Source organism: Pecten maximus, chromosome 10 (assembly GCF_902652985.1).
Source record: "Pecten maximus chromosome 10, xPecMax1.1, whole genome shotgun sequence".
Classification (NCBI taxonomy): domain Eukaryota; kingdom Metazoa; phylum Mollusca; class Bivalvia; order Pectinida; family Pectinidae; genus Pecten; species Pecten maximus.
Genome location: NC_047024.1, coordinates 9,036,871 through 9,174,490, shown reverse-complemented (window position 1 = coordinate 9,174,490; position 137,620 = coordinate 9,036,871). Strand labels below are relative to the sequence as shown.

General features: G+C 36.0%; 6 protein-coding genes across 12 annotated transcripts; 3 read left to right on the top strand and 3 right to left on the bottom strand.

Annotated features, from left to right (window-relative positions):
* Positions 1 to 3,409: 3,409 nt before the first annotated feature.
* Positions 3,410 to 6,824, bottom strand: LOC117335976. Its single transcript, XM_033896273.1, has 3 exons — positions 6,468 to 6,824; positions 6,176 to 6,244; positions 3,410 to 5,799 (listed from the first exon to the last, which is right to left on the bottom strand). The coding sequence occupies exon 3, from the start codon at positions 4,787 to 4,789 to the stop codon at positions 3,410 to 3,412; it is 1,380 nt and encodes a 459-aa protein (XP_033752164.1). The 5' UTR covers positions 4,790 to 5,799; positions 6,176 to 6,244; positions 6,468 to 6,824.
* A 10,821-nt stretch (positions 6,825 to 17,645) lies between these two features.
* LOC117335390 (1,5-anhydro-D-fructose reductase-like) lies at positions 17,646 to 42,262 on the top strand. Of its 7 annotated transcripts, none has more exons than XR_004534396.1 (12): positions 17,646 to 18,004; positions 21,987 to 22,151; positions 22,627 to 22,743; positions 23,234 to 23,311; positions 29,022 to 29,138; positions 31,973 to 32,079; positions 32,855 to 32,866; positions 34,900 to 34,975; positions 36,618 to 36,701; positions 37,151 to 37,233; positions 38,197 to 39,311; positions 39,700 to 42,262. XR_004534396.1 is itself a non-coding variant. In XM_033895349.1 (11 exons), exons 1-11 carry the CDS (start codon positions 17,924 to 17,926, stop codon positions 38,237 to 38,239), a joined length of 963 nt encoding a protein of 320 aa, XP_033751240.1. In that variant the 5' UTR covers positions 17,646 to 17,923; the 3' UTR covers positions 38,240 to 42,262. The 7 variants fall into 7 exon arrangements, 2 of the variants coding, with proteins under 2 accessions (XP_033751240.1, XP_033751241.1); XR_004534395.1 differs by having other exon boundaries at positions 38,197 to 39,341; XR_004534394.1 differs by having other exon boundaries at positions 38,197 to 39,462; positions 39,523 to 42,262.
* Positions 42,263 to 50,309: 8,047 nt separating this feature from the next.
* LOC117335389 (atrial natriuretic peptide receptor 1-like) lies at positions 50,310 to 85,843 on the bottom strand. Its single transcript, XM_033895348.1, has 25 exons — positions 85,349 to 85,843; positions 70,959 to 71,068; positions 70,436 to 70,570; positions 69,640 to 69,846; positions 69,152 to 69,258; positions 68,892 to 68,999; positions 68,589 to 68,699; positions 67,629 to 67,761; positions 67,140 to 67,276; positions 66,315 to 66,432; positions 65,826 to 65,907; positions 60,783 to 60,879; positions 60,261 to 60,435; positions 60,019 to 60,095; positions 59,602 to 59,706; positions 59,220 to 59,291; positions 58,886 to 59,054; positions 58,137 to 58,283; positions 57,351 to 57,534; positions 56,169 to 56,309; positions 55,133 to 55,256; positions 53,796 to 53,864; positions 53,305 to 53,467; positions 52,531 to 52,641; positions 50,310 to 52,252 (listed from the first exon to the last, which is right to left on the bottom strand). The coding sequence occupies exons 1-25, from the start codon at positions 85,567 to 85,569 to the stop codon at positions 51,477 to 51,479; spliced, it is 3,879 nt and encodes a 1,292-aa protein (XP_033751239.1). The 5' UTR covers positions 85,570 to 85,843; the 3' UTR covers positions 50,310 to 51,476.
* A 6,417-nt stretch (positions 85,844 to 92,260) lies between these two features.
* Positions 92,261 to 94,022, top strand: LOC117335388 (complement C1q-like protein 2). Its single transcript, XM_033895347.1, has 2 exons — positions 92,261 to 93,324; positions 93,600 to 94,022. Exons 1-2 carry the CDS (start codon positions 93,087 to 93,089, stop codon positions 94,016 to 94,018), a joined length of 657 nt encoding a protein of 218 aa, XP_033751238.1. The 5' UTR covers positions 92,261 to 93,086; the 3' UTR covers positions 94,019 to 94,022.
* Positions 94,023 to 113,554: 19,532 nt separating this feature from the next.
* Positions 113,555 to 129,539, bottom strand: LOC117335808 (probable prolyl 4-hydroxylase 3). Its single transcript, XM_033896006.1, has 8 exons — positions 129,428 to 129,539; positions 128,997 to 129,102; positions 124,876 to 125,035; positions 121,309 to 121,382; positions 120,390 to 120,530; positions 120,111 to 120,225; positions 115,543 to 115,615; positions 113,555 to 115,344 (listed from the first exon to the last, which is right to left on the bottom strand). Exons 1-8 carry the CDS (start codon positions 129,456 to 129,458, stop codon positions 115,103 to 115,105), a joined length of 942 nt encoding a protein of 313 aa, XP_033751897.1. The 5' UTR covers positions 129,459 to 129,539; the 3' UTR covers positions 113,555 to 115,102.
* A 259-nt stretch (positions 129,540 to 129,798) lies between these two features.
* On the top strand, positions 129,799 to 136,088 carry LOC117336812 (microtubule-associated proteins 1A/1B light chain 3A-like). Its single transcript, XM_033897465.1, has 4 exons — positions 129,799 to 129,924; positions 131,654 to 131,709; positions 132,598 to 132,704; positions 133,281 to 136,088. Exons 1-4 carry the CDS (start codon positions 129,885 to 129,887, stop codon positions 133,450 to 133,452), a joined length of 375 nt encoding a protein of 124 aa, XP_033753356.1. The 5' UTR covers positions 129,799 to 129,884; the 3' UTR covers positions 133,453 to 136,088.
* The last annotated feature ends 1,532 nt before the right edge of the window (positions 136,089 to 137,620 follow it).

The window sequence follows — 137,620 nt, the reverse complement described above, 5'->3', positions numbered from 1 at the left end:
TAGACTGAAGTGGGCTCAGCTCTCCCCGAGTTCTTGGTTAGTCCAAAAGCAAGGTCTACTGGCAAAAGTGGTTCACGTCCAAACATCAGGAAATATGGGGAGAATCCTGTGCTCTCCTGCCTGGTGCAGTTATATGCATGGACTAGTGTTGGAACATGGGATTTCCAGTCTTGTTTGTATGGAGTCTCCAGTGTCCGTAACATTCCGAGGAGGGTTCGATTGAATCTCTCACAGATTCCATTTCCCATCGGGTGGTATGGGGTTGTTCTTGATTTGCTCATTCCTGTCAACTGACATAGCTCCTTGATCAACTTTCCTTCGAAGTTGGGACCCTGGTCGCTGTGGATGCGTTGTGGCAGACCATAATGTACTACGAAATGTCTGAAGAATGCCTCAGCAGTTGTTTTGGCAGTTGAGTTTCGTGTGGGGACGGCTACCGCATATCTAGTGAAATGATCCACTATTACAAGGATGTTCTGGTATCCTCCTTTTGACATCTCTAATGAGAGGAAGTCCATAGTCACAAGCTCCAATGGCTGGGAGGTGGTGATGTTGGTCAGTGGTGCTTTGTCTGTAGTGGTCCTCTTATGACGACATCGATCGCATGTGCGAATCCATGTTTCTGCATCCTTCACCATCCCTGGCCAAAAGAACCTATTTCTCAGAAGAGAAATAGTACGTTCTCTCCCTTGATGTCCCATATCATTATGTAGATACCGTAGCGCTGTGTTGGTATGGATCTGTGGTAATACTAGTTGTTCTACAGTCTCATTTTCTTGTTGGACATGACGATACAGTAAGCCGTCCTGCAGCCTCAATTTGTCAAAACTATCCAGGAACTTTTGGTGAGTCCTCAAGTTTTCTAATGGGAGTTCCTGCTTCCTTGGTTTCCTGGCTCCTCGGACTCTGGGTATCCACCAGCCTATAATAGGGTCTCTAACCTGGTCCTTGCGTAAGCTCCTTATAGGGAAAACTGCCCCATCCTCATCTTCTTCGATGACATTCCCATCTATTGTCAAACACTCAGCATATGGTAGTGTTACTGCATTACAGCAGACTGCCTGGACAGACTCCATTTCAATGGTTTTACTCTCTTCCTCCGTGGTAGTAAGCCCAGGCAACCTGGACATCCCATCCGCATCTGCGTTGCTGGAGCCAGGTCTATATGTGATGGAGAAGTCATAGGATGCTAGGGCTGCGATCCACCTCTGGGATGTAGCATCCAACTTGGCTGAAGTGAGTACGTACGTAAGTGGGTTGTTATCAGTCAGGACAGAGAACTTGGCCCCCACTAAGTAGTCATGGAACTTCTCACATACTGCCCATTTAAGGGCCAGGAACTCTTGTTTGTGGGCAGGATATCGTTTCTCAGTCTTGCTGAGTGCTCTACTAGCATAGGCAATGACTCGTTTCTGGTTATCCTGTTCCTGGTAAAGGACTGCTCCTAGACCTAAAATACAGGCATCGGTGTGTAGGATAAATGGCTTGTTAAAGTCTGGATATCCAAGGATAGGTGGGCACTGTAGTTGTTCCTTCAGGTTGTGGAATGCATCTTCCTGAGCAGCCTCCCATATCCATTTGGGCTTATCCTTCCTATAAGACTTCTCCTTCGCTTTCCTTGGTGTGGGTATAAGGTCTGTCAGAGGTCTCGCTATTTTGGCAAAGTCCTTAACGAAACGTCTGTAGTAGCCAACAAATCCTAGGAATTGTCTAACTTGTTCCGGTGATGTTGGGGTTGGCCACGACTTCACCTTTTCCAGTTTCTCAGGATCAGGTTCTACACCACTCTCTGACACTATGTGTCCCACAAACTTCACCTTCTTCATAAATAAGGAGCATTTGTCTGGTGATAGCTTCAAGCCCTCTTCCTGAAACCGCTGAAATATAGCGTCAAGCCTGGCCATGTGCTCGTCATATGTCTGAGCAAAGATGATAACATCGTCCATGTACACAAAACATATCTTTAAGTTCATGTCCCATAAGATGTGTTCCATCAGACGTTGGTACGTTGCAGGAGAATTAGCGAGTCCAAAGGGCATCCTAACATACTCGTAAAAACCCAGGGGTCCTACGGTAAATGCTGTCCTCTCCTTATGGTCCCCTTCTAACTCTACCTGGTGGTACCCAACCTTCATGTCCACTGTGCTAAAGAATTTGTTACCTCCCAAAGCCTCCAGTATTTCCTCAATTCTCGGGAGGGCATGGGCATCCTTGATCGTCCTTTGGTTCAGCTGTCTGTAATCCACACACATTCGTAGCTTACCATTCTTTTTCCTACATAAGACCACGTTGGAGGCCCATGGTGAATGGGAGCGCTGGATCACTCCACTAGCCAGAAGTTGCTGCAGGTGGTCCCTTACCTCTTCGAACATGGCAGGTGGAATCCGGCGGTGTCTCTGCTTGAATGGTGTGGTGTCTGTGAGGTCGATTCGGTGTCTGACAGCACTAGAGAGTCCTAGGTTTACATCTGATACAGAAAATACATTCTGGTATTTCTTCAGCATCTCCTTAACATCCTTCACCTGAGTCTGTGTGAGGTCCTCTGTGCAAATGTTGACCTGGTCCAGGATATCCATCGAGGTATCTTCTCCCTGTGGTATATCTGCACTGCCCTCCACGGAAACGGGTTGGAGTTCGCAAAGTATAGCCCTAGGTGATATCGTTACTGTCCTGGTAGTTACATTTGAGATCCGAACATCTATTGGTCTCCGGTCTTTCGGTCCATAAGCTACTAGCGTAGGAGCAATATCAAGGTCATCTGGTATTGCCGACTTCTGGGTGGGGTGGACCATGGCACAAACCTGCTGGTACCCGAGGCACTTGTCAAGGTATCCTCTCACTGTGATATCAGAGTTGGGTGAGATGGTGACTCTGTTTGTACCTGCCAACTTGACAACTGCCAATCGATGCTGATTGCGCTCCAGCTCCTTGTCTCTCAGGTGCATACATCGAAAGGCAAGATAGTAGGGCATGGTGAGACTAGAGTCCTGTAGAAATCTTGATCCGTGTATGTCTTTCGTCTTACTCATCAATATGTTGAGGATGTTCGTTCCTATCAGCACGGGGACGAAACCGTTATAATTGCTGTCTGGGACCACGAGCATGATACATCCTTCCAATATCTGGTCACCGTTGATTCCTATTAATTTCAGATCGACTTCTATAATGCCATCATAAGGTAACTGCTGCCCATCTGCACACTCAATGTTGAGGACTGTCGTCAGTGGCTGAATTTCAATGTCGCTGAGATAGGACTGGTAAAATCTCCTACTAATAGTGGAGACTGTTGAGCCTGTATCTAAAAGAGCTCTAGTTTCATGTCCTCCTACCTCAATGCTTACCTCGTTCGCCGTTCCTATCAGTTCAACATCTGGTGTTGGCTTCCTGGGGCTTGCTGGGTCCCTGCCTATCAACTGCCCCCCGATGTAGGCATGTTGGAGTTTAACGGCTGCTTGGAATGGTCCAGCCTAACCTTGCATCCGATCCTTAGGTGCCCTGGTTGGTTACATCGCCAGCATACAGGTTCATCTGTTGGGTTGTCCCTTCTCCTGTTCTCCTGTGTATTCGGAATCTGTGCAGATTTCCTATCACTGTGGTGCTTAGGGTTGCCATACTGACCTTGCCCTCTAGGAGGTATAGGTCTCCCAGGATTATCCCGCAGCTTCTCAACTTCCCCTGCAAGCTGGTGAATCATTCCCTTCAGCTCATCAAATTGGGACTTCTGATCCACAGCTGCTTTTGCTGGTGTAGCCTTAGTTCCCTCTTCTCGTCTCTTATCTTTATCTTTCTCCACGCGACGAACCGCCACCCTTAGTTGGTCGAAGTCCTTAATTGTCTCGTAGAGGTATCCTGTCGTATCCTTAAGGTGTCCTACCAGGCCACTCCAAAACATTTCCCGCAGCATGCCATTCTGTTCTTCAACAGGAAAGGGGTGCTTCTGGCAGGCTTTGGAAAGTAGATCCTCAAGGCGGCATCCCCAAGTGGTGACATCTTCATCCTTTCCTTGCCTTGCACTGTAAAAAGTGGCAAGCACCGACTCTGGTTTGTCGACTGTTCCATAGATGCTTTCCATCTTCAGTAACAGCTCACTCACCGGAGTTCCTGGTCTAAGCCTCATTGCTATCCTACTGGCTTCTCCTCGCAATGATCTCCTGATGGCAGCTGCTATCTGATCCTTTGTGAAGTCTTCCTTCTGGAGAGACTCTACCTCATATCTCCAAAGATCATACGTGACGTCACCCTTGCCATCTCCTGAAAAGACTGGAAGTCGTGGGGGTTGTGCCACCAGGATTCGAGGTTGTATGGGTGGTGGTTTGAGAGCCTCAGCCCTTTCTGAATCCTCCTGCTTCGGGGTAAGATTACCAGCTGGGGAAGTCATATAGCTACGAAGCCATGATACAGTTCCATGCACAGTGGAGGCTTCCGGCTTCACCTTCAACTGTTTAAAGGCTGCGATAATGTTCATTACTTCTTGAGTGCTCAATTCACTTACTTCCTCTGACTGGCTGGACATGTCGGTAGCCTGCTCCTCCTCCTCAGGAATGGTGTCTAACTTACTATCCAATACCTCTATCTCGTTTGTAGACATGTTAGGAGTGTAAGAGTGTAAGTATAACTGATATATGATACCCCCTGAAAATGAATAACAATGGCTATTGTATAGATATGTAACTAATTCACCAGTACCTGTAACACAACTAGAATATGAGGTGAGACTCCTGCAATCAAAATGGTTACAAGTGACATATACATGTAATAACAGCGATGAAACAATGATTAACATGTGCATGTGTGGTGATTGGATGGGAAGACATGTACATGCATCACAAATACTAGCATCCCTACACGCAAAACCTCGCACCACCCATGAACCACCATCAACTGATAGAGACCTGTATCCACTACCCTACTATGGCGACTATCAAATACCATGAGGAGATAGCGATGAAATAGAGTATAGAATGAATTGGGTTAGAACATACTCCTGTATCATAAATACAAATCTATATGGAATACACATGTATTGGTACCATCTCTCTGATAAACAAGACAAACAAACTTATGAGTGATATGATTAAACAAAATAGTACCTGATAAGTAATCAAAAGGCCATACAATGTCCTTACTTGAATACAACCATACTATGGAAAGTTATAGATACCAAAAAGTTCTTGAATTGAGCTCACTTCACAGTTGATGCCAGATCCCAGGAACAAAATCTCATCACTGCTTTAAAAGTCTCACCATCACTTCATGGCTTGATGTCTTCATGTACACACATGTATGATAATCCAGGGAAAAGTCTCCATGTATACAAACAAATGTATAATAATTCTAGAAAGAGTCGTGATGACGTGTACACACATGTATACTAGTCCAAGGGAAAGTCTTGATGACGTATACACACGTGTGTGCTAATCCAAGGGGAAGTCTTGATGACGTGTACACACATGTATACTAATCCACATATGTATACTAATCCAAGGGAAAGTCTTGACATGTACACACACATATATACTAATCCACACATGTATACTAATCCAAGGGAAAGTCCCAATGTATACGTGTCCACTTATGTGTCTGTATACCTCTCTGCTACATATGGTGATCACACATGAACAGCCTCCTTCAGTTTCAGTGTCCAGTCCTGAAATCCTGGGTCCCTACGTGGGCGCCAATGTAACTGGGGTGGGTTAGGTCCCAGGTGGATGAGAAAATAGGACAACTCCAAAAGGTTGTTCTCATTATTTATTCAATCCATTTCGGTTCAGTATCCGAATTCCAGATTCAATTCAAGTTCTGTAATAAATACAAATAAAACACAATTAGATCTCACAAATGCAAAACACTTGCATTCATAAATACATCCATGCATTCATACATGTATACATGCATACATGTATACCCACACACACACATACACACATACATACATACATACATACATATCCTAGGCCTTATTCATTTAACTAACTTCTAACAATGTATGAAATGCTAGATCAATTAACTACACAATATATGAATGCATCACATCCACAGTATAAGGGGAGATAATCTACCCCTTATCTACATTTAACCTTATATTAATAAATATAATACAGAATTATATTTCCAAGTTACAAATACTTATTTTACACGAAACTACATCATTCATGTACTCATAATAAACATGTACCTGCTATGGGCTGAACTTTCTCTGGCAATCTAATCTTCTGATTAGATCTAAACAAGTTGACCCAGGGTCCTATACACAAATAAAATATACTAATTAGCAAAGTTGCAATAATTAAGGTATCTCCACATAAAATACAATATTGACATTATGTCTTTACAATAATACATTGTATACACTTGATATACACTTGATAGATTATTATGGATCAAACCAACATCAAAAATAGACAATTTCATACTATTTAGAAGAGTATGTGAAATACATGTTAGTAAAGAATAGAAAGAAAACTTACAGGAGTAGATCACTGAATTTATCTTCCAAAACCACGTCGGAAATCTATCGCCATAACTTTTGAAATGCCGGACGGATGTACAGGTAGAACCGGTACCTTCTTCTTGAACTTCCAGCAGAAAAACTGCCAGATTCAACACAAAGACTTAGACACAAACAATAAAAGTGGAGGGAAAATATAAACCAATAAAAACATATGTACTATCTTATCATAACCAATAAAACCCATGTTGACAATCATGTGACCAACATAATGGTTTGACCCAAAAGCCTTATTACTTACACCTGTATATACCTATACAGGTAACAACCTGTATCTACCTATACAGGTAACATACACTCTTCCATACTCACGCACACACACATTCCTAGTCACTACAGGTAAACACACACACAAAGACATGCATGGACATACCTGGACAACACACTGCATAGTGATTAGATGAATGTGAGGTGCTGGTGCATTGATGATGATGCTACTTAATAAATGACTAATTACTAGATTAGATACAATATAACTATATAAATCACCCTGCCACATTGTATCTAAGTTGACGTTATGTATAAGTACTGTTATAATGTTGAGACATTGTGTCTAAGTTGACGTTATGTATAAGTACTGTTATAATGTTGAGACATTGTAACTTAGTTGACGTTATGTATAAGTACTGTAATATTGTTGAGACATTGTAACTTAGTTGACGTTACGTTATATTTCTAAAGTTTATGTTTGTCTCAATAACGGTGCCAATATCATTAAAGTATGGTTCTTGTATGCCATGCATTTGTATCTTGTACCTAACAACTGAGTTAGAATCCAATATCTAGGGCACAGGTACTCTCCAATTATCAAATTGCACTTTTGCCAGTGAAATATAGAAATTTATCAAACAAATAAAACTGATATTTTCACTGCAGCGTTGAGTGTTGGAGTAACGTCACAAAGAGATGACGTCCTGTATTATGTTACTGATTATGACTCGTATGACTGAATATTTCGATATTTTTCACGAGTGCGAAATATCGATATTCTGTCATACTCATGAAATGTATGTTATATTAAACGGGAAACCATTCAATATGCAATAAAAACCCTTACTAAAAGTACTAGGATTTTTTATACAAATAACATCGGTGTTCTGAAATACAGAACAATATTTGTTTTCAATTTGTATGTACATTAGACTCATGCCACTTGACTGATGAAGCAGTTTCATGATAATAGTGCATTCTGTAACATCCTTAACTTTTGAAATGATAACGTTACCCTGGTTAAAACTAGCCGCAACATACCGCTCAGCGAGAGAGAGTATCTCTTAAGATCGTGCGGTTGAGCGTAAGACGAGCAATCAAGAGGTCAGGGTTCGATCCTTAGCGGAAGCAGTGATTTGAATTTAATTAATCATGTTTTGAAGTATAATTTCGTGTAAATTTGTGACGCGTGTATTTTAATAATTGGTTGCCAAGTACAAGATAAGACTGGTGTGTAAAACGCTATAGCTGTAACATTTGTCATAAAAATACTAAATCGATATATTTTCTTTATATCATGTTCTTTCATTTTTATTTATCTTTATATTATATGATAACCATGTATTAACAGATAGATTTACAGATCGGATGATAATATAATATCATAACACTAGGCTGTGTTGTTAGTTAATCAGCGACATCGATCCAAATCGAGATGCTGTAATGCTTCCGGTGCGAGAATCCATATTTTCTTAGACTCTCTCTGGATGATTATTTCATTTTCAAACGGTATATTAGTATGGATGTGTTCTAACTTATGCCGATATATAAAATCTAGATCATGACAGTGGGTAGTGTTTTCAAACAGGTAATGGAATACGTTTCGTTGAATACCAGATTGTCATACTCTTACTACCATACACGGGAACAGCCTTCTAATCCCCACGGTCCGTGTATGTAGATTACATCATATGATATGCAAAAAGTAAATGTTGATATATAGTATTCTACCATGTTTGCTATGCAACGCCAGTTTTGATTGGTTTAAAACTATGTAATAATACACGGCTCGTGTCAATAATACACGTGAGTCACGGCTGTTACATAAGGGTGTGTGTCTAGCAAGTCGTTGATACAGGTATATCTGTAACTGGTCGTTTGTACAGGTATGCCTGTAACTGGTCGTTTGCACAGGTATATCTGTAACTGGTCGCTTGTACAGGTAGGGTCTGTAACTAGTCGTTGGTACAGGTACATGTATGTCTGTAACTGTTCGTTGGTACTGGTATATATGTAACTGGTCGTTTGTACAGGTATATCTGTAACTGGTCGTTTGTACAGGTACATTGTATGTCTGTAACTGGTCGTTTGTACAGGTATATCTGTAACTGGTCGTTTGTACAGGTAGGGTCTGTAACTAGTCGTTGGTACAGGTATTTCTGTAACTGGGCGTTGGTACATGTATGTCTGTAACTGGTCGTTGGTACAGGTATGTCTGTAACTGGTCGTTTGTACAGGTATATCTGTAACTGGTCGTTTGTACAGGTATATCTGTAACTGGTCGTTTGTACTGGTAAGGTCTGTAACTAGTCGTTGGTACAGATATTTCTGTAACTGGTCGTTTGTACAGGTATGTCTGTAACTAGTCGTTGGCACAGGTATATCTGTAACTGGTCGTTTGTACAGGTATGTCTGTAACTGGTCGTTTGTACAGGTATGTCTGTAACTGGTAGTTGGTACAGGTATATCTGTAACTGGTCGTTTGTACAGGTGTATCTGCAACTGTTGGTAGAGGTATGTATGTAACTGTTGGTACCGGTATATCTGTAACTGGTCGTTGGTACAGGTATATCTGTAACGGGTCGTTTGTACAGGTGTATCTGCAACTGTTGGTAGAGGTATGTATGTAACTGTTGGTACAGGTATACATGTAACTGTTGGTACAGGTATATCTGTAACTGTTCATTGGTACAGGTCGTTTGTACAGATATCTCTGTAACTGGTCGTTTGTACAGGTATGTCTGTAACTGGTCGTTTGTACAGGTATGTCTGTAACTGTTGGTACAGGTATGTCTGTAACTAGTCGTTTGTTCAGGTATGTCTGTAACTGGTCGTTTGTACAGGTATGTCTGTAACTGGTCTTTGTACAGGTATGTATGTAACTGGTCGTTTGTACAGGTATGTCTAACTGGTCGTTGGTAAAGGTATGTCTGTAACTGGTCTTTTGTACAGGTATGTCTGTAACTGGTCGTTGGTACAGGTATGTCTGTAACTGGTCGTTTGTACAGGTATGTCTGTAACTGGTCGTTGGTACAGGTATGTCTGTAACTGGTCGTTTGTACAGGTATGTCTGTAACTGGTCGTTTGTACAGGTATGTCTGTAACTGGTCGTTGGTACAGGTATGTCTGTAACTGGTCGTTTGTACAGGTATGTCTGTAACTGGTCGTTTGTACAGGTATGTCTGTAACTGGTCGTTTGTACAGGTATGTCTGTAACTGGTCGTTGGTACAGGTATGTCTGTAAATGGTTGTTTGTACAGGTATGTCTAACTGGCCGTTGGTACAGGTATGTCTGTAACTGGCCGTTGGTACAGGTATGTCTGTAACTGGTCGTTGGTACAAGTATGTCTGTAACTGGTCGTTGGTACAGGTATGTCTGTAACTGGTCGTTTGTACAGGTATGTCTGTAACTGGTCGTTTGTACAGGTATGTATGTAACTGGTCGTTGGTACAGGTATGTCTGTAACTGGTCGTTTGTACAGGTATGTATGTAACTGGTCGTTTGTACAGGTATGTCTGTAACTGGTCGTTGGTACAGGTATGTCTGTAACTGGTCGTTTGTACAGGTATGTCTGTAACTGGTCGTTGGTACAGGTATGTCTGTAACTGGTCGTTTGTACAGGTATGTCTGGAACTGGTCGTTGGTACAGGTATGTCTGTAACTGGTCGTTGGTACAGGTATATCTGTAACTGGTCGTTTGCATAGGTATGTCTGCGAGTATTTGTTAGTAGGCCTGTTGATTTGTTATTTCTAACTTGGTTATCATGTTGAGAGGTTGCCTCACTTGATTTGATCTAGATACACTCGGCCACTTGGTATTACTTGACCTAGATACTCGGTTAGAGACGAAGATGTAAAGGAGTCGTTTAATATTCCGAAAAAAACTTAGGTCCTTACTTTCTGCACTTGTTTGAAGTGTCAAGTTCTGTGTTCATATGTATTTTCTTTCTCGAGTTAAACTCCGTTATATATATATCCACACATATGATGAGTGTACGTTCATGCATAAAAAAATCGGCAAGCTGACAATGTGTTTTAATTAACTAGATGTACCTTTTACCTTACATTTTAATTCAATGTCCATCAACGGCATAACATAGAGGCTTGGGTGAGAAGGTTCACAGTTACAGGTAAAATTGTTTTAATGCCAAATTAATTTATGTTGCTAAAATCGCAGGTGAAGTGCCAATTCTAAATACGAACGTTTAATGATTCTTATCTTATATGTTAATTATCTGAATAAAAATAACAATGATGTTGGTGGTTGTCTAGTTTGTATCAATATGGTAAGTACATATATTGTATCCCTTCATTCGAAGACGGAACATAATAATGCAGTTAAATATCTGCATTAAGAGTATCTTATCAGTAACTATCAAATATATTGACCAATCAGAATGCTACTTTCATCGCATTGAAATTCGATATTTTTCTCCGATACAAAAGGGGAAAAATAAAAATAAAAATGTAGCATCTGGTATTTTTTCTGCATTGTTGCTGTATACCTCGTGTGTATTTTTTAATCAAATACACTTTTGAAAAGTTTGGTTAGCAAATCTTCTCAGTTAACAACAGAAAACGCTGAGATTGCGTCGAGTAAGCCGCTCTATAAAATAGTATTGTCTTGATGTCAAATACGTTTTTATTTTCACTGAAAAAACATCGATAGTCTGCACTCGTAGTTTATACATGATCTATTCAACAATGACAATGACAATATTTTATTCTCATAAACATATAAAGGAACAAAACCATCCCATGTGTAGCTACAAACTTGTGAAAGGTTTATACTAGCGATGTTTTAAAGTAAAATGCATATTAACAAAACGTAATCAAGCAATCCCCGGGTCATAAAATGGAAAATGCACGGCGCATTTATCAAAACGTCACAAAAGTGAAGTCTACGTACTTGATGCTAAAAAACGAAATAATTGAGTGGTTTGTTATGGTTGGCCAGTTAGAGCCACCTCATAATCTCGCGACCTCGCAATCTCGACCTAAAGTCGAGGTCGCGAAATCGCGAGATCTCTAGGCGAGGTCGCGAGGTTCCTCGCCTCGCGATCTAGCGACCTCACAATCTTGACCTAAAGTCGAGGTCGCGAGTGACAATGGTGACTTTTCTATCGAAATACAGATAGAAAGTCAATAGTAAGGATTTTGCCAACCTGGCTCTTAAATCATCATTCTAACACATACTTATTAAGCAATACGGTTTTAATATTTGATGCAACTGACTTTATCGAACTTTTGAATTCAAGGGGAAAACAGCTGTCAAATACTCAGACCGGTTATGGCTTATATAACTTTCACCTAATTGTTATAATTCCCCTAACATCTCTCTATTTAAGGACATATCTTTCTCTGTAATACAAAGTACTGAAGGGATTTAAAAGCTATATTAATACAAGGCTAAGGGTATAATAACTACTTGTATGGTATGATACTAATATGAATTTGTGTGTGACGGTTAAGTATTCTAGATAAATCTATTCATATTGTTCGCACAATATACATGCATTTCATGAAAATTATTTAATCAATTTTTCATTAGATGTTGTGTTGTATACATGTATAATTATTGCAACTTCAGAATGCTGTTTCTTGAATAATGGTTTTAGAAGCAACATTTTGATTAAGATAGTGTAGAGTACCATTGATATTATTAGATTCATTTACAAAAGGTAAAATATCTTTGATATAAAGGTCCATTCCTTTATTCCATCTACAGCATTCCGATTTTTCAACTTCGGAATTGTTTAAGGACCTTGAATATCCTAGACATTTTACCTTATGCATTAACGCTTATTTCAGTACGCAAGTGCAAAAAGACATGTCTCCTTACACGAGGTCGTGAGGTGAGGCGCGAGGCGAGGTCGTGAGGTGAGGCGCGAGGCGAGGTCGCGAGATGGCAAGGCGAGGGACCTCGCGACATCGCCTGGCAACCTCGCCTCGCCGCGTGATCTCGTGACCTCGAATTTAGGTCGAGATTGCGAGGTCGCGAGATTTTGGTTTGGTTTGGAACAGCTAAGGTCATTTAAGGACGGCGTGCAACATGCATGCGTGCAGTGAGTGCGTATGTGTGTTCTGGGAGGCTGCAGTATGTCCGTGTTAAGTCTCCTTGTGATAGGCCGATTTGTAGTGCTACCTCACTGAAGCATACTGCCGAAGACACCCAGCAGCACACCCCACCCAGTCACATTATACTGACAAGGAGCCAACCAGTCGTCCCACTCCTAATATGCTGAGCGCTAAGCAGCAGCAGCAACTGCCATTTTTAAAGACTCTGGTATGTCTCGGCCAGGGGACAGAAAACCCAAAGCCTTCCTCACAGGGGCGAACGCTCAACTAAAGGCCAAAAGTGAGGCAGTGTCAAGGGAGACATTAGGAAGAAAAAAAGTTGTTCATAAAGAAGAGAAAAGATAAGATCCCAAATTTAGTCGCCTCTTACGATCATGCAACGGGGGCGCGATTACGAGGTGGCCCTAATTATAACTGGCCAGCATAGTTTGTATAATAATTATAGCCGTGGGCCACCATAGCTTGTAGCCTACAAGTATCGTGTCCTCTCTTAAAACCTGACCTTCCACTTGGTGCAGTAGTCAATAGTTGAAAAGAGATACCATCAAAAACACGTATTAATACCGCATGCGTCTGCATCTGGCAATGACAATTGTTTATTCTCGTAAGCAGTGTAGAGAATATATGAACATTAACAAATGGATAACAATAATGTATGGTAAAACAGGATGGAATTCAATATTGTGAATTAATTATCTCATAATATGATGATATTATATATCAATGATAAATTTAGCCAATGAAATAAGTTCATTTTGTGTTACGTAATTGAATAATGTATGAATCTAAATGTCTTTGATGTATCATAATAATATCTAGACATAAATGTCCGTCTGCTATTGAGTACAAGTTGTTGGTCAGAGTTAAATAAACAATAAAAATGTTAGTAATTACAGGGACGTACATATGTCCCGGGTATTCACACAATTAGCCCCTTACACCTACTATATCAATAGTTGTAGTAAAGGCTTTACTATCTTATAAATAGTAACCACATGCAGACGCCTGTCTTAATGTCAATTATTGATGTTAGAGCAGAAATGTAAATGCTACAATTGAACAGACAATACACATAATATGGAAACGATTTGTTTAAAACAGACTTAAATCGAAGTAAATTATGCCTGTTAACTGTTCATGGTACATACAGTATACTATATACCAGGCAGTAGCTGGTACGTATATATTTACATAATAATGTACTCAATAAACCGTGTGTATAAAAAACACCCGTAAATGTAACTAAAGAAATCTTAATGAATGGACACTTTGATAAAATACATCAGGCACAAATTAAGTTAAAAAATACAGCACCGCTTTAAGTGACCGATCACTCTCCAATATATATATATATGTTCGTGAATTATTATGTGCTATATATGTATGTTTTGTATCCAAGTGTACAAATAAGCTTTAAGGCCCTCGGAATAAATCTGAATCGAGTTGAATTGACAACTATGCTTAGAATATGAATCATAGCCCAACTCATACAAGTGAATTTGGTCAAAGTTTCCAGTAGAAATTTATTACGTGTATAATCTTTGCTCAAATTCCGCCATATTGCAGTGTCTCCTGTTGGTTACAGTTAATTGCACACACATCAATCGTCTGTTTTGGAAGCAGGTGTGTCTTTTTCCACACATATGTGTTCTCCGCATATCGAACCTCTCCATAGGCCTTGGTCAGTCATACACGCGATGTCCCGACAGCCGGGTACACACAAACAGCAGGGGAAAACAAGTCCTAGTCCACACCACAGACAATACAGACCCATCATACGAGCAAGTCCTTTATCCCAGGGGTAGTACCAACGCGGGTCCGCTCCGTTGTCACAGCAATGGGGCAAGCAGCAGAATGATTGCGCGTGAATGTCACTGTCCACATAGGAAACATTATCGCCTTCCGCTGGGAGGGGCTGCTGAGTCGTCACTCTCGAGCTGTCGTCCATGTGGCCGACTCACGTGTATATTTTATGTATATCTGATCACGCGTATTCACTTCCTGTCAATACTTTTGTACAAACTATAGTATTGCTGATTAAGTCATTCCATATGCACTTAACAAGTCCTTATTACTACCTCATCGCAGATTCACTCGGATTTCACTACACCGGTTATTTGTTGTGATCACGTGATCCACCCAGGTAACACTAAAAGGTAACACGAATGTATATAGGACGGGTGGCAGAAGAAGGAATCCGAAAGTGTTTCTGTAGTGTTTGTCTATACAATTTAAAAGCACATTGACATACATGTATATACTCCACAGAATCTATAATTTACTTGTGCATACTGACATTATATAACGTTTTATTACAGAATGGGTCCATATATATATATAGTTGGTACTACGGATATGTAGATAACTTTTTCGTCCGCTGAAAGTCTGTAATTAATATTGGACATATAGTCCGGCAATATAAGAAGATAATAAATCAACTATTTACGGACATTGCTTATCATCGTTGTTCTGTGAGTCAATCTTCGTAACCGGATACACTGCATATACTACTTGTATAATCTAAATTTAATTATTCCATGACGTACCTTTAACACAAATAAACATAATTATACATAGGCTATTTTGTTTAATTAATATACATGTAGTTTATATATATATATATATGTCTTTATTTTACATTAGGCAATATTGCCTTTGAGCAGATACAAAACAATTACAATCTATGGTGGAAATTTGATGTACAATTGAGTAGTAATACTTTAATAAGTACAATAAGGAACAGTAATAATTTAGTTAGCATATGCATATAACAATCCAACAAAACCAATTTAGTAAGCGAAGGGTACTCGAACATTGCAAAAAGAATCAGTTAAATAATTTGTCATTTCTTATTTTATTAGCTTTGTAAATATATATAGCCAAATTTTGAACAATGTTTGTGTCCTCTGACGACATGAGATCAATAAACTTAAATACATTTGGTCTAACATAGTATTTCCTTTTCAAGAACTTTGATCTTATCTCTGTGTATAATGGACATTCCAAAACAAAGTGATATTCATTTTCAATTATAGTAGTACACACACTACAATATCGATTTACTGCAGGAATTGGGTTTGGACGATTCCACCTTCCCGCTTCTATGTTTAATGTATGTGATGATACACGGAACTTTGTGAAAGATTTATGAAATTTCTTAATATTCACAATATCTAAATATTTCTTTTAACCGAATTCATTTGAAAAAAAAAATAACATCTAGCTCTTGGTGAATTAACAAGAGCCGTGTGCCAATCTTGTATGAATATGTCCCGAACTCTTGTTTGGAATAAATTCAAAAAAAAACATTGACATCTGCAACTCCCTGTTCCAGCCAGACATGACCAAAGCCACGAGTACACAACAACACTTTAACTAGTTTTGCCCAATTTGTGGTTCTAGAATATTCAGCTTGAGAATATAATTCACTATATATCTCCTTTACCAGTACATTTTGATTGTGAACCATTTTTAACCAATTTTTAATAATTTTATTATATCTACTAAACTTAAGGGGCAAACAACCAAGTTCCCCATAAGGAAATTATTTTGAGTAGAAGATTTAACTCCTAATATATGCATACAAAATTTCAAATGAAGTCTTTCAATAGCATTTGCCGGATGAAAGCCCCAAACCTCACAACCATAATTCAAAACAGGACCAACTTATTTAATAAATAAATCATACACATGTTTTGGTGATAAATTAACAAACTTTTGTAGATACTTTTCAAGCTGGAACATAGATTTTGAACCTTGACCTGATAAAGTTAACTGTGCTTCAGAAAACTTTTTAACTATCTGCAACACCTTCTCTCCCAGATAAAATCTTAAATCTACTGGGGCCCTTCCACCTTTTCTAAATACCATAATTCTAGATTTCTCCACATTAATTTTCAATTTCCATCGGTTGCAGTAATCTTCTAATATGTTCAAACCATTTTGCAAACTATATCACCGGCAAACAAAAGTATAAATGATTTAAAAAAAACCCACTGTAACTCCCTCGTAACCCTTCAAAATAAGTTTTTGCTCAAGATCATTCACGTACATAGCAAATAAAAAAATCCCCGTCACACACTGGAATTCTTCAGAAACTTCGTTTCCTATTTTTACTCTAGCTTTAACAGATTTATACATTGATTTTACAATATCCAACATCTTGCCTCTGATTCCTAGCTTGATTAGTTTCAACCACAAATTATCTCTTACTATGTTTTACAGGAATATAAATAGCCGTTTTCATCATGAAAATTATCAATACTGACATAGATATACACTAACACAATGATATTATTGTAACTGTTTCATAAAAATTTTTTTTTTTAGATTTATAAACTCTCTGAATTATATAGTTTCTGATTATATACCAATTATAAACTAGGTCATTTAATCTAATTTAAATACCTTTATAATAAAATGTTTTTTTTTATACCCCATCAAAATATTATTGGAGGGATCAGAGACCTATATAGTATATAGGTCTCTGGAGGGATTCATCATTGATTTCAAATCGTTTGGTTATTTCTCAAATCTTACTCGGCACAAGTGTTCTGAAGCAGAGACGTGAATTATATATACACTTGTATATATATATAATTAGTGTACATATGGCGAGCTTTTTTAATATTTAAATACATAATATAGCTTAAGGTAAAATGAATATATAGCAAATGCCATGCTCGTGGTTTTCCAATAAACTGCAATTTTGTGTTTAGTAGATTTTGATAGCACAATATTTCCCGCGAAACCGAATTACATTCGATATTCTCGGGCACTGAGATTGTACAGAGCTATCGACCAGAGGGCATCCAAATAAACTTTGTATAAGGTCTTAGGTCACGGGGTCAAGGAGAAACGAAATACAAGTTCGCATCTACTCGACAACCGGGTTATCCTCAATCTATTAATTAGCTAAATGCGATAAACGCATTGATTTGTGCTTTCGTCAGTACACGGAACAAGTGCATGTAACCCGTATGACATATGTAACACAACAAAAAGAAACGTCACCGCATGTTTAACTGATATACAAGCAGAAGTCGGTCACCGAACCCACATCGTGGTACAGCTGGCCTAGGCCGAAAACGATCATCCATCAACTAAAACAGTCCTATTTTGATGTCATGGCAGAGAAGTTTTGTATCAAGTTGCAAAGTGGGAATGTGATGCCAGTGATTGGTTTAGGAACATATGCGCCAAAACAGGTAAACTCAACCCTAGGATAACGGTATAATGACATATATAACCGTATCACGTTAGATAACTGTCATGAACACAAGTCGTGATCATTTGCTGATGAACCATAGGAGAAGTAAAATGAGTAAATTCATCAATGATTTACTGTTTCTGTAGTTGTAATATTATAGCATGATGCACACACAACTAGATTCTGCAGATCGGCTTATGTTAATGCATCGTGGGGCGGCCACGGTCACTGTGGCAGTATTGTTTTGGACAGTTCGTTTACAGCTGACACTTACTGTACGTCATGTATATATGACCCTATACATGCGGTGTCTTACACTTGACTTTACAATATGTACACATTTATGTAAATTTATTTTTGATAACTTTCACAAACAAATTACTGTTTTAACAGTTTAGAATAGAATATATATATTGACACTCTTCACTTTCCATGGAGTTCCCAACCTATTCCAATTCATATGGAGCTCAAACTAGCAGAACATGAAGATGTTAATAAGATAATAATGCTTTTCTCAACAAAAACAATTAAAAAAAACACCCTTGTTAATTGATAAAGACACATATATTTACTGCTAAAATGTGTATCTTTGTAGTATATACATGCATCCTGTGGGTTGTATAGCCAACTGTCAGACTGAATATATAATATAGAAGTGATCATATTCCAATTACTGAATTAGTAAATTCAATCGTATTACTGTAATCAAAATTCATTTGCTGGCTATATAAAACTGTATAAACTAGCACTGATGGTGGTCATGCCATACTAGACTAGTTATATGTGAAAATCAAACAAATATTTTGTGGTGTGACTATATATGACCCTATAGCCTCACATACCATTAGAGGCAGTGTTTTAAATATGCCCTTGTATGACAGAATTAGTTGGGGCATAATGTTTTATCTTGATTTTGTTATACCGTCCATCTGTCTGTCCATCCTGTACGTGCCACATGTCTGTCCATCCTGTACGTGCCACAAGTTGAAGTTTTTAGCAAGTGTTTTAGGTCATTTGTGGGGGACAAAATATATAGGGGAATGGCATTCACCTTGCACCAGAATATTTCTGGTCTATAGCCACATGACATATAACGTGCACATGCTAGTAAACAATTTATGGTGAGAAGGTGGTTCCTGGGTAAGGGGGTAATAATTATCCTTACTGACCTCGCTGGCTGGGCTAAAAGGGTGCCAAATATTTTAAAATCTTTAAGAAACTTATTCTCAAGGTCTAGATATAGTGTATAGATCGCCATGCAGAGGCCTGACATTAAGTACGAGCAGGTACCTAGAACAGAGTGTTCACGTTTTTTTAGCCCACCATCATCAGATGGTGGGCTATTCAAATCGCCCTGCGTCCGTGGTCCGTCGTCCGTCCGTCCGTCCCTCCGTCCGTCCGTCCGTCCGTAAACAATTCTTGTTATCGCTAATCCTCAGAAAGTACTAAAGGGATCTTTCTCAAATTTCATATGTAGGTTCCCCTTGGTGCCTAGTTATGCATATTCCATTTTGGGACCGATCGGAAAACAACATGGCCGACAGGCAGCCATCTTGGATTTTGACCATTGAAGTTTGTTATCGCTATTTCTGAGAAAGTACTGAAGGGATCTTTCTCAAATTTCATATGTAGGTTCCCCTTGGTGCGTAGTTATGCATATTGCATTTTGGGACCGATCGGAAGACAACATGGCCGACAGGCAGCCATCTTGGATTTTGACCATTGAAGTTTGTTATCGCTATTTCTGAGAAAGTACCAAAGGGATCTTTCTCAAATTCCATATGTAGGTTCCCCTTGGTGCCTAGTTATGCATATTGCATTTTGGGCCCGATTGAAAAACAACATGGCCGACAGGCAGCCATCTTGGATTTTGACCATTGAAGTTTGTTAGCGCTATTTCTGAGAAAGTACTGAAGGGATCTTTCTCAAATTTCATATGTAGGTTCCCCTTGGTGCGTAGTTATGCATATTGCATTTTGGGATTGATCGGAAAACAACATGGCCGACAGGCAGCCATCTTGGATTTTGACCATTGAAGTTTGTTATCGCTATTTCTGAGAAAGTACTGAAGGGATCTTTCTCAAATTTCATATGTAGGTTCCTCTTGGTGCCTTGTTATGCATATAGCATTTTGGGACCGATCGGAAAACAAGATGGCCGTCAGGCAGCCATCTTGGATTTTGACAATTGAAGTTTGTTATCGCTATTTCTGAGAAAGTACTGAAGGGATCGTTCTCAAATTTCATAAGTATGTTCCCCTTGGTGCCTAGTAATGCATATAGCATTTTGGGACTGATCGGAAAACAACATGGCCGACAGGCAGCCATCTTGGATTTTGACCATTGAAGTTTGTTATCGCTATTTCTGAGAAAGTACTGAAGGGATCTTTCTCCAATTTCATATGTAGGTTCCCCTTGGTGCTTAGTTATGCATGTTGCATTTTGAGACCAATCAGAAAACAACATGGCCGACAGGCAGCCATCTTGGATATTCACAATTGAAGTTTGTTATCGATAATTCTCAGAAAGCACTGAAGGGATCTTCCTGAAATTTCATATGTAGGTTCCCCTTTGTGCCTAGTTATGCATGTTGTATTTTGAGATTAATCAGGAAACAACATGGCCGACAGGCAGCCATCTTGGATTTCGAAAATTGAAACTGGTTATTGCTATTTCTAAGAAACTAATGAAGGGATCTTCCTGAAATTTCATATGTAGGTTCCCCCAGGTGCCTAGTTATGCATATTGTATTTTGAGACCAATCGGAAAACAACATGGCCGATAGCCAGCCATCTTGGATTTTGACAATTGAAGTTTGTTATCGCTATTTCTCAGAAAGTACTGAAGGAATCTTTCTCAAATTCCATATATAGGTTCCCCTTGGTGCCTTAATCTTAAATTTTATATATAGGTTTCCCTTGTTTGAAAAGTACTAGAGGTTTCTTCTGAATTTACACAGATTAGTAAGACTTAGAAGAAGAGAAAAGTAGAGAAAAGATCAATCTGACATGGAACCTATGAAGAACATTCAATGGTGGGCGCCAAGATCCCTCTGGGATCTCTTGTTTTTTAAATAATCGACCACCATCTATTTTCAAGGTCACAGGGATACTACAATGTATATGTATATGATGAAAAACCTTTGTGAATCGTCTTCTCAAGTTTCATAAGTCAATTAAGGCTCGGGGTGCTGATATCCAGCATATCTCAGATGGAATATTGATATGAATTTTCCTCCTATAAATGACTTATTGACCTATTTTCAAATCACAAAGTCCAAGAATGGTATAAAATGAAGAATCGTCTTAAGTTTCATAATAAAAATTAAAAAAATGGAGAATACTGATTTTTTTGACAGCAGCTGGTTCTTTCGATGGTACTGCTACATTTTTCTCATATATCAGTAAATGACCTTTGACATATTTCGAAGGTCACATTGGTGAAAATTTATTAATATGTTTAAAAATTATTGTTTCTCTTCAGTATATTTTTAGCCTGCCATTTGATGGTGGTGGGTTATTCAAGTAGCCCAACGTCTATGGTCCATTGTACACAAACATCGTCAGTCTCTGTCCATTGTCAGTCCATTGTTTACCCATTGTCTGGCCGGCATGCTCATCTGTAAACAATCCTTGTGATCACATTTTTGTAGTACAGGAAGGATATTGCTCAGGCTTCACATGTTAGCTCCCTTTGGTCCCCACGTAGTTATGTTGTGCCCATTAAGTTTTGAGTCTGATCAAGGAAAATTAAAGACAGGTGCCCATCTTGGATTTTGACAATTGAAATTTGTTATTAGCACATTTTAGAAAGTTCTTTTAGATCTTTCTTAATCCTTATCAAATGATTAAAAGAAGACAGAAGAAAAAAATTGAGAAAAGATCTGTCTTTCTTAGGACTGATAGAGATCATTCAATGGTTGGTGCGAAGATCACTCTAAGATCTCTTGTTGATGAAACAGTTCTTATGTTTGATGTTTAGGGAGAAGATGAGGTGATTTCTGCTGTTAAAGTTGGTGTTCGTGCTGGGTACCGCCACCTAGACTGTGCTGCCATCTACAGAAACGAGCGTGCAGTGGGTCATGCCATCAAGGAGCTGATCATTGAGGACACAATCAAGAGAGAAGATTTGTTTGTCACCAGCAAGGTTAATTTTCTAAATGATGTAAACATTAAAGTTGAATAACAGTGCCAACCATGTACAAGCTCCTGGTGTTTGATCAATGTTATATATATCATAAAAGTCTTAAAGATCATTGTTCAGCTCTCTTACCGTGGTACTAGATTACACATATGCACAAATGTATTCTGTCTGGTGTCATAGCAATTTAATGAAAAATAAGCACAAAATTATGTATTTGAAAAAATATTATCATTCATTATGCCCCGCCATAAAATGGAGGGCATATAGTGTTACCAATGTCCGTTGCATTCTGTCCTATCCTGTCCCGTCCCGTTCCGTCCCAATGCAAAATAACTAGCTACTTTTAGGAACTGCTGATGCGATCCTCACCCAACTGTGTTTCGGGGTGTCATTTTTTTTTAGTAGCAGCAAGGGCATTTATGTCTTACAGACATTTTTTGGTTTTTGTTCAGCTTCGATTAATTGTTTCCTTTAATAGCTTTGGAATACGTGCCACCGCCCTGACCTTGTGCGTTCAAGCTTGAAGAAGAGTTTATACGACCTCGGTCTCACCTATTTAGACCTTTACCTTATTCATTGGCCGATGGGCTTACAGGTATTGTTTTACAATGTTTTGTAATTCATTAGATATCTCATTCAACATGGTAATAGGACTTAACATTTAATTTAACAAGGAAAGTCATTTGATCGTCTTTGTTTTTGTCATTGTAATCAGTCCGTTAAATGATGTTATGAAACATATTCTTCTGGTTGGTGGTACCATATAGGATTATAGAAATCATATTGTGTATAATGATAGGCAGAGTAATATACAAATTACATTGTGTATAATGATAGGCAGAGTAATATACAAATTACATTGTGTATAATGAAAGGCAGAGTAATATATACAAATTATATTGTGTATAATGAAAGGCAGAGTATTATACAAATCATATTGTGTATAATGAAAGGCAGAAAAAATGTTGCAAGATTGATTGCAGAAAGATCTGTTGCAAGTTCTAATGAAAGTATGTACTGATTATTAACATATAAAGCAGGAAAAACAAACATTGCCTGAAATCATGCTTGTATGTTGGTTATAGGAAGGTGGTGAATTTTTGCCGAAAGATGAAGATGGTACAGTGCTGTTCTCGGATGTTGATTTCGTGGAGACATGGAAGGTAATACTCACTCCTATACCGTTATCGCTCCTTTCTAATTTATATATCACTGACAAATATTGATATATGTCTCTCTGACAAAAACTCTTATTTTTTGCGAGTACTAAAAAATAAACTTACATAGTTATAAAGCTATATATACATTTTGTATATGGGTACCTAAATGTTAACTTTGTATTGAGTCTTACTTTTCTTTTGTTTGAAAACATTTAAACCACAGATTTTCAATTAATACTGTTTATAAACCCAAAAAATTCAAATTAGCATGAAAAACTTTTAGGAAAACTCACGAGACATGAACAAATTCATGGCCCTGTATGAATGTCCTATATACATGTACCTATACTGATATGGCCCTGTACGAATGTCCAATATACATGTACCTACTGATATGGCCCTGTACGAATGTCCGATATACATGTACCTATACTGATATGGCCCTGTACGAATGTCCAATATACATGTACCTACTGATATGGCCCTGTACGAATGTCCGATATACATGTACCTATACTGATATGGCCCTGTACGAATGTCCGATATACATGTACCTACTGATATGGCCCTGTACGAATGTCCGATATACATGTACCTACTGATATGGCCCTGTACGAATGTCCAATATACATGTACCTATACTGATATGGCCCTGTACGAATGTCCGATATACATGTACCTATACTGATATGGCCCTGTACGAATGTCCGATATACATGTACCTACTGATATGGCCCTGTACGAATGTCCAATATACATGTACCTATACTGATATGGCCCTGTACGAATGTCCGATATACATGTACCTATACTGATATGGCCCTGTACGAATGTCCAATATACATGTACCTACTGATATGGCCCTGTACGAATGTCCGATATACATGTAACTATACTGATATGGCCCTGTACGAATGTCCAATATACATGTACCTACTGATATGGCCCTGTACGAATGTCCAATATACATGTACCTACTGATATGGCCCTGTACGAATGTCCAATATACATGTACCTACTGATATGGCCCTGTACGAATGTCCAATATACATGTACCTATACTGATATGGCCCTGTACGAATGTCCAATATACATGTACCTACTGATATGGCCCTGTACGAATGTCCAATATACATGTACCTACTGATATGGCCTTGTACGAATGTCCGATATACATGTACCTATACTGATATGGCCCTGTACGAATGTCCAATATACATGTACCTACTGATATGGCCCTGTACGAATGTCCGATATACATGTACCTACTGATATGGCCCTGTACGAATGTCCAATATACATGTACCTATACTGATATGGCCCTGTACGAATGTCCGATATACATGTACCTATACTGATATGGCCCTGTACGAATGTCCGATATACATGTACCTACTGATATGGCCCTGTACGAATGTCCAATATACATGTACCTACTGATATGGCCCTGTACGAATGTCCGATATACATGTACCTACTGATATGGCCCTGTACGAATGTCCAATATACATGTACCTATACTGATATGGCCCTGTACGAATGTCCAATATACATGTACCTATACTGATATGGCCCTGTACGAATGTCCAATATACATGTACCTATACTGATATGGCCCTGTACGAATGTCCAATATACATGTACCTACTGATATGGCCTTGTACGAATGTCCGATATACATGTACCTATACTGATATGGCCCTGTACGAATGTCCAATATACATGTACCTACTGATATGGCCTTGTACGAATGTCCAATATACATGTACCTATACTGATATGGCCCTGTACGAATGTCCAATATACATGTACCTACTGATATGGCCCTGTACGAATGTCCAATATACATGTACCTACTGATATGGCCCTGTACGAATGTCCGATATACATGTACCTACTGATATGGCCCTGTACGAATGTCCGATATACATGTACTTATACTGATATGGCCCTGTACGAATGTCCAATATACATGTACCTACTGATATGGCCCTGTACGAATGTCCGATATACATGTACCTACTGATATGGCCCTGTACGAATGTCCGATATACATGTACCTACTGATATGGCCTTGTACGAATGTCCAATATACATGTACCTACTGATATGGCCTTGTACGAATGTCCGATATACATGTACAGTGGAACCTCTATAAACCGAACATGCATGGGACATGACTATTTGTTCGGTTTATAGAGGGTTAGGTTTGGAGAAGTTGATTGAAAAATGACCGGTCAAATTCGGATATAATTGGTTGGACGATGTTTTATTAGAATGCACCCGATTACAAAACGGCACGTTCATACTTAGACAATTTGGATTGTCTGAATAATATGCATATTATGAAAGTTAATCAATGTTTATATTGCAGAATATATAAGAAAGGCAAATGACTATAACAATAGTTTTAAACAGTATTTTCACATGTACAACTACACTTTATGATCGGCCTACATTTTGTTACACCCGGTGAAGCTTCGTCATGTGGATGGGGCCAATAGTCCGATACGGAATATTTTACACATCAAATAATATTAAAGGGTGTGAAGATGTTTTGTTTCAATATCAATTACAATTGATCAGATGATACTGGTCGTATTTCCGACATCGCTGTTGTCTAAAAAAACATCACGGCTTCTTTACGAAAACAACCCCTTTTGGGCCTCATTTAAATTAAATGCGAAACTCAGGCTTCTAGCTCTACTTGCATTGAGAAGATAAACGAACCGACGCGCTTCAATGATGTGTGGCATTGTTTCATAATTGTCGTGTTGATTATACACTAGGCCTTCCGTCATAATGCCCCCTTGGGATATATATTGGATACCTGTACAAATCACCTACGTAGGTCCCGAGACAATAAGGCTTCACACAATACCCGTCACAGTTGTTGTTTCACAGTTGACTGGCCTGACCTCGTGTCATAATCGCTCAGGTAAGGCCGGTTTTCATAAGTAATTTTTGGTATATTTTAACAGGAACCGGACACAAAATCAGTCCGGTGTTCGGAATTCAGAGGGATCGGTATTTGGAAGTTTTTTAATACTATAATAAAGAAGGACCAATTCCGTACAATGACAATTCGTTCGGTATTCAGAGGTGTTCGGTTTTTAGAAGGTTCGGTTTTCGGAAGTTGCACTGTACCTATACTGATATGGCCCTGTACGAATGTCCGATATACATGTACCTACTGATATGGCCCTGTACGAATGTCCGATAAACATGTACCTATACTGATATGGCCCTGTACGAATGTCCGATATACATGTACCTATACTGATATGGCCCTGTACGAATGTCCGATATACATGTACCTATACTGATATGGCCCTGTACGAATGTCCGATATACATGTACCTACTGATATGGCCCTGTACGAATGTCCAATATACATGTACCTACTGATATGGCCCTGTACGAATGTCCGATATACATGTACCTACTGATATGGCCCTGTACGAATGTCCGATATACATGTACCTATACTGATATGGCCCTGTACGAATGTCCAATATACATGTACCTACTGATATGGCCCTGTACGAATGTCCGATATACATGTACCTATACTGATATGGCCCTGTACGAATGTCCAATATACATGTACCTACTGATATGGCCCTGTACGAATGTCCGATATACATGTACCTACTGATATGGCCCTGTACGAATGTCCAATATACATGTACCTATACTGATATGGCCCTGTACGAATGTCCGATATACATGTACCTATACTGATATGGCCCTGTACGAATGTCCGATATACATGTACCTATACTGATATGGCCCTGTACGAATGTCCAATATACATGTACCTATACTGATATGGCCCTGTACGAATGTCCAATATACATGTACCTACTGATATGGCCCTGTACGAATGTCCAATATACATGTACCTACTGATATGGCCCTGTACGAATGTCCAATATACATGTACCTACTGATATGGCCCTGTACGAATGTCCAATATACATGTACCTATACTGATATGGCCCTGTACGAATGTCCAATATACATGTACCTATACTGATATGGCCCTGTACGAATGTCCAATATACATGTACCTATACTGATATGGCCCTGTACGAATGTCCAATATACATGTACCTACTGATATGGCCCTGTACGAATGTCCGATATACATGTACCTACTGATATGGCCCTGTACGAATGTCCAATATACATGTACCTATACTGATATGGCCCTGTACGAATGTCCAATATACATGTACCTACTGATATGGCCCTGTACGAATGTCCAATATACATGTACCTACTGATATGGCCCTGTACGAATGTCTGATATACATGTACCTATACTGATATGGCCCTGTACGAATGTCCAATATACATGTACCTACTGATATGGCCCTGTACGAATGTCCAATATACATGTACCTATACTGATATGGCCCTGTACGAATGTCCGATATACATGTACCTACTGATATGGCCCTGTACGAATGTCCGATATACATGTACCTATACTGATATGGCCCTGTACGAATGTCCAATATACATGTACCTACTGATATGGCCCTGTACGAATGTCCAATATACATGTACCTACTGATATGGCCTTGTACGAATGTCCGATATACATGTACCTATACTGATATGGCCCTGTACGAATGTCCAATATACATGTACCTACTGATATGGCCCTGTACGAATGTCCAATATACATGTACCTATACTGATATGGCCCTGTACGAATGTCCAATATACATGTACCTATACTGATATGGCCCTGTACGAATGTCCGATATACATGTACCTATACTGATATGGCCCTGTACGAATGTCCAATATACATGTACCTACTGATATGGCCCTGTACGAATGTCCGATATACATGTACCTATACTGATATGGCCCTGTACGAATGTCCAATATACATGTACCTACTGATATGGCCCTGTACGAATGTCCGATATACATGTACCTACTGATATGGCCCTGTACGAATGTCCGATATACATGTACCTATACTGATATGGCCCTGTACGAATGTCCAATATACATGTACCTATACTGATATGGCCCTGTACGAATGTCCGATATACATGTACCTACTGATATGGCCCTGTACGAATGTCTGATATACATGTACCTACTGATATGGCCCTGTACGAATGTCCGATATACATGTACCTACTGATATGGCCCTGTACGAATGTCCAATATACATGTACCTATACTGATATGCATGGTACCACTATTCTATTCAGCTAGATAATTTGATTTCGTTATTATTACAGTATGTTGAAGTGAAATATCATCTGATATATGTTGAGATGATTCAGCAGTATTAACCCTTTCCCATCACCTGGTCCAATTTAACTTTTACCAAGGGTCTCCTAGCTAATCTTAATTTTTGGTTCATATTTTGCTCTAATAGTGTTGATTTTAAGAGAGAACTGCGGTTACATTTCAGTTTTTGAGAAATATCCTTCCAAGACAGAACTGCGGTTACATTTCAGTTTTTTTCTAAAAAAAAAAAAATAGTGATAACAATTCTTCAACCTATTTCAAGATGTCTGCCTGTCGGCCATTTTGATTTCCTAGCAAGACTAAAAATTGAATGGGATGGGAGTAGGGACAAAAGGGAACCTACCCTACAAGTTTTGGAAGTATCCTTTGAGTTAGAAAAAATGCTTTTAGTTAAATGTCAACATTCTCTGTTGTTTTGATTGATTGACAGGCCCTGGAAGATTGTGTGGATGAGGGTCTTGTCAGAGACATTGGTTTATCAAACTTCAACAGTCAACAGATATCACAGATACTAGACATCGCTCGTATACGACCCAGTAATAATCAGGTATGTTATATATACAGTATAAGACTCAGTAATAATCAGGTATGTTATATACAGTAGATATATACGACCCAGTAATAATCAGGTATGTTATATATACAGTATAAGACTCAGTGATGATCAGGTATGTTATATACAGTATATATATACGACCCAGTAATAATCAGGTATGTTATATATACAGTATAAGACTCAGTAATAATCAGGTATGTTATATATACAGTATGCCCTCTTTATACCCCATGAAACACAGGTATTACATATAGAGGGTTGGTAGGGTTATCAGTAACACAGATATTACATATAAAGGGTTGGTAGGGTTATCAGAAACACAGGTATTACATATAAAGTGTTGGTAGGGTTATCAGAAACACAGGTATTACATAAAGAGGGTTGGTAGGGTTATCAGTAACACAGGTATTACATAAAGAGGGTTGGTAGGGTTATCAGAAACACAGGTATTACATATAAAACGTTGGTAGGGTTATCAGAAACACAGGTATTACATATAAAACGTTTGTAGGGTTATCAGAAACACAGGTATTACATATAAAACGTTGGTAGGGTTATCAGAAACACAGGTATTACATATAAAACGTTGGTAGGGTTATTAGAAACACAGGTATTATATATAAAGGGTTGGTAGGGTTATCAGAAACACAGGTATTACATATAAAACGTTGGTAGGGTTATCAGAAACACTGGTATTAAATATAAAGGGTTGGTAGGTTATCAGAGACACAGGTATTACATAGGTTGGTAGGGTTATCAGAAACACAGGTATTACATACAGAGGGTTGGTAGGGTTATCAGAAACACATGTATTACATATAAAACGTTGGTAGGGTTATCAGAAACACTGGTATTAAATATAAAGGGTTGGTAGCGTTATCAGAGACACAGGTATTACATAGGTTGGTAGGGTTATCAGAAACACAGGTATTACATATAGAGGGTTGGTAGGGTTATCAGAAACACAGGTAATACATATAAAGGGTTGGTAGGGTTATCAGAAACACATGTATTACATATAAAACGTTGGTAGGGTTATCAGAAACACAGGTATTACATATAGAGGGTTGGTAGGGTTATCAGAAACACATGTATTACATATAAAACGTTGGTAGGGTTATCAGAAACACAGGATTTACATATAAATTAAGGGTTGGTAGGGTTATCAGAAACACAGGTATTACATATAGAGGGTTGGTAGGGTTATCAGAAACACATGTATTACATATAGAGGGTTGGTAGGGTTATCAGAAACACATGTATTACATATAGAGGGTTGGTAGGGTTATCAGAAACACAGGTATTACATATAGAGGGTTGGTAGGGTTATCAGAAACACAGGTATTAAATATGGGATCAGTAGTGTCACAGAAACACAGGTATTTCGTTGACCTTATATGAAGGAAAGAACAAATATTAGACAGCTAGCACATTGTTAAAAATAATATAATGAAACATCATAGGTAAAATTGAGTTAATGATTTTGTTATAGAATGATAGAATGTAAAGCTAGGGAGAGGGCTGAGAGGGCTTACGGTGTGAGCTTTAGCCTGTTGAGTCCCTATTAAAGCAGGGAGAGGGCTGAGAGGGCTTACGGTCTGAGCTTTAGCCTGTTGAGTCCCTATTAAAGTAGGGAGAGGGCTGAGAGGGCTTACGGTCTGAGCTTTAGCCTGTTGAGTCCCTATTAAAGCAGGGAGAGGGCTGAGAGGGCTTACGGTCTGAGCTTTAGCCTGTTGAGTCCCTATTAAAGTAGGGAGAGGGCTGAGAGGGCTTACGGTCTGAGCTTTAGCCTGTTGAGTCCCTATTAAAATAGGGAGAGGGCTGAGAGGGCTTACGGTGTGAGCTTTAGCCTGTTGAGTCCCTATTAAAGTAGGGAGAGGGCTGAGAGGGCTTACGGTCTGAGCTTTAGCCTGTTGAGTCCCTATTAAAGTAGGGAGAGGGCTGAGAGGGCTTACGGTCTGAGCTTTAGCCTGTTGAGTCCCTATTTAAGTAGGGAGAGGGCTGAGAGGGCTTACGGTCTGAGCTTTAGCCTGTTGAGTCCCTATTAAAGTAGGGAGAGGGCTGAGAGGGCTTACGGTCTGAGCTTTAGCCTGTTGAGTCCCTATTAAAGTAGGGAGAGGGCTGAGGGGGCTTACGGTCTGAGCTTTAGCCTGTTGAGTCCCTATTAAAGTAGGGAGAGGGCTTACGGTCTGAGCTTTAGCCTGTTGAGTCCCTATTAAAGTAGGGAGAGGGCTGAGGGGGCTTATGGTCTGAGCTTTAGCCTGTTGAGTCCCTATTAAAGTAGGGAGAGGGCTGAGAGGGCTTACGGTCTGAGCTTTAGCCTGTTGAGTCCCTATTAAAGTAGGGAGAGGGCTGAGAAGGCTTACAGTCTGAGCTTTAGCCTGTTGAGTCCCTATTAAAGTAGGGAGAGGGCTGAGGGGGCATTTGGTATATAAACTTTCGTCTGATGACTCCCTAGTTAGGGAAAGGGCTGATGGTATGAGCTGTAGACTGTTGACTCCTTCATAAGATTTAGACTGTCGACTCCTTAATTTGATAGGGAAAGGGCTTAAGCCTTATGGTATGTCCTTGATCATGTTGACTCCCTAGCAAGTAAGAGCTTACAGTATGAGTTTTAGCCTGTTGACTCCTTAATTAGGGCAAGAGCTTAAGGTATGAGCATTCGCCTGTTGACTCCCTATGATTACGGAGAAGTCTTATAGAATATGCTTTAGCCTGTTGCTTAATATATGTATACCCATTGTTTATTCAGTAATTTGAATGTTTTGGTGAAATGAAGTTTTACCGTAAATATAATCCTATTTCAATATTTATCTCATTTTCAGATTGAAATCCATCTTCACTTAGCAAATTCCAAACTCATCCAATTCTGTCAGGAGAATAGCATTTCTGTAACTGCTTACTCACCGCTTGGAAGTCCAGGCAACAAAGCGTAAATATCTAAAATATATAATTATTACCATAAACATGGCTTAATTGCATGGTCCATGTAATAATTAATTCATGGACATATATAATGTAACACCACGGGTTATATGCAAAGCAACTTAGCAAGTGATGTGTATTAGGGTTTAGATTATATTTTGTGTATAGAGGATATTGAATGGATTCCCCATTGATGATTGAATGTATCATATATTTCATAAGTAAGACAAAATATTAATATTCACAATTGAAAAATATTGGTATACTATTGTCATACAAGTGAAATATTTGTTATGTTTAATGGGAAACCATTTAGTCTCCTCTACAATTTCATTTTAAAAGACAAAAAAGAGAACTAAATCTTTATGTTGAAAAAGCTTTTGAATCTATAGTAGCCTAATCTTTGATGTCATATCTTTATGACGTTATATATACTTAGAAACAAGATGATGTCATATCTTTATGACGTTATATATACTTGGAAAAAAGACAGTGCTATTTTGAATGTGCTGCTCAAGGTCAGTGTTTTCTGCTCCTAAGTTTTTCTTGAATAACTGGTCAAATGAATATGCATTTTTAATAACAGCAAAATAACTTCTTATTCTACCTTAATTTGTTTCATTTAGACTTGAACCAAAAAATCATTAGGTTTCATTGCACTAAATACATAAAGTGCTGTTCTGATTGGCTAAAGAAATTTCATCGCATGATATAAACAGATTTCCTTTGATCTCTGAATTTTACATGTGTGTTTATCTTGATATTTGAGTTAACTGTTTCAGTGCTTACCAGAGGTACGTACGGTGTATACACCCAGGCACTTTGACAATCAGCTATTTTCCCACTTGCCTATTGGTACAGTCACAGACTTAGCCATCTAAGTCTGTGCTACAGTGTAGATCCACTGTATCCTCATGCCCAAACACCCTATATTATACTCAGATTCTCACAGTAGTGCTAGATTTTCCATTCCCTGTATACAAGTCCTTTCATTAAAATTGATAGATTGATATCCGATAAAAGAGTTTGTAATTATGTAATGATCGAAAGTCTTAACGATGATTATAAACCAAGGTCAAGTTTAGGTCATTGTGTGGTATAAGGTAATAAGGGTAGATTACAAGGTGAGACAGTGTATGGTGTTAGGTAATTAGGGTAGATTACAAGGTGAGACAGTGTGTGGTGTTAGGTAATTAGGGTAGATTACAAGGTGAGACAGTGTGTGGTGTTAGGTAATTAGGGTAGATTACAAGGTAAGACAGTGTGTGGTATCAGGTAATTAGGGTAGATTACAAGGTAAGACAGTGTGTGGTATCAGGTAATTAGGGTAGATTACAAGGTGAGACAGTGTATGGTGTTAGGTAATTAGGGTAGATTACAAGGTGAGACAGTGTGTGGTGTTAGGTAATTAGGGTAGATTACAAGGTAAGACAGTGTGTGGTGTTAGGTAATTAGGGTAGATTACAAGGTACATTTATGTAAGACAGTGTGTGGTATTAGGTAATTAGGGTAGATTACAAGGTAAGACAGTGTGTGGTGTTAGGTAATTAGGGTAGATTACAAGGTAAGACAGTGTGTGGTATTAGGTAATTAGGGTAGATGACAAGGTAAGACATTGTGTGGTGTTAGGTAATTAGGGTAGATGACAAGGTGAGACAGTGTGTGGGATCGGGTAATTAGGGTAGATTACAAGGTGAGACAGTGTGTGGTGTTAGGTTTGGGTAATTACAGGTACTTAATGCCTCGTTTGTCAATGCACACTGTAAATTATTATTACGATTACATATTATATATACTGTCTATTGACAAAATCAAAGAGGATAAGGATGTCATTATGTCCATGCTTTTTAATCTCTCTTTTTACAATAATTGTGCTTTAAATGGAAAAAAATATGATATACATGTTAGTAAACCTGGTATATGATGGCATGCATACACTTGAAGTCCCTTGAAGTATACAGTATGTCCCTTTGTTTGAAACATACATTTTTCTCAGGTTAATATACCTAGTCAACATAAATATGAACCTTTCATTGAATTCTGTAATGCTTTTTGTCATGCATTGTTATGCTTTGTCTTCATCCTAAATTAAATGTTACAATCACTAGCTCACCTTCATAAAGTTGTCCACCTGGCATCAGCTTGATACTGGGCAGAGTAGAATACTTGTATGAAGGGGTACCAAACACACTACCTGGATCTCTTCAAGGTCAAAGGTTTAAATGTTAAAAACTTAAATTGCTTCTTGATAACCAAAATGCAAGAAACTTTTGATAGTTAAAACCAGTGCAGTATGTAGCTTACTTGTATAAATTAGGGCTACCAAGTTAATTTTAAATGAAGGACCTTGACTTATCGGTACTTTCCAGGTCGAAGGGGTTAAATGTGGTTATAATTCTTGAAATTTCTATTTCTATAGCCACATGGGAAAATGAGAAAATCAATAGATATTAGAATTTTTATTGAAAATTTTAATTGAAATGAAATGGTACAGATAGCTCACCTGGTCCGATATGAAAAAATGACCTTGACCCATATTCAAGGTCACAGGGGTCAAATTCCTCAAAACATTTGAACAACTTCACATTCACAAAGGCTCCCAGAATCATCATATTTAATTAAAAGGTTCCTTGGTTCAGGCCTGACAAAGTTTTGCAAAAAGAAAAAAACAAAAAGAAAGAAAGAAAGAAATAAGGATTTGTACAGATATATACAAGTGTGGGCCAATAGAGACATAGAAATACAGATTGGTACAGACAGATACATTTACATGTAAAACGTACAGAATTCCTTGAAAGGTACATATACTATTGTTTTTTTTTTCAAGTGTTCCCTTCAGCCAATCTTTGCAAGAAGCAGTGGTACTAGACATAGCACAGAAGAAAGGCAAAACACCGGCACAGGTACTTTACCTCAGTATCATGTTAGACATGAAAACTAATTAAATACATGACTGTAATGTATAATTAATTCAGACATATAAACAAGTGTCTTTATTGAGTAATTATATACGTATATAATTGTCTGTGAAATTTTTCTGATCAAGAAAAAAATAATTTTATGATATTCCTTGTACAATATGGATGTACATGTGTATGAAAGCAAAAATCTGTGAGAGTGACCTCCCCTGATATGAGAATCTAACTTCATAGTTGCCACAGTTTATTGGTCTGATTCTCTTTAGATTCATCAATATACATGTACCTTTTAATACATTTTTGACAGTTTTGATCGCTCAAACATAATTTTATCAGCTCACCTGGTCTGAAGGACCAAGGTGAGCTTATGCCATACCGTGGCGTCCGTCCGTCCGTCTATCGTCCGTCTGTCGCCCGTCCGTCCGTCAACAATTGACTTATTTCACTTCTTCTTCATAACTGCTGATCAGAATTTGGACAAATTTGGTCAGAAGCATCCCTATGGGTAGGGGACTCAAAATTGTACAAATGATGGGGCTGACCCCGTGGGGGCCTCTGGGGTGGGGCCAAAAGGGGTCAATTTGGCTAAATTGATTTAAACAACTTATTCTCTGAAACTTTGCAATGGTTTGACTGGTAGCATCCTATTGGGGTAGGGATTCAAAATTGCATAAAGGAAGTAGCTGACCCCCCAAGGGGGCAGAGGTCAGGGTCAAAAGGGGTCAATTGGTCTAAACAAGTTCTTCTCTGAAACTAAGCAATGGATATCACTCACATTTGTGTGGTAGCATCCCTATGAGGTCGCGCCAAAAGTCAATATCATTTCATGGATTAATGCACTTTTTGGAATTTTCAGTATTAAAATAAAACCAATGTACATGTACCCATATAAAATGCTTATGATATATATTGACATAGCAATACCAGCGACAAATATACTTAAGCATCATTCTTGTTTCATATCTCATGAAACCAGGTGAGCGATACAGGCCCTCTGGGCCTCTTGTTTTAAGGAAAATGTGGCATAAAATGTTGATGAGGATGGCATTTGATGGTCATCTTTTTAAGAGAATAATATTGAATTTAGAAAATGAACAGATATCTAGAAATTTGCTAAACCGATCATGTAAGATACCCAAATATTTGTCTGGACATTTAGTTTCTCAAAATCATCAATAATTTGCTGTAGATGCTAACAGTTTCTTCTGTAGAGTGAATTTGTGGTAAGGTGTACATAGCAGGGAATGATAAGTCACACAAATTATCAAACCCAAAAAATAATTAATTAAATATAATAATTATAAGCTGTTATGCTCACAAGTGTTGATAGCATACAATATATATAGGAGCATTTGCTTGAGTGGATTTGACTTTAAGTACATATGAACACTTACTTTGTTCTGACCTTGAAATGCTATTTAGGTGACCCTTAAACGATCTAATTAATTCTTAAAAAGTGTGATTCCTCACTGCTACTAGCTGAATTAACATTCCCTCTAGCTGAATTAACATTCCCTCTAGCTGAAGGAACATTCCCTCTGGCTGAAGGAACATTCCCTCTAGCTGAAGCTAATGATGTGGCTTTGTTACCTTATATAATCTCATTATTTACAATATTATATTTCAGGTCATTCTTCGTTTCCTACTTCAGAAAAATGTATGTGTTATCCCTAAAAGTGTAACACCTGCACGAGTCATTGAGAATTTTCAGGTAAGATAAAAATAATGATAATTCCTTACATCTCATTTAGCATCCTTTATACTATTATGATATAAATTCTAACTACAATAGTACATCACAAACTGTTTGTGTCATGTCCGGTTCAGGAAGAATTATTAGATACAGATTGAGGTAGAATTGCTCGAGATTCCGACCAAAATGAAAAAGAAGGAAAGAAATATTAAATGCTCTTTATTATTGTGATAATTGCATTTGAATAAAAATAAAACATGGATTATATATTTTATCTTATTTGCAGTTTTAAGCTCTTGGGCAAATTAATGTGACAAATAAGTTGAGCAATCAATTCAAAATTCTGTTCGTTCCAAGATCGTATACAAGCAATTTGAATACTCTTGGTAGATATAGGTTTTAAGCAGCAAATCAATATTTTTTAAAGAAGGTAATTAATTAATCAGAATTATGACTTTGTTTTACAGATATTCGACTTTGAATTAGATTCAGATGAAGTGAAGCAGCTAGAAAATCTTAATAAGAATCATCGATTAAATTTAGAGACTCAGTAAGTATAGAATGAATTACCTATATGATACTATATATAACACTTAAGTTAAGCTAAAGTTAAGCTAGAAACCTTATCAAGTCTAGAGAAAGTGAACATACTTGTAAGAGAAAAATGAAATCACACCTGGTATCTCCATTTTGTTTTCATAATCTTTTCATTCTGACTTATGTTGACAACTTTAGTCTTTAGGTCATCTGACTCAAAGGATCACGGTGACCTATTGTCATCTTACTTCGTTAGTTGTTGTGCGCCATCCCCAAACTTTTCACATTTCAAACTTCTTCTCATGTTACTCCAGTGGAATTCAGCTCAAACTTTAAGAAATGAGATGGTCCTGACCAAGTGTTGTTATTTTTCAATCGGTCCAGAATACAAGGTGGTCGCCATGGCATCTCATCTTAGAAAACACATTTCAATCTTTTTAGACAATTTCACTGGTGCCGTTGCACTGGAAATGGGATGGGAATGTTAAGGAAGGGTACCCAAGAAAGTGATGTTATTTTTTGATCTCATAAAAACTTTGACATGGGAGCCATGGTGGCCATTTTGTAACATGATTGTGCAATGATGATTTTCATGAACAACACCTATTTCAAACTTCTTCTCAAGTTTCACCAGTGACATTCAGCTCTGGCTTACCTTAACTGATCCTGAAATAGTTTTGACAAAGTGCTATTATATTTTTGGGTTGGTTCGAAATCCAAGATGGCCACTATATATATTGTATGGCAGCCATGGCCTGCAGTACTACTCTACTCACTACTGAGTATGTATACTACTCTACTCACTACTGAGTATGTATACTACTCTACTCACTACTGAGTATGTATACTACTACAGTACAATTACAGACTTTTAGATTCAGATGACCGTTAAGGCCCATGGGCCTCTTGTTCTTTTATTTAATTTGTAAATCGAATATAACATGAAATAGAATACATTTTCTTTGTTTTTTTTCAGTTCCATGAAACACAAGTATTATCCTTTCAATATTGAGTATTAATGAAAGAGAAGAATGGACATTTTCGAATCAAATTCAGCTGAATACCAAATACAACGATCCCCTTACGGTTTACCTAAGAGCTGTCTGAGGATAATCCATACATTGCCATAGGTTTACATGTGCCAGCAGACTATTGAATGTGACTCAATATATATTGTTCTGTGGGTAATGCTGAACAGTTTCCTGAGGTGACAAATAATGAGATATATTGCTCTATGTGCTGGCTAGCTGTCTAAGGGAACATTTTGCTGGATCTGTTTGCATGATTGCTCCATCTGTGTGCTAGTGAGCGGTCCGAGGGAACTCAATATACTGCCCGATCTGTTTGCCAGTAACCTGTCTGACGGAACTCAACACCACCCGTATATTTCTGGATCTGTTTGCATGTGAGCTGTCCAAGAAAACTCAATATATTGCTGAGTATATACTGCTCTGTGTGGCAGTAAACTTGATTCATTTATGTATATTGAACTGTATGCTTGGCAACTGTTTAAAGAGACTTTAAGAAGAACGAGTTCAAAACTGTGAGCTGAATTAAGTTGTTGTGTTGTTTGATGTGCAGACATACAATCATGTTTATTGGTGCTAAAACAATATACAAAAGATATAGACATGTATATTCATTTATATTTTAGTTTAAAATGAGTCTGCATTACACAAATTTCCTTGAATTTGAAACATTTGTGTACCTTTGAGGATGTGAATTCTGTGGTAAGACTAAAAAATGTAATAAATAGTAAGACAACAAAAATCCAGTATAAAAAATCAGTAGTATTTAATTGATAATCATAGTCTGTGACATAAGCATTGTTTACATGTGTTCTACAATAAGCCTATTCTGTTTCTGATGATAAGTCTTAAGTCAGAATTAAGTTCCAACTGTATGGTGACAGGTTCTGTATACCTGGTCAGTATGGTGACATATAACTGTATACCTTGACGGTATGGTGACAGGTTCTGTATACCTGATCAGTATGGTGACAGTACTTTATACCTTGTCAGTATGGTGACAGTACTGTATACATGGTCGGTATGGTGACAGGTACTGTATACCTGGTCAGTATGGTGACAGGTTCTATATACCTGGTCAGTATGGTGACAGGTACTGTATACCTTTTTGGTATGGTGACAGGTACTGTATACCTTGTCGGTATGGTGATAGGTACTGTATACCTGGTCAGTATGGTGACATATAACTGTATACCTGGTCAGTATGGTGACAGGTACTGTATAACTTGTCAGTATGGTGACAGGTACTGTATACCTGATCAGTATGGTAACAGGTTCTGTATACCTGATCAGTATGGTGACAGTACTTTATACCTTGTCAGTATGGTGACAGTACTGTATACATGGTCGGTATGGTGACATAACTGTATACCTGGTCAGTATGGTGACAGGTTCTATATACCTGGTCAGTATGGTTACAGGTACTGTATACCTTTTTGGTATGGTGACAGGTACTGTATACCTTTTTGGTATGGTGACAGGTACTGTATACCTTTTTGGTATGGTGGCAGGTACTGTATACCTTGTCGGTATGGTGACAGGTACTGTATACCTGGTCAGTATGGTGACATATAACTGTATACCTAGTCAGTATGGTGACAGGTACTGCATACCTTGTCAGTATGGTGACAGGTACTGTATACCTGATCAGTATGGTGACATAACTGTATACCTGGTCAGTATGGTGACAGGTACTGCATACCTTGTCAGTATGGTGACAGGTACTGTATACCTGATCAGTATGGTGACATATAACTGTATACCTAGTCAGTATGGTGACAAGTACTGCATACCTTGTCAGTATGGTGACAGGTACTGTATACCTGATCAGTATGGTGACATAACTGTATACCTGGTCAGTATGGTGACAGGTACTGTATAACTTGTCGGTATGGTGACAGCTGCAGGTAGTGTATATCTTTTCGGTATGGTGACATGTATTATCATTAAATTCATGCTATGGTTTAAAAAATTTTTTTTTTAGACTTTTGACATATAGTTTATCAAATACAGAATAAAACACTCAGCAGTGAAACTGTATGGGAAGTGTAATGTTTTTGTGTACTTTTGTTAGGTTGTATACAATTCTGTAGTAGTGAGAATACTATAAAGCTATTCAATGTATATTTATGTATAGTTGAAGTATACATAGTTTTAAACAACATGACCCAAAAACCCTGAAACTCTAACTTGTTGATATATTATGATCCTTTATCATTGTGAGAAGTCAAGAAATCAATTGGAAGGCACTAGAGCGCTGACAATCTTTAGCATTGCATACATATGTAGAAGATGGACTGAGCAGAAACCTTAACCTTATTCTATTTATAGTCCCCCCCCCCCCGCCAGATTTTACAGGTAGGGAGAGTAACCCACATATACAATTTATTGACCTGGTATCCTCAGTCCTGATGGTCGTACATAATCAAACTTGTCTTAAGTCGATCAATTTTTATATTTTTCCATTTTGGTTATATACATGTATAGAATAATAGAATACACAGTTATATCACAGAGCCCCTAGCTGGAGCTGTGTAAAGAAAAAAAACGAATTACTGGTAATTCAGGTTTTTTTTAATCCAAATAAAACAGCACATAACTGAAGAGTGATACAGTGTATATCCCTTTTAAAATGGCACACAGGATCATAAACACTTCGATGATTGGAACTGGATGTTTTTATTATGATTTACACTCTGACTGACATCTATCCTACATAAATGTATATTATACTTTTTTCAGACTCCAACCCATTAATACATGCCTATAACTGCCTCTTCATTGTGTATAGGCGTGGGTATTGTACTGTTCGAGTCCTTGGACTTTTACTCTACAATAGCATAAATACAATTTCTTTAGTGTATCAAAAGATATATTTAAAGATTTAAATGTTACTTTTAAAGCACTTGTTTTCTTTAGGTATGGTAAACTGGGTACTATCTGACCAATCGTGACTGTCAAGTTGCTGATCACATTGAAATATTACCAGGTATAATAAATATCAGATCATTCTATAATATATGGTATTATTACCTGGTATAATAAATATCAGGTAATTTTATAATATATGGTATTATTACCAGGTATAATAAATATCAGATCATTTTATAATATATTGTATTATTACCAGGTATAATAAATGTCAGATCATTTTATAATATACGGTATTATTACCTGGTATAATAAATCATTTTATAATATATGGTATTATTACCTGGTATAATAAATCATTTTATAATATATGGTATTATTACCAGGTATAATAAATGTCAGATCATTTTATAATATACGGTATTATTACCTTGTATAATAAATCATTTTATAATATATGGTATTATTACCTGGTATAATAGATCATTTTGTAATATATGGTATTATTACCAGGTATAATAAATGATTTTATAATATATGGTATTACTAACTATTTATTAGTATTTAATCACTGCCATATCATTCTCTACGTGTAAATATAATAATTATAGGGGGAAGTGTTTATATCTTAATCACTTAAAATAGAGACTTCAAAAAAGGAAAAGTCAATAAAATGCATTTTATGTACTGTAAAAGCAAATGAGTTTCTCTCCAGGATCAATCCTGTGTTGTGAACTGTTCGTTTTAAATATTAAATTTCAAAATTCTTTATATTTCTCAGTACATTTAATCAATTGATTTGAAGTCATGTACATGTATTGCATAAATGTTTTTGAATAATAGTAAACATAGACTATAATTACCTGCTATGCATTTAAAAAAAAAGAACTTAATTTTGAATGAAGTTCTATAGTTTGTGTTTTTAATTGCTGGATATGCAATGATGACGTTTAGAAATTACATTTATTGTTATGTATAAATGTATGCGATACATGTTTTACTAGTGGTCGTTGAGGACAGCCTGTGACACCTTAGCCTAAACATTTAATGGTGATGCTTGATTACAATACAAAATGTATTGAAATCTGTCGATGTAATTGCATTGGTAGTTTCATTATTGCAATAAAATTGAAAGTATCGTCATATGTAGTTAGTGTGTTATTGATTAACCTAGCGGTTGGCTAATGATGTACCTTGTCAGTCCGGGCGTCGGGGCATGGGGGCCGCGGTGGCCGAGTGGTTAAGGTGTCCCGACACTTTAACGCTAGCCTTCCACCTATGGGTTGCGAGTTCGAAACCTACGTGGGGCAGTTGCCATGTACTGACCGTAGGCCGGTGGTTTTTCTCCGGGTACTCCGGCTTTCCTCCACCTCCAAACCTGGCGCGTCCTTAAATGACCCTGGCTGTTAATAGGACGTTAAACATAAACAAACAAACAAACCGGGCGTCGGTGATCACATACACCTTGACCTGGCCTTGAACTTTTAGACGAATTTCGTATTAACCATTCTCGCTATCACTGCTTGGAAATGAAGGGTTTGCCTCTTTGGTGGTAAATGAGCGAACCAACAACCGGAAACCTGGATAGTATCTGTTACTGAACCAATCCATAGTCATGATGACGGATTTTTTTTTCTCTTAACTTTCTGTGATGCAATAATAAAAAAAATCTATTTGTCTTCGATATTTTGCAAATAACAGTATGACTTACATAACTCGATACACTTCCTTCATAATCGCAATTCACCATGTGTACACCACCACATTAATTAGGGGCAGGTTATGCGTCGTAGGAGGGTACTGATATGGTAGATGAGAAATCATTTTGATATCGTTCCCATAATGTATCATTCGTAACAAATACTTATACCTCGGAAACCAGGGATGTCTAAAGAATCTCTAGACCTAATCAGATTGCATGTATATGTTGCGCCATTTTCTCGGGAACTTCCACATTTGCCAAAATTACCAAACGAGCCTGGTGTAAATTGCGTTTTCCGGATAACTGAATTGCTTAAAAACAGGCATTATGTTTGAAAAGTGTTTGGTCTAAAATTCATTTTAAAACACGTTAAATGCAGAATTTTTCTTAGGAGAAACCCTTAAATTGCACACGATTTTATGCAATTTATAAGCATCGAGTGTTTATTTTTCGCTATATAGATGGCTTCATCAGATCTCCTTCGTGAAATAGAAACATGCCACACTTGTACGAAAGCGTGCACTTGGAATCGTCGCTGGCACGACACTAGCTGCGATAACGTAGCTCTGGACGACGGACGGACAATTTCTGACAGTTGGTTGTCGCCAGAGCTACGATTCCCTTTAGCTGCGATAACATACAAATGTAGCTCTGGACGACGGACGGACAATTTCTGACAGTTGGTTGTCGCCAGAGCTACGATTCCCTTTAGCTGCGATAACATACAAATGTAGCTCTGGACGACGGACGGACAATTTTTGACAGACGGTTGTCGCCAGAGCCACGATTCCCTTTAGCTGCGATAACATACAAATGTAGCTCTGGACGACGGACGGACAATTTTTGACAGATGGTTGTCGCCAGAGCTACGATTCCCTTTAGCTGCGATAACATACAAATGTAGCTCTGGACGACGGACGGACAATTTCTGACAGTTGCTCGTCATCAGCGAGAAGTTTAGGCCGGTTATAGGTATTCGTATTCGAAATTTAATTCCAACAACATATCGGTATATCTAACCGAATTGTGTTAAATATATTCGTATGCATCGAGAAAATATAAGTATTTTCATCCTTTGTTTGGACATGAATAGTTGATTATAATAAATTGCGTCGGTATTGATCCTGATTGGTGTGTTTTTATTTTTATGTTTAAATACATGTACCGTTTTGAAATCAAAAGTTCGTTGCAAAAATCACACTCGAATTTCATAGTGTTCCTTTCAGAATATGAAGGACCAACCGAGGTTTTGAGTTTTGAGTGTATAGATATCCTTGTAAAGTTATCACATTGTGACCATGAAAAGCCTTTGTCGCCGTGTTTGAATTTTATATGAGGAAACAACGTCGACGATGACTTAACTGTCCCTACATTTTAAACATATTTCTTTGGGCTGTGTTTACGTTTGATGTGTTGTTGGAGGTTAACTTCTAACGTAAAGGATTTCAGGCAGTGACAACATTGGTGTTGGATGCCATTTTGCTTCCTGACGTGTCGTGCCAGAGACAAAACCAGTGTGTCGTTTTAGTCTGCATGTGGCATTTGTACCTTGGTTTCTCTGTTGTTTCTTCTTCACGAAGAAGATTTGACGAAGCCATCTGTGAATAGTGAATAGTTTTTATTTCACCCAAATGCAAAACAAGCATATAGGGAACAGTACAAACATTTTCGTTATTATCATGACATAGACAAGCATAAGATGGCGGAGGTCAATATTACCATCAATACTAATGAGATGTACAAGACACATTGTGTTATCAATATACACTGTAAACTCACCAGTAAAGCAAATAAAACAAAGTCAATGCTTATAACTGCATAAAGTCGTGACCTCTTACACCACGGAGAGTCATAACCCCATGGTCTACACAGAACAGTTGGCAGTAAATGTGCAATTTAAGGGTGTCTTGTAAAAATCGGGATTAAACGTGTTTTAAAACGACTTTTTTTATAAGTCTTGAACACTTCTCAAACATTATGCTTGTTTGAAAGCAATTCGGTTATCCGGGAAATGTCATTTCACCATACTTGTTTTGTAATTTGGCTGATTTGAAAATTGGGGGAAGTCCCCGAGAAAACGGCGCCACATACATTCAATGTTAGGACCACGGAGAATGCCGCCTTAATATAGGCTTTTGGAACATAGCAGGTCTGTCACTTTCACTAAACGATAACTCTGAACTCAGAAAGGAAATAATTTTAGCACTTGATTATGATGTTTTTGCTGTCTGTGAAACCTTTTTAAGAGGAGAATCAAACCCCTTTATTAATGGATATGAGTGGGTTGGAAATAACCGCCGGTATATGCACAGTAAAGCCAAACGCGGAAGTGGCGGAGTCGGGGTTTTCGTTAAGGAGAGTGTTTGTGTACAGAATACGGGTACTTGATGACAATACGGATGATATTGTCTGGATAAAATTGAGCAACAGAATTGATAGAGACTTGTTTTTATGTGTATGTTATTTACCGCCTCAACAATCCAGCAGACCAGTAGATAGTGACATATTCTTTGATAAACTCAATGAAAATATGTATACTCTTACCAAAATTCCGGAAACGTTTGCATCGTGTGGGATTTTAACGCTAGAATATCAGACTCTGCTGATTACATAGAAGGGGTTGACCACGTGAAACCACGGGACAATATAGACGAAGGCTGTAATTATTATGGCGATCGTTTATTGGACTTTCTGGTGGATACAAATACATGTGCAATGAATGGCCGCCTTGGAAAAGACAACTTTACACATGTTTCACACCGTGGGAGATCTGTGGTTGATTACGTTATTGTTCCTCACGAACAATTGATGTTATATACTGATTTTAATGTTCTTCTCGTATCCGAAGTGATGAACAATCTTAACCTTGTCGGATATAATAGTATACCGGACCATTCCATCCTGAGTTGTACACTCCAATTGTCGACTGCAAACCAAAACGTTAAGAAAAGTGATCAAAAATCAACAGTCAGGAAGGAAACGTTACAATATCTCGACGTTACCAACAGACTTTTTACAAAGTGGTGACTACATTGAGGTTATTCAATCAACTATATCGAAAATCGAATTTGACATTCAGAATTTAAATGATATTAATGAAGCGACAGGGATTTTAATGATTTTATTAACTCTCAAATGGAACAGCATTTAAAGTTACCAACTGGTAATGGAGGCAAACAGAAATCATTGTACAAATCTTACTGGAACCCCGAGCTCCAAGAGTAATGGAACAAGACGCGGGAAAAAGAACGAGCCTGGCTTAGATATAAAGGAAGCCCCAACACGCGCCGAAAACTTAAATCCGAATTCTCAATTGAACGTTGCAAGTTTGATAGACTAAACCGTAAAGAAAAACGTCGCTATCAACTCGATGAACAAAAACAGTTGCACTCACTGTACATTGATAAACAACCACGAGAATTATGGAAGGAAATAGGAAAGTTTGGAATGGCTAACGACCGCGTGTCCCATATCCCTATGGAGGTTAAGGATGAAAACGGCAATAGTGTAAATGATATCGACGTCGTTCTAAACTCCTGGAAAGTATGAATCGCTTTAAAATGGTGAAACAACAAACGACTCATTTGATGACGCCCACTTATCTTCAATACAAGCTAAGTTGGATAGGGATGACGTAACGGCTTCGCGCACTATGGATACGTCAGTATTGAATTCACAAATCACTCGCGAAGAAGTTCGAAACGCCATTTTTAGAGCAAAGCTCAGGAAATCCCAAGGGATCGACACTATCCCAGTGAAAACTTTACGCAACGAAGCATGTGTTGAAATACTCTTCAACTATCCCCAAAACGGACACTAAAGACGTCGCTACCGACCCCTTAAGCTACCGTGGGATTTCTCTGCTGTCGGTACCATGTAAAATATATACAGATATATTAGGTCAACGCTTAAATAAGTGGCTAGAGACAAATACCTTACTAGCTGACGAGCAAAACGGATTTCGCCGCCATCGCAGCTGCCTGGATCACATCTACTCTTTGTATACTATCGTTAACAATAGGAAATCCTCTAATCTACCTACTTATGTTTGTTTTGTGGACGCGAGGAAAGCCTTCGATACTGTTAATAGAGACTGTCTTTGGTACAAACTGAAAAGTATTGGAATTGATGGGCGGTTTTTGAACGCTATTAAATCTTTATACAGTGACGTCAGTTGTGCCGTCCGTTTAAACAACTACGTAACAGACTGGTTCAACGTTAAGCAGGGGGTAAAACAAGGCTGTAACATCTCCCCAACACTTTTTTCCATTTACGTGAATGATTTAGCTACAGAAATTAATAGATTACAATGTGGTGTGTTATGCGAGGACACTATGGTATCTTTACTTTTTTACGCAGACGACATAGCGCTGTTAGCTCCTGATGAAGTTTACACAAATGGTGCAGGAAGTGGCGTTTATCGGTTAATAAAAACAAAACAAAGGTAATTCATTTTAGAAGTACATCTACGGAGTTAACCACTGTCCAATTCAAATGTGGAGTTCTGGATATCGACGTTACGTCCCGCTACAAATACTTGGGATTCTGGTTTACGGAACATCTTGACCTGCCTTCTCTGTCAAAGAACTGGCAAAATTGGCAGGAAGGGCTCTTAATGCATTAATCTCGAAATACAAGTACGCGGGAGGCATGTCGTATTTAATATTTGACCATTTATACAAAACGTTAGTGGAACCGGTAGTATTCTACGCTGCTGGGATCTGGGGGAACAATAAGTATAAAATTGTACAAACTATACAAAACCGCGCCTGCAGATTCTTCCTTGGAACAGGGAAAAACGGCTCAAATATCGCTTCGCGAGGTGACTTAGGTTGAAACTCGTGCTTCGCAAACCAAAAGGTTGAAGTCTGTAGGCTGTGGCTGAGACTAAAGTTAATGCCGGATAGTCGCCTGGTTAAGAAACTCTTTGATTGGTCTTCAAGTGTAAACCGTAGTTGTGAAATGCGTACCAAAAGATTCCTGATAGATCGTCATTTGGACAACCTATTAGTTCTACACCCCGATTCCGCTTTAAATCATGCAAAACAAGTTATAATTCAAGAAGACAATACAACGTGGTACCGAGAACTGTGGAACGATACAGGACAGGTAAACGGAAATAAACTACGTACCTACAGGCGTTTTATACTGTGTGAAAACTGAACACTATGTATCCTCTTTTATGTCTTTTAAATATAGACAGGCGATTGCAAAACTACGATGTGGCAACCTGAAATTAAAAATTGAAACGGGTAGATATTCTCGTACACTGCTAGAGGAACGACTATGTACCCTATGTGATGAGAATGCAATCGAAGATGAGACTCACTTTTTAATAGATTGTGAATTTTATTAAGATTTTAGATATCAACTTTTTAGAGCAGCATCAGAATTTGAACTAGGTTTTATAAATTTTAACTCTAATATGAAAATGAACTTTTTAATGAATTGGGAAAACCTTCAGTGTTTACTTGGTTCCACAATATGTAAAATGTTTAGCCGCAGGCAATCCATAAGTGTATTATAGATCAATAACAGGTTATCTTATTTTTACAATGTATCATAATGTATTATGTATTATTAGCAGTGTCTCATAAGCCATGGCTGGGTATTAGTTCGTAACTTGTACCTATTTTACTGTACTCTTTTATAAATATTATTTCCATGATGTAAACTAGTACAATTTTATATAATATGCCATGAACTGTGATACGTGACATTATAATAAAATAAATTGTATTGTATATATTGTATTCAATCGAATTCCGTCTAGAAATACCCTATATAGACATCCCTGGATTCCATGGTATGAGTATTTGCTACAAATGATACCTTATGGGAACAACATCAACATGATTTCTCATCAGTCACATCCGTGTTGCTTCGGAGCCGTGTCTTCCTACAACGCATAGCCCTGTCCCCGTACGGCGTACTCGATGATTTTGTGATGGACTGCAGCCCGAGCGGCATATCGATGGCGGGGCCAAACAGTTGGACACAAAACATTGTTACCCGAACACAGAATTGATTACCTGTACGATGGAAACCAAAATATGTTTTTATATGCATCCAAAAATGACTCGGTAGTATTGCTGCCACATGTACTCCAAAATCTTGAGCTCTGACCTACTTTGAATCAACGTTTTTGGAACTTTAATCTGCTACAGAATCTTGCTTAACTTTTGAATAACAGTCCAAAACAGAATAGTTGTATCTAGTAAAACGTGAATGTATACAGATCTACATCCCCTCCCTTTGTGGTACATTATCTGAATATGTCGGTATTAGCATGAATCATGGTCATATATCGGGATAACTTTAATTTTAATAAGAACAGAACATTGAAAAGTTGGACCATCCTGTCTTAATCAATTACTTATTTATCAATATCATATTTCAGTATTCTGCCCCTATCTTCATCAATATCAATTTACTTAAGTAACTACATCAACTGTTCATTTTCTATATGAACTTATTCCTTTACTAACATTTTTTCTTTAAATGTTTTCTTATTGAAATTATGGAAGGAATTTCTTTCAGTTAAAATGTTTCATAGAAAGCATTTCAAAATTTGATCAGAGTTCATTAACCAAGATTTTATTTCAAACAAATGTTGCTTTTCTTATCTAAAGCAACAGGGGAAAGTTTATTACATTGTAAGTTAAGGGTTCCTATAAGTTATAGAATCTCCTTAAGTTAAGGGATGTGGATTTAACCGAAGTCACGAAAAGTGATAATAAACAACTTCTTAATCGATATATCTGTACAGTTATTATATCAAAAGGAATAAATATACCCCAGTTTCTTTTTCATTTTAGTATAATTCGAAGTTAATAATTTGATTTAAAACTGATATGTTGTCATCATTATGTTTTGCATTTCATGTTCAATAAATCAGCATTTTTTCTTAAATAGTATTTTGCTTAATGATAATCTTCACATTTATATGTAGAAGATAAATGAATAAGCAAATAAAAAGTAGACTCATATGCAGACCTGAAAGACTACATTGGAATAGAACAAGCTCTTTACAAAATGATTATGGATTATGCCAAGGTCACAAACAGTTGGTTCCAAATATTTTCAAATTAATAGTTATATTAAGTCGTGTAGAGTGGTAAAAGACAATTCTCACATAAGTGAATTGATGTATGAAAGAATATAGTTATGTGTTTAATGAAAAGGTGTGTATATAATAAAATGATGTTGGTATGATAAAAAGAAAGGACTTTTTTGAAACGATAATTTAGGAGTAATTGACACAATAGCATAAAATTATGATCGAACTCTGTTATCGATCGAAACACCTCAATACATGATTTATAATCTTAAAAAAGTCAAGGTAATATGAAGTACATGCACTATTTCTTTGCATAGTTGTTATTTCATGTGTATCTGTTTTGTCTTCGCAATTAAATCATGAAAACAAAAATAATAATAAGTAATAAAAACATGAAATGAAATAGAAACAAAATAAAATCCATCACGTGTATGCTTGTAACAAAATTTATTTCCACATCGATAACAATATCAAGCAAAAATATGCGACATGTTTGTCTGTTTACCAATTGAGGAAACATTTATACATGCACATAATGTATATAAGACGTAGTTGAATGAATACGTTACACGGGACAATTAACATATCTTTCTGAGCATGTCACGTGCTTACGATATCTGACGAATCAAATGTAGGAAAACATAACAAAAGTTCAATTGTTTCACACACAAAACTACAACACATTTGTGTCTACCAGTATTATAACGCCCAAAGAGTTTCACCTTCATTATTCTTAATATAAATGATTCTATATAATAATTTTATACTCGTTAAATGACTGAATCACTTCCGTATTTTGAATCTCATTATTCAGGAAAATGTTTGCCGAACGTAATTCCAATGACCATGCTTTAAAAAGAATACCCGATAGATGTGTTAGGTCGATAACATATCTAAGTTAAATGAATACGTTTCACTAAGTTCTAAATTTCTTGTGTTATTTCATTTATTAGGATTCTACGCTCTACTCACTGTTGTGGATAGAAATGGATCAATGGATATAAAGGGTATATTCTGAAGGGTCAATCTAGTCTCTAAATACACTGGCACTTTATATAAATATTTATTTTTTCACACAGTTAGATATTTGGCACATTTTCTGTAAAGAAATAATGTAACACGAAGGCACTGTGATATGCTGTTAGTAATAAACATATTTTATGGCGACTTTGGTTTAGCAGTTTTACAAAGTACAAAACAAAAATATTAATAACAATAGACCGTGCTGCTCCTATAAAACCCCTCTTTCAGTCCCTCTATTGTTTTCATGATAAGTTGTAACCACAGCCGTAGGTATGATAGATGTTGGCCTCATTCATTAAACGTAAACGGCTGACAACATCAACTATAAGCACTAATGAAATGAAGATTAGTCCCCTTTCATGTTAAACATGATTAGTTACAACTCATTGCTAGATGCAGTTCTGGTAACACTTTCAACTCAATATTCATCCGGTAGCAAAGTGATTTGCTAAACAGCAATTTGGTGTAACAAAAATGTAAACTTTCGGGAACAATGCACAAATACAGACTTCAGATTCCACATGTTAACACAAAACAAATTACGAAAAATACACTTAAATCGAAAGGTGACGTCATAATGCCGTACTTTCTTCGACCGTCTTTGCTTCTCGTTTAATTTCATCCCTATGATCGTCAAGCATGTGTCGGAGAAAGTCACGTGTTATATAAGGGCTATCAACAGAGCACGTAGTGCTAAGGGAGTCATACTCCTCATTTGACGACACTTGTGACACGCTGTCTTTGTCAGGATCTGGGGTAGTTTGTGTGATAAAGTTTTTGACAGGTTCTGAATGTTTACACATGTCATCTGTTTCACCGATTTCTGTGAACCCGAAACCCTCACGCTCATGAGAGACATTAGTCCGTTCTGTCGTTGACAACACATTTGTCATGAACTCCTCTGCAGATATCAAGTGCTTGTCCAGATCTGACAGCATTTTTGTCACAATCATTTCTGGTGAAACGACATCATTGTCAATATCAGAATGCATATTTGCTATAAATTCATCAGGTGAAACAACTCCATCCCCTTTGGGGCCGGATAACATTTTTGTAACGAAATCTTTCATTGGTAGACATGCGTCTGTCGCTTGTTTCATATCGACTTCCGGTATAGGTGCTAACGGAGACATTGGTGTAGCCGGTGTGGACGGAACACTTGTTGATGAGGCAGACATGCCGTCATACACCTCGGGCAAGGGCTTATCAAAGCCTTCACGTCCTTCTAGGAAATAGGTTTTCATTATTCCTTTCCCTTTCACAGTTATTTCACCCCGGCAATGTAAATGGTATCCAGAAAACTTCTCCAAATTTTCTTTGGATATTGTACTGAGGTGTATCTTCAATGCTATGGATAGAAGATAGAGAAATATTGCAATAACATTCTTATATCTGTTCTATTTATATATATTCTATTTATGTATAATAATAATAATGAAGAAACATATTCTTAGGGAAAATATTTAAACATGCGTCTATGGCTACTATAATGCTGTTGTTAGGTATGCTGCTTATTTCTTAATCTAATTTATCTATATTATTAGTATCATTATTTTGTTATTACTGAGAAACCATCGTTGATGGTTATGACCTTCTGTATAAACTGATTTCATTGTTGATACTTACGTAGTCCAGTTGACTCCATTCGGGACGCCACATTGACCGTGTCGCCGAACAGGCAATATCTTGGCATGGCCAGTCCCACTACTCCTGCCACGACTGGCCCTGAATGGATACCTGTCAGGGAAATAATAAACACAACATATCAGGATAATACTACTATAAACGTTAACATTTGGACGCTTGTATTATTGTAGCATTTAATGGCCGCTATTACGACTGTGATAATGGACGTTTCTTCATACAGTTTTTTAAATGTAAAAACTATGTTTGTTTATTTCAGGATGTATGAGATATGAGAAATGGTATTGATTGTTTAAGACGAAGTACATGTACAAAACGGGTCTTCAATTTGATGTACTCCTATCGTTACGTACGTTTGTGTGTAAATGAAGAACTGCATTGTATTATATTTTTTATCATTATTTTTTTATATATATAAACAGAATATAAAAATCTAATTGCAATATTTCTTTATCTAATCTTCATACATTGAAGATACACTTCAGTACAATATCCAAAGAAAATTCGGAGAAGTTCTCTGAATACCATTAACATTGCTAGGGGGAAACAAAAACAAAACAAAACAAAAACTCATATCTTATATGTATGAAATAGTAAGAGAATAGAAACATTGTATCGAAATCGTGCTTTTAACAAAGAAAACAAATATGAAGGAAAATTAATAAAAGAAATATTAACAAACATGTGCGTACAAGGATGACCAGATCGGGCTGGTCATCACTTCCTTACATAAGTTTACATCTATTCGATACCTACCTACTCTTATCCTGAGATTTTTGTCCTCTAGATGTGGAATACTGAACGTGGTAATAGAAGCTAGGATGTCTAGTGCACAATCAGCAATCTCCCGGATGTGTCGGGCACCGTTCTTCTTTGGTAGACCGCTAGCCAACATATAGGCATCGCCAATTGTTTCCACCTGGGCCAAACAATTTATAGATATCATTGTGTACTTTCAAATTCAATACTTATGGTGCAATACTAGTAAACAAGAAAAAATTATAAAAACTTGAGTTTTTGTCGATATTGGTCTACTTATAAAATATAAATTTTAACCGCTGGTCCTAAATTGTACTGAAACAAAGAAATAATATGAAGTGTATCTTCTCCTTGTCTTGACAAAGTATTGGTATCTTTACAAGCTGTAAAATCAATTATTCTGTCCAACCATTAAATATTGTGGATACTTAACAATCAATATAATTTCAATAACTATGGTCTTCTATACCGTTAATAGCAATACATACCTTATAAACATCGTATCGAGTAATTATGTCGTCAAATAGCGTGTATAGGCAATTTAGCAGATTGACAACCTGTAAATGGAGAGTTGATATGTGAATATTAATTGAATTATACAAATGTAGATATCGACATTTTCGTTTTCGTTAAAAGCAATAGGCAATGTCCATATTATCAATCACATTTTTAATGATGTCACTATTGTTATCGGTCTAATAAAGGAACATGGGTGTGCGTTACACACGGAATATCGACAATGCACTATCAAATCAAGTTGGAAATCTTACGGACAAGTTGAACTGTCCATATCTTGTGAGTTTCATTTTCGGTTACAAATGCGGTACAAATGAATAAAATATGCTTCATAGTGACCACTCCAGGTTCAATTATCCTCTAATTTATTTAATGAAGCACTAAACATCGGCTGATTATCTGCTCCTTAAATAATAGTTAACCAAACTGATTTATAATACCATGCTATCTCCCCTAGTATGAAACTATGAAAGAAAGATAAAAATTACATATCTCATATCTATGCTACCTTATTTATCCAGGGACAGGGACTAGTCTACGGTAAAAATAATGCGAGGTTTCAAAATGCGCCCAAAATAAATGATATATTTTGTATCATTGTATCATGTCAAGCCCAATCGTCCATAAATGTCCAAAACGCATTGAATATGTCAGATTGAACAAATACTGCATTCCAGAAGTTACATTACAAAACCCAAAAGCTGTACTGCAGAACCCAAAACGGTAACAGCTGGAATAAATGGGAAACCTAAGTTACTTATGAAACAGTAGAGGTGTTCGTTGGACACGTATCTAATCAGCCTACTGACTCATCTTCTTTGGTTGACTAAATCTTAAAATATGACTGGTTACTAGGACTCTCAACCATTTCGCAGTCCTGGTCGCGATGTGTGTTTTAATGGATTTAGGCAATGCTATTTGAAATGTTTGTTTTTAGGGGTTTAACGTCACACCAACAGCCAGGATCATGTGAGGACGGATGTCAAGGAGACACCAACAGCCAGGGTCATGTGAGGACGGGTGTCAAGGAGACACCAACAGCCAGGGTCATGTGAGGACGGGTGTCAAGGAGACACCAACAGCCAGGGTCATGTGATGACGGGTGTCAAGGAGACACCAACAGAGACACCCCCAGAATGACAGAGCAGCGAGAAAAGAAAGAAGGATCCCAAGTTTTGCAATAGGGACAGAAGATATATTTTTGTCTCTTTAAATAGATATTCCTCTAGAAGAATGGAAGACAGTAGATATCATAAATAAAATAAAATATAGTATCATATTTTTGTTGAAACTATAACAGACAACCTACCTCTATTGGAGTACTGCTGCCACAGATCGTTGTAAATCCTACTATATCAGAAAAATAAATGGTCGCCTCATCAAAATGTTCTGCTTTCACTGTCTTTCCCAATTTCAAGTCTTCGGCTACTGATCTATAAAAAGACAGACGTTTTTCAGTGTACTTTGAGGAATATTGCCTTGGCCATTAACACACCTAAACTACCATTTTGGATATGATACCACCACATTTTATTGGAATATTTTGTAAAAAAAAACGTAATAATCACCTTCAAGTGATTTTTCATTCATTGACAGTTATAGATGTTATTCATGCAATTTTTAGAAATTGTAGTGGCTGTGAAAAGCATATAAAAAGTTAATTATTCACCTCAATAGTTTTGAAGACTCGAGTTGCTTGAATGTTTCGCTGTTTTATTCTTCTATGTAGGTTAAATAGCGGTAATACAACGAGTGGTTGCTGTATATTGTATTTCTTTCACCCGAGTTAGCTATTTTTCAAAAGTTACAAAAAACACGAGCTTTGGAAAAACAACTAACGAAAGTGAAAGAAATACCACAAACAACAATAGCGAGTTGGTGTGGCCTGTTTCTACCACAATAGAAAAGCTATTCTGAGGGAGAATAGACCTGGTTTTTTTGTCAACATGTTCTTTTCACAAAATCATGTGGGGTTTAAGGATATGACCTAAAATGAAATGCCGCTATTTAATTTGCCAAACAAATAACAAATAACTAGCAAGTTTATTAGTTTAAACGCAATGATTTGATGGAAATCTATATAAAAAAAGAATTGTCACAAAGATAGTGGCGAACTACTTTTTGTGCGTCATCATTTCCGCCACCCAGTGAAGCGGCCTTGGGGTTTAAACAAAGCAAAAGCTATTGAACCAAGTGATTAAAAAATTGTCCCGGTTAAAGATCACTGTGTATATTCCACGTGTGGTTTAGCAATATACAGTATCGTTAGTGTTATATATTGAATTGTTAACACATTCTTTGTTCTTTGCTATAATCATAATTTTATATTATGTATCGTTACATACTGCGGCAACATCCTGTAGAGGAGGTTCTCCGTCTTTTGTTTCTCGGCGTCCAGCTCGCTTGTCCTTTCGGCTACTAACTCCTCAAGGTGGTTAGCGTATTTCTCAAGGATTGCGATCATGCTGTCGATCATAGTCATATTTCTAAAACAGAAATTAAATCAATGGATTATCCCACTTTTTTATTTCGATATACACAAATAAAGGGACGATAAGCATGATAAAATAAACATTTCATTATACTAAACAAGTAGTTTCTAATGTCACAATGATGTTTGCGGTTAGTTTAACAAGTATAAGCTCTTGGTTTAAAGTCCCTTCCAAAATGCTATTGATATAAAAGATAGACATCTGTTAAATATAATAATGTATTTTGGTTTTCGCATTACGTTTTCCGTAATAAAGATAAGGATTAACATGTCAAAGACAAAGAAAATCTCGAACAACGGCAACTTTATTACGATGGCATAGCGAATAAGACCTCACATTCACGCCAAGATTTTATTGTTAATTGATCTTTGTTTTAATTTACTATTTTCTGTCATTCATTAAATTGCCGTGAGAATGATAAAAAAGTGTTGTTTATCAAAGTTGGAAATATAATTTGTACAGCATTTGGTGGTAAAATATTAGTTCACACAGAAGATCAATATAATTTATTCTATATGACATTTGTAACCAATTTTGCATGGTCTATATAATGTTGTACATTTTATGCTAAATATAGTGAGCCCATAAAAAATATTTGATACAGAACCGATATCAACTTCAGCTCTATAGCTGTGACTGACTCAGGGACAAATTACTAAGATAATGCTATCAGTATAGAAAGAGGAACTATCCATATTGATAAGCATAAGTAGATGAAATATTCACATTGATCAGTATGAGTAGATGAAATATCCACATTGATTTGTACAAGTGGAGGAACTATCAACAATAATACGTATAAATAGAGGAAATGTCCACTTGATTAGTATAAACATAGGAAATATCAACATTGATTAATATAAGAAGATGAACTATCCACATTGATTAGTATAAATAGAGGAATTATCCACATTATACCTTATATGTTTGGACGTCCGCATCGACATATAAACGCTTGAAAAGTAAAATCTTCCTAGAATGACAAATATGACACAATAATTCCTGCATAAACACAATATAGCAGCCTTTGCTTACTTTGATGGACTTATACGGTTGAGTGCTTTCGTAGTTCTGGCAGCGGAAGGTCTGAGAATGGGATCTTCATTCCAGCACTCCTCTATAAGTGTTTGCAAGTCCGGGTTCTCTCGAAGTTCCGCAGAAATCATTGGTCTGAATGGCGCGGTCCGAGAAACACGGTCTCTTACTCTGTTAACGATCTCTACACAGAATAAAATCACACATGAGACAACATATTCGTCAACAAAAGTAAATAACCATCAACAATTTAAAAAATGAGGGATAAACTGGTACTTTCGAATTTCAACAATTTTTATTGACACAGTATGACTATTCATCTTATTTCAACAAATTGTAATGCCATGGTTCCAGCAAGTTGGATCATAAAAGGTAGGCCTATATATCTCCAATGGCGGCTTAAGTAAAGGATTACGTAACAATGAATTGATTTTAATGTTATACATGCATTTTGAATTAAAAATATTATAAACAAAAAGAGTAAAGGGAGGTTAATCGTTCTTAGACTTGCACAACTGGAAAACAATTCATTCGTACTTACAACATCAAACATGAACCTTTTACAGCTATTATACAGTTTTATCAATTCTGTATAAGCTATGATGACAAACAGTTATTGAGAGTCATTTACCGAATGGTTATTTCTTCGAATGAATGTGTTTGTAACTTCATGATTTGGTTTCGCAAAAAGCGAAGTGCAAAATTTCAATGATATTGAATATAGGAAAGTTGCTTGTATAATTGTCATTAAAAACAGACAGACGTATAAGATGAAATAGAGATTACCGTGTGGGGTAAGGAATGGATATTCTGTGTAAGGTCCTGATCTGGTGAATACTTCCTTGATAATGATTCCAAGGGAATATATATCAGCCTTCTGTTTGTCATAGACTTTATCGGACCGCAAAATCTCTGGACATGTCCACAAGAATTCTGGAAATGTAAAAAAAGTACTTTCTGTTGCTTCATTGTTGCAATGATGAAATAATAATTAAAAAACTGTTTGTTCTGCATTTCTTGAAATAACACACACACACACACACACACACACATCAATATATGTATGTGTACCAACAGCATTTCCTGTGTAAACTTCAGAAGTAAGAAAAACAAAACAAGGCGTCGCTACAGTATTAGGTTAACACGTGCAATCGTTATTATCAGAATGATGTAAGAACAAAATTCAAACGAAAGAGGTAAGTGATCTTCACTGAAGATGAGCGTAAACAGTTCAAGGTCAACAAGGTGGCACTTGTCACCCTTTTCCAAGACTATCATGTAGGCCACCTAGGTAACTGACAAACCAAAAACCAAGTGACAACTGTTTGACTTTTGATAAATGACACTAGTATATAAGATCATTTTCAAATGAGACCTTTTAACGATTAGCTTAAAATTCCATTGTTTTAGTTAAATATATATTCCAAAATACAAAGAATTTGTTTCGATTTTGCCCCCATGTTTCTAATATTTCAAACGTATTATTTACATATTTTACAACATTAAAATTGTGTTCATTTGTTCAATTAACTTACTAGAATTGCTTCCCTCGTCTGTAACACTGACAGAACACTTGTCCATGAGCCTGATAGTGGGCACGCCGAAGTCGGTCAGTTTACACGTCCATCGACTATCAACTACACAGTTGGAACTCTTCAGGTTTCCATGGTAGTGTATGGAACACTTGTGTATGAAATCCAGACCCTTTGAAATATGTCAATTCATGTGTCACTTACATACAATATATAAACTTCAGTAGTTTTGTCTTTACATTTGCTTGATTTACTTGATATCATCAAATATTAATATTGTATTATTCAAACGCTGTGAACTGTAACCTCTGCGTAATTTAAGTATTCGTATCCATACCTTTGCGATATCCTGTGTCAACGCAAACATGAACATCTTATCCAATTTAATGTTTTGGTTCCATATCACGTCCTGCGAAGGAAATGAAAAGTAAAGTGTTTTGTAAAATGTTTATCAAAATATAATCCGTATTATATTAATTGAAGACTACTTTCGTTAAGAATTTTAAACGTTTTTTATATCCACTTTTAATACACAATACCTTATACAATATTTAATGAGATTTGTCCATATTTTTCTTTTAAATTGCATCCAAATACTGTTTAATACAGATTTGGTAAACAACGCACACAATATGAATAAATACTGTTATTCGACGACTGTTCAATACATAAATGAATCAATAATTAAACATGTTCCTATTAAAAACATCCTAGCCTACCTGCAAACTTCCTTTTGGACAATATTCCCACAATAGCAGAATCCTTCCAGGATCCACACATGCACCAACGAAGGCGCACACATTCTGATGCTTCAGCTCCATAAGCTGTTAAACGATAAATAGAAAATTATTTCAATTCAAACAAACGAAAATAACACGACAAAACTGCTATTTTTTTTAAATCGACGCTTTTTCATCGGATAAAAAGCAAAAAGGCCCTAATAAGTCACCATATAATTAACATCAATACTATACTATAACCATGCATCGTATAATAAAAAACGAAACCATCATTTCGTCTTTACTAACAATACAATGCTGCCAGGCATGTTATGTTACTACCATTAACATCTAACCTGGCCGTTTCATGATAATAGTCACATAGCATATCAAATAAAAAATAGGTATCATTCTTACGTGATTAAGCTCTTGTAAAACATCTTTGGTAACATTTACACTGTTACGAGTCATTCTCTTTACTGACACTAAGCTACCTGTAAGACAAGACATAGAGATTCATCAATGAAGAGGGAAAACAAAAAACAAAACAAAAACATTAGGTCGTACATCTACATGTATTTTAAGATAATCAAAAGGATCGTAAAACGGTGTATGTAATATTACAATTGCAGTTAGTATGAAAAAAACTGCACGCATACCTCTGATGTAGGCGACCGATCCAAACATTGTTGTGCCGTGTTCTGGCTTGTGGTAGTTGAGAGGCGACTGATCCGGGGACCCTTTGTACGCTAGGTTGTTCCTCTCAAGCGATTTGGTCTTCATAAGGTTCTTCTTTGTGTTTGTACGTCTCATACCCTGTGTCTTGAAACTCGCCTGTAAGTGTAACAAAACTTATATAAAGGTCATGTTTAAAATATAATGCAAGTTCCTCTATGTAACTTATTGTTAATAAAATTCTAATGGGATACTTTCCTCATTGAAATAGTTAAATGGTTGTATTTATAACTTTTATTTTTATTGGAAATAGAGCCATAAATTTCATTACGACCTAAATTTAAATAATACTGATATAGTAGATAATACTATCCAACGCCTACGCCACAAGAAATGGATATTTTATAGATCCTTTATCATATTTAGTAATACAACATGGGTGCTTGCTCTAGCTGGTCCGAACTCGTAAGCGGTCATGATCACACAGTTGAAGCTATACTACTTACACGAACACTGACGTTCAACAATGCAGTTACGAAATCTATCTCCTCGAAACGAACTTGCCATAACATGCTTTTCAAGAGCTTCTGTCGTCGATATCGTCTGAAAGACAAAACATTTCAATAATCTGATTGTTCATAATGTACGATTGTTATGATTGAGTTATAAACTATTTAGACATCTGTGTTAACTTTTGATGAAAACAGCTTTTAGACAAAACATTTTCCCCTTAAAAATATTACTCATATACTTCGATCTAATTGTTTGGTTAATCTTATTGTTTACGAATAATATCGGTATGTTATTTCTGTTTCTTACCCATACCCATAAACACAGTACCAGTTTATGTTACAATATGTCGTTGTGAGGACCAATCGAATACGTAGTGTTTACCGTCTGTTGTTGAAGTAGCCTTCATTATATTTTTATTCCACAAAAACGTTTTACAAACATCCGAATTTCCCATCAATAGATAGATTAATATATGCGCTAAACATTAATAAATGTCTAGTATGTATTTGGCTGGTTGAATCTGCTGTGTTGCTATCCTTGACGACAGTGACCTTGTATCAAAATACAACTATTCTTCGACAAAAAACGCGTGCTTTTCACAATTGGACATCTCAACGATCATACCGACGCCATATACTTTTAACGATTAAGAAGGATTTTGCATTTGTCTATATATCGGGTGAATTGTGAAATGATGTCGGGAACGATTTTTGGGTCTTTATGGCGTTTTTGTATACGCCATCTTCTGGTTATTACATACAAATATGCTAGGTTTTTGCATAAACTATGTTGTGTCCATGTCTAATTTGTATTCACAGCCTTAATGATTTTGATCAATTAAGCTATTAAACATTCACATCAACACGACAACCTCCCCAGTATTAATCCAAACATAATTTTTATATTACAGGTTTGATATATGTATGTTTGTTTGTTGTGTATTTTCATAGTTTTGTTATTTTCCCGATGACACTATCACCTGTGAACTCCCTGTTTGGATATGTTTATAACTTTTGCATTTTTGTTTGTATTGTGTTTTCTAGACGTCATCTATGCAGTGTGGAAAACGTATAACAATACCATATAGTATTTACATGTATTTAACGAATGTTAAGCATGTGCCCTTTAGGTAGATGACCATGATAAGATAGTGAAGCAGTACTCTGAAAACATAATTCATTTGACTAAGATATCACTGTCATTATACAGCTTCGAAATATTGAAAAGCATAAGCGCATTGCATTTAAGGTGTGCTTTCCCTCAAAATCCAGATTTGTTTTTGTTACATTTCTTTCGAGATTTTTTCTAGTTTCTGCCGTGAGCTACCAAATCTTTAGGCCGTTGGTGTCGCTGGTAATTTCTAGACCGGACGGTGTGGCTGTGTGCGGCAGTTTAATAGTCTTTTCTTTTGCTTTTTGCCTACTATATGTAACCCTGGTAAATACTACGCAATATACCGCTTAGCTTAAAAGATTTTCACTTTAACCTCAATCGGTTGGACGTAAGACTAGTAAGCCAGAGGTCCCGTTCGATCCCAAGCGGAAGCAGTGATTTAAATTTCATGAATAATGTGCTCCGTTACATTGACGCCCTTTAGTAGGGTCTCGGGAATTATACCCCAATTATTATTATTACCCTAAGAAAACTCGAGGACGAGTTCTTTCCTGGAGGGGGAATATGTAACCCTTGCAAATACTAGCCGCAATATACCGCTCGGCTAGAGAGATCTTCTCTTTAGCTCGGTCGGTTGTGCGGAAGAGTAGTAAGCCAGAGGTCCTTGGTTCGATCCCTAGCGGAGGCAGTGATTTAATATAAATTATTCATGCGCTCTGTTATATATATTTATATAACATAACTCATTTTATATTGAAGTATGCCGATATAACGTAGGGGAATAAAAATATGTTTTTGCAAGCATAAAATGCACTTAATATATATATATATATATCTTTCTAATGGCTGATGTTGTCAACACACAACAAAAACAAAATCAAAACAATATTGCATGCTTAGCATTTTACTTCTGAAGTAATGAATCATCTTCAGTCAATACTTTTACTGCGAGTAAATTAAAAAAAAAACACACACACACAAAAAGCGTCTATACCGTTCTCGAGGAGTGGTCATTGCCCATGCGATGTTAAGTTTGGAAATTAAAATCACGCGGTTATAATTTCAACATCGCATTTAATCACCGTCTGATTAGGCTTCCTTCTGTTCCCAAATTAAATGTTGGGTAAAACGACCACGTATAACATTGTGAGCAACAACTCTTATATATGGGTAATTGATTATGAATAAAAGCGTTCATTGTTTTATATGAGTTTTGGCTTTCTATATTGCCAGGTGATCGCTTGAAGCGTATCTTCGTCCTTGTTCTGAAATAAAACGAAAAACAGTCCTTAAAATTAATACAAAATGAAATAAAATAAAACTGCACTAATAGATACGGATCTGTTGTGATGGATAATGGGCAAATAAATAACCAATAACACGGACGTATGTATACAAATCCGCAAATTTTACTCGAGGAAAGCTTTTATAATGCATACTGATTCAAAACATATATCAAACGGAAGTATAATATCATAATAGTTTTACCTCTAAACCTTTGAATTTGATACTTATTGTTTAACAATCTTCACCAAAAAAAAAAAAAAAAATGCTTTAAATTTCCTGGGTTTTTTTTATGACGTCATCAACGGCGTTATAATGGATGACGCCACTAGTTTTTGTGCTCATATTTTTACAAATTTTGATGAAACGATTTCGGAAACATTTGCACTTCGATAAAAACAAGACACTTGTTTCATAGTTTTTGTCCTGGTTGATTATTCCTTTACAATCATTTCTGTAACAATTTTAAAATCAAGCAGAATTTAACTGATTCGGTGACTTGTCTTAGACAGGTGAATTTATCTCTTGAATTAATTCCCTTTACTATTTTTTGCATATTAACAAGCCCCTTTCCCCAGGAAACAATGTTACATGACACTAAAATAAAACGTAAGAATCTTACCTGTTTTACATGGTCGTATCTACAACTCCACAGTGTTTACAAACGGTCGGCTGAAAGCCCCGTAGAAGGTACATTCGGTTTTTCCGTACAGTAGATCTGACACTGTGAATACAGGTAGGCCCATGTACTGCGGTGTCTCCGTACGCGAGCATTTTATCAGACTTAATACCTACATAAATACTTAATTCCTAAAGTTTCTCTAAAATCTCTAAAAACTGAAAAGTAAAGAATCTTATTTCCGTAATGCTTGATAAGTACACATAAAAGACAATATCAATAGAAATTGCGTTAATTTTTCATACGTTGGTATTAGGATACTATAACAATGTACTACAACCATACCCTGAACACAATAATATTCTACAAGTATGTTAGCTTTTAAATCTAAGATATTGAAACTTTTTACAACCGTTCTACTGTATATGAATTTATTCCAGATTGGTATTGATAAAGTGGCCCGAAAATCAAACATAACTCTGATATCTCATTCCGTTCTGCTATCCGTTACACGGAGATCTGACAGAATACGAATGAATCGTTTGCTTTCTTTTGGGTTTTGGTTTATTCATGACCTTTTATAAACACGAGTTATCAACCTTGCAATGTTAAAACCAAAGCGGCACCGAAACTTGATATCAGGCCATTCACTTTTTGTCTTTCTAAAGCTTTGTTAATACTTGAAAATCTTTAACGCAAGTGCTTTATGAAATTATCTATTAGATAATACGTTTTCAAAGAAAAGCATTCTTTTATTGATGTTGAATATAAGCCCGCCATATTTGTTTCGTTAATAACTTTCGTATAGTGACTCTCATGTGTGTTCAAAATCATATTGTTTGTTACCAGGTAAAACAAATCTTATCGATGATTAATTTTATTCATAAAGAATTATAAGATTACTTTATTAAATGGATGAATAATTGACCTTAGGTGATCAGAACTCCGATTTCATCTGATTCGTTATATTTTAAGTAGACTGATTGCCCAAAATACCAAATATCATAAAACCCGGCGGTTTGTTAATTAGAGAAAATGATTCGTTTCTAACTGGAGAATATTTCTCCGATATCTCACACTAAAGCTACGATTGATGTTGTTGGGTTTTTTGGGGTTTTTTTTTGTACGGCCTATAGACATATATAGCTGATGGAGAGCTTCAAATTAAACCAAAAATAGGTATAGAGCACACAAAGTAGTCAAATCACAAAATCTACATGATTTGTAGCACTGCATCAATCGGAGGGTTTTTGATCCTGTTTTTTTTTCTTTGTTCATGACTTATGAATGTATTAATGCTGACATTGCAGTATTCCTATACATTTTTGTTTGAACTCTGTAAGCATGCAAAGTGTTATTTCTATTTGTCAGAGGAGTGATGTTATTTTTGATATTTTAGAAAAATTACGAAAACAAGTACATGTATATAACTATTAACATCAAAATACTCCCAATGCAGTCATTATTTACTTTGACTTTTCTGGCAAATTAGATATAGGTGCTATGCCTAGAAATGACGCACAGCTACCGATCTATTCTTACCCCAGATTAGTGTTACATGTTAATGCACTACGTTTGCAATTGACAATACTGCAATTACCTCCTTTTTATGTTAAATGTAAGTATTGCTTTATTACATGACGTCTGCTAAACCTACTCACCTCTGCCCTACGTTAATGGTAATTATTACTATATTACATGGCGTCTGTAAAATCTACTTACATCCGTCCTTTGTGAAAAAAACAATTATTACTCTATAACATGGCGTCTGTTAAATCTACTAATCCCGTTCTATGTTAGAAATATTTATTACTTTATCACATGGCGTTTGTAACATCTACTAACCTCCGTCCTATGTTAGATATAAGTATTACTTTATAACATAACGTCTGTAATATGTACTACCCTCCGCCCTTTGTTAAATACAATTATAACTCTATAACATGGCGTTTGTTAAATCTACTTATCCCGTTCTACGTTAGACCTTGCCATTACTCTAACAATTTCTAAGTCTACTTACCTGCGAACGATGCTGAATATGATGATGACTACCAAGACGAATGACGCCACAGTCACGGCTCCTATTATAATGGTTTTATTGTCTACAAAAACAGAGATTTTATAAGATTTGGTAAACATTTGTGGTGTAGTAAAAATGGTTAACCACATAAAAAGTTCGATGTTCATCTCAATAGTTAATCACAGACGTGTTATCTTTACCGTTTTTTATATAGAGGAAACACGTTACCTATGGTGTCGTTTGCTTATATTTGAGTCACCATTTACAGATACTGTCCTTCGCTTTAGATCAACCTATTAATCTACCATTACATCAGGAACCATGATGATGTATTGCTTTGTTCAATATAGTATTAGAATTTAAAATTACACTAAGCTTTTGATATCTGAACCTGTTTAGATGGTTAGAACAGAACGATTATGCTTCAAGCTATCAATACTTCAATTAAGCTTAACCAAGATCACTGCTAAAGAGAATCAAGGAACCTACCATTGTCGGCTACTCTGCACTTCTCCCCATCAAAGCCACAGATGGGGACATCTGGAGGGGCATTCTTTATCCCCTTCTTTCCACCTCCCCATCGTACGAGGTCCGGATCCTCTACAGCCTAAAATGACGATATACGTATATTTGCATCTCTTCATTATGTTAAATATTTTAAATAAATATATCACACTTTAACCTTTTGTCATATATATCAGAGACATTATTACGTCAACTTCTTGTGTTAAATGTCGAGGGAAATTATAACGTGAACCTCTGGTGTAATATATTCAAGAACATTATGACGTCAACTTCTTGTGTAATATGTCCAAGGACATCATAACGTTAACTTCTAATGTTATATGTCAGGGACATTATTACTTGTGTAATATGGCCAGGGACTTTATTACATCAACTTCTTGTGTAATATGTTAAGGGACATCATTACTTGTGTAATTATCCAGGGACATTATTACTTGTGTAATATGTTCAGGGACATTATTACTTGTGTAATATGTTCAAGGACATGTTTACTTGTGTAATATGTTCAGGGACCCTATTACGTAAACTTCTTGTGTTATATGTAAAGGGACATTATAACGTCAACTTCTTGTGTAATATGTCAAGGGACATTATTACGTCACCTTCTTGTGTAATATGTTCAGGGACATTATTAATTGTGTAATGTGTTTGACGAAGTTAATCACCCTCAGTCCTTATGTTGGATTTATGAAGGTTGTCTTAACGTATTGTCTGGTGTTAAATATACGGAGTTTGTATACAATGTACGAAGGATCTGACGTTGTTTCTATGAATTTTATTTCTACATACGGTTCTTGCCACGAAGCTTGTCTTGTTGTACTGGAGCTCTATGATTGTTTTGAATATTCCATCCTTCTGCATGTCCATCATACGGAAGTTGAGATAGCGATCTCCTATAGAATCCAGTACGATATACCCGGTCACTCCTACAAATCAACGTACGACGTATCACAAAAGTTCAAAAATGGCATTTAGTCACAAAATCTTCGAAGAATCTACGAAAAACGGTATTCGCACAACCTTAATAACATATACCAACTACATATGTAAGAAATCTGATCTGCGAAAAACGATTTGAATGATTAAACAAGATTATTCTAAAGTACACTTAACTAAATTATTCCTGCAACCAATAAAACAATGCATATTGCTTTTAATTAGGTAATTAAGGAAATATTACTGCTATAGCTCTAATATGAAATCATTTATTTTATTTCTCAACAAAAAATACCATGTCATGTTCGGATATAGTTAGTTCAATTGCTGTATATGGTTTACCATCCGCATAGAAGTCCACCGATCTTTTGAAGAGATTATTGCCATTGGGAACCTCATTCTGAGACAAAGTTTTGTCGACCAGCAACGCCCAGGCTAGAGTAGCGTCATACAAATAGGGCGAGTAGGCGTCCGGCTGTAGGGACCGCATTAAAGAAATCATTATTATTAACGGAACAGAATGTGAAAGAGAGGTAATAAAATTTACAGAGCATCATGTAAAAGGAATGTAATAAAATTCAGGGAACAGAATGTGAAAGTGAAGTAATATAATTTACGGAAAAGCATGTGAAAGAGAGGCAATAAATGGAGAAATTTTCCATTAAATGTAGACTATAAAACAACACATTAGTTTTTAACTTGAAGTTGAATTCCCTTTAAAAGTTACATTAAATTATCACTGCTATGTATTACCATCACACACACACTTCTTGAAAAACAATATTGATAAAGTGTCTCATTAACAGTCGACATATTGTTATATCGCTTCCTTGAATAACGTTTTTTTTTTCTGTAATACTCTTTTAATCCCAAACCGTAAGGTACCCTTATGGAACAAAATATATGATGATGTAGTTACAAATGATTGCGTTATGTGAGGTTACGATTCAAGACAATCAAAATAAAGTATGCGTTATAAAAAAAACATACAAACAGAAAAATCGCGCACTAAGGAGCAAGCATTGCTGGTCAACTTAATCAACACCGGAACATATTATTGATCTTGCTAAGCCTATCCGCTGATCATATATGATATACAATACTGGAAAGACATGAATGTCTAGCATGACGGTACAGCTATAATTAGTCCAAAGATGATTATTTACTAAAATAGGACCACACTTTTACAACAAAGGCTACAGAATAGAAATTATTAATTATTAAACATTGGATATAGCCATCTGAAACAAATACGTTTGTTTCCTTAATTCGTGTTCTGACAAAGTATAATGTAAGGTTTACCGTGGTGCCATTAGGTAGGTTGATCCAATTTGGGCTCTGCTGATGGGCGTACTTTATTGCAAACTCCTGAAACTCCTTTGCTCTAGATTGGGGCAATGTATCCATGCTTATCTGTGGAAACCAATGTTGTGGCGGTGCTTATAATGAGCTGCATAGTATTCGTATGATTTTTGATTAAACACCATATCAGTTTGAAAAGGGCACATCTGCAGGAAACCATATGTACATTATTTACAAAGCTATAAATGTAACAAAACGATGTAGGTTGTTACAAAGGTAAGACGTTCTTTAAAAAAAACTCACATGGATAACTGATTCAAAGGCTTCTCGTGCATCATCGTCATGTGTGTCGTTCCTTTTCCAGCCTCGATTTGAAGTTATGTCTCTTTCAATGACATCCCATGTATACAACTGCAATACAAATATTTCCATAGCAACTAGGTATTCCTACAATGACCATGGTTATTTACAGACTACATATCCATAATGAAAACAGATTTTGTATGGTTAAATGTCAGTTTCCTTAACAATCTATATAATCAGGTGAATGTAATGATACTTACGTCTCCGTGAATACAGAGGAAGGCAAAGTCCCCGTGTGTCATACCCTGAAGATGGGCCACCAACATATACTTTCTCATCTCCATCCAGGGCACAGCAAAAATGATGACTACAACAGGGAAAAAAAAGATGGTTGAGAACTAAAGCGACAGAAAAAAATAAACAGCTGCAACAGACTAGGGGAGAGGGAAATAAAGCAACAAACGCAACGTTAAAAACATCACCACAACTGGTAGAGAAATGGTATGACTTCAATGTACCCGGTATCGGGAAATGATTGATAAAATATATTGATATCTACAACAGGTAACACTACAACCAAAACAAGAACATAATTATAACGACAAAAATTAAATACTGTAGTAACTACAGCAGGAAAATACCAGGTAAACCGGTAAATATGCCATTTTCAATGTCTAAGCCATGTGGATTAAATTATTCTTATACGTTTTAACATAGTAGATACCTGACATGTATGTTAACAACTTACTTCTGGCGTATTTCCTGACCTGGTGGAATATCTTGGCAACTTGGCTGTCTTGCATCTGTGTATTGACCATATGGGTGCTGTTGATGAAGTAGTTGCTATCACTTAGTTTGATGGCCTCTGCTACAGCTTTGTAGGGGTCGCGGTCATCATGGATTATAGCGAACCGTTTCCATTTGAACATAGTTGACACGTACTTCATGGTGATACCTGCAACCGGATAAAAAATTAAAAACAAAATTAATTAAGAGTTTCTTTTAACAGGAGAATGACCAGTGAAAACCTTAATAATGAAATAGGTAACACCATTTTGAGATAAAAAGAAAACGTGTTTTGATATCAGATCGCACGAAGATTGCTTGGAAAAGAAACATTTGATGATTCGATGGCGTTTTTATTACGAACTGTACGTTACACATGCATTTATTGTTTAAGTAGTATAGGTAGTTCCGTTAGGTAAACGTTCGAAGCCTATTGAGTGGTCATGGAAGTCTTATTCATGTTGGGTAGGTCTTTCTGTTTGTTATATGTACGAAGCCTACTGAGTTGTCCTAGAAGTCTTATTAAGGTGGAGTACGTCTTCCTGTTTGTTATACGTACGAAGCCTACTGAGTGGTCCTAGAAGTCTTATTAAGGTGGAGTACGTCTTCCTGTTTGTTAACGTACGAAGCCTACTGAGTGGTCCTAGAAGTCTTATTAAGGCGGAGTAGGTCGTTCTGTTTGGTATATGCACGAAGCCTACTGGGTGGTATAATAGTCTTTTGAAAGTGGAGTAGATCGTTTTGACCGATATACGTACGGAATCTGTTGAGTGGTCCTAGAAGTCTTATTAAGGTGGAGTAGGTCGTTCTGTTCTGGAACTCTACATCATTTGACACCCAGCCAAACACAGGGATGTTCCAGTGGGAGGCCAACTGGGCCACACCCTTCATGGCTGAAAGGAGACTAGTCTCGTTAACATAAAAGTTCAAGTTCACAACGGAACATGTACCATTATTCATTAATACTGCATGCATTATATTTCTAATACAAACATTATCCTTTTGAAAATTTATCATCAAAACTTAAATCATTACTGTTAGACCAATCAGAAGCGAACGTTATGCAAAACATCAAACTTCAAAACTACGAAGTACTCTTTATATACACTGTACCCAGGTTTACACTCAGACATGCCTGTCTAATTAGACATACTAACAACAGAGAGACATATCAATGTACGGTCTTCAATAACATTAGTTGAAGGAAAATCAACCTAGTTATACGAAGCATGCATTGAGCGGCGTGTTTGCTATATTGGCCGGAAGGATAAAACTGCCTACCTGCGGAGCATGGGGGTCCCAGGAAAAGGTCAGGCTCGAATTTCTCTTTAGCGTCAACAGCGGCCGCCAACGCTGATTTAGAGTTACAGTCTGAGTCAAAATGTTGTACCCTAGTGGTAAAATAAAACGCATTTATAAGAAAACCAGCATAAACACCCCTTCGCTGTCCGGCTACTAGAGCCAGTCCAATACGGACGTGTTAGTATTACATATACCACCTCCTCCATTATCAAGTTTAAACATTTCCGATGGCACAATCAATGTAACCGGAATTCTCGGATTGTGAGAAAAAATATCAATATTTATCACATGAAGCAATTCTTTGTAATGCTTTAAAAACTTTAAAACGTATTCCTGGACTATTCGTGTAAGTAAGCAGTATATATTGTCATTGTACAAGTTTCATTTAACTTTTTTTCTCAAATATCTAATGGTCATTTCAACAATCGAGATTTCTTTCAAACTATGATAAAAAAAAACACAAAAAAAACAAAAACCAAATAAAAAAAAAAGCAAAAAAAAGCAAAAAAAAAAAAAAAAAAAACCAAACAAACAAACAAACAAAACCAAAAAATATTTGTTATCGTCTTGTTTTTCCCTTATCTCTAAACGTTACCAAAAACTATTGTGTGGATAGATTCGTTTGCATAGCCGCTCTGACATAAAAAAAAAAAAATGAACGTGTCCTTTTGATGGTATTAGAAACAGTCTATCTAATAATAAAACTAATTGAACATAAGTACATGTACTTTCCATAAAATAATAAACAAAAACAAAAACTATGACGGTAGAATGTGTCAAGTTGAAATATCTTGGCATATCTAAAAACTGGCATCATTATTTATTTTTGTCACCGATACATCAATATCAACACATAACTTAATTGGATTTAGATATGTGAGTATGATCTATGGAGAGTCGAACTCGAAATGATAAAAGCAGTCTTTTTGTTTTTATTTTCGTTTTTGTTGTTTTTGTTATCATATTATCATTTAACACACTGTAATTTCCTTGTTTCGTTTCCAGGTATGATTATCATTTATCATGTAAGATACAGATATAGATATAAATATCAGGTAATTTTGTAATATGAGAATGACTGTCAAAACTTTTTTTTCTGTGTGAATTTATGGACAAAACATTTCGACCTTTTATTCAGTAAGTGAAACCACATAATCCGGTTCCAAAAGTGGTTGGCCGCAACCTTCTTTAATATAGAAAGGCACATCTTTCCACGTATGTATAACGAATATACATGTATTTAATCAAGCATTTATTCATATATCTATTTATTTAAACGAATATGAAATTTATTATTCAATCTTATTTTAGTGCTTTTCGCGCTGAATAATTCCGCTAATTCATGATTACGCTAATTATATCTTTACATTGTTTTCTACGGCAGGTGTTTGTGTCCGCTAATTCATGATTACGCCAATTATATTTTTACATTGTTTTCTATAGCAGGTGTTTGTGTCCGCTAATTCATCACTGCGCCAATCTGTGTGAATTCTGGTTGGCGCTAAGATTTGAGTGCGTCAAAAAAGATCCGTTTTCAGTATATACGTAAACAGCTTTACAAGTTTGTAAACGAAAACGTAATTCGAACTGAAAACTTAGAAAAGGAGGTCAGAAAATGAACAACTTCCGGAATTGTAATGACATTCTGCTTGATAACAACATACCGAAAACTAGAGTTTAACTTTGCATATTTTGAAATGGACACAATATTTAAGCTTGGATAGTAAATTCAAGACCCCATGTAACATTAAAATCATCTTGGAGAAATGAACGGTTGAAGTAGGGATTCATATCATAGATGGTGGTGAAGTGGCCAAGTTGCAGGTTATTTCTTCAGTTTCAACCTCATAGCTTTGTATTTGCATTTGCATGGTAAACTTTCACAGCTGAATAAATATTCGAACCATATATGCATTCAATTTGAATATATATGATATGGGATAAAACAAAAACAATTAATTAAAAAGCATCAACTGCCATATCCAACATTTCCTGTAGACTTATTCAGTATTAATTATTGATTCGTCAATAAAAGTTTGAATTAAAGAGAGAAAAAAATGAAATAACACCTAAAATGAATTTAGTAATATATACAGTATCAGCTGAATATAAAACAGTGCAATCAAGCTACTTCGTCCTTCTAATACTCATAAGTGATGATATTGGCAAACATTGTGAATAAGGGAGACCAAAACAAGAACAAAAAGCGTCTAAATAAATATTGAAATATGGAAAAGAATTTTTTATTCAATCAATTTGTTATTCTCGATATTGAATCATTCAACCTTATCATGAGATGTGTGTGTGTGTATTTTGAAATATCCGGTATGTAATGTAAAGTCTGAATAATCTGGTGTACATAAAATATTAATAGGAAACTTTCGTTTGTCCATGGTAAACTGTTAAACGTTATATAAACCATTAGTAATGAGAGGCTATCTTCTGAAAAAATGAAGGTGAAGCATGTACAGTAGCTTCTGTGAAAACATATGTAGAAGCGTAAACAAGTCATGTAATGAAGGAAACGAGTGTGGCTGACTAGTCCTCCTTACCTTGATGTGTAATTAACAGGTAGCGTGGGTCAAAGGTCGTCTACACGTCTGTCAACTCAGTATGTTTACAACTGCTAGCAAGTGTCACTAAATGAAGTATTGAAGTGTTACATAATGTTGTTTATGAAACACAATTACCGGTTCATACCTTTCCTCATGCATTATTTATCTTCTTAATGTGGTTTTGTGTGTGTACAATATATTACCGTCTTACTTATATAGCATGTACTAGCTGTATCTTACACACATAGTCTCATTATGTTGCCTGCTGATGTCTGAACAATGTGAAGCCTACATTCCTGATGTTGAACGAGCTCGAATTACACGTCGGTTATATAAAGATGTATTGTTTAGTAGCGAGTTATTATATATTTACAAATGAAGTAATAAAAGGTTAGTTTTCAAGACTTAAAATATTTGCATAGTAAGATAATTACGTTTGTTTTCAGAGTATTGTCAGAATAGAATCATATGCACGATTTAGAATCAAAAAGAAAGAAAGAAAAGAAGTGAATGAATATTGTGCTTTTGAATGATTAAAAAATAATTTAGAATGCAATGTAGGTTGTCAGCAGGGATTTATAATGCTTCGAAGGTTAACTTAACATATACACATAATAATAGGTGATATACTAAACAAATTATAAGAGACATAAAGTATTAAAATAAATTGTACATGAAATACATATGACTTGTCACCAAGGATTAGCTAGTTATGATGTTACTAGAAATATGACTCTAGTGTACGATTTTCCTGAAATGGCTTAGCAGGCAATATCCGGTTCACTTAGTTTCTGTAGATTATATTCTCGTTCTTCTCTATACTTTTCTTTTTATTCATAATTGATGTGATCATTTTTGCAGACATTTAACTGCTTCAATGGTCCATGATCATCCATTTATTTAGTTTAAGAAATATTATACAATATATACCTAGCTTCAGGCAATTCACTGTTTTTTTTCATTTTAAATTGCACACAAATAACCTCTCGTAAAGTTTTCCCTCCAATGTATACCTAACATTCAGACTCACCACCAGCTAACGTAACTACTTAATTACGTAAGCACTTTTGTAACCTTGACCAAACGTTTTAGTGAGTCAGAATTTGTAAACATCATGTGCTCCATGGCGCAGATAAACCCAAATAACTTTTTCATGTGCCATGACATCTCTGGATCAAATAATTGATATATACATGATTATTTAAGGATTAAATGTTGCTTTGCGACACAGTTCATGTTGAATTTGTCTCAAGAGCAACTCGATTAATTAACCAACGCAAAATTAAATCCTTATATTTCGGTTAAGTCTCATTTTTCCTAATGAATTAAAGAAGTACAAGTCTTCATTTACTAGAAGTAAAATCTAATGGTCTGTGTTAAGTAATAGTCCATCCTTTGATCATGACAAAACAGTATTAACACGACAAAATACGATTATGCAGCATATAAACCGTAAAACAACAATAAAAATAACATGATTTAATTAAAATATTAATTTTGTCGCTGAACCTAAACAAAAATATTAAAAACACGAATGCTTGAGTCCCAGTCCACTGCCCACGATTTACAGGACCGTTAAAGTGATGATAGGTATATATTTCGATTGTAAATAAGCATATTTATAGCATTATGAGCTAATTGTGATTAATATACAAATCAGGCATCACTCAAGGATGGAACAGGGTCTTTTACCTCTGTTTTTACTGAAAATCACATTTAAATTATCAGAATCCTTATGTACATGAGGCCTATCATGTAAATCTAACAGAACAATTTCTGACCAAGAACTATTCCTGCAAAATAAGTTGATTGAGATGTTGTAACTTGTACATAACTTGTATGGGTTAGGCCTAGGCCTACAGGATCGGGCAGAAGCGGCCTGCTTGCGCACTATGATACTTTTGTACGCTTAGATTAAATTTGTTAGTTTCATTGAGTCCAACTTTAAAAGAAATTGAGATATTTAGTATAATGTGCAAATAATAAAGATGCCCCTGTTGCAAGCTGATTCAAAACCAAAACATTAAAATTAGCCTCCCCTGATTTAATTACATACGACCAAACAGTCAAAGATTCATATTAATAAAAGAAAATAGCTAGGGTCTGTCAAAGGTACAGGGGCGGGGATACCTGCCCCACCACGTGGGATTTTTCTGGGAACTCCGATTTCCCCCCAAACTAAGACCCATCACATCCGTCCATCCGGGCCAACAAGAGTGAATTCATATAGCTTATTTTGCAATAATTGTAAAATAGATTAAGATCAAGTTGATATAAAGTCACAAAGGTATACTCCAATCTCCTTCGTCCATGAAATAAATAATTTAAAAAAAAAGATATAGATATTGCTAAGAAAAATTAACTGTGACGACTCCTTTGTATTCTAAACAACAGACAACACCGACATTTAAACTAAACCGGAATTCTAATTAAAATCGAAAGGTCGAGGGAAAAATCCGGACAAACGTCTGACTTGATATCACACAGTAGAATATAATGTTTCTAAATGATCTCTCGAAAACTTATTTTGAAGCTGACATCTGTCACGGAAATCATGACAGTAGGGAATATCGAATAAGCTGGAACATGTCAACATCATAGGTAGGGGATGCAGGGATGTTGCTATCTAGAAATGGAAAAAAATACGATTGTGAAATTGAGACTATTACGCGTATCATAAAGCTTAGATTTAAGCTGTTTCCGCTGTACGTTGTATATAAAATCGAGGTAAGTGGCTGACGTTAAAGGGACTGTAGTTTCCTTGTAACGTTGTCAGTGGAGATCGAGGTAAGCGACTGGTGTTAAAGAGATTGTAGTGTTCTCAATTTCAACTACTTCTTGGTATTATCCAATCGACATTGTCAATGTAGTTCCTCTATCGTCATTGTTGCATTTGAAAGGTTACTGTTACTGCTCTGATAAGCCTTCCAATATAACCATTGTCTCATAAAAATAAAAGGCCATGAAAGGGACAATTTGTTGCGATTGATATGCAAATGACCTGTTAAAAGATCTTGTCACCAGACTCAATAAACATACTTCGACTGTTTTTGCTTGACACTAGTGTTAAAGAAATACGCTCAATTACAGTTCCATATATATAAAGATATATATATGTCATAATGCCATTCGATTTCTATGGAAAGATATATATATATATATATATATATCATAATGCCATTCGATTTCTCCGAAATGAAAACTTTTATCTCATGTCTGGTAGAAGAGATGTTTTGGGGAGCAGATGTTCAAGTTTGTTCAAAGCTCGTTGGATCTCTTCAAAATCAACATTCTATTCTCTCCACGTCTGGAGTAAACAGTATCCCAATACGACTACAGCCCTGCCTGGACGGTGCCAAGAATGTCAGTAAACAGTATTTTGATAACTATTGAGTTAAGCAACTTCTGGAGCCTGAAATATTTATAAACCAAAATATCAATATATGTATTCACTAATGTATTAAGAAGCGTCCATCACCTACCGTATACTGTTTCCTACCGGTCCACACATTACGAGTTTGGTAAGTGAATATAAATCACAAATAAATATTAAATCAAAATACGTCAGCGCTCGTGCTATCACTTAGAGTGTTGTCTATTTCCCATCCTCATGATAGTATGAAGGGAAGCCTACATATAGATGTACAGAGGGATATCTACGTAAAATATACACGGATAAGACTAGTTAACACAGTTATAGGTATCTGATAGCATAATACATGTCATGTATGCAATTGTCTCATATAAACCATTAAATTATTCTAGGTCAGCGTCTGTCAGCTCTCGTATGAACTACGTGGTGTGTGTACCAAGATATCGCCACATACAGTTAATAAGAAGTTAATTCTGAATAGTAACAGTCCTCTAATTGATATCTGAACAAATACTCGATTTGATTAATTTCAATTATAATTAATCATTAGTTAGAATAAATTAATTATATGTAATCTAGCAAATCACTTACATGCATTATATTAAAGAATCACCGACAGTCTATTTACACTAGTTGCCACAAAATGCATAAAGCTTCTGCCACGGTATAGAAAATATTTGATCAACACCATCGAATGTTAAGATAATAACAGCGTCCCAAATACGTATTGTTTATTAGACCTACATGTAAACCTTCATTCCAACTAGAATGTCTTGTTGTGTTGACCTTTGATTGACATGTTCAAGGCAGAAGAGTCGACGATATTCATGTAGGGGAATTAGACGCATTGCATATGTGCACATGCAGCTGATGAAAACGATGTACAATTGTTTAAAATTGACGAGGGCTAAGTAGTTACGTCAGGCGTAAGCTTAACTAATTCGAATACCGAAGGTTTTGTTTTTTGCTATTTTTAATTTCTACTTTTTTAAAGGAGGTCTTTCTTGATGTCCATGATAATGTGAGTATTTTCTGTTTAAGGTAATACCTATAATTGTTTTCTGCCTCTGTCTATTTCCCCTTCTTTTGTTATGATGTCTGCCTCTGTTTATTTTCCCGCCTTTCGTTGCATTTTGTGCCTCTGTTTATTTTCCCGCCTTTCGTTGCATTTTGTGCCTCTGTTTATTTCCCTTTCTTTCGTTATGTATTCTGTCTCTGCCTATTTTCCCTTCTTCCAATTTGTTTTCTGCCTCTGTCTATTTTTCCTTCTTCCAATTTGTTTTCTGCCTCTGTCTATTTTTCCTTCTTCCGTTTTGTTTTCTGCCTCTGTTTATTTTCCCTCCTTTCGTTATGTTTTCTGCCTCTGTCTATTTTCCCTCCTTTCGTTACGTTCTCCAATACTACATTCCGTTATTTCCGTCATCATGGCGGTACCTTGAATTATACGACTATAGACCTATCAACGAGATACCCTATGGACCGGAGATATATATTCCTCAAAAGTGTGTAGAAACCAGCGACTCTACAGGCGATTCATCTTCAATTTCAGAAAATTTCTAAATCTTGATTTTCTATACGATCATATATTTAAATGAAGGAAAACAAATTTTGGTTCAGGAACTTTTCAAAAATTCTGTAATGCTTTTATATAGAAAGTTTAATATAGAAAGTTTAAGAATGTGGATGAAACTGGGTCTATTTTACGATGATGCGTCCTCAATACGGTACCTAATCCCGACATTATGTTAATGTCGTAATTCACGTCTACATCAATTGATCAGTTCCGGGAGATTTGACCTCAAGGTCTGGCGGGATGTTTAAGTCTGAGTAATCAACTCAAAATTAAACTTATTTTACTAGATTTAACGAGTGGTCAACTCAAACCTTGTGTTTGGTTTTGAAAGTGAATCAAACCAAACTAGAACTGTCGCCAGGATGGCTGACTAATACCCCCGCAATCTGCATGAGTAAATGGACAACTGGAACCGTTATTTAGAGGCTAACTAAGATAACCTTTGCATGCCGCTATTTCTGATATTCAAAATCGCTGGAATATGTGTCGTTCATAATAAAGAGAATTTCGTCATTAGTTTTGTTGAAATCAGTCCACAGGTTTTGGAAGAGTTGTCTGGACAATAAAAACCTGTTTATAGTGACCAGTTACAATGGCAAAAACAAAAAATGGAATTTAAACAGCTGCGCATGTTTCCTAAAATTCCCATTACTGCACATGTTCCCTAACATTCCCGAAAAAATTTGTGAAAATCGGTTCACAAGTTTAGGAGGAGTTGTCCGGACAATAAAACCTATGAATAGTGACCAGTTACCATGTCAACCAAAATTTAGGAATTTAAACACCTGCATGCACATCTACGGATGGTTCTCTCTTTTTGTGTGAAGTGTCATCGAAATCGGCCAACCAGGAGGAGTTTAGGAGGAGTTGTCCGGACAAAATATGTCTACAGACGGAGGAACGGACGGACGGACATACAACCCGATTCCAGTATACCCCCCCCCCCCCCCCCCCCCCCCCCCCCCCCCCCCTCCCAACTTCGTTGCGGGGGTATAAATACCTTTTCCATCTTTTATTTTATACTCAGAGGTCAGTGAGGGTCAAAATGATTACATCTTTTGTTTTATACTCAGAGGCCAGTATGGCTATGGTACCTTCTGATACAGATACAGAATACAGTGTCGGTATACACCTGTGTAATATCCATGATCGGGGCCTGGGCTGATAAGCTTTGACTCGAGTGAAGTTAATCGTTAATCGAAATACAGGCCTATCTCACGTAGATCTTATTACGGGCGTAATAGATAATTGAATGGACATTACATCAGTAAGGGTCAAAATGATTGCATCTTTTGTTTTATACTCAGTGGTCAGTTGCTCAGTGGTCAATAAGGGTAAAAATGATTTCATTCTTCGTTTTACACTCAGTGGTCAGTAAACGTCAAAATGAGGAATGAGGTAACGAATAAAATACATGTATGAATTGTCGCATTAATTTTGAATTGTCGTTTTAATTTTAAAACGGAAAAATCCAACGTTATGTGTACGCAATAGTCTAGTAGATTTATAAATAAAAATATATCTACAAACTTTCAAGTAATTGTTTGCCTAATGTAATCATAAGTGTACTATTTAATGGTGTGAAAAGTAATCAAAATTGTATCATATAATGGTGTGAAAAGTAATCAAAAGTATATAATTTAAGGATTGATTGTCAATTTTGTTGCTTGCATTGACTGATGAAGGGAAGTGAACTTCGTGCAAATGAAGTGAACTGCGAAGCAGTTCATGTACCATTTGCACGAGGTTCACTTCCCTTCATCAGTCCATGCAAGCAACAAAATTGACAATCAATCCTTATATTTACGTTAACCAAATTAAAAACTTCGCCACCAGATTGCAAAATTCGGTCACAACGGTGTGACGTAAGTATGTCATTTTGTAACATTGTTATACTTATCGTACATGTGTGCACAGTAGTGGAACAGCAGACAGTCAGCTATTCTCGTCGCCAAGGCAACACAAAATATAGTCCCATACACGTTTTGATTATTACGATGTTGATACACATAAATACGATATTTTCAAGGTAAAATATTCATTTATAACAAATATTTATGATATTGTATAATAAAAACTTAGCAATACCCATATAAATACGAATTTAAAGTGCAGTGTTGACAGTATAGTATGTGTGTGATTTGGTCACCCGAGACACAGGGACTCGGTTAAAAAAATGAGCACAATGATAACGTGACGACAGCTGTTCAGTGAAATATCACAACATTAAAAAACAGAGTTTATACTCTCTAAAGCATTGACATTTTTTTATTTTGTAATGTTTTATAATTTGAGTGAATGTTGGATTTTTAGTCTTTCGATTATTTATAGATGTCATATGTTACTCAAAATTTAACGCCGAACCCCTGTGACCGTATGTGATGCAGTCTAATGGCCGGGATATTCAGAGCTCCAGAAAAAGTGTAACAATGTGGATTTTAGTCGCAGGTTAGCTGATGATGTACATTGTGCTCTTGAAATATTGGATTTCATTGTCGTACTGGCGTTTTGGGATGTAAATTATGATAATAGTTAGTAAAGAAACATTTATTTGAAAATCGCGGTATTCGACAGCTGGAAACTTGTGTCCTCCATATGTTTAGATTGAGTCAAATTATGACAATAATGTGTCTCTGTGCTCGATGTAGCATGCTGCTGCTACAGTCTGTTTTGTGTTGTTAAATAGTGTTAAAATTGAGGTTTATTTTCTGTGACCACTAAAATGGTATCAAGTATGGCATTCGAGATACAGCTAACGTTAGACCTACTGCGCTACGTAGGTCATGAGCTCGGTGCTATCGGGAGTGTCAGTGTTTTGTCAGATCCTGTTTTCGAAACTGTCTGCATTATACTGGCATTTTTATCAGCACATAAAGCGGCTATTCCACTTGTGTTTATATACGTTTACAACAATAATACACAATTCACAAGATGAAAGTGCATTCAAGTTTGAGGCGGTACAGAACTCGATCGCCATTGTAAACTCAGTGAATGCATTCACACGCCGGCAAGAAAGTGATTCGTCTCTCAGAACAAAAGCATGCGACCCATAATCTTCAACGGGAAATGAAGTGATCTGAGTTTACTATGTTCATTGAGGCGGAGCAAGTAAAAATGTAAATATATAATGGTGTGAAAAGCAATCAAAAGTAAATCATGTAATGGTGTGAAAAGTAATCAAAATTGTATCATATAATGGTGTAAAAAGTAATCAAAATTGTATCTTATAATAATGAGCAGAAGTATCTTAAAGTGTAACAGATAATGATATTAAAAAGTAATTAAAAATGTCACAAATAATGATGTACAAAAATAATCAAAAAGGTGTAACAAAGGTGTAACAGATAATGATTTACTAAAGTAAACAAAGGTGTAACAGATAATGATATTAAAAAGTAATCAAAAATGTCACAAATAATGATGTACAAAAATAATCAAAAATGTAACAGATAATGATGTACTAAAGTAAACAAAGGTGTAACAGATAATGATGTACTAAAGTAAACAAAGGTGTAACAGATAATGATGTACTAAAGTAAACATAGGTGTAACAGATAATGATGTACTAAAGTAAACAAAGGTGTAACAGATAATGATGTACTAAAGTAAACAAAGGTGTAACAGATAATGATTTACTAAAGTAAACAAAAATGTAACAGATAATGATGTACTAAAGTAAACATAGGTGTAACAGATAATGATGTACTAAAGTAAACAAAGGTGTAACAGATAATGATGTACTAAAGTAAACAAAGGTGTAACAGATAATGATGTACTAAAGTAAACAAAAATGTAACAGATAATGATGTACTAAAGTAAACAAAGGTGTAACAGATAATGATGTACTAAAGTAAACAAAGGTGTAACAGATAATGATGTACTAAAGTAAACAAAGGTGTTACAGATAATGATGTACTAAAGTAAACAAAGGTGTAACAGATAATGATGTACTAAAGTAAACAAAGGTGTAACAGATAATGATGTACTAAAGTAAACATAGGTGTAACAGATAATGATGTATTAAAGTAAACAAAAATGTAACAGATAATGATGTACTAAAGTAAACAAAGGTGTAACAGATAATGATGTATTAAAGTAAACAAAGGTGTAACTGATAATAGTGTTTAAAGGTGTAAAAGTAACCTGAATCATAACATGTAATAACATAAAGCGTTATACTTCAAATCTATGTTTACAAAGTGACCAAATGTTTACCATATACAGTCAAACATGTATAAAAAGGACACTTAAGGGGCAGATAAAACGTGTCCTTTATAGACAGGTGCCCTCTATACAGAGGTAAATCATACAGTAAATTGCAACGAGTGGGTCTGATGAATCTGTCCTTTATATAGAGGTGTCCTTTATAACAGGTTTGCCTGTACATGTTAAAATTGTCAAACTTGTATCATTTCAAGATTCTTCTTAAAATTATTATAAGAGACCCGTACATAATAGTAGGATAAATAATACAGATATTAAATTAAATGATTCATATTAGTCATAAAGAGTTGTTTTAATGACAAACATGTTTTAATTAATGTTTTAAAACGATATGATTACAATTAATTATAATATATTCACTATAATATATTAATTATAATATTTATATTTATTTAATATTATTTATAGTACCATACATCTCCGCGAAATAGGACAAAACATTTATGCGTGGTGATTCCTTGTTGAGTCACAGGGATAGGTTCAGTAATGGATCACAATGTTATCGCATATGTGTACACACAATAATGTGTCTTGTCGTTAGAACCAGCACGGCCATACTAACGGCTTGCTCGCCTGCGGCCAAAGCATGGTACATGCACATAGAACCCCGGGCGATACATAATCAACACGGTATTACGTTCAATTCATCTTATTTAAGGTATTGTGCTTCTATAAAAAAAATAATAAATTTCTTATCAACTCATAGAGAACCTCAAATCTGTGAATGTTATAACAAAGATGCAGTATTTATTTCAATTCATGTTTTTATTCCGTTTAGTAAGGAATTATTCTTACTGACTGAGGTGTAATCGGAACAATGGTCATTTCAGAATGGCTTTTTTTTTCACTGGAATATTTAACTTTCCTAACTAATGTCAACAAATCTAACATTGGTGAAATTAGTTCGACAATTATCACTCCTGATACAGTATCACATTATAAATATAGTAAGTGAGATGATATAAAAAAAAAACACATCGCCATCCAAACGGAAACAGAAAACCAATTTGTGAACCAGAAAAGACAAACATGGGGTGTAGAAAACGCCGATAAATAGATAGTTAGGTTGACGTAACATGGTTTTAAAGAAAAGTTAACTAATCAGAAAACTATATCAATATTTATATGTGATCAATGCACAAAAGAGGCACAAAAGAATAACGTTGTAAAATATTAAATTAATTTACGCCATTGTAGTGTCAGAGCGAGGAAGATTATCTTGGTTTCGTGTAAAATGATGAGTTTAACTTTAAGCAGACATCTGTATATTGTTTAACGAAGCGTATGATCCTTCTGGTAAACCATTCGTTTATCTTGTTTCATCATAAACAAACATTTTCCAGGATGTTTTTGCCATTGGACCAGCCAGCTGGTGATTCGTGTGTAAAGTTGACGCAATTACAGTTAAATGTTATTCTTCTTTGTGTAATGATGGTAACCACAATTGTACATCCAATAAATATAGCACAATACATATTCTTTTTATATATAATGACACAAATTACTTTATATTTGTATAGGCGACCTTGCTCTTTTCCAAATAACGTTTGGCATAATATATCTGACATTTAAAGGCATCCGGCAACTATACGTGTTTGACCATGTATAACGTCAATAACATTAACCAAACTGAACACCAATCCAATGGCACTTTATAGTGCTATGTGTGTGGTTTATATTTTGACAAAGAACACAATTAAACGTATGGTATAGTTTTAACATAAGTAACATAGTAAATGCATAAACTGATCACTTGTAGTGTCATATCGTTACTCTTTACCTTGGAGCCTTAAAAATCAACACAATACGTGACGTAGCCATGTCAATGGAGCTGTCATGTCCAGTCTTAATGCCCTCTATAAATCAGAAAACCTGACCACCTGAATGTCACCCCCGAAAATGCTCGTGTCCACAAAGCAATCGTAATGATGACAGATCATGTGACTATTGCCACTTGTTTTCCTGGGTTAGGTTTATTGTCTTAATCATAGACTTTACACTATTGTTTCTGTTTGGTGTAGACGGAAATATTTCTAATATTCTCATGTTTATTGATTGATAGAGAAAAAGCTGTCTCTACTGTATTTAATCCTGGCCGTTGTGCAATAATGGGGAAAAATACCTCATGAAACACACATAGATGAATTGATTTATATGCAAACAAAGGCATATGGACAATTGACAAGTTAGGAAATCAAGCCTCTGTTAACGGACACACGGGAAAACATGCTTGTTTAAGGTCTTCGTATCCAATGATACAGCGAATGATAACAGTTTTATTTCGAGCAGACAGAGGAACGCAAAATCATCAAATAATGATTAGATATCAAACGTTGCATTTGATTCAATTTGTCTTAGCAATTTATAATATGATGAAACAGCTACATTTCTAAATTGTTATTTTGCAATGTATTTAATCTGAAGTTTGACTCAGGTGTATCTAGTCACGCATTTAATTCTTTAAATTATGCCGAAAGGGGAGATAATTTAGTGTTCGACAGGTCAGTGAGCTCAATAATGGCATAAAACATTTGTTTTGTGACTTTATTATATGTCCGCGTTATACCGAAGTTTAATCATGATGCTTATTATATGTTGGCATTGTCTCTTACTTGTCTGGTATTACGATAGTTGATTTACTTACTTGACTGTGTGGTTGGTCAAGGGGGCATTTTCATTCTGCATTGCATATAGGGCGATCTTCAGGCCCCCGACACTTGTAGCGGCACTGACCCCATGGTATTCCTTTGTAGGAGCCATCCAGGCTATACGAAATTCGTGACATTTTGAGGTTCCAAGCAGAAGTAAAAATTCTAGAAGAAGATTCCAAGCTTTTCTTTTTACATCCATTACGAATTCGTGCATGTAAAGTAGGTATGTGATGTAAATAACACACACATACACCTTAGATTAACTCACCGCTTGATGAAATCTACCACATTATCCTTGATGTTTTTATGTATTCAATCTAAAAACACTGGTAGAAGATATATTCCTCGCAGTTAAATATTGATCCTGGTACTCAACGAAATATCACAAAAGTTAGAAAAGTTTACATCGGTATCTCAAAATAAGAAAGCCTCCATCTTTTTCCCAAGATACCTTTTTGGCCTGTCATTCATTTCACAAAGGTGGCTGCTGTGACGTCAGCCTCGGGGCACCAATGGAAGACGTCGTTACGAATGATGGATGGCAATGCCATGTTGAGTACACTAAGCCAGGTAAGTTTCCGCTCAGTGTTAGCACGACCAGGTAAGATACATTAACTAATACAAAAGAAATGGACATATTGCCATGTGTCATTTTTATTATCTAAAGACGTTTCTTGTGATATACATGTGATGTGTGTGTAAAGACCCATCAACTATCTTAACAGGGACACCTGGGAAAACTCGTAACAAAACCGTAAACAGACGAAAACATGTTTTTCACAAATTATTGGAGGAAAGAAGTTCTGAAAATCAGTGTCAGTTTTCTAATATCATAACAAAGTAACAAAAGCAACCTTCAATTTTCTTCCAATTAAGAAAACACATAATTACACAAGTGGTTGAATTGTTTGGAGACAATGCTTTCTTATATTTAAGATTTGCCACCAATTATTGTATGGTTGATAGCCTGTCATAAAAGTCAATGAAAGTGCATTATCTTATACATAGTTGACCGTCGATGTTATTTTAATCATATATATGTCCGCAGTAGTACAACATTAAAGATACATGTATATAGAATATATGAGCATAATGGCGTGTCGCCTGGTCATACATTTAAAGATACATACATACATACATACATACATACAGTGGAACTTCGTTAACTCGAACTCGGATAACTCGAATACCCCGCTTAACTCGAAGTACCTCGCCGGTCCCGGCCGAATTCTCTCTTTATCTTAGTAAAAAAAAACTCGGATAATTCGAATTCGGATAACTCGAAAAACTCGGATAATACGAAGTAAAAATTTGGTCCCAACAATAAAAATCCTACTTGAAATGTTCGAATAACTCGAAGTATAATTTTCGTCGATCGGTGGCAAACGCCGACATTTTTTAAGAGCTAAATTCCGTTTGTAATACTGAACATATCGGCACTACTAACCTACATGCTATTATAAGTGTTTCATAAATTCATAAAAGAAATTGTCGGTTGAATCTTATAACAACAAGTCTTGGTGATAAAAAGTACTGCTTTACTTACATCAGGTAATTTCCCAATGCGGTCGCCGATATCAGTACACACGATAGTCAACAACTCATCTACCCGTTCGCTCAAGCGGAACTAATCTCTGACACACCGGTAGATCTACCCGGCTGATGTTTTTACAGGTGTAGAAATGACACAGTCACCGGCGCCTATTAAATCTTTAAACTGCTGAAACAATAGCGTAATTACTGCTGAGGTGTTCAGAGTACAACTGTAACGGTCAGTGCTGTCTATTAAATCGGATAAAACGCCAACTCAGTTACAGTAACATTTTATACGCACATGCGCAGCCCAACTTCCGGTGCTAATACACATGGAAATGGCGTGGTTATCAATAAAAAGTAAGTAGGCCGATCAAACAGTATTTTATATATGTCCAATAAAAGGTAATGGTTCTGTTACGTTTTGTATGCAATCTGTGTTAAACTGAAACGGTTATTTGTTTTGACATTAATAACTTGTTATTTTGTCGAATTCCGTTTTATCGTTTACCTTTTGCAAACATGACTTGCACATCAGATCGTTATTGAAGTGACTAAGTGAAAGACACTTTATCGTGACTTTATATCGGCAAAACTACACCAAATTACAAGTGACATAACGAAACATTACATATATATTTACATGTATTGACCAGTCTTCACACTAAACTGATGAGCGACAGAGCGAAGTTATAATGATTATATAATGTTGACAAATATTGACCAAACTTTTCACCAAAAACGATAACTCGCTTAATTCGAACACTCGGATAACTCGAAGTTTTTTCGTGGTCCCGTCGACTTCGAGTTAACGAAGTTCCACTGTACATACATACATACATACATACATACATGCATATGCATACATACATACATACATACATACATACATACATACATACAGTACTGTACATACAAATCAACCAAATTTGAGTTTTCTTAGTTACTAAAATAAGGTAGTTGTTCATCTTATATATGCCTTCAGCAGAACGCTAATCATAGTTATATAATTTCTGAAACCATCACGAACACCATTTGTAATCATCTAGCAATGCACAATTACTTCAAATAAGACTTGTCTTCCTATTTCACAATATTCCAGTGTGTTTGTAAGTTGTCCACGCTTTGTATGTTACTTCATGTGAACGCACCTTTTGATATTGTCGAAAGTGAACCCATAATACAGTTTAATCCCTGGAAGACCTATATATTATCATAGAAATCTACCTACTGAAGGTATTGGAAAGGTGATTGATTAACTTAAAAACTGTAAACTTTTCCTGATGGTTAAGTTGTAAGTAATGTTATAGAAAAATGTCTTATGTTGAAGAAATTGTCGTGATCTTGTTGTAGATCGACGATGTTGTTGTATGTCCATGGCTGAAATTGAAGGACTTTGCATGGTAATTAAATAGTATTCAAAACTCAAAGCTGGTTGAGTATGATCTCCTTTTTCGTGCACTCTTATTTAACAAGTACACCCCCACATAGTGTATATATGGGGGGTCAGAGACACAGCCGGTCCAAAAGGTATTTCCGAGAATCTATTTATGTATTCTAGTCCTGTATTGTATCAAATGGTGTGTAGTTCTATCAATATGCCTATGGTTTTGGTGGTTTATAGTATACGTGTAATTCAGCAATTCACGTTTTATTTCGTGTGACATATAACACATATTAGAGGTGCATTATCATGGGTTAGAGGTTCGGTCTGCTTCGTTTTGGGATAGGACTGTTTGGACCTGGCACCATGTACTCCATCGAAAGGAAAGGATAAATAACATTGTTTGAAGAATAAGACGGACTTTTTGATCAAAATGTCTGCTCTTTTAGAATAATACTAATACTGAGTCACAGGAACACCCTTATAATCCTATATCCAGGAAAGGCGAACTGAGATTCAATAAGGCGAAGCACGAAGATAAAAAATCTTATATTCCTCGTGTGTTCGCCACATTACAATTATCTTGGACATATATAGAAATACGGTTAAGATTCTTACGTTTTATATTTAAATTACAAAACGTGACGTCACAGTTTTGAAATAACATTATAAGCAATGCTTTAATTCGAAGCACATTGATAAAACTGAATAGATAATATCTTACCTTTGTTACACTTGTTTCGCAGTAGATTTGACCTCCTGGCATAACTCTCTATACAGATAAGCTCCCTATACCAAATCTATAGATTTGTTCTTGACGCGTCAGCTATGGCGTTTGCAAGGAATTTATGTGTTTTCTATGTGCTTAGCTACAGTATATTTAATGTAAATGCCGGTTTAGTTGATCCCATCTCTGAAGTTATGTAACACAAGTGAACGGTGAGTACCAACTCTTATTAGTATTTTAAACCATTCCTAATATATCCTAATGTTAAAACAACAGTGAAGGGTGAGTTCTAACTCCTATTAGTATTATAAACCTTTCCTAATATATCCTAATGCTAAAACAAAAGTGAGTACCAACTCCTATAAGTATTTCAACCTTTCCCAATATATCCCAGTGTTAAAACAACAGTGAATGGTGAGTTCTAACTCCGATTAGTATTTTTATACTCTCTCAATATAACCTAATGTTACAAAATATTACCCTGCAACCAGTGTCATTAAGTTATTTCGCTGCACGTTTTTAATATCAATTGCAGTTTTTGATATAATACTTATCTGACATCAATAATGCCATCTGCGTCTGTGAACTGGAGATATTCAAAATAAAGCAACACCTAACAACATTAGTACATATCAAGTACTAGATCTCCTCATATCACAGCGTATTTTCATATCACTTTTCACACCAGTACAATGTTTGTTAAAATGAAAACTGTAACTTGCGATAATGAATATGCATGTTAAAACATCTAAAGATCTATAATAGGCTCTCTGGATGTGTCGTGATTGTGGTTTAACAACTGTATTATATTTTGATCTTAATTTTTACAGCAAAGTTTACTGATCATGCATCAACGCCAAATAAAACAGTTCGGGTATTACACGGTCATAGTCTTATCATAATTTGATTACAAAATGTATATATCTCAGCAAATTCACCTTAGGATGGTAGATTTACCAGTTCCTTTTTTTTTATTCAATTATCAAATGTTTTCCATCTTCACTTAACGTAATGTACCAAAACATTTCTTAAGATTTTTGATGTGCAAGAACCGAGTGTAGCTGTATTATTGCCGTAAACAAAAAACATAGCTGCAATATGCATATAACATGTTTTGAAGATTGCTTAATTTGTTATTGTGCAGGATTTACATCCTGCTTTGATCTCATAATATGAAAAGGATCATTATGTTAGGAATATAAGATCATCTCACACCATGTATCGTTTATATATACATGTGGTGCGACATTTCCAAATCGATCCTTCTCAATGCGAATCGCCATTTGATACCGATCTTAATGTTGATGTACGGAATGATTCCCAATACCGCTCAGTCTGAATTCCGAATACCGAACCGATTGTGTCGGGAATAGTTAAAATATACCAATAAGTACTTACACCGGCCTTATATAAGCGAACAACACAGGTATCCGGCCTACAGCCCGATAAAGCAACGCTTTGACGATTGTTGTTGTAAGTTTTGTTTTGGGGCATACGCGCTTAGCAGGTAAATTGGTACATACCACCTACGACCAGAGGAGCATTGCGATTTAATTGGGTAATTATCAAAACGGTCAAGATGAAACCAAATCACCATGCATCACCGAAGCGGTACAGTTTGTTTACCATAAGAAAACAAGGAGAACTAGAAAGTCGGAGTTTCGTATCTAATTTGCATGCAGATCCAAACGAGTTATTTTTTTTCAGCTAAAAAAATTCGCATACAATAAAAAAACTTACAGTTAATCAGGCTACATCTAAAAATGCAATATCGATGGCTTGAATAAAAAGTCGGAAGGTACTTTTAATCGTTTCAAATAATAGTTCTTATCTTTAATTGTAAAATCATTATAATATGGACTAGAATAGATATCCTTAGCATGTCCCATTAGCAGAAAGGTGAGCGACAGGCCGCTTGCAGGTCTGTGCCGATGATACATTGTGAAATGATAAGTGAAAGAATGTAACTATGGAATACGTTTGTAATCAGTATTAGAACGGATATGATAAATTCTTTTTAAATAAATCATGCATTCTTTGTATCCATAAACATCCAAAGCATTAAGATTGCTTCAAAGATATGAAAAAAATGTCATCCGATCAATATTTTCTGCGAATCCTGACCGGTCAAAATGGATCACTTCTCTTACCGAACCTTCTCTAAACGGGCCAAATATCCATGCACTATACATAATCGATGTAGAGAAGTTCCATTGTAGCTATTTTGATAAAAAAAAGGTAAACACTTTTTCTTTTTTTATTTAATATAAGAAACATTATATGGACGTATTTCCTCCAGCATGTGATATACGGTAAAGGAACACCGTATTGTGAGCAGCAAAACTAACAGAGAGAGTACTGACGTGCAGGCCAACTGAAATCTAGGTTAAATATTGGTTATAACCATGCAGGGAGGTAACAATTGAACTGTAAAGTAGAACACTATAGTAGGACATTGTTTTGTCAAGCAAATAACTCCTGTATTATGATATGCATAACAATATTTAAAAAAAAAAAATATATATATACACTATAATTGGTATATTCAGTATGAAGTAGTACATACAGGATTCACATTTGTTAAAACTAAAATAAATAAATTGGTTCCGGATTTTAAATTTCCGATTTTTCCGAAAGTTTGTTTACACTGGAAATTTAGTTTTGCCTACAGCAAAAATTGGAAGCTCACAGTAAAGGTAAGATAGCGGGAAAACATATGTCAAAACAAGATTAATTCTGTCTTTGGGATAGAGATATTTTATTTCGAATAGGTTTCAGAAAAAAAATTGTGTAGAGAATTGTGTCATTTTGGGTCAAATATCATAATATTTGCGCAATTTGTAAACAGTTTTTAAGTTGTTACAATGGTATTCTCTAAAAATCACAGAAAAAATAAGTTTACTTATCCTTCAGAGCTGTATTAAAATTGTAAATGTTGTACAGCTTACAAATATATATACTTTATTAGAGGTAATATGTAGGGTTAACTGGCAATGTTTAGGTAATCAACGAGCGTTGAACTCGTCTTGTTTCATATCGAACGAAGGAAGAAAATTGTTTCCAATAAATATTTGACATCTGCATTCGAAATAGTGATAACGGGATCATGTCTTATAAGTTCATATCGGCTGATACATTTAAAACATAGCTGTTAATACTTTGTTTGAGAAAACCAATATGTGTTAATATGTACTATGGGGATCATGTATGTCACCTTTGTCAGTCGAATACGTTAGCTTTAACAGTCCAATACATTTCCTGTAGTTGTCCAATATTGAAATACTGGACTGTAGTTAACCCACTGAAAAAAATAACAGCAATAGTGTAGTCTTCAATCAACGTAAACATGTATTTACTGAATACATATTTTCAACAAATTAATACAAATTTTAGCTAAAATATGGCCGTGACAATCTATAGATAGAAAATAAGTTTGAAAATGTACATAGTTTAATTGTTTCTGTTCTTCACGTTGTAATGGAAGTAGGCGGTTGCTGTTAGATAGTTTGAATTCAAGAATAAATTAAAGAATTAAAGGCAACGTTAAGTAATAAAGTATTTGTCCATTTCAATTCTTATTTTATAGTTCCTGCGATCAAACATTGAGAGAGATAATGTCAAAACTTGAGACACAAGAGGAAAAACTGCAGAAGTTTGAGACCACGGTGTCATTACACAGTCTAGCACTGAAGGAGAGAGAACAGCGCATAGCCAAACTTCAAACGTTGGTATCTCGCCACCAAGAGGCTCTGTTGGAGCGGAACCAGCGCATAACCGAATTACAGTCGACGGTGTCTAGGCACGACGCATTGTTGTCAAAGACAGCTCATCAGGTATCTGAACTAAAGGAGATTGTATCAGAACGTGATGTTATTCTTTCAGATAGAGACCAGCGTATAGTCGAACTCCAGAAAACGGTGTCAAATCACAAGGAGCGCTGTCAAAAGCAGGTTTACGCATAGCGCAGCTAGAAAAGACGGTGTCAGAATATGACGAAAACCCCACAAGAGGCAAACGTAAACAGCTGGATACACCGGATGCAGAATACAATGGGGAAATAGTAGACAGAAGTCAGCGCATAACCCAAATGAAAGACAGTGGCAGTACATTTAATGTTTCACTACGGAAACTGGAATCAGTCAATTCTCCTCAGATGACTGAAAATAACATCAATCGTAAGACTGTAGTAAATGATGATGATGATGATGATGATGATGATGATGATGATGCAAATACACGACGGGAATATAAACCGGTAAAATCTAAAAAAATCAGTTCGCAAACTGGAGTGATGGGGAAAGTTAAAACAGAGCACAAGCTTTCAGGTATTATATTAAAACTATATTATATCACTTCCTATAACATTTTCATACGTTTAAAAGACTATAATCCCACATAGTGTACTGTGTAGATGTACGATATAAATTTTTAATCAACCCTAGCTATTGTTTGAATAAATACCGCAAAATGAATTGTGATTGATACAATATGATAGAAATTTGGCAAAGAGGTCAATCAAATATTGTTTTTATGCTGTAACCATGGGAAATATAAATCAAATTAAACAAATGATTAATTAATTGCGTACCTCACATTGCAGCTAGGGTAAGCCCAGTGGTGCCATCTGGTGTCGCCTTCTATGTTTCATTGAGTGCACCACAGACAAGCCTACACGTAAATGAAGCGATCGTATTTGACAACGTCATGACGAACGTCGGTGACGGTTATAACCACCGAGACGGTATCTTCACTGTCCCAGAGAGTGGGGTGTACGTATTTACCTGGACTACGGCTTCCCATTTTCACCAAAATATCGGCACAACGATACAAATAAATGGGGATATTGCGGGGACCATAGGCTCATACGGAGCCAGCATTAGCAACTATCAGTCTGCCACTGGAGTCATAGTCAAATCCGTCACTGTCGGTGACCATGTTTATATAAAGAATAAATTTGCTGGAACCATTGTATCAGACAACGATGCTAAATCGACTTTTTCAGGATGGCGTCTGTTTTAATAAACTACCTGAATTCCACGTATAAACTTCATATTTTCTGTAAATCAAACGCATCCAACCTCCAGTCAACAGCTAATGTCGTTGATAGCATCAATCCACAATTTACTTGTTCCAACAACGGCACGTCATATGATAATCAAACAATGATAAGCCGATTCACTGGCATATCGAGTCAGTATCGAGTCAGTCTTCAAATTTGTATTAAATATGTATGGAATAGTTGGTGCTACGACGGTTGTCGTTGATGTAGCAGAAACCTCCTACCTTTTGGTAAATCTGGTGTTTTTATCCACTTTTTAACGGTCCCTAAGAAAATAAGGCCCTGGTTTTATCGAATTTGAGATAGAATTACGATTTGTTACCATGTAAGTGTTCTTTTACTGATCTTATATAAGCCATCATGTTTATATGCTAGATACAGTAGTTGGTTCATCCAATAATTTCAACAATTATGTTTTACGAACTAAAATAGGAAAATTCAAAAGGCATGACGTAGCAGTATTATCTTCTTATTGTTAATTTAAGTCAGTAGTGGATATTTGCAAGAGAGAGAGAGGAGGATAAGAAATTATCCAAGTAAGTCGAATACCCGGACTAACAAGCACAATAGAAATCATAGAAATGTGAACTGAGATACATTTTTAAGGATCCGACGTCAGCCAGAAACACTCTGAAGTGTGTTTAGGCACCCCTAAACCTTGATTTGAACATAGCATTACAATGGGTTTTTTAATGATCAATCTTTCAAACGCCACGTACAGATTTAGTGACTTTGTGTGTATTGATTAAGCATCTATAGCTGGCGAAGTGTGTAGCTGTGTGATATTGATTTAATAACATACATTTCATGAAAATAACATTGTTTTCCAATTTGGGACATATTTTGAATCGGAGTTGCGTCCCTTATTTCACATGCGGATACAATATACAAGCGTTAGCTATACCATTTATATTTTATTTCTATAAAATGTTTTGCTATGAAAAAAAAAGAATTGGATTGTATTCGGGCGGATGAACGATACATTAGAGCATTGTCTCCACGCAATTTGTAATAAGTAATAAATAAGTATTTTTGTTATAGAATTAGGTCAAAACATGTACCAAGTGAAGATTATCTTTCAATTTGATGACAATTTATCCGGTAAAAAAACTTACAAATTGCGTCGTTATTACAAATTGCGTGGTGACAGAGCAGAGAGGAACACTTCCATCAGGAATGGTAAAATGGATCCTTAGGACATTTTTTCTATAATAGAACAACATTTTTTTTTCTTATAGACTCTAACCGATTTGCGAGTAATATTTCTTTGTATTATCTGATCGGCAAGTAAACGCTGTAGCTGCTTCCGGATGAGGGCGTGATTTGTAGGAAGGCAGACTCAAGAGCCACTCCCCTGATACTGGAACATAAACAATGAAATTATGTTTCCTGATCTTCAAGACAAGGCTGCCCCATAGATCCAATTGTATCAATCTTATCGGAGGAGACTCTAACCTAAGTCCATTTAAGGAATAAAACTTAAATGCGAAACGTCATCAACATGCGGATAATACACAATCTTTGTCTGTGATGAGCAGTTGGCTATAGAATCATTTCACGCTCTAGATTTATATACTACTTAGAGAATATAACAGGCATATACTTATACAGATAGAAGGATAAAGATCCAATTTATAAAACTACTTTCTGTGAACGAAGTTCAAAACAATCATTGTTAGATAATCAATTACACAATTATTTAATATAGGAAGAAAAAAATGTAACTCCATACACAAATTTTAAATAATGATCCTACTTTTTGCGATGGAAATATTTTTATTTGTTTCTCTTTAATAATTTTTTTTATACCGTAGGTACAATTCTATTCATTTTTAGATTTTATTTATTTATGTATTAATTTATTTTTGTAGCAAACAGCATATAGGCTATCGAGATGTATAAATTGTTGGGGGTTCAGACACTGAAGAAATATGGCCAGACAAAGATATACGCTCGGCAATTATTATACATGTATATAAAATACAATATAATTATATAAAATAATTATAAAATATTAAAAAAAGTTCAGCAAGTATTATATATAAAATACGGCCACACAAAGGTATACGCTCAGCAATTCTATATACATGTATAAATACAAGCACACAAAGGTATACGCTCAGCAATTATCATATATAAAATACGGTCATACAAAGGCATACGCTCAGCAGTTATTATATATAAAATACGGCCACACAAAGGTCTAGTATACCCTCAGCATATATCAGGTAGGGGACCGTGCTTATCTTGTATTGCTCATTCATATACATATGTTTTGAACCGATGAGTTGTAAGGCCCAACCAAGGTAGTGAAGATTGGATTCAATAACCACCTACATATGATTTTACCGAGTTCAAATGGCCTTCGGGGTTCAGCTGGCCGAAAGGGTTGAACAAAAGACCTTTTTGACAAATTACTGCACTGTCCCCTCTAGACTTCATTGGTCATGTATCAACTGTAGTATTATGCATCCGACAAGGACCTGTTGGTCTTCATTCAGTGCTTTATCTAATGTACAAGATTTTCTTAAAACATATTCCAAAATCGACTTCGAGTGCTGTGATCGTATCCGAGATGTTCTAACATTTCAAACAGGGTGCATTAAGGAATGAACCCAAGTCTATACCATGAGCAGAGATCTGTGGACCACAAGTAAACCTGTTCCTAGTTCATGTAGAAGGCTGTTTGCCTATACAAATCACAGAAAAGAGGTTGTATGATATATTTCAATTACAAGGGTTGTATACACTTCGGAGGGTACATGTACTAACTGCTTTCCTGAAATATATTTACATATATGAGACATTGTAATCGGAAATATATAGCTATTTCAGGTTCATTGTTTATTAATAGGTTACGGTTATCCGAGAGGGTCGATCAATATATTAATATAATATAGATTAATGTAGATACGTACGCAGTTTACATCTTCCGTGACAAGTGTGTACCAGCCTAAAGGTTTTCAGAAGATGTCTATCATAAGTAAAGTTGACATTTAAGACATACTTTAAGTCTCGTTTGTTATACGTGCATTTGACTTTTCAATTACATTTCAAATGGTATAACGAGGACACTTTAAAACGTCAATTATCTATACAAATAACCACTGTAACATTAACCGTGAATAGCATAAATCCAAAGAAATTAACACATTAAAATTGATTATTTTAGTATACTTTTCTTCTTTATAACAAAAAACAAACAATGAATTTGGATTTAAATGACCGCAGTCTCATTTAATATAAAACGTATACAACCTCAGACTATTGGCCGAACAGAGCACAGTCTAGTATAATTAATACCACCAGAATTAAATAATATGACACAAAAAATTATAATTATATGCCTGCCCGCCATATCCTGCCACTCGGAACTGTCTATACAGTTCCGTAATCCATACAAAAACACATGAGGTTGTATACAGTATCATTGATTATAAACACAATGATCAGTTAATGTTACAAAACATTCTATTGCTTCCTGCAACGTGTTTAGGAATGAACCGTGTCATGCCTAAACAGTCCTTTACACCTGTGACTTATATCTGGGTGGTTAATCACCCTACCCCCCAACATCTAACTCTGCTAGTCTGCCAGACCTATTTATTCTCTTTCTTTTCCTTTCAATAGATTGTACTTTGTCACAACCCCGATAGGTAATCCTTGGTAAAATATCAGACCATATAATAGTGCACCCAGGCAACATTTCGTGTATAAGTTCGACATCGTGCCTAATACGGGCACACAGGTCGCCAGTGGGGACGGACACCAGGTCATTACCTCCAGTATGAAGTATTAGAAAATCTGGTGGAGGCCTTAGTGACAGCTGGTCCGTAATAACATCAAATAGCTGAAACCAAGACATTCCCCTGTGCCCCGACCATCACACCAAAACGCCTCTGTGTCTTAGCTTCAAATGGCTGTCCAGCAGCTTCACAGACATCCGTTGTGCCCAGTATATTATCGATGAACCAACTATCCATACGTCTGAAAGAACTGATTGATTGATTGATTGATGGGGCTTAACGTCCTTGTTCCGGTTATAACCGAGCCTAGGACACACTGAAAGAACTTGCGCCGATTACTAGCCTTATATGCAAAGGGGGGGGGGGGGGGGGGGGGCATCTCTCTAACATGTATTGATATATCAATCAAAAGCGGATGTAGGTTTTGTAGGCCGATGACTGCCACCGGCCTAGTTGTCTGTTGTCTGATTTTATCGTAAGGCACGCCTTTCATTGCTAGCGTTGTTGCCCCGCCAATTCTAAATGAGTGTGACTTAAAATTTCCTTGAGGAAGGCCTAACGAAACAATGCATTTTTTCAGCACCTCACCAAACTGATATCCATTTAGAGGTGTACCGTTTAAATGTAAAAATAGATATCCCGAGCAGCAAGTTCGTACTTGAAGGAAGGCATGCAAGTTTTTAATAGGGCAGACGACATTTTCAGGGATACATGGGATTACCACAGTAAATGCTTTAGCAAGCTGGTCTGTCTTTGATTGCCTTAATATAATGACCATCTCTGTAAGATCTTTATTTATTTGAATATCAGACCTTAACAAAGGTCTATGTGCCAATTTCGCAGATGTATACACAAGCTCCCCAACCCGGAATAGACCAAAAAATGCTAAGTAAAACACTGCTCTAAATATATATATTTAAGCAATATCAGGACAGTAACGGATTTTGTTGTCATGGAATTGAGAATTGCAACAACAGATTGATTGTCGCACCGGAATAGTACTTTCTTGTTCTTAAGTCTATCCCCCCAAATGTACACTGCAACTAGAATTGGGAAAAACTCCAATACCGTTATGTCATCAGTGTAGCCTGCTTGAAACCAGGATTCGGGCCATGTGCCAAATGCCCACCGTCCTTCAAAATATGCACCCAATCCAATACCCTTCCTGGTCGAGCTATCAGTAAATAACTGTAAATCTGAATTGGTGATCCAAAATTGATCACAAAACACAGACACGCCATTAAAAGAATGATGTTTCTTTTTTTTTTTTTTTTTTTACTAATAGTTTTAGATCTTGTCGTAGTGCATGTGTGATCCTTATATGATGATAAGGTTTGGTTGTCCCCATGGTAGCGTTAATAAGGCGCCTACAAAAAGTTCTCGCTGGTGGGATAGCTCTACAAGCAAAATTTAAAGCTCCTAACAGGGACTGCATTTGTTTTAATGTCGTGCGACCTTTATTGAGCGAAGTGTTAATTTTCTGGATTATATCTTGCACCTTTGCCATGGGAACCCGGATACACATATTTATTGTATCGTTCTCTAATCCAAGAAAACATAGAACAGTACAAGGCCCTTCCGTTTTTTTCCGGCGCTATAGTAACGCCCAACTCACTACATAAAATCTCAAATTCTTTTAAAGCAAGGAAACAATGGTTCGTGTTGTTTACACCTCCAAATAAAAAATCATCTAAATAATGCAGTAACTCCCCCTTGTCCAATCGCTTACGCACGTACGTTTTCCTCTATGACTGTGGAAAACTTCTCAAAAATAGAACAGGAGATAGAACAACCCATTGGTAAACATTTGTCAAAAAAAATACATACTGTCAAGCTTAAAGCCTAACAGATCAAAGTCACCAGGCCACACTGGGATTATCCTAAATGCAGCTTTGATATCTGCCTTAGCTAATAACGCCCCCCTTCCAAGCCTTTGGACCATTCTAACTGCTTCATCAAATTTTGTGTACGACACTGAGCATAATTTTGGATCAATGAAGTCATTAACAGAAGCATTTTGAGGGTACGACAAGTGATGAATTAGCCTAAATTGCCCGGTGGTTTTCTTAGGAACTAAGCCCAATGGTGAAATTCTCAAATTAGGCAAAGGTTGTACTTTAAATGGACCTTCTATTCTTCCTAACTCGATCTCTTTCCTACTTTTCTCCCTAGCAGCATGATTATTTTCGCGAATATACTTTAAATTATTTGCATGTGTTGTTTCTCGAGGGCCGGTATAATGTAGTGGGAAGCCATGTTTGAAACCGTTTACTAACTCTGACGCTAAAACTCTGTTCGAATTATCCCTAAGTAAAGCTTCTAACACATCAGCTTGTATTGGCGTGGCCCCCAAGCTGTGTTTTCCCCTTTCTGTTATTTCTTTGGGTACCCAACTGTTGTGATTCCTGTTTGGCACGAAAGGAATTACAATTCATTTGTGAGTGTCCACCATTACATTTCCTACAAACATGCTTAAAACGGCATGGATTGTATTTACATTTCCCTACGTCATTGTATGCGTTGCACACACCTGTTCTGATATTCTGATAATTTGAACCAGCAGCGCTACTTGCGTATGTGTTAGCATTCGAACCACCCATATTACGTGGTACTGACATCAACCTTAACCACAGGTCTGAATTCAGTTTAGCCCATGATTGAGGGCAGATCGCCTGACGTAGCCTAAATTGCTCGTCATAGATCCTCCAACCCACCCCCTGGCACCTACTGGCTGCGTCCCTAATAATTATCATGTATTGGATAAGTTCTAGAGTTTTTTCAGTAAATTTCCGCACATAAATGTGCATGTAAATCAGGAAGGCATCCGACCATTTCTCTATGCTCGGGATCCTATCCTTGAGAACTCTAGGCCTTGATTCCAGAACGCCCTGTTCATTAATACATAGATTACTCCCCGCATAAAAATCATGGAGTTCCGCGCTACCTTTTAGCAACAACGCTAAATTAACGTATTGATTTGCCCATATTTTCTGACGTAATTGTAATGGTACATGTGCCGCTACGTTGTCATCAACACAGTTGATTAAATCCGGTAGCGAAGAATCAAAAGGTGAAACCCCCCCACCCTGACATAAACTACCTGTCAACCCTCCACGTAGTGGTAAAATAGGCCTGCTACATGTAGGTATACCTTACCAACATTATTTTCACCCAAAGCCACCCTCCAAACGTTAGACAAGTCATTTTGCCGCCTAATATTCACCGGATTTAAATCAATTGGTGGCCTACCAGTCTCAATGGGCGCTCGTGCCTGTTCCCCCGGGACATTGTCCGACTCTGGGTCCGGCTCCAGCCCTGTCTCCTGCTGAGGTTCCGGCTCCGGTTCTGTGTTTCCTTCCGTCTGGAGACGTGCTGGCCTCCTCTTTCTCCGACCCAACGCTCTAGAGGGAGTCCCTGCAGGCCTCTTCTTGGCTGACGATTTGTTATACACTGGCATAATTTGTTCAATTTAGTAATACAATGTTCCCACTAGCCGTACTTAGCACTGATACAATGTTCCAATACCACGCTGACGGAAGATATCCCGAATTAACACAATATTTCCAATATAACACAGTTTAACAATATGTCCAATATAACACAGTTTAACAATATGTCCAATATAACACAGTTTTACACTGTCTCTAAAATAACACAGTTTAACAATATTTCCAGTATGACACAGTTTAACAATTAATACTAAAAACCGGTTGTTATAAGAGTGCTGCTCATGAACGTGTCAAGTGCTACGGGGTCTACTGAGAACTGATCAGCTTCATGCAGGATACTCCCGATATACCTTTACATCAAAAGTGCGTGTCAAGTGCTACGGGATTAATTAAACAATTATCAGATGCAATAGGCATGAGGCTAAGTTGTGCCTCCCTTACCCCGGAGGGGTCATCAGTTAACCTTATCTGACATATACAGACGGCCACCGAGACCGGTGCCCTGACAGCTATAAAATTTATATCCCCCTGCACCGACTAATGGCAAGACCATCTATAATTGAGAGATAACTGAACAGCCATTAAATTAACCTTTGATATCCGGGTCATTATTTCACTCTTTACACTCGCCCTTTACTCAAATCTATTGATCGAAAATCCAAAATAAATTTGTTTAATTATATATTATTAATTAAACTGTATTAATTAGCAGCTTGTACATTCTTTATAACACATCATAGTCGCAACTCTGGCTTTTATGGTGCATCAGATCACACACATCTGCGAAATAAATGTCGTGAATCTCCTTGGTAACTGCATTAGTTTCTTTGGCAGCACCAGCAGTTACATCCGGGTGCCAGATCCTGGTTGCCTTTAGTAAGCCTGAAGTCTAGGTCGATACATATCTGTAACGGATCCGGGGCACTATGTTCTTCATCACTGAAGTAATAACACTTCCAGCCATCTGTAAAATATCACATCACTGAACATTATAGAAAAGCCTTCCAATTTTTACATGTTCTGGGAGATTAAATGTGTGTGTGAAAAAAGCAAGAGTAGATTTAACGTGAACGTGAAATCAAATGCAAAGTGAGAAAAAGAGGTCCCCCTACAAGTGCCGGTTGTTTATAATGTTTATCGAGTTTAGAAAAGGCCAGAGCTTTGTTGGCATTTTAACACCGATATGTGTCAAACACACTTCTCTTATTGCAGGGTTAGAAACTTGCATTGTCATAAACCTACAAGGGTGCCTATCTGTCATTGTTTGCTTTTCAGATATTTCTAAAAATGCTTTAGATAACTACCGAAGAAGTGAATACTTAATTCAACATTATAATATAATGACAGAGGGCAACATACATATGTTTGTTGATTAAGACAACCCTGCTAGGAATTAGCGATAACAAACATGAGCTGTCAGAATAAAAAAAAATGATAGCCTTATCGGGGCCAAAAAGGAAATTATTTATTACATTGCAGAATGATCCTTCGAGTATTTCCATAGAATAACTACTTTCACATTTTCGATTACGATAAATACTCCCTTATGCTCTATATCTAAACAGAACCTTTTCCAAAAACAACACTGTAACATATGAAATGAAAGTACTTTGCCCGTTTGTATGCAAATACGAAATGTAACTTTATTTATTTCAAAACAATTCTATCACATAAATCAAATAAGTTAACGTAACACTAGTACACAAGATATCTTGATTAACAACATGGTTAAGTCTTTTTAAAAGAATGATTTATCCAATGACGATAATTATTTACATTAAAGGTAAATATTTTCTTATTCATTCGAAAAAATACTAATATAATTATACGCTGAATACCTTGACACACAAACTCGATATCCGACCAGCCTCCACTCCACAGACAAGTAGCTTCTCGAGTTCCTACTTCATGGTAGAGGTCGGTATTACAGGAATAGGTCGCCATCGTACCATCAGTAGTAAGCGTCCTCACCGATACTGCCCTGGCTATTGGTGGTGTGGAGCAACACCCTGTAAAACGCATTCTACTTTTTGGTGGCAGGAAGAAAAGTTATACTAAATACACGGGATACTAGTTCTAACACTTGCAGTATCTCCTACCCACATACTTCATAGCAGATTTGCTCAAACGCAACGACAAACGTTCGTTCATATTGTGTGTCAAAAATATCTACTGCTAGTAGTAGATAAATGTGTACAGAAAAAGTGTACGTACAAATCCTGTGTCAAAAACCTGTTACTAGTAACACATTTTTGACACAAAATTTGTACGTACATATTTTATGTTTTACCCATCGTACTTAAATCTGTCTGCGACACAAAAAAGTATAGTTTGAAAAAGATGAAGAAACCAGCCGTATCTAGTATATGAACCGTTACATGATCAATAAAAGCATATTGCTAACCGAAGGAAGTGTTTGGAGGTAAAATATTTATGATTTATATTGATTGCAATCTTGGGTTTACTATGTAATTTAAGTGTCATCATGCAAATCAGAAACCAAACAAATTGGGGTTTTTTCTGCTCTTCATACATACATGTATTTTTATGTCTATAAATCACTTAGCTTTTCGTGAATATTTCATTTCGCGAACTAGCTTCTTTAGACATATACGCGGATACTAGTATATAAATTAACGAACGCCTGTCCAAAAATAACTTCAATTTAGCAAATGATAAACTTGTATCGCCAAGTATACAAGGAAGTTTATCGATCAAAGAACTATCAGTAAATATTCATTCATCAAGTTTCATCTTCAATCAGCTGTATATATTTCATCAAGGTTACTGCCAACTCTCTAACATATTTCGTAAAGATAGGTATCCAGTTCGAATCGAAGCGGGAGGCAACCAAACAACACATTCTAGTCATTATTCCTACGCGTTTTCATAAAAAAAATTAATGACACAATTGCCTTCGGCCTCTGGGAAACAGTTCACCTGGTCAGTACCAACACCGAGTGGAAACTGTTTTGACTGTTGACTGATGGGGCATGAAACAACTGTATATTATTACATAATATCTAAAACACAGTAAGAATCACTGACGTCTTGACTTTCCTGTAGGCCTATAAGTCAGCATGACTCGTCTGGCAGTGTTGACATCTGAACATTATTGACTTAGACGCTTGAAAGGGTACGACTAACTTCAGAAACGTCACATGTGTTCAATAGTTCACACGTGACCGTTCAATAGTCATTTTAGCCGTGTAATAGTCCAACATATAGTTATGGTGGATATCGCAAATTGCTAACATCGACTATTAATATTAACAAGGAATTTCCCCAGGGTTCAGATTTTTTACCAATCACAAAACAAAGTTAATCATTCGGCAATGAACAAAACATATATAAATTCGGCTATAAACAAAACTTATATAAACAAAACAGTAGACGAAAGTACTACTTGATAGGAAACGTCTTTGCTCTATTTCGGATACCGACCTACAGAGTTTTTTTTTTTTTTTTTTTTTGTATTTTTCTCAATACAGTCGAATCAATATATTTTCACTTTGTTTAATGTTTGTACATATGGGCGACTTCGGTTGGGACTCGAGAGTCAACTATTTACTCTAGTCATGATGTTCCTTCTAACTCTTCTAACCCAGGGTCGGACATAGTTGCTGTAGTCGGAACTCTTCTAACCCAGGGTAGGGGATGGGTTGATGGAGTCGGGTCATATGACGTCACTATAGCTTGAACTCTGGATGATCTATTGTTATTAGAATAAGCCCATCCATCCATCCATCCATCCATCCATCCATCCATCCATCGATCCATCCATCCATCCATCCATCCTTCAATCCATCCATCCATCCATCCATCCATCCATCCATCTAACTATCCATCCATCCATCCATCCATCCATCTAACCATCCATCCATCCATCCATCCATCCTTCAATCCATCCATCCATCCATCCATCCATCCATCCATCCATCCATCTAACCATCCATCCATCCATCTATCCATCCATCCATCCATCCATCTAACTATCCATCCATCCATCCATCCATCCATCTATCCATCCATCCATCCATCCATCCATCCATCCATTAATCTACCTACCTACCTACCTACCTACCACCTTTCAGTAAATCTGAGGAATGTGAATCACTCATCCATTAACAGTATGGTTATTTTAGAGCTAATGGTAGATGTAAAGCTGTTTTTCTATTTCTTATTATTTCTTTTTTTTCTCAATTTAATACCAATACATGCATAACATGAATAAGTTTTCAAATAAATATGAGGTGTTTAAAGGCTTTATCAAATCCATAATCTATATAGCAAGCAATGGTATGTCAGAATCGCCCCTTCACAAGTTTAAGTTCTATGATTGTAATCCACTAAGGATATCAGAAATATGTAATATAAAACATATCTGCTAACGTTTGATAATTCTTACATACCCGATCTGTCTGTGTAAGCAACAAGACTTCCCAGTGTCCCGGCTTTAAGGACTGACGAGTACATGCTGCATGTCTTGGTCCCTGGGTTGTATACGTATGAAATACAATCACATAGAAGGATAGAACACAGTGAGGCACATCGTAGTTTAGTTTCCACTTCATCTTCTATACGAAACAAGGAGTTCCCATCGTGGTTTGCATTGGGTACCTTTGTAAAATACCTCGTGTACATTTCGTCACCTTTTGTTGAAATCAAGCACCACATTAGACAACAAAGAAAGGGTAGAAACATCCTCGTTGTAACACTCCTCTTCCTCCAAAGTTTACCTCTGATATCCAAGTACGATGCGAGCGTTTACAGTGTCACTGTGTCGCTTTGTTTAACGCTTCGATGACTTGTAGGTTTCTACATGAAGCTTCTTGTCGGGTAAAAAATGTTTTCGTTTTCATTTAATCGATCAACTTAACATACCACATGTTTATAGTGAATCTTGTTCTACGTCTGTTATTCTAAGTAATGTTTTAATATAAGTTATGTATAACTTGACGTTCGTGTGGGTTATTGCGTTGTAGATTATTTTATTACCATTGCTAAGGTAGGTTTGATATCGTTATCACGTCTTTTGTAACCAACCTTACTAGCCTCCGATATGAACAAAAGAACATAGTATGTAACCACTGAGGAATACCAGGTGTTCGTGAAGATTCGGCGTCTTCTGCTCCATCCACGACACCTTACATGTAAATCTAGGTAAAATCCAGGTGACAAATGAACAATCAGTAATAATAGTGAAATGGGATGTGGAAAAAGAGAAGGTATCTAATTGTTTCTTTTTTTTCGCATAAACCCTTTAATGATCGTATGAATAAAGAATTGATACCTTCGTGGTAGAATTCTATTAGTTTGATTTTGTTCGTTGTATATTTCGAGCTCAGCTTATTGCTTAGCAAACCTTCAGATTATCATTATTGTGACAAGTAATATCGGCTTTTTTTTCCATAAAATGTGTGTGTTTTGTGTCCTTATGGAGGTGAGATGTGAAAGTCTATGAATTTCTAGATGAAGATTTAAAGTGTAGTCATCTTGAGGAAAATGCCCAGTGTCCCGGCTCTTTAAGGACTGACGAGTACATGCTGCATGTCTTGGTCCCTGGGTTGTATACGTATGAAATACGAAATGCGAAAATATACAAGTTTTATTTGGATGGATGTGTTAAGTTTATAAATCAGACATCATTCATAGATATACAAATGTACCTACTGGATTTAACAGAGTAAGATCTAGAATCTAGGATAATATTGAAGAGGACCACTCATAAAAGTTGTCTGGACCATTATTTTAGGTTAAAATCAACATTTGGGATATAAAGCTGAACTGGGTGAAACCAAGTAGAGAGTGGATAAACAGTCAAACGAAGACTACTACATTAAGACAACTGGGAAAACACATGGAGATAAACAAACTAAGTAACATTGCAAACGTGCGTCCTTTTGAACTTAAATTATTTGGAAATAAAGAGTCGAGTGATGTATGTGGTTAAGTAATTGTATTTTGGAAATACCAGAAACATTTTCGCGAAAAATAAATACATCTAAGAAGGTAAGCTGGTTAAGTATTACATTGACTGGATAGTTATCTCTTGGACTAAAAAATTCTGGATATAATTCTGAGGCATTTGTTGGAGATCACAACTAAACATTCTATTGTAGTAAGTAAGGACAATTTATCTGTAATTTTTTTGTTTTTTGTATTTGTTTTTGAAATATGACTACCTTTTATCCTACAATGGGTCGGAAGTGCGGTGCCGAAATGAATGAATGAACTTGACAATAAGGCGTGTTATTTGTGATCATTATGATATGTCCAATGTGTTTTCCAGGAGATAAAATATGGAGTTATTTGTGAGGTTCTCATTTTCATTTATTTTTCATTTTTCTATTTTGAATGCGAGTAAGAGGTTAATTTTAGATGTTCAGTTTAATGGTGATATCGAAGTCCCCACTAATTGGCCTTGGTGACCGTGAAGATCAGAGATAAGATTTTTTAATAAGGAATTGATTGAGTTAACAGCAATGGAGTTTTTAAGGCTCATAGAGTAATCATTAGGTATTGAGTGTATTACATATGAATTGTTGTCAGCTCATTCTTGGTATGACATATAATACCTTGGTGATATATATTATCAAAGGCTGGGCTAGGTCATTATGGTGGTTTATAAATAGGCATGTGGTCAGTCTTCAGGACTTGTATATGCATAGCTGCCTAATTAGTCTCGAGGACTGGTTTATAAATAGGTATGCGATCATCAAGGGGCTGTATTAAAATATGTTCTCAGCTCTGGTATAAATAGGTATGTGATCATTGGATGTGCTAGATTCAGTAAATTGTTTACAGCGAAATCGTTTATTATTAATATGGTATTTTACACTCAAAAGATTTCCTTTTCTGATTAACAATCTGTATTGTAACCCATTAATAAAATATGACTTTAAACAACTACAGATTTCTGATAAAACTGTCTACAAATACAATGATGTTTCTATCTGCCATGGACTAGGTAGATGTTTACTTGGAGCACATGCGTCTACATCTGGTTAGTACCTATAGACAATATATTTACCCTCTACTCCAATTATATATGAAGTATATAAACTCTTTTTTTATAAATACTAACTAGATGTATACACCTGTACTTGGAGCCAACATATCTCTGTACATGATACTGGTATGGTCCGTTACGTAAGCCATCCAGCTGCAAATATTGAAAGCAACAGAAGTATGATCGCCCATTGGCAAAGATGAAGGTGATTATCCTGTGTCATTTTAATGAATTTTGTTTACTTTAAAAAGCCTGTGGTTGCGTTAAAGTTGTGATGAACAGTGAAGAATTACGTTTTTAAACCTCACTTGAATTGGCATACTTAATTGATTCTTAGATCTATTAATCCGTGATGTCCGTCATGTTTCTTAATAAACCACGTCGCGATTCCCGATATAAAAGATTCCCGTGAATTACGCTCCCTGTTTATTTTGGTTCTTAAATCATGCAATTCGCTGTTTTTTTCTCTCTCTCCGTGTCGTTCGGAATACTCTGATAACACAGGTCATTATGTATGATTTTTTGTTTTTGAAATATGACTACCTTTTATCCTACAATGGGTCGGAAGTGCGGTGCCGAAATGAATGAATGAACTTGACAATAAGGCGTGTTATTTGTGATCATTATGATATGTCCAATGTGTTTTCCAGGAGATAAAATATGGAGTTATTTGTGAGGTTCTCATTTTCATTTATTTTTCATTTTTCTATTTTGACTGTGAGTAAGAGGTTGATTTTATATGTTCAGTTTAATGGTGATATCGAAGTCCCCACTAATTGGCTTTGGTGACCGTGAAGATCAGAGATACGATTTTTTTAATAAGGAATTGATTGGGTTAACAGCAATGGAGTTTTTAAGGCTCATAGAGTAATCATTAGGTATTGAGTGTATTACATATGAATTGTTGTCAGCTCATTCTTGGTATGACATATAATACCTTGGTGATATATATTATCAAAGGCTGGGCTAGGTCATTATGGTGGTTTATAAATAGGCATGTGGTCAGTCTTCAGGACTTGTATATGCATAGCTGCCTAATTAGTCTCGAGGACTGGTTTATAAATAGGTATGCGATCATCAAGGGGCTGTATTAAAATATGTTCTCAGCTCTGGTATAAATAGGTATGTGATCATTGGATGTGCTGCATTAAAATAGATTCCTAGGCTATGATATTTAAAGAACTTGACCATGATGTCATTCTATTATTAGACTGTTTATTAAGCATCTATAGTGTAGGTAGTGGGGTTTAGTTAGTGATGCCATTAGTCAAAAATACTTTGTTAAAGCCTTTTTAAAGCAGGAGTTAATAGAGAGCAAGAGTAGGTCTTAAAATTAGAGGGACTTCAAATTCGTGTGCTTATTATTTTAGATAGAGAGTATGGAAATGTGTAAAATAGTTTAGTTTATAGTTTTGAGTTGTAGTTTAGCTATATATATAAATCGAAACAGTAAAAAACTGCTTCATTGTGCCGTTATTTTCTTCATTTTGGTTACTGAAAACAAATTTGGGGTGGTTTCCATTGGATATTGCTGGAATTGATCTGACGCAAGTCATTTCTCATTTACTTTGGTAAGTATTTGTGAAGTTATACGTTCTACTCCTAAAGTATATATTGGATTGGAATTTGATATATCTAACAAATACATTATGTAACACAAGACGACTTGTATCTCAACCAAAGCCAAACAGGTGCTTTATGATTTGAAGTTATTGAACGATAAATTATACAATTATAGGTTGATTATGTTTACAAAAATTATTACAAAAACGATTGGGCAAAAGAAAGCTTTCAGTTCTGTAATTTTTTAAAGTATATGCATAGATTATTTGTAATCCATCTTGCTTCCCTAACATAAAATGATAATTTTATAACATCAAATTATCATCCTAGTTTATACTATTCTTATTGCTAAATCTTGGGAATGAACATCATTTTTGTCAAGTACTGACGGCGTTAGCGTTTCCCATTATACCTAGATTCAGTAAATTATTTACAGCGAAATCGTTTATTATTAATATGGTATTTTACACTCAAGAGATTTCCTTTTCTGATTAACAATCTGTATTGTAACCCATTAATAAAATATGACTTTAAACAACTACAGATTTCTGATAAAACTGTCTACAAATACAATGATATTTCTATCTGCCATGGACTAGGTAGATGTTTACTTGGAGCACATGCGTCTACATCTGGTTAGTACCTATAGATAATATATTTACCCTTTACTCCAATTATATATAAAGTATATAAACTCTTTTTTTTATAAATACTAACTAGATGTATACACCTGTACTTGGAGCCAACATATCTCTGTACATGATACTGGTATGGTCCGTTACGTAAGCCATCCAGCTGCAAATATTGAAAGTAACAGAAGTATGATCGCCCATTGGCAAAGATGAAGGTGATTATCCTTTGTCATTTTAATGAATTTTGTTTACTTTAAAAAGCCTGTGGTTGCGTTAATGTTGTGATGAACAGTGAAGAATTACGTTTTTAAACCTCACTTGAATTGGCATACTTAATTGATTCTTAGATCTATTAATCCGTGATGTCCGTCATGTTTCTTAATAAACCACGTCGCGATTCCCGATATAAAAGATTCCCGTGAATTACTCTCCTTGTTTATTTTGGTTCTTAAATCATGCAATTCGCTGTTTTTTCTCTCTCTCTCCGTGTCGTTCAGAATACTCTGATAACACAGGTCATTATGTATGATTTTTTGTTTTTGAAATATGACTACCTTTTATCCTACAATGGGTCGAATGTGCGGTGCCGAAATGAATGAATGAACTTGACAATAAGGCGTGTTATTTGTGATCATTATGATATGTCCAATGTGTTTTCCAGGAGATAAAATATGGAGTTATTTGTGAGGTTCTCATTTTCATTTATTTTTCATTTTTCTATTTTGAATGTAAGAGGTTAATTTTAGATGTTCAGTTTAATGGTGATATCGAAGTCCCTGCTAATTGGCCTTGGTGACCGTGAAGATCAGAGATAAGATTTTTTTAATAAGGAATTGATTGAGTTAACAGCAATGGAGTTTTTAAGGCTCATAGAGTAATCATTAGGTATTGAGTGTATTACATATGAATTGTTGTCAGCTCATTCTTGGTATGACATATAATACCTTGGTGATATATATTATCAAAGGCTGGGCTAGGTCATTATGGTGGTTTATAAATAGGCATGTGGTCAGTCTTCAGGACTTGTATATGCATAGCTGCCTAATTAGTCTCGAGGACTGGTTTATAAATAGGTATGCGATCATCAAGGGGCTGTATTAAAATATGTTCTCAGCTCTGGTATAAATAGGTATGTGATCATTGGATGTGCTGCATTAAAATAGATTCCTAGGCTATGATATTTAAAGAACTTGACCATGATGTCAATCTATTATTAGACTGTTTATTAAGCATCTATAGTGTAGGTAGTGGGGTTTAGTTAGTGATGCCATTAGTCAAAAATACTTTGTTAAAGCCTTTTTAAAGCAGGAGTTGATAGAGACCAAGAGTAGGTCTTATAATTAGAGGGACTTCAAATTCGTGTGCTTATTATTTTAGATAGAGAGTATGGAAATGTGTAAAATAGTTTAGTTTATAGTTTTGAGTTGTAGTTTAGCTATATATATAATTCGAAACAGTAAAAAACTGCTTCATTGTGCCGTTATTTTCTTCATTTTGGTTACTGAAAACAAATTTGGGGTGGTTTCTATTGGATATTGCTGGAATTGATCTGAAGCAAGTCATTTCTCATTTACTTTGGTAAGTATTTGTGAAGTTATACGTTCTACTCCTAAAGTATATATTGGATTGGAATTTGATATATCTAACAAATACATTATGTAACACAAGACGACTTGTATCTCAACCAAAGCCAAACAGGTGCTTTATGATTTGAAGTTATGGAACGATAAATTATACAATTATAGGTTGATTATGTTTACAAAAATTATTACAAAAACGATTGGGCAAAAGAAAGCTTTCAGTTCTGTAATTTTTTAAAGTATATGCGTAGATTATTTGTAATCCATCTTGCTTCCCTAACATAGAATGATAATTTTATAACATCAAATTATCATCCTAGTTTATACTATTCTTATTGCTAAATCTTGGGAATGAACATCATTTTTGTCAAACACTGACGGCGTTAGCGTTTCCCATTATACCTAGATTCAGTAAATTATTTACAGCGAAATCGTTTATTATTAATATGGTATTTTACACTCAAGAGATTTCCTTTTCTGATTAACAATCTGTATTGTAACCCATTAATAAAATATGACTTTAAACAACTACAGATTTCTGATAAAACTGTCTACAAATACAATGATATTTCTATCTGCCATGGACTAGGTAGATGTTTACTTGGAGCACATGCGTCTACATCTGGTTAGTACCTATAGACAATATATTTACCCTCTACTCCAATTATATATAAAGTATATAAACTCTTTTTTTATAAATACTAACTAGATGTAGACACCTGTACTTGGAGCCAACATATCTCTGTACATGATACTGGTATGGTCCGTTACGTAAGCCACCCAGCTGCAAATATTGAAAGTAACAGAAGTCTGATCGCCCATTGGCAAAGATGAAGGTGATTATCCTGTGTCATTTTAATGAATTTTGTTTACTTTAAAAAGCCGGTGGTTGCGTTAAAGTTGTGATGAACAGTGAAGAATTACGTTTTTAAGCCTCACTTGAATTGGCATACTTAATTGATTCTTAGATCTATTAATCCGTGATGTCCGTGATGTTTCTTGATAAACCACGTCGCGATTCCCGATATAAAAGATTCCACAGATAACACAGGTCATTATGTATGATTTAAGCTGTTTTTCTTTAATTTCTTAAAATTCAAGAAATGTCTTCAAACATATAATCACGAACAAATACTTCGCCGAAGAAGACAAGATTGTCTATTTCAATGGTCAATATTATTATATCCTTCACTTCCAATCATCACAAATTATATATATTTGTCTTCAAATTATCACAAATTATATACGTGTCTTCAAATTATCACAAATATTACATTATATATCTTCAAATTGTCACTATTATATCTATCATATAAATATCCGTGACCATAACCGTATACACGACTCTCATACAGAACAAAGTCAAGACACGCCTTTCACATTTAGGACTCCAGTTTCCTCCCACATTAAGACCCCTCGCGAGCTTCCATCCGGCAAGCAAGTGCAATTTATATATATAAGATGATATAACTTGTTTCACTTGTTGAAAATTAAATAAAGTTAGAGAAAACAAATAGTTATCAAATACATTTTATTAGCAATGAACTGGTTGATACACGCACACAAATACTAGTACATTATAACGCAGTCATATCTATTTCATCAAGGATAAATACCTCATTATCACAGCTTCACGGAGAATATAATCAGCAATGAACACGATAAAAAGCATTATAACAATAAAAATTGTCTTATAGTGGTCATCTGCATACTCATTAATGAAAATTTAAAACATAACAATTAGCTAATTCAGTAAAGAATGAATTGAGCTTATCTAACCACTACATATAACAATACACTGAGGCAATATTTCACAATCATAATCTGAATAAATGTCCTTCAACTCAAAATTCAAGAAAACTTTTCCTGTTTCCTATTGGTCAATCCCAATCGTCATCGTCCGATAAAAAAAACCCAAGAAGCAACGCTTGGACGGTATTGCACTCTTATTTTATCGCTCGTATCCATAACAGGGCCAACATAGAGATTAATATGTATACATAACCGGGGCCAACATACGGGTATCAAGAACTTTCGTTTCCTTATCATGGTTCAAAAGAGATCAAACGTGTACAGTCTGTGTACATGTACATATAACATGGGCCAAAATATAGACGAACATGTATCTATAACTGACGTATACACAAAATTTAAACTTTCGTTTATAACAGAATAAAAGAAATCAATGGATAAGCTTACTATCTACTGCAGACTCTAAGAAATAGAATAAAAACTTCCGTAGTACTAGTATTCATAACAGGGACTATCAATGCATTATGTCTTACGTATTCACATTAAGGGCCTGTACGAAAAAGATTTAAGTTTACGTATCCACAGCAGTGAGGTTAACATTACGTTAACATAACAGAGTTAAAACAGTACAGTCAAATTTCTTTTCACGAAATCTGATAACTCGAAGATCCTGGATCCTGCTAAATTGATGAAAAACTCAAGTCCATTAGTAAAATGTCTATATAAAGTATATTCTTTTGTCTCGAATATACCACTGGCCTCGAGAACGGGGTTGGACTTTATCTATATAACATGGACCAACACACATTGCGCTGCAATCTTAAAACTTACGAACTGTCAATATGGTTTGAATAGAACAAATGGAAAACAGAAAAGGGAGAAATACAAACCGCTTTAACGTTAAATTGTCATCACGGTATATCTTACTAATTATCAACGAAAATGATTCGTGGAAATACAATGTTACATACAAACCAATCAATAATTTCCCTATACAATGTCATGGCAGCTTTCCTACGTAGTTTACTTGCTTCCTTAGTCCGACACTTAGAAATGATAAATACGGCCGATCGCGAAAGTCAGCCATATTAATACAAAAACAGTCAAACCTGGTAACAATCAATAATAATGGTACATCGAGAAACAATGATGACAATGTATTGTTATCCATTCTAAATCTGTACACTTCTTTACCGTGGAAATGTTCGTGCTGGATGTCCAACATTTATTCTTATAATGTAGTATCAGTCACATGTGCATCACGAAATGTTAGTATTTATTGAAAACAATATGTGGTAAATGAAATGAATTTACTTTATATCTAGATTCTCCACCTCATTAACACATGACTGGATATCCTGATCTTCTGTGGGATGACCAGCGCTATCATTGTCGTTCAGCAGTGCCTTGGATGCCTCTAATAAGGCACTCTCTTCTTTTGGGTCAATCTGTGCCGCGGAATACATGACATCAGTTCTTATCGTGTATTTCTCACCGGCTATCAGGGTTGACCCCTCGTGCAATATGTCGTGTTGAAACACTAAAACGGAACCTGTGAATGTAATAAAAATGCCTTAAATCTCAATATTATAAACTTATATAATGCTCCTTATGCATACAGTCGAAAATGCATTTTATATACTGTACATGTATTTAACAAATTTTATCACCATGAGTTACAATTATGAGGTGAACATATTAAGCTTTTGTTATTTCATTAAGAAAAAAAACTATTCTTGATTTTACTTACCTGTTTTTGGGACAACTGGACACAGCTCCTTATCTGGGGAATTCATAAACGTGGTCTCTCCACCCTTAAAGCCCTGAAGACATTATATGTATTCATCAATGAACATACTATCAAAAACCTTAATATAGTAAATACATTACATATAACAATGAACATACTCTCAAACCCCTAAACAGAGTAAATATATTACGTATATCAATAAACACTCCCTCAAACATCTAATCTGAGTAAATACATCACTGGTGTGAGTAACCATGGGAAAACTGTGTAAGGACTATTTTTTTCAATTATGATAAAATGTTGATAAGATGAACGCATCAAGGTCTGCTGTAGTAAATATGGCCACATTGACCTAGAAACAATACTAGGAATTCTACAAAATTAAAGACACACAATATAAAAGCATGTTTCAAAATCAGTTGAGAGTTAGATACATTAAAGCCTTTGATTAAACTATACAGTACAGCTGTTTCTTTCTTCCAAAACTAGCCAGAAATATTGACGCATGTGGGTTAATGTTGAGTCCCGTTTTGTTGCTCATTAGTGTATTCATGTAAAAAATACATTGTTGTACATTGTTGCAACTTGTACATTCCAATGACGTCACATTGTTTACAGATCCCGCGTTGTGTCTGCACTGCCTGACACGAAGGCTTCATTCTGTGTTTTTTAGTGTTTTTGTTAGTTTTCTTACAATTCAATTGATCAGGTATGATTAAACAACCCCAATCAATATGAGGTGTGAATGTAATTTTAAGTTTAAACGGCATGTTGCGAAAAATACTTCAACTTTCACTTTGACAGTGCATTCGTGATCGGAGCTTCGATCGGCTGTCATGGCAACGACGAGGACGGTGGTTTTATCACAGTGTCGAATTTACAAACTTGCATGTACAGCCGAAAACGTCTAACTATACCTTATGTCTTTGGAAATCATCTGTAAATAATTATTTGAATTAATTACGATCCATTGCATTTGTTTATTAACGTTTGTTCTTTTCTATATGCCGATTTCGATACTTAAAACACTGAAGAGTTCCAATATTGGAGAATGAACATTAACACTTGCTCTATAAATCGTCCTAGAGCACCCGACTACCCTAAAACAATAATTATGAAACAGGTAAGAGCGTGAAGGTAATTGTATGAGAACAACAAAAAGTGCTGTACATTCTTACGAAAATGACAAACATCGTCAAAATTACTTAAAAAGTAGTCAATTAATCGGCACTTCGTCAATTAAGACCAGTTTATAACGCCGTTATGTAACCATACTTGAATAAATAGAAGAATGTACAGCACTTTTTCTCGGTTTCTTAGCACGATGAATAAGTGCATCATATTTGTTTGTACGACAAAATACGTTGGTCGGGTGCTCTGGCCATATTTACCGACCAAGTGTTAATGTAGTCCTTCGTGCCGGTCACGTGACCACGCGAGAAGTGGAGGACCGACGAAAACATGCCGATAAAGACGTTGGACACCTAACATTAAAATCTGATGCAGAAAACAAACAGAACTTACCGGGAAATCATTAAATATTGAATTTATATAAAAACATGACGATTTTTGTTCTTTTTAATTATAAATGCAACATTAACCCACATGCGGAAGTCTTAAAGTGCTGATACAGAAAAGGCGACAAAGAGCACTACAGGAGATAATTTGTATAAACTAATATCTACCTCGTTAAGGTATATCTGGATGGTGATATAACTAGTACCTATCTCGTTAAGGTATATCTGGATGGTGATATAACTAGTACCAACCTCGTTAAGGTATATCCGGAAGGTGATATAACTAGTACCTACCTCGTTAAGGTATATCTGGACGGTGATATAACTAGTACCTACCTCGTTAAGGTATATCTGGACTGACATATAACTAGTACTTACCTCGTTAAGGTATATCTGGATGGTGATATAACTAGTACCTACCTCGTTAAGGTATATCTGGACGGTGATATAACAAGTACCTACCTCGTTAATGTATATCTGGACGGTGATATACCTAGTATCTACCTCGTTAAGGTATATCTGGATGGTGATATAACTAGTACCTACCTCGTTAATGTATATCTGGACGGTGATATAACCAGTACCTATCTCGTTATGGTATATCTGGACGGTGATATAACAAGTACCTACCTCGTTAAGGTATATCTGGATGGTGATATAACAAGTACCTATCTCGTTATGGTATATCTGGACGGTGATATAACAAATACCTACCTCGTTCAGGTATATCTGGACGGTGATATAACAAGTACCTACCTCGTTAAGGTATATCTGGATGATGATATAACTAGTACCTACCTCGTTAAGGTATATCTGGACGGTGATATAACCGGTACCTACCTCGCTATGGTATATCTGGACGGTGATATAACCAGTACCTACCTCGTTAAGGTATATCTGGATGGTGATATAACTAGTACCTACATCATCCAGGTATATCTGGATGGTGATATAACTAGTACCTACCTCGTTAAGGTATATCTGGACGGTGATATAACTAGTACCTAGCTCGTTAAGGTATATCTGGACGGTTATATAACCAGTACCTACCTCGTTAAGGTATAACTGGACGGTGATATAACTAGTACCTATATCGTTAATGTATATCTGGAGGGTGATATAACTAGTACCTACCTCGTTAAGATATATCTGGACGGTGATATAACTAGTACATGTACCTACCTCGTTAAGGTATATCTGGATGGTGATATAACTAGTACCTACCTCGTTAAGGTATATTTGGATGCTGATATAGGCCAGTACCTATCTCGTTATGGTATATCTGGACGGTGATATAACAAGTACCTACATCGTTAAGGTATATCTGGATGGTGATATAACCAGTACCTATCTCGTTATGGTATATCTGGACGGTGATATAACTAGTACCTACATCGTTCAGGTATATCTGGATGGTGATATAACTAGTGCCTACCTCGTTAAGGTATATCTGGACGGTGATATAACTAGTACCTACAGTGTACATCGTCCAGGTATATCTGGATGGTGATATAACTAGTACCTACCTCGTTAAGGTATATCTGGACGGTGATATAACCAGTACCTATCTCGTTAAGGTATATCTGGATGGTGATATAACTAGTACCTACCTCGTTAAAGTATATCTGGACGGTGATATAACTAGTACCTACCTCGTTAAGGTATATCTGGACGGTGATATAACAAGTACCTACCTCGTTAAGGTATATCTGGATGGGGATATAACCAGTACCTATCTCGTTATGGTATATCTGGACGGTGATATAACAAATACCTACCTCGTTCAGGTATATCTGGACGGTGATATAACAAGTACCTACCTCGTTAAGGTATATCTGGATGATGATATAACTAGTACCTACCTCATTAAGGTATATCTGGACGGTGATATAACCGGTACCTACCTCGTTATGGTATATCTGGACGGTGATATAACCAGTACCTACCTCGTTAAGGTATATCTGGATGGTGATATAACTAGTACCTACATCATCCAGGTATATCTGGATGGTGATATAACTAGTACCTACCTCGTTAAGGTATATCTGGACGGTGATATAACTAGTACCTAGCTCGTTAAGGTATATCTGGACGGTTATATAACCAGTACCTACCTCGTTAAGGTATAACTGGACGGTGATATAACTAGTACCTATATCGTTAATGTATATCTGGAGGGTGATATAACTAGTACCTACCTCGTTAAGATATATCTGGACGGTGATATAACTAGTACATGTACCTACCTCGTTAAGGTATATCTGGATGGTGATATAACTAGTACCTACCTCGTTAAGGTATATCTGGATGCTGATATAGCCAGTACCTATCTCGTTATGGTATATCTGGACGGTGATATAACAAGTACCTACCTCGTTAAGGTATATCTGGATGGTGATATAACCAGTACCTATCTCGTTATGGTATATCTGGACGGTGATATAACTAGTACCTACATCGTTCAGGTATATCTGGATGGTGATATAACTAGTGCCTACCTCGTTAAGGTATATCTGGACGGTGATATAACTAGTACCTACAGTGTACATCGTCCAGGTATATCTGGATGGTGATATAACTAGTACCTACCTCGTTAAGGTATATCTGGACGGTGATATAACCAGTACCTATCTCGTTAAGGTATATCTGGATGGTGATATAACTAGTACCTACCTCGTTAAAGTATATCTGGACGGTGATATAACTAGTACCTACCTCGTTAAGGTATATCTGGACGGTGATATAACTAGTACCTACCTCGTTAAGGTATATCTGGATGGTGATATAACTAGTACCTACCTCGTTAAGGTATATCTGGATGGTGATATAACAAGTACCTACCTCGTTAAGGTATATCTGGATGATGATATAACCAGTACCTATCTCGTTAAGGTATATCTGGATGGTGATATAACTAGTATCTACCTCGTTAAGGTATATCTGGATGGTGATGTAACCAGTACCTACCCGGTTAAGGTATATCTGGATGCTGATATAACCAGTACCTACCTCGTTAAGGTATATATGGATGGTGATATAACCAGTACCTACCTCGTTCAGGTAAATCTGGATGGTGATGAAACTCCTCTCACCATTAGGGCGTCTGTATTCTCCGTCAAAGTGAGGCTTGAAGTATTGACCCGGTTGGTAGTACAGTACTCTCAGTCTTTATAAAAAATAAACATTGAATAAACTTAGTATTCTTAACGTCTGTCAGACGGGATATTCAGTAAAATGAATTATCATACTGCAACCAAATATTTTATTTAACACAAATGTTAGCCTCATTTGTATTTATATATATATATATTTCACTAGAGATTTGTTTACCTTTCGTTTAGCGCCAGGAGCTTGCGATGTTTCCATACGGGTGGAAGGTAGGGTCTGATTCGGTTAAATATCTTTCCTGACTCGTCGAATGTATCCCAGATACAGCGTTCGTTATTACGTACATCCGTCATCTTCGTCTGTCTAAATTACATAACAATACGATTATCATCAATATGTTTTTATATAAGAATATATCATAACTTTATCTGTTAATACTTCTTATTATCTGTGAAAACATAACGAGCTTATTGTGAAACACGTGACAGAAAACCGTTACTAATGATCGCTTAATGCCTCGTCAGCTGTGTAAGTGGTCCTACATCACAAAGCTGTTTCGTCTGTATTGGACTCATCAGCTATGTTAGGGACATCACACAGATGTTTCGTCTTTTTAGGACTCATCAGCTGCATATGTATGTTAGGGACATAACACAGCTGTTTCGTTCTTCAAGGACTCATCAGCTACATGTATGTTAGGGACATCACACAGTTGTTTCGCCCTTCTAGGATTCATCATCTATGCTAGGGACATCACACAGCTGTTTCGTTCTTCTAGGATTCATCATCTATGCTAGGGACATCACACAGCTGTTTCGTTCTTCTAGGACACTTCATCTATGTTAGGTTCACCACACAGCTGTTTCGTCCTTCTAGGACTCATCATCTATGCTAGGGACATCACAAAGCTGTTTTGTCTTTATATGACTCATCATCTATGTTAGGGACATTAAACAGCTGTTTCGTCCTTCTAGGACTCGTCAGTGATATTAGGGACATCACACAGCTGCTTCCTCCTTCTAGGACTCATCATCTATGCTAGGGACATTAAACAGCTGTTTCGTCCATCTAGGACTCGTCAGTAATACTATAAATTATTCCTAGGTATACAGCTGTATATTGATAAGGCACGAACACCTACCTGCCAAACCCCACATTGACCAGAGCTTCCTCATATCCCATCTTCTGTGTGTGTTTGATAAGCGCATCACACTCCTATAACAGATAAAAACAATATATTTGACATATTCCTAAAACAGACGTTTGTTACAGAGGTCATACTCGAAACTCCCTGACTGATTGTCATCACGTTGTCCCCTGTCCCTAAATACTTCACTAGCTCATTTCCTTTCCTACACATAACACAGAAAGCAGCTGTGACCAATTGATTGCTTACTGGTAATTAATTAAATGTTTAACAAGGATCTCGTAAAGTTTATCGGTTACATTGTTTCCTGTTAATGTGTTCACGGGGACAAATAGAGTAAGAAAACAAAATACAGAAAGACAAACACATGAGTTTAGAAAGGTAACATTTAAGATCACAAGTGTTATGACAGATGGAAGTGTTAATTTTTCAATGAAATTTTTAATTCATTCAATAATAATGAAGTAGAAGTCAGCCTTAACTAATTCCCTTTCTGCCATTGCTTTATAAGTGTAAGCTTCGTTGGAAAGATATCAGCTGCTGGCAGGAAAACTTACAATAATGGCCAAGGTGGTGGAGGTGCAGGTCAAAGACGACTACGGGGGCAGTTTTATGACCAACATCGTGATCCCATTTGAAAGTATTCTTTCTTTTTTTCATTGTACGATATGGAATTTAATGTGTTCAATGCTGTTTGATAAATATTGTGGTACCATTGTCAACGCCATGTTTCTCAAGTTGAAGATATGACACACAATTGTGTCAGATTTCAATTCAACATACTAGCACAATGGTGAATTGGCGCCCTATTATTTTCTATACAAATAGTATACAGAATATTTAATGATTGCTGCCATAATTCAGCACATTTCTGCCAGCGCTAAAGCACTAATATAGTATTTACCCAAAAATATATATTCTGTCTGTTTATATAAATCTGAATTTGACCTAGATCAACATTGTGAAGCCCTTCACACCTGGTTGTGGTCTAGAGAAGAGTACTTTGCCAAGGTTTTCCGCTGAAATCTATACTCTAACATTGTAATATATTGTAATAGTGTAATATCCTAACCCCTTTATCGACTTAAGAGTCAGAATTGTAATTTGTTTACATGTTGGTATCTCCTGTTTGTTTCCTTATGATCCTTTATCCTTCCGAAGTTTAACGCGTTACTTGCATACTTGCAATTCTCTGTTTGTCTACATTCTTCTGGTTGCATAAGAACTAAATCATAATAATACTTGTACCACCGAGTTGCAGTCAATGTTAGGCACGAAAATCTCTGTTTGAACATTCTTCGATGAACTGAAGGCGCTTCTTCACAATAGTGCAGGTTGCTTGTTTATGGCGTTTTCTGGCAGGACCAGGCCATAAAAAGATGAAAAGATGCTTTAGGGCTCAGTCAATTCACCATCTTGGTGTTACATTTATTGACATTGGTAAATTCCAAGAGCCGCAAATCTTTGTCGACAATCAGTCTCTTTGTTGCTGTAGCGCCTTTCTACATCTTTAACCATCCTTTTCAACATTGGAATTTCATTTGCACAACAAGGAGACTATGTTTCTTATGGATGTGACTTTTCTGTTCATAGTCTTCCATTTCACCATCGTTTTATATATATTGTGACGTTAAATCTTATCACACTGGAAACTGGATTAAAGATTACCAATGTGATCAACGTGCTTATGTTTGTCCTCTGTACAGCTGAACCTTGTACAATTCGTGACCTTCCTCGGTAGAGATTTCTCCAATCATGCGAGTCGGACACTAATGTACAATTTAGAAGTTCAAACTGACAAATATTTTCGATGAATACGCTGATGGGATCGTGCATGGCAGTGTTCTAAGTTTGGTTTGGTTTGGTTTATTTAGTTTAACGTCCTATTAACAGCTAAGGTCATTTAAGGACGGCCTCCCGTGCGTGCGATATGCATGCGTGTGGTGAGTGCGTATGTGTGTTTTGGCTGTATGTACGTGTTAAGTCTCCTTGTGATAGGCTGGAACTTTTGCCGATTTATAGTGCTATCTCACTGAAGCATACTGCCGAAGACACCCAGCAGGACACTCCACCCGGTCACAAAATTCCCCGATTTGAACGAATGGGTGAGCACTGAGTTATTAGTAAGTGTGTACTGTATGTAAAGAAATTAAATGGTGTGTAAATGTGTGTAACTTATATCAGTATGTATTTGTTTGTTGTGTTGTAATTTTCATCTAATTTGATATAAATGAATTCACATTCGCTTGTTCTTTCAGATCCCTTATGATAATACTGAGATAAATGATCTTATAAAATAGTGAAATAAATGTCAAAACCATAAATATAATACAAGAGAAACAAACACAATTTCATATACAGATATTGATCATGTGTATATCCATTGTATTCAAGATTCCATTGAAAAATTATACAAAACGAAATTCCAGAGGGATCTTGGCACCCACCATTTTTGTATTTAAGAAGGGCTTTCTGAGAAACATTGATCAACTGACAAAATACAAACTGGTGTCTATTGGCCATTTGTTTTTTCCAGCTCTGACTAAAAATTCATTGTTTACAACTAGGGGTCAAGGGGAGCGTACATCAGCTGTTTTAGAAATAACCTTTTGGTACTTCTTGTAACTTGTAAAAAAATGTCAATAACAATGTTCAATTGTCTGTCAGTCATTTTGTTTTCCTGATTAAACACTAATTTTAATGCAATCAATCAATCAATTTTGAATATTTAAGTGTCATATATCACAATTACATTGTACAAGTATATAGTTACAAAGTATAAAACATAGTTTAATATCGGGGGTAAATCATCTTAACCATGATAAGATATAAAATGTTGATATTCTGAAAAAGAGTTAAAATAATATATATATATATATATATTTTTTAGAGAAGTAAAAACCAATCACAAAATCACAAATTCTGATCCAGAGAGCAGGTGATTTGGACAGTCCCTACCTACCAAACTCTCTGAAGTCGTACTACCATATACATAATGATTAAAAGACAATTATTGCATAAAAACACATTATGTCTTTTAAATTAGTATTGAAAAAAATAAATAAATAAGCATGATAAATAAATATATAAGTATGCATAAAAATATGAGTTTCTTGCTCTGCAAAACTGAGACAAGACAAAGGGACAGCTACAAGTGAAAATTGAGAAATATCCCTTCAGTCCTTCTCAGAATATGGCGATATAGATTTCAACTGTCAAAAACCAAGATGGCAACCTGTCACCCTTTCAGCAACAAACCGATGCAATGAATATATAACATAATTTGAGTCTGTCTATTGTGAACAGCACAGTTCTTGTTTAATTGTTTTTAAATGCCCTGAAATTAAACTATATTCCTTCACAAAATGTTTACGAAAACGCAAAAGTCTAATCAAAATTTTGAATTCTTATTAAGGACACTGTTATCCCATACCACCATGTATTCAAGACCAAAGGACTTTAATTCTCTAGCTTAGGTACATGTAGTTAAATTTTAAAAAGTTAACCATACACCACATATAAGTCTCTTATGATATATTTATATATATCAGTTATACTTACTTCTTTAGAAAAAACATTATACAGCATAAAGGCAAGTTTTGAAGAAAAACATTTGGGAAGTTTTAACTCTTCCTTTACAATAGGTGTCCCACTAGGATGCTTATCCTGAATTATTGGTTTGGATGTTTTCGAAGCCATTTGTACACCAGGTTTCACAGATCTGGACAGAAAAACAAAGTAAAAACAGTATATAGTATATACAGTATATCATGGCTACACAGTGTTATTTAGAATACATTTAAAACATATAACACTATACTTAACAAGAGATCTTAGAGGGATCTTGGTGCCCATCATTTAATCATCTTTGATATTTTCTCTACTTCAATGAACAGATAACATGGAAGAATTCATATAAAATCTATGAGACATCTTAGAGAAGAATTTTCTGTGAATTAGAAACAGCAATGCTCAACTTCAAGTGTCGGTAAATTTGCTTTCTTGATCAGACTCAAAGTAAAAAAGACACAACTTTTAAGGGACAAAGAGGAACCTACATATGAAATCAAACAGATATCTAAGAAGAACTTTTTGTGAATTAGAAATCTTAATACAAAACTTTAACTGACAACAGTCATTTTGTTTTCTGGATCAATCTCAAAATAAATCTAGTTGATACATTGTAGGTCAGCAAGGCCTCCATCATGGGGCAAGGTAGCAAAATATACATCATACACATCTGCCTCAATATCTGTTGTGCAAACAGAAAAGGCAGTGCCTCTATTAAATGATTTTATTAGATTTGATTCGTTTCATTTTAACCTTAAATATGTCTCCCACTAAGTGACCTTGATCTAAGAACAGTTGATTCCTTGTTTAATTCCATCCAAATTTGCTTCATCAGGTCTTAACAAAATTTCATTTATGAAAAGATAAAAAATTGACCCAGTGGCCTTTGACATTTGGCAAGATGACTCCTTGTTCATATTCCAACAAACTTTTCATCAAATGTGAATCAGCGATTACATGAAAAATGTGACCTTGGCTTCTGACCAGAGACCTTGACATCTACACCATGACCTTAACATTTCTTCAGTTGTCTCCTCCTGAACAACTCTGATTCATCATGTCAAGACAAAATGTTCAATAGCAAAAAGATACAAATGTGACCTTCACATCTTCCGCAGTGACCTTGACCTATGGTCAGTTGACTCCTTGTTTTATTCACACAAATTTCATCATGTCATATTAAAATGTCCATCACTAAAATCATACAAAATATGACCTTGGCCTCTGACCCCATAACCTGGACCAACTTGGAGAACTGGCCCACATGTATAGTTTGAGAAAATATTAATTCCCCCCAGTACTTCAAAAGAAATAGCGGTAACAAACTTCAATTGTTAAAATCTAAGATGGTACAGTAGCCTATCGGCCACTTTGTTTCCAGATCAGACTCAAAATCAAATGGGCACATCTAGGGACCATGTGGAAACCACATACAAAAATTGAGAAAAATACTTCAGTACTTTTCCAGAAATAGTGATAGTTGTTTACAGAGGGACAAAGGGATGGATGCAAACAAAAGACAACATATGTTGGACAATTGATATGGGACTGACAATGAACCACAGATGCAGGGTGATTTGAATTGTCCACCATCATCAGATTGTGGGCTTATAAACGTACAATATCATTGTAATTGTAAAACATTATACATTGTAACTTGATCCAATAGATGAATGGATTGAAATGTAAAACTGGAGAGTAATGGTCACCTTACTAACTTGGATTGGTGGGAACTTCCCATCAGCCTAGAGGCAGAAAGTCTACTCAAAGATACTAGTTTGAGTGGACAAAGGCTTTGTTAAGAGACAGAATTGTAAAAGTGGAGACTAAAAGGTCACAATACTTAGTAATACCTCAGCGAGAAATAAATGAAGATTGATACTTTGAGCAGGTATGATATTTTTCATTACTCAATCCATCCAATTATTGACCAAATGACCACTGATGGTTAATCTGTTGATATAAAATCTGCTTTGATCACAACTGGAGACAGAAAGTAAGTCTTGATCAATCTGAATCAGGATGCCTGACACAGTAAATCTCTATCAGACTAAACAACAAATATGTCCTCTGGAGCAAAGAGCAGAGTTAATAGAAAGTATAGAAGATATCATTTAACCTGAAAATTGTATTTTAGAGCATGAAGTACACTTCTACATAGGATTTCAAAAAAATAATAATATTCCTGTGCTTACATGAAGATATATGTCAATGAAATGTACAATATAATTTTTTTTTAGCCAATGCATTGGATAATATTAACGTTAAATATGCTGTACAATAATGAAACAGATGTTTACATTATGTAAACTACAAGACCAGGAAGGTTTGAACCCAAACCTGCAAACTCTAGACAGACACTATATCCAAGTTACTGGATGTAATACATCTAAAACTAGAAATTGAACCAACTCTGCAGGCACTGAGTTTAATTACATCCCTGAATGAATCGCAAAAAAGCATGGATTTGTTTATCATATGCCGAGATGCTTTACTGCCAAATCATGGTGGCTTTTCACATTTCTTTTTAACAGACTGAATTATTATGAATCTGTATGTTGTACATAGTATTATGATTTTGCCCACTCCTTTTCACACATTATTTAAATACCATCATTAGGGTACTGTGCATGTATATATTCTATCATTAGGGCTTTTCACCAAATAGTTTTTGTTCTGTTTATATTCTATCATTAGGGCTTTTCACCAAATAGTTTTTGTTCTGTTTATTATTATTATTCTTCTGCATTCTGTTTGTCCGGTCCAAATCTCCAAAATGGTAAGAGTTATGCCAATGATTATTTCTTCATGGTATTAGGCATAAGTCAAAGGCGTGACGGCCGTAAAAATTAAGTAGGTCAAAAATCCAATATGGCCACTATGACGTCATACCTAAAATATTTAAAATGGTTATAACTAAAAAAGTATTCATTATACAGAGGTCAAGTAATTATATTATTTGTAGATAACAACTGGGGCTAACTTTTATATAATTATAAGTTTAAGGTCACAGGTCAAATAAAAAAGCTCGCTAAGTCAAGTTTGTCTATTTTTATAAACTCTTCATTTTTCAATCTTTTTCAAAAATTCTTTCAAAATATGATGCAGCATGTTATTTTGATGATTTTGATGTCTTTAGTGTTTCGGTAACATTTACCGTTAACGTGGTACGCCATTTTGAATATGTCCCTCTATATTTTATGCATGCCTACGACTCACATTTTAAGTTTCTTCTCAAATTCCACCAGTGCGATTCAGCACAAACTTTGACAATATGACTATGAGATTGCACTGACCAAGTTTTGATTTCATAGGGTCGGTCCGATATCCAATATGACGTCATGTATTGAAAGGCTTAAAATGCCCATAATTCAAAAAGTATCTATTTTACAGGGGTCATGTAATTATATGTTATTTGTAGATAATGCCTGGCTCTAACTTTTACTCACCAAAAGTTTTACAAATAAAAGAGTTCGCTATTGGGTCAAAGGTCACCAAATTTTCAACTTTTTCATTTTATGATTTTTTTTTTAATTGATCGATGCAGAATCTCATTCTGATGATTTTGACCAAGGGACATGATAATGGTCGTGAAGTATGCCTGGATATAGATCTAAAAAGTTTGCTTTAATAAATGACCTTGACCTACATTCAATGTTATAAAAGGTGTAAAAAGCCCGTCAAATTGTTAGCCAACAATTTCTAGTTAAACATATTTTTGTAATATTTTCATCATTCATATGTTACGACAACAGTAGAGGCTTTAACAGTACATATGCTAAACAGCTTGATGACTAATGGTATTTCAGTAGTTTTATTTTGGTTTTGCATCCATATTACACTACTTCTTTACAAGTACACAGGCAGAGACATCTCCGCCATGTACTTATACGCGTACAGGTAAAAAATATTAAAACTGTCTTATATCTACATGAACCGTATTGGTCAGAATGATTCTGACTATATCTATCTGATTTGATATATTGTTAGGAGAGGAATATATATATATATTAAAGCATAGAGATACATTTACATGGAGTCAGAATCATTAGGACTTACATGTGTATGATGTACATATACAAAAATGTATGGCTATTAAAAAATATACTCACTTGTTCACTGGACGAAAATGAGAAAATAACGAAGATATGCCAAATCCCAGGAGTGTGGGTTCAGGGACTGCTTCAAGCGGTAAACATCGGGCTAACACAGTGAATCCTATTAAATACAGAAGTCAATGAATGACTCCATTTCTAAATATAACTACCGCACCCAATATCTAACGGTTGGAATTCCTATACCTGTATACCATAACAACCCAAAATAGAACTGAGAAAGGAAATGTTCAAATCAAATCATCGTCACTTTCTTCCTGCTACATATCATCATAACGAAAGCGTCTAGTACGATTTCCTATGACTGTTGGTCTGTAAACAAACAAACTAACTTAATGCTAATCATGAACTTCCGGTTTGTGTTTCATTCATCTTTTTTCCTCAATTAGTTTTTCATGCATTATGGTGACCGATTCGCTGATGGTTACCTTGGCTTTGTTGTCTATATGAAAAGAACATGTCATGTTGGAGGCAAAATAGTGACTCTGGTACGATTAAGTCGTTTTCAATCACATGATGAAAGACGAAAACGAAAGTAGATTATTTATATGATATTGTTCGGAAGGCCCTTTTCTGGTTAAAAATATCGAAGAGCTTCCGAACAAATGCTGTTCTGTGAATTGAACATACAAATCAAGAAACTATCGTTTCTCGGTCCATAGTTTAATATGTTCGACCAATTCTTCAATTTGATTTCAAATGAAAAAATAAATGTTAATTTTTAGATGATAAGACGACTAAGTAACACAAAAATGAAGAATGTATTTATCTATTTTAAAACAACTTCCACGGCTGTCCTCAAGTGTGTGTTAAATCGCTACAGTCTACAATCACAATATATCCGGAAGTTGACATATTTACTGGATCAAAACAAACAGGGACATCATGGAGAAAATGAAACCCTTTAAAGAAAGGAGAACATTTGGTAAAGGTTTAGTTTTGTTAATTTTAATTAATGCTAATTGTTTTATTAACAAATGCAAGCCTGATAATACAACCGTGACAAATGCGTCATTCTTGTCAGTTGATCATGATTGGTCAAAAACGTGCATTCTTTTTTTTACCGTGGTACTTTCATTACATCAAATGATCATGAGTCAGATGTTTTATCGATACGAATATTTCTATCAATTACAAACACTATATGCTGTGTTATTTTAGCTTATAATATTTGTATATAATGTACATGGTTTCTGTATACTCGCTACAATATACAAGGAACAGGGACAAACCCATTCCTGTCGCCAGTGCCCGGACTAGCCCGAGTTTCCTCTGGCCCCGACACCATGTCTCACAGACATGGTGAAGACATGGTGGCAGGGCCAGAGGAAACTTGGGCTATGCCACGACGTGAATCGCACACAGTCTCTGACATGATAAGCCAATGGCTCAAACCTCCTTAGGCCAAGAAGCATGCTCCGTCAGCTGAGTGGCAGAGACCTAATTAACGCTATATATATACAAGCAATAGCAACCTGTCTGTACTAGACCCGAGGCACATAACAAACCACTGAATAACTCCCCTTAACATAAACATATACAATAATTACACTATGAACAGTTAACTCCTTTTTTTTTTTTTTTTTTAATTTTTCTTATATTTACAAACATTATAATACTTTCTGATAAAATAAAATTTTTTATAATATTCTTGGTAAGCCTTCTTGGCCCCTTTCGGTCGCCCTCCCACGACAAGAACACATAAAACGTGGGACAACTATATATTACCATCATCAATTTGCAAGCGACTGGCGAATATGGGCCCGCCCAAACCGCCATGGAAAGAAGAGAAATCAGCAACCTTGTCCTTTTATACATGTATGGATCAATTGGATGGGACCAACCATGATTTGAGTTTGGGACCCCTGAACTTAGCCCGGTCGAGATTCCTCTGGCCGTTTACTATATCTACATGTAGCTGGTGCATGACACCAGACATGTGAGTAGTCTGGTCCCAGTTTGATCAATATTCCTTAACTTTTAATTTTCAAATCTTTCTATATACATTATGTATGTTTTGTTGGGAGCCAAAGTGAAGGAACTGGGAAAAACACTTTTCTGCAGGGAACAATTCCTGGCTAAAATTAATTAATGTCGGCTATAAGTGACAGAGACTGATATGTAATTAACACTACATACAATGTATATATGCAAGCCACATCAACCTTTTCCTTTCACAGTTACTAAAACATCTTACTACAAACTCGCATGTAGTGTAATCAACTGAATTTTAAGGACAAGACACAGCAGAGAATTTCTTTTTTGAAATCTTTTTCTTTTCAAATTTCTTTTTGAAAACAAAAATCCCTCTTGAAGATTAAGTGGAAGTTCAAATCCAGCACTAACTGGTGGATTGGAGACTTGATAGGTGTGATATAATTTTGAATATGGTTGTTTGTATTAGAGTAATTTAGACCTACAATGTATAGTGATGTAAACTTCTGTACTACTCTGCTGTAGCTGGCACAAATATTTATGTAATTAATAAGCAAAAAAATGTTATTCACCAAATTATCTTAAGTTTGAATTTGAATCAATCCAGGTACTGCATGTTGAACTTTGGATATGCTACAGATAGATTTGTATTGGCTAAGTATTTATAAGGTCATTGATACAACTGCTGATAATAACAAATGTTCTGTTCTTTTCTGTAGCCCAACGACAGAATGATGTTGATTCCATCAGGACACAGCATACAGATAAAATACCGGTAAGACATACACAATGTTCACTGATTTTACACTATAGGATAAACAGATCATTTCCTTCACATGTAACTTGAAAATTTATGGAATTTAGATCTATACAGAGATAGCAAATGTAGCAGAGTATGACTGGTCTGGTACAGCTCGAAGTGGTTAATTAGAATGTCCGTCTTTAGGGTTTGGAGATTCTGGGTTCATGTCCTGTGCTGGTCGTTGCATTTTTTCTCTCCTGCTACATTTGGCATCCAACTAAATACCCACGGAGGTGGTATAGGGTCTCATGTGTGTCTTCGGGGTTGAAGACTTTTTTGAAGGAGGGAGGAATATAACGCAACCTGAATGGACTGTATGCTGGTAGCCAGGTAGCTCAAGTGGTTAGAGAATCTGTTTAGAGTTTGGAGATCCCAGTGTGGTCATGGCATTTCCCTGTTCTGTTTCTCAACAATGACACAGATAGCACTGTGACCAAGTTACAATCTGCTGCATATTATCTATTCGTTAAGTGGTGCATATTTGATTCAATACTCATCAAAACATTATACATTTTATAGATTGTAATAAACTTTGATCATTAGGAGGTGCAAACAACCTCATTTTATATCAACAATTTGAATTCAGTTTCATTACACTTTGTTTAGAAATGAGTTGAATTGTAAATACATGTAGAAATATAAGCAAAAGGAAGAAAGGCCCGTAACTTTGTATCTAAAAAGTGTACTGGACACCAAATGTTAGCTTATATTATGCAAGCAGTGCACGTGGTGGATGTCATGAGTGTATAATGTTTCTAAAATGTTGCGTGGAATTCCATTTTGAAGTGATGGTACATGGCCACGGATATATACATAATATCTATTTGAGCAAATTAAAGGTAACCTTTGTTGAATGTATAGGTGATCATAGAAAGATATGAGAGAGAAAACAGTTTACCCCTACTGGACAAGACCAAGTTTCTGGTGCCTGACAATGTCAACATGGCTGAGCTGGTCAAGATTATCAGGTATGATATAACAAAAATCGTCTATGCCTCCTGTACATGCAGATATAAACTATAAATTATCAATATAACATTAATAAATCATCAAGATGTTTCCTGCCGTCAGATAAATTTGTCTACCATTATCTGTTGTCCATCTGCTGGTGTTTCACACTTTTCACTTCTTAAAGCCTTTAGTCATAATATTCAGCCATGAAATGTTGTTTTGGTTGTTTCTTTTCACTTTAGGTATACAAATTATAACTAGCTTCATTTCATATATGCCAACTCACTGTTTTGACACATTTTCCTCTCTTTATTATGAAGGCAACTGGTTGGTGGTTGGTATTCCTGTTTCTAAAGTTCTTCATAGATTAATGTAACATGTCATATTATGCATGTAGCAGCAAGTCAAGTTAAATAACGACCACTTAATACTACTGTAGGTTTGTTTTTAGATCCTGATCACCATCAAGGCATTTAGGGATTTTGGTAACTTAATCTTTTCAAACAAAAATTATTTGTGTACTTAACTTACTCTTAATATTTTGAATCATTTGATTTTGATCTATAAGACCTGTTGACCTTTGACCCTTGTAGAAGGCGACTACAGCTGCATCCATCTCAGGCATTCTTCCTAATGGTGAATGATCGGACAATGGTGAGCAACACTACTCCAATCTGTGAGGTATACAGCAAAGAGAAAGATGGTGATGGCTTCCTATACATTACATACGCATCACAGGAAACATTTGGGACATCTTATAACTAAATAAGATCTTTTGTAGCTTTATTCCGAGACACTGGATACAGTGGTTACCAGAGTCATCTATATGCCTCTAGGGATACTTACAGCCTCACTATGCTTTGGATATAGACTCAATGAGTCACATGATAAACAATTACTCACTTGATGCTTGTTACTGTATTCTGAATTGTCTAAAGCTGCTACACCACTGACAGCCCATCACAAAAATACAGAAAATGTTCCCAGTGGTATAGAAATATATATATAACAACAAAAGGAATCAAGAGAAAAATAAACAATGTCCTGAGATGTATTTATAGATACCTATACTGTACTCACACATAATCTAAGAGAATAAAGAGGGCTCAGGTTTTGGGGGATGGTTGTAACATAAATTACATAACTTGTTATTGTTTTAAAATATACACAGCCTATTCTTGCTAACTCTTTGCCAGAGGTGTAGCAACTTTAAAAAAGATTTTACAAGCACAAGTCACAATTTCCACTTAAGAGGCTATGTTTAGCCTCAGCCTGAGCATGATGACTAAATAGCTTATTTTAAGCCTTCTTGACTGTATCTAGTTCTCATCAATAGATGGAAAACTTTTCTGTAATATGTTATAGGTACATTTTCATCACATACCTATTATGTAACTAGTCTGTAAAGTGATATGCCTTTATCATAAACAGATTAGTGTATCATAGTTTAAACATCATTGTTGTGACATCAAGAAATATTGACTTCACATGAGTGTCTCTCCGATGGAAAAATAAAATCCAAGTTAAAATTCTCCTACATGTGAAAACTTATGTTCATATTGTATTGAATTCATTAATTGTTTTTTTCAATACATTGATATGATGCATGCCAGAAGGTTTGTGTCCCTCTGTTTCAAAATTGAACTTGTTTTTAGGCCAAAGTCTCAAGTGACCTTTTCTATTCACCTTTTGTCTGTCGTCTGCCATCCGTTCGTAAACAATTTACTTTTTCAACTTCTTCTCATTCAGTATGTGGTCCAGAGTCCTGATATTTGCCATATAGCATACTGGGGTGAAGGAAGAGCTATTGTGATTTTCAAATGAATGATCTTGACCTTCATTCATAGGGTCAAATATGCTAAAATCTTTAATCAACTTCTTCTCACTAACAAAGAGGCCTAGAGACCTGATATTGAGCCTGTGTCATGATTGGGTGAGGGGCTATCAATAGGATTCAAATGAATGACCTTGACCTTCATTCAAGGTCACTGGTCGAATATGTTAAAACCGCTAATGACTTCTCTCTAAGCAAGAAGCCCAGAGGCTTGATATATATATATATTGGGCCTTTTGTATGCTGGGGCATTGACCTCACATTCAAGTCAGGGGAATCAAATCTGCCAAAATATGTCAAAATTCAGGTGACTGTTTAGGCCCATGGGCCTCTTTTTTCAAAATTTAACTTGTTTTTTTTTTTTTACATACATGTACTAATTTGAAAAAAAATCAATAGGACTTGAATAAACATGTAAGATCCTGTTTACATGTGTGTATATACTACTTGTTGATTCAACTATATTGTGTTGTGAAGAAATATTTGATATATAATGTCATCCTCTGACATATTTTTACTTTCTGATATAATTGGCTTTATGGGAATTCAATAAAATGGTACTTTTATTTATTTTGACAGGTTAAAAAAAACAACTTTTGTTTATTATTAGAATGATATGACACACAGCAACTGGAGATTTAATCAATCAACATTTTAATTCAATTATTTTCTTCATTATTGCATTTTAAATTTATTACAAATACAAGATTGTTTCTGATCCTCTACGCTAGACTCATATATGTCATTACATGTTAGTAAATACTTAGAGAAAATAAGGATGACAAAGATATTCTTCCACTTTAAAGGTTACATAGGAGTAGAGATCAGTTTGATAGAGTCAGGTGTAGTGTATAAATAATTTCAGTTTTGTTATTCAAATTCCATGTTTAGTTGGTAAGCAGAAGGTTTTCTTAAACTGATTTGTTATATAAGATTTTCACTGTTAAATGCGCATATTTATGTGAAACTGATTAACATGTATATTATCTGATAATTATGAAATAGAAAATACGGCACAAGTAGTGGGTTTAATGGTGCATCAGGTTGGAGCTTGCATTAATTATCAATCTAATTAAGATACATATCATCGTTATACACTACTTAGTAAAGTTTCATAATGTACTGTGTAATGAGGATATGTGGTTTAATAAGAATCATCAATTTATAATACTTATACTGGTTTTTAGATGAGTTTGTACATATTTTGTGCAAAATAAGCATCTTTGATGTTTTTTGACACAAATGGTTGTCCCAGTCATCATTATCATTGTAAACCTTATTATGCAGTAGGATCAGTGCTTGAGGGGTTTTATAGTGTCGGACTGGGGTGGTTTAGTGTCACACTTTCTGTTTACAAGTTGTGAATTGTAAACAATACTGTTTTTGTAGTTTGTTTGTCAAAATGTCAGTTGTACCAGTTCTAACAATCATATTATAAGATTATGTCTTAGGTAAAGAACTCCTTTTTTCTAGTCAGAGTTGCAAAACTCCTTAATTTTTCAGAAATATTTCTAGTACTATCTTTGATACATTTTGAACATTTTGGAAGGTTCTGCAAGCACTTGATTTTTAGGTCACCTGAGACAAAGTCTCAAGTGACCTATTCTAATCCCCTTTTGTCCGTCGTCGTGCGTCGTCCGTCGTCCGTCGTGCGTCGTCCGTCGTCCGTCGTGCGTCCGTAAACAATTCACATTTTCAACTTCTTCTCCAAAACCCACAAACCAAATTCTATGAAATTTTGCAGGAAGCTTCTATAGCTAAAGGTCAACCAAAATTGTAAATTATATGGTCCCCACCCCCCAGGGGCCTGAGGGGCGGGGCCAAAAAGGGTCAAATTGACTTAAACTTCAAAAATCTTCTTCTCTACTCTCAGATATGCTGGAATCAAACACTCTTCATAGATGGAAGGGTCTTAAGGTGCTTTACCAAAATTGTAAATTTCATGACCCAAGTGTTTCACGTTTGCCCCTGGGGAGGGGCTAAACTTTACTATAGTTTATATAGGGAAATCACATTTTTGACTTTAATTTATTTTATTTCTATTGGAATTCATTCTAATTTTGTAAACATTGTCAGCATGAGATGACAGTTTGATGGCATGCACATATTGGCCCTGACTGACCCCAAGGGGCTGATGGGCGGGGCTAAAAAGGGCCAAATTGACTAAAACTTCAAAAATCTTCTTCTCTACTCCCAGATATGCTGGAATCAAACACTCACCATAGATGGAAGGGTCTTAAGGTGCTTTACCAAAATTGTAAATTTCATGACCCAGGGGTTTCACGTTTGGCCCCTGGGGAGGGGCTAAACTTTACTATAGTTTATATAGGGAAATCACATTTTTGACTTTAATTTATTTTATTTCTATTGGAATTCATTCTAATTTTGTAAACATTGTCAGCATGAGATGACAGTTTGATGGCATGCACATGTTGGCCCTGACTGACCCCAAGGGGCTGATGGGCGGGGCTAAAAAGGGCCAAATTGACTAAAACTTCAAAAATCTTCTTCTCTACTCTCAGATATGCTGGAATCAAACACTCTTCATAGATGGAAGGGTCTTAAGGTGCTTTACCAAAATTGTAAATTTCATGACCCAGGGGTCTCAAGTTTGCCCCTGGGGAGGGGCTATACTTTACTATAGTTTATATAGGGAAATCACATTTTTGACTTTAATTTATTTTATTTCTATTGGGATTCATTCTAATTTTGTAAACATTGTCAGCATGGGATGACAGTTTGATGGCATGCACATGTTGGCCCTGACTGACCCCCAGGGGCTGATGGGCGGGGCTAAAAAGGGCCAAATTGACTAAAACTTCAAAAATCTTCTTCTCTACTCTCAGATATGCTGGAATCAAATACACTTCATAGATGGCTTGGTTTGAAGGTTCTTTACCAAAATTGTGAATTTCAGGACCCTGGGGTCTCAAGTTTGCCCCTGTGGTGGGGCTAAACTTTACTAAAGTTTATATAGGGAAATAACATTTTTGACTTTTATTTCTATTGGAATTCATTCTAATTTTGTAAACATTGTCACCATTGACGTGTTACTATAGTTTATATAGGTAAATCACATTTTTTAATATGCATATGTTG

Excerpts from the sequence above, each read along its gene's own strand:
- LOC117335976 (XM_033896273.1), bottom strand. The coding sequence starts at position 4,789 with ATGCACATGTTAATCATTGTTTCATCGCTGTTATTACATGTATATGTC.
- LOC117335390 (XM_033895349.1), top strand. The coding sequence starts at position 17,924 with ATGGCAGAGAAGTTTTGTATCAAGTTGCAAAGTGGGAATGTGATGCCA. Across the intron at positions 22,744-23,233 it reads ATTGGCCGATGGGCTTACAG|GAAGGTGGTGAATTTTTGCC; the intron begins GTATTGTTTTAC and ends TGTTGGTTATAG. Across the intron at positions 29,139-31,972 it reads TACGACCCAGTAATAATCAG|ATTGAAATCCATCTTCACTT; the intron begins GTATGTTATATA and ends TCTCATTTTCAG.
- LOC117335389 (XM_033895348.1), bottom strand. The coding sequence starts at position 85,569 with ATGCACGAATTCGTAATGGATGTAAAAAGAAAAGCTTGGAATCTTCTT. Across the intron at positions 67,277-67,628 it reads GGTGGACTTCTATGCGGATG|GAGTGACCGGGTATATCGTA; the intron begins GTAAACCATATA and ends GTTGATTTGTAG. Across the intron at positions 65,908-66,314 it reads GTGCAGAGTAGCCGACAATG|ACAATAAAACCATTATAATA; the intron begins GTAGGTTCCTTG and ends CTGTTTTTGTAG.
- LOC117335388 (XM_033895347.1), top strand. The coding sequence starts at position 93,087 with ATGAAAGACAGTGGCAGTACATTTAATGTTTCACTACGGAAACTGGAA. Across the intron at positions 93,325-93,599 it reads AACAGAGCACAAGCTTTCAG|CTAGGGTAAGCCCAGTGGTG; the intron begins GTATTATATTAA and ends CTCACATTGCAG.
- LOC117335808 (XM_033896006.1), bottom strand. The coding sequence starts at position 129,458 with ATGTTCTTTTCATATAGACAACAAAGCCAAG. Across the intron at positions 120,226-120,389 it reads CTCCTGGCGCTAAACGAAAG|ACTGAGAGTACTGTACTACC; the intron begins GTAAACAAATCT and ends TTTTTTATAAAG. Across the intron at positions 115,345-115,542 it reads TCCAGTTGTCCCAAAAACAG|GTTCCGTTTTAGTGTTTCAA; the intron begins GTAAGTAAAATC and ends TTACATTCACAG.
- LOC117336812 (XM_033897465.1), top strand. The coding sequence starts at position 129,885 with ATGGAGAAAATGAAACCCTTTAAAGAAAGGAGAACATTTG. Across the intron at positions 129,925-131,653 it reads TAAAGAAAGGAGAACATTTG|CCCAACGACAGAATGATGTT; the intron begins GTAAAGGTTTAG and ends TCTTTTCTGTAG. Across the intron at positions 132,705-133,280 it reads GAGCTGGTCAAGATTATCAG|AAGGCGACTACAGCTGCATC; the intron begins GTATGATATAAC and ends TGACCCTTGTAG.